At 42.0% G+C, this 144,179-nt stretch overlaps 6 protein-coding genes across 8 annotated transcripts; 3 read left to right on the forward strand and 3 right to left on the reverse strand.

Annotated features, from left to right (window-relative positions):
• The first annotated feature begins 5,128 nt into the window (after window positions 1–5,128).
• LOC140565557 (uncharacterized) lies at window positions 5,129–7,662 on the forward strand. Its single transcript, XM_072691523.1, has 3 exons — window positions 5,129–5,177; window positions 5,298–5,403; window positions 6,867–7,662. Exons 1-3 carry the CDS (start codon window positions 5,129–5,131, stop codon window positions 7,660–7,662), a joined length of 951 nt encoding a protein of 316 aa, XP_072547624.1.
• A 1,144-nt stretch (window positions 7,663–8,806) lies between these two features.
• Window positions 8,807–13,772, reverse strand: LOC140565586 (zona pellucida-like domain-containing protein 1). Its single transcript, XM_072691578.1, has 10 exons — window positions 13,679–13,772; window positions 13,368–13,594; window positions 12,420–12,610; window positions 11,474–11,546; window positions 11,294–11,391; window positions 11,117–11,200; window positions 10,851–11,022; window positions 10,675–10,759; window positions 9,533–9,556; window positions 8,807–8,967 (listed from the first exon to the last, which is right to left on the reverse strand). The coding sequence occupies exons 1-10, from the start codon at window positions 13,770–13,772 to the stop codon at window positions 8,807–8,809; spliced, it is 1,209 nt and encodes a 402-aa protein (XP_072547679.1).
• A 14,178-nt stretch (window positions 13,773–27,950) lies between these two features.
• laynb (layilin b) lies at window positions 27,951–42,407 on the forward strand. 2 transcript variants are annotated; one of them, XM_072692135.1, is made up of 7 exons: window positions 27,951–28,205; window positions 31,261–31,552; window positions 33,916–34,076; window positions 34,205–34,252; window positions 36,582–36,659; window positions 37,761–37,878; window positions 38,851–42,407. In XM_072692135.1, exons 1-7 carry the CDS (start codon window positions 28,130–28,132, stop codon window positions 39,155–39,157), a joined length of 1,080 nt encoding a protein of 359 aa, XP_072548236.1. In that variant the 5' UTR covers window positions 27,951–28,129; the 3' UTR covers window positions 39,158–42,407. The 2 variants fall into 2 exon arrangements, with proteins under 2 accessions (XP_072548236.1, XP_072548237.1); XM_072692136.1 differs by having other exon boundaries at window positions 37,773–37,878.
• A 2,455-nt stretch (window positions 42,408–44,862) lies between these two features.
• On the forward strand, window positions 44,863–95,626 carry sik2b (salt-inducible kinase 2b). The gene is made up of 15 exons (XM_072692138.1): window positions 44,863–45,484; window positions 50,070–50,186; window positions 56,138–56,201; window positions 66,811–66,972; window positions 76,705–76,829; window positions 77,218–77,341; window positions 81,987–82,213; window positions 82,756–82,908; window positions 83,196–83,354; window positions 88,805–89,033; window positions 90,044–90,322; window positions 91,745–91,905; window positions 92,581–92,688; window positions 92,779–92,867; window positions 93,198–95,626. The coding sequence occupies exons 1-15, from the start codon at window positions 45,347–45,349 to the stop codon at window positions 93,754–93,756; spliced, it is 2,694 nt and encodes an 897-aa protein (XP_072548239.1). The 5' UTR covers window positions 44,863–45,346; the 3' UTR covers window positions 93,757–95,626.
• A 7,824-nt stretch (window positions 95,627–103,450) lies between these two features.
• Window positions 103,451–117,241, reverse strand: ppp2r1bb (protein phosphatase 2, regulatory subunit A, beta b). Its single transcript, XM_072692139.1, has 15 exons — window positions 117,140–117,241; window positions 115,827–115,917; window positions 115,337–115,437; window positions 114,454–114,686; window positions 113,301–113,448; window positions 113,056–113,211; window positions 112,836–112,950; window positions 112,652–112,722; window positions 110,009–110,143; window positions 108,762–108,935; window positions 108,052–108,112; window positions 105,534–105,688; window positions 105,263–105,405; window positions 105,052–105,143; window positions 103,451–104,959 (listed from the first exon to the last, which is right to left on the reverse strand). The coding sequence occupies exons 1-15, from the start codon at window positions 117,215–117,217 to the stop codon at window positions 104,943–104,945; spliced, it is 1,770 nt and encodes a 589-aa protein (XP_072548240.1). The 5' UTR covers window positions 117,218–117,241; the 3' UTR covers window positions 103,451–104,942.
• A 17,024-nt stretch (window positions 117,242–134,265) lies between these two features.
• On the reverse strand, window positions 134,266–138,381 carry nkapd1 (NKAP domain containing 1). 2 transcript variants are annotated; one of them, XM_072691189.1, is made up of 6 exons: window positions 138,301–138,381; window positions 137,290–137,365; window positions 137,083–137,181; window positions 136,821–136,973; window positions 136,663–136,716; window positions 134,266–136,153 (listed from the first exon to the last, which is right to left on the reverse strand). In XM_072691189.1, exons 2-6 carry the CDS (start codon window positions 137,319–137,321, stop codon window positions 135,748–135,750), a joined length of 744 nt encoding a protein of 247 aa, XP_072547290.1. In that variant the 5' UTR covers window positions 137,322–137,365; window positions 138,301–138,381; the 3' UTR covers window positions 134,266–135,747. The 2 variants fall into 2 exon arrangements, with proteins under 2 accessions (XP_072547290.1, XP_072547289.1); XM_072691188.1 differs by having other exon boundaries at window positions 137,078–137,181.
• Window positions 138,382–144,179: the final 5,798 nt, after the last annotated feature.

Raw genomic sequence — 144,179 nt, forward strand, 5'->3', positions numbered from 1 at the left:
TGGTATACAATTCCATTAAAATGAGATTAATTTCATATGTCTTTGACTACTTCCCCAAAGATAATGGAGCTCTGACTGGGTAATGAGAAACAGACTACCCACTTCATACTTGTCTGTTCATCTTCTCTAAAGGCCCACATTAATATTAATTATGATACCCATTAGCTTTCATGACAGGCCAACATCAGTAAGAACAGTATAAATGGATGTACTTTTAAATTGGCAATGCTGTGTAAAAACACCCAACCTCAATTTGCATTTTAATCAGATTTCATGTGACCTGGTTTGTAATGTCAGTAGATACATATGTGTAAATGTCAGGGAGACCCATTCCTTTATTTAATTTGAAGGCAATTGCCCATTAAATACCAGTTATTATAGTTTTCAGTGTTGGGCTGAGTTCTGCACAGTACTGTCAATATTTACTCTGCACAAATAACACACAAAAACACAGTTTCCAGTCTATTGCATTTAAAAACCACTTCATCTGACCTCTCTCTCTATCTCTGTGTCTTAGTCATTTAAGGATACTAGACTTTAAATTAGTTAAGTACGCTCAAGTACTAATAGTCCCAGACCTCAGTACTAATAGTCCCAGAAATTCCAAGAGGGTAGAGGAAAGGCATTGTTTGCTGTGGATCTTTGATTAAATGGGTGTTTGATGACATATATTAGAGATATATTTGGCACTGGCCCTGATTTGGCTATGAGAGCATATATGGCCATAGAAATGGGTGATGTATGTCATTTACCAGTTATAAAAACCATTTTGGAGAATCTGAAGCACCGTGCTTAGAGACATTTACTGCCAATGCAAGTGATCTATCATGTGAGTGGGCAGAGAAACTTTGTTTAGCCTGGATTGCTCTCCGGAAAGCCTGGACGATACCCTAGAACAGAACTGACAGAGATTCAAATTAGGTCAGTAATGAGGCTCGGGTAGTGGCTCCATGCTAAATTATTTGAGTTGTGACTGGTGACAGTATAAATATTTCACAAGGGCTTACGTTTAATCCTCTCTTCAGCAGTACTTTGAAAATAAGGAGCGATCCTTAAATATATCTCGGTAGAGCCCTTAGCTCTGAATCCTCACGCTGGGACGGAGTTCTACGGGTGTTATCTATCCAAACTCCCCTTGACACACTTCTCTTGCAGGTTAATCGATCCCCCGTATCTTTACCTGCGGCTAATTTGCTTCATAGTAACCATTTACAGAGCAATGCACATGCCATTAGTGAGGCCCATGGGAAGTAGAGCTGGGAGAAACAGCAGCTATCAAAGCCCTGGGGGGAACAGGGGGAAGCAGTGACGGACGCTGGCAGGATATTTATTTGGAATAAGGCTAGAGGGACTCGTTGCAAAATGATGCAAAGGGCTCATAAAACACTTATCTGCGATGGAATGAACTCCTGGTTCCCTGCTTGGCGTAGTGGGAACAGCACATGCAGAGAGAAAATGTGTGTGTTGTGAGCCTGAGCATATGACAAGTAAACTTCGGTAGACTGAATCTATTGATGGGCGTTTGATACAACAGCTATCAGCCAGCTGATGCAGCAATAGCCAATTTAGGTTTAAAAATAACTTTTAGTGGCACGAAAAATCCATTTCTATTGGTTTAAAGATTTTCTGCTGTCCATGAGTCAATATATTTGTGAAGATTTTTAAAGTTCTACTGTTTAAGAGTCCATAAACAATGTTGAAAAGTAGAGAGGAAGCATTATTTGTATTTTTTTGCCCCATCTCCTGATTCCTTTATGCTGAAGTTGCCAAATATACTGGGACAGGCCAGGGGGGAAGGTGGGGGCATACCATGCCCACTCCTTTATTTTACACTTATACTAAAAAGGACAGCACTTTAAGTCACATGTGTCAAGTGGTTGCAAATGAATAAAATGCAACACCTCATCACAATTCTTGGCAAAAAAAAACACCACCTGGCATGTTAAAATTTTCCATTAGGTAATAAAACTGATTTTTTTATGCTGAATATGTTCAGCATATCAGAAATGCCTGATAATAGTTTTGCTTGCTTTGGTGTTTTTTCATTGACTTATAAAGCATTAGCTATCATAAGAGTATGGTGATTCTTGTTTAGCTACTTCTACATTCAACATACTAATGGAGGCTTATATGCACTATTTAGTAGAACAGTTTTGTGATATATAACAACAGAAGAACTCCATTTGGTCCCTTAACAGATGAATGAACCATGTGCGGTAGATCATATACCCTACAAAGAACAATTTGAACATTCAAAAGGTTTCTTTAATTGACATAATTGGCATTTAGCAGACGCACTTACAAATGTGCTTGAACATTCACCCTGAATATTCAAAGTTAGTGTCGATAGACCCCTAATTCAAGGGTTATTGATGACAGGGTTGTGGGTTTGAAACTTGGGATCAGCAGTTAGAGCACCGGGCTATTGAGGGTTCAAGACCTAGGCTCAGCGGTTAGGGCACCAGGCTATTGATATCAGGGTTGTGGGTTCGGTATTTGGACTCAGCAGTTAGAGCACCGGGCTATTGAGGGTTCAGGACCTAGGCTCAGCAATTATGAACTGGGCTATTGATGGCAGGGTTGTGGGTTTAAAACTTGGTCTCAGCAGTTAGAGCACCAGGCTATTATGGGTTCAATACCTAGGCTCATCCTGGAGCACCGGGCTAATTATATACATAAGGGTTGTGGGTTCGATACTTCTGCTCAGCAGTTGGTTGTGGGTTGAATACCTAGGCTCAGTGGTTAGAGCATTGGGTTATTGATGGCAGGTTTGTGGATTCGATACCCGGGCTTGGGTTAGTGGTTTGATACCTGGGCTCGGTAAGCTGTTGGGTACCCTCTCTGCTCACCCGGGTCCAATGCTTGTCCAAGGCATATGCTTGTCTTGTCTTGTCATTGAGGCATGATATTGCCAGAAATGAGCGCCCGATAACCCTAAAGTAACAAAGTGCTCTTGAAAGAAGTAGGTCTTCAAGGTAGCAAGTGAGTCTGCTGTTCAAGAACATTTAGGGGGAGTTAATTCCAGCACTTTGGTGCCCAGACAAAGAAAGAGCTGGATGCTTGATTCTTCATAGAAGAATTGCTTTTCCTAAGGAACTTTTGAAGAACTCTCTTTTTTAAGAGTGTAGGCTTTTTGGTCGTTCATATAAGGACTATGTGTTGTAGATGGTTCTGTAAACGCCTTTATGTCAGTCCAGAACTCCACAACATTCTGACTGTCTGACGTATAATTGGATGTTCAATTGATTAGAGATTACTTTTGTTGATCTGTTTACCTTCCTTTGAATGATTTTATTCAGAGGTCAATTTGATTTTCACTTTGACCTGATATATCAAGTATACATAATGTACACTACATTTAAATGGGGTTCTTCTGTGTTGTTTAGTCAACATAATGGATTGAAATAGGAATAAAATAAAATAAAATAAAAGTTTTGCAATAAAAATGTAAAAGCTTGACCCTTTAAAAAGCCTATGGCCCTCCAGCAGGCCACAATTGTTATTACAAACTTCTATTACCAGAGAAAAGCCCCACCAGTCTGTACAGAAGTCCCTGTATTACTGAATAATACACCTGTGTCATAAATATTGGAGTGTTAAGGGGTTAAATATCTCTTTGCCATTTCTAGAAGGTTCTTGTAAAACCTTTTTATTGAAAAGTTCTCTAAAAAAGGCAACCATGGCCTACAACACAATAATGGGGCTCATTCATTAGAAGACCACCCAATATGCAATTTGAGAAGGTGGGTTAACCATATCTCAGCATTATTTATGATATATGCTGTGATTATATGCAGATAGTCACCAGTGCTTGTTCCACCCCCCATCAAGGTCTGTTCTACATGTTCACTCTTTGAAGCTCTTGTTTGAGAGAGTGGGGGCTTCAAGGACAAACGGAGGCAGACCTAAAAAAACATTCAGCACGTTCAAATTGTTTGCACACAAGAAATAATCAATGGGCAAAGAAAGACAAATACCACAAGCAGTCCCTGGAATTCTCACCTTGGTTTTCCTCACTTTGCATGGCTGTTAGTAGATTAGGCCTGAAGAGCGAGAAAAACAAGCGTACGTTCAACATTCGCAGGTGGTTTAGCGCAGTCTGCTGGGGAAAGCAGCCACGAGAGCATTGAGGACGTCTTATGAATGGGAACCACACACAAATGAGCGAGTCTCTTGCTGCACATGACAGCAGCCGGCCAGGCCTTCAGAGGCCGTCACTGTTTGCTTGTTTATCACTACTTTGTCCCAGCAGACGCTGGAGAAAATCAAATAGCAGCCATTCAGTGGAGCACAAACAAACAGCACCTTTGTTCTCTGCACCGGAGATAGGGCAGCTAGCACTGGATCATGAAAAGAATTCTATGGGACGTTTTTTTGGGATTTTTTAATTTTTTTTTTGAAAGTCAGGGCAGCCAAGTTTAGAGTAACTGGGCCAACAACTTGTTTAAAGTACCTGGGCCAACTTTTTTTTCCCTCAAATGGGTGACCAAACGAGCTCTTTAGGCATAGCTTTGGAGCTTTCACACCCAAGCAGCTCTCAAAGCGGCCTATTCTGAAACACATGACATGACAGTCATTAACATTTAAGTCATTTCAGTCCAGCGCGAGGAGAAGCGAGGTTATCAGTCCTGATCAGTGCAAAAACACCCCCGGTAGTAAAACATCATAACCAGTTCTGACCTCACCTGACTTCCAGGTGCGTCAACAGCGGCCTTGATGTGACATCACAGGGATTACTTTGAAGAAGGGATGTGGAGAAGGCATCAGCATTGGAAGGGGCCAATTGGAGGGGGCGGCCGGCGGTTTCCTGCGACGCTCTGTTATCATAGTGACCCTCCACGTGTTACATGTTGACACGGGCGGAGTGCAAGAAGGTCTCTGATAAGGGACAGCTTTAAAAGAAGGGGGTTGAGAGGTGCACCCCGCAGACCCTGATCGAAAGGTAAGGTCCGCACACATCACATGATCATCAATAGGTTCTTGACTTAGCTTGCCAAACTGTGATCTTCACATGACACTGATCATTTGGGAGAGGAAATCCAGTTTCGACCCTTGTCTCATGTTGTTTTTTTACTTACAGAGAAGGAAAAATACTTTTCTACACAGAAAGAAAGAAAGAAAGAAAAACATGCTGCTGCAGTTTATGATCTTGGCCACGTCTCTGGCAGCTGCAATCGGTTTGTAGCCCTTATTTTTAATGAGGTTCTTTTGATGATGTTCTTTGAAACTTGTGTGTTCAAGTTTCAAAAAGGATTGTACCAAGATTACTGAATGTCACTGCATTGTCTGCCCTGTAGCATTTCCAGTTCAGCAGGGCACTGCCAGTGGAGAAGCCCTGTGGACCGTCCAGGAGGAAATTGAAAATCTGGCTACTAATAAAGCCGACATTTCCAAGGAATTCAAGTGAGTGTTGTTTATTAATTTTTTGTTTGTTTGTTGTTTTTTGTTTGGTTTTTATTTCACTGCACTGCAAAAAAAAGGATAACTTAACAATAGGAAGTGATAATAGCTTCAACTTAGTCAATATTTCTAAGATTTCACTGAATCGGTCACAAGTATTTGAACATACATTTTATTAGAAATAATAAATAATTTTTTTTTATTAATAATAAGAATCTGGAGTATTGCTATTCTAACACACATGCTAATATATATAATAATAAAATAGTCATTTTGATGAATATTATATTATATATATATACTATAATATATATATGAAGTTATCACAATAAACAATCATTCTAAGTAATGTAGTTTATTTAAAATATGCCAGTGTTGCCACTATATATATAGTGATTTATAAATATAATTTATAGATTGTGCTTGCCAGGATATCAATATCCAATGTATTTTGCAGTGTGGGACTACAAGGCTGATGTCATTTAAGTCTATGACATTTTTAGTCCTGTACCTTCAGCGCAAAGCAAACTTTGAATACCATACAAAGTGAAGGGGGTTCAACACTTTGATTCTTTACGCTCATAATGCCATAACCTAGTGCCATAACCAAAGTGGCTCTCAGCCTGCAGTGGTTCTACAGCTAGGTAAACTTTTAATAGGTAGATTTAATATATAATAGGTTAATAGGTCAACCATTAGACATGGTAATACTCCAAAGGACCCTTTAAGGCAATGTCATTTTTGAAGGAGACACTGAAAGTTTGGGGTTGTTTGCTCTGGAAAAGATGCCCATTACTGGTCAAATATGATGTATAAACCAAATGGAAATAATTTTATAATAGGTTATTTAAAAAAAAAAAGAATGGAATAGGAAAATCACTCAGTCACCAGTGTTTCACTGTGATGATGGTTTTAGTAGGGCTGAATGATATTGATATATTGCAATATTAAAAATGAATTCTAATCTAATAAATCGAATAAAATTAGATGCTCTAGATGTCAATTGATTTCAGTCAGTAAAATTGTTTGCTTAGCTAAATAATGCATTTGAGATAACTATATTCTCTCTCTCTCTTTCTCTCTCTCTCTCTCTCTCTCTCTCTATATATATATATATATATATATATATATATATATATGTTTAGATTTTCAGCTAGTTGTTCCTTACTCAGTGGACAAGAGAGAGAGAGAGAGAGAGAGAGAGAGAGAGAGAGCAACCATTTGATAACTCAACATGGCATTACAGCTATTTTTAATGTAATGATAATAAATAAAGTGTTTTCCTTCATGTATACAGCAGATTTAAATTATATTGGACATGTACCACATCGAGGGTTACATGTCTTAACAGTCAGGGTTCCCTTTAGGAGTGTAGTAGTTAGTTATCAAATAATTGATTGAAGTGGTCTGAAGTTTTTGCCGCCAGTTCGATCGGCAACCATCACATGTTGACTCGTATGTTGCAGTGGAATGTGGAAGAGCCACGTTGTGAGCACTGACCTGTACTCGCCGGATGCCCAGAACCCCATGGCGGCCGAGCTGAGACGCAAGCTGAGCCAGGAGTCTGAGCGCCTACGGGCTCGCCTCAGGCAAGAGCTGCTGGAGCTGAGGCAGAGGCTGTCTCCTTACCCCACTCACCCACAGCTTACCCCTGCCAACGTCCGTGAGCTCCTGGCCCCCTTCACCCAAAAGCTCCAGAGGGCCCTGGACTCCAACACCCAGGAGCTTTGCGGTCAGCTCAGCCTGAGCCTTCAGGGCCTCCAGGGCCTTCAGCCTGACGGACCTTCACCCTACCAAGAAGCAGTGGGGAAGATTGGTCAAGCTCTGGATGAGAGCCATCGTAGAAGGACCGTGGCTTTTGAGGACTTTAAAACAAAGGCGTTTGAAGCGGTTGAGGAGGACCGAGATGGCAGCAAAAAGGATCTGTGGGAGGAGGTAACGGCCAGGCTGGGCCAGGAGATCGTTTCGTTCAGCTTGGAGGTCCAGGGCAAGGTGGCGGCACTGAAAGTCTCACTAACAGGGCTCCTGACTTCAGCAGAGCCAGCGAAAGCTGAAGCAGATTCCAAGGTGCTTCAGTTCTGCCAGAGTTCCTCAGCTCAGAATCAGAAGTTTATTGCTGATTTAGAGCAGCAAATAGCCAGCCTGGAAGAAAAGCAGAGTCACGGGGATCCATCGAGTCATGTCAACATTGAGTCCATACAGGAGGATTTCTCCACCAGACTGAACGCGTTACTAGCGGACATTGTGCACACTCTGAACTAGAGAGACCCCTCTCTCGGCCTACGCCACAACAACCACTGTAATGTAAATAGGAATATCAGCACAGAATTGTCAAATTATTCATATTATCTTTTGTAGAACAGAGATTTATGTAAATTTGGCTTTTTAAACAGTGAAGAAACATCAACTGGTCTGTATATTGTTCAAGAAACAACAACGCACAGTTTTTGACATGCAGGTTTATTGAAGCTGTTTTGTTTGGATGTATAAATGTTCACATATAGATCTGTATAATCTGTATGTAAAATATGCTCTATTTTGAACATTACTGTGTATATACAATAGTTTCAATTGCTCACAAGTGTATATATTGTCCATTGATCACGGTTTTCTTAAATGAAATCAATAAAACGCTTAACATGCTCTTATTTTCAAGCACCTACATGTATTATTAAAGCAATGTACAAAGCAGACATAAGGTTATTGCGTGCTAAAGTGATCTACATTTTTATTGGAAAACCCAAAAATAAAAATGACAAAAATAATATAGTTTATCAAAATTATTGTGTATCTCAATTTGCTTTACAATCTAGAACTTCATACTTTAAGCTGGTGATCCTGCGACCTATTGGTCCTACATGCAACTGATCCTTCAATCTTCTTGGTATTACTATTCGCAGTATTTAAAAAAATGAATAGGATCCATTAATGTCACTACCGTTCAAAAGTTACTTGTCATATTTATTTTTAAAAATAAAAAATGGCCTTAAAAAATTCTAAAGGTCATTAATTGTTAGTTTATATACAAGAAATAACTTATACAACATGTATTTTTAATATTTTAATATAGACACCAAAAGTTCATTTTTAAAATGTATAAATGCTCAATATTTCAATACTATCAAGCATGTCAAGAACGACACAAAGTTCATTCATTTAAAGAACTTCACCTTTGTCCTTATTTAAATCCTGAAAAGCATTAAAGTAATTTTAAAAATTGATCTTGAACCAAATCAGTTTTATAGCATTTAAAACATTGATTCCAAACTTTTGAACGGTAGCGGAAGTGTTTCTAGAGGAACCTCTCTGGCACTTCATATAGGTGCTATGATACACTGAGCTGTCTTATCAGACAGATCAAATTAGGCTGCTTCAGCACAGAGCAGATGGCAAGCTGTTGGGTCCTTCATTTGAAGACATGAGGCATGCCACCAATCCAGTGCACCTTCTTCAGCACGAACCACCCAGCCACGACCAGTAGCACTGCCGCAGCGGTGGCAAATACAGCTCCTACAACTGCCCCGGTTACCTTGTCCTGGCTTTGAGCAGAATGTCCACTCCCACCTACTGCAATAAAGAGCACACAATACTCCATAAGGAACAGGATTGGTTAGTGTGGTCAGTCTGGGCAGTTGAATACTTTAAGGCAGGGGTGCTTATTGTCCTGGTCCTGGAGTGCTAATTCCTACCACCCTGGAGGGTTCAGATGCCCTTGAGGGTCTTCTTTTTACCAGGATCAGGTGTGTTAAGGGTATAAGGTTAGAACTAAACTCTGCAGGGGGGTAGATCTCCAGGACCAGGACTGAACATGTGTGTTTTAGGGGATTAAAATACAGGATATGTGCAAGGAATAAAGCAAGCCGTATAATTTAATTCTCATCTCAACTCAGCTCAGAGCCGGCCCAAGGCATACTCAAATTATGCAGCCGCTTAGGGCCCCAACACCACCAGGGGGCCCCCAAGAGCACCAAGATATGATAATGAAAAAAATATATTTTAAAAATAACATTGAATAATAAAACGAATGAAATGGTGGTATGGGGGCCCCAAATGAAAATCTGCTTAGGGGCCCAAAAAAGGCTTGGGCCGGCCCTGACTCATCAAGTAATTCAATAAATTAAAAGTTTCTCACCATAGGCAGACGCAGTCGGGACACCTGATAAATCAAAATGACAGATGTTACCAACAGGTAAAACCACTTAAAGTGCAATGGTCATGATGGCATGGTATATGATGCCATCTTATGTTTTACTGGCTTCGACACTTAGTTGTGCTCATGTTAACGGACTAGCTAATGTGAGATATCTCGTAATCTCATAATGTGCACATAATAGACTAAAGTATTGGGACACCTGCTAATGCATTGTTTCTTTTGAAATCAAAGGTATTAAAACGAGTTCAGCTTCTGTTGGAGTAACTGTCTCTATTGTCCAGGGAACTGTCCTTTCCACTAGATTTTGGAGCATTGCTGTAAGAACATGGTTGCGGTCACCACCCCAAATCCTCACAACTCCCCAACCCATCCAAAAATTATTGTATAGAGCACCATCATTCCAGAGAACACAGTTCCACTGCTCCACAATTCAATGCTGGTTGGCTTTACACTCCTCAGTAGGTTCATATTCATTAGCTTCAGAGAGTCCTATTCTATTGGGAACACTTCATTGTAGGGAGTAGACAAACTGTTTGCACATCAGTGTCAGCAATAAGTACAACCTTCTTTAGAATGGGTGTCCACAAACATTTGGACATAAAGTGTAGTCACATTCTATGCTAAGTTTTTGGTAGTTTTCTGTATTGTTTGTTGAAGTCATTATTGATATATGACTTCATATTCATGTAGCAATAAGTCTTACCACAGTTAATAGTGGTGCTTGTTTTCACAGAACTCCTAGCATAGGCAAACCTAAAACTCTGAAACTCTATGTTCTCAGAGCCCCAGGTTCCTCACTAAAAGTAGCTATTTGCCCCACAAACTGGACGCTGGAAAGTGTGGAGGGTGCATGTCATCATGTCCTTAGTTAAACTACACTCTATGTGTAACCTAACAATGCAGTTATACCCATATGGCCAAGCAGGGACACCGTATGGGAGAAGTTAGGACGATTCTAAGGGTCTGTGACAGGACAGGGGCCCAAAAAATGTATTATTGAGTATTTGGGCAGACTTAGAGTTGTGGGGCCCAGTGTAACATTGTTAATGGCCCAAAATCCCTGGCAGCGGCCCTGTGGCCAAGAAACAAGCAAGCAGCCAAGCTGTTGTTTTTCTACTCACTTTCAGCGGCGGTATATATCGGCCCCATCGACACGGTGGCCTCGGTTCCAGGCTCGACGGATCTCTTTCTTCTACCACTGCAACTCTGCACACAAACCCAGACAGAACTCATTTAACACATCAGTGTGTCATATAATGAAATCTGCCATATCTTGCTAGATAAACTCTTTGCTTACGTTCAGAAAGGTCTGGCACTTGTCAGGTTCGCAGAGCTTCAATATGCAGTGAATGTAGATGGAGGACCGGTCTTGGTCACGATGCTCCACAAAACGGAAAGCCTCAAAGGAGAACCTGGACTTCTTGGCGATCCCATTCCACAGTATTGTAGTGCGAGTGTCGACATTACATCTGTGGGGGAACAGATCGAATGGTTAACAAAAATATTATTTAGACAAAAAGTATTGTGATGTTTTTAATGAAACGTGAAAACTGAACTTCTTACACATTGAAAAAGTCATGTTTCTCACTGCCGGTTGAATTGTATGCCGTTGGAGTTGCAAAGCAATGATCCAAGAGGAGATTAAAGCTTCAGAGAGTGCAAACAGACAGTCAGTCAAGATTAAAAGTTCTAAATGCTCAGCAGTTCATTCAGCCTCAACTTCTTGGAAGATGCTCTTACTTTCCAGTCAGGTTGACCGCTTTGACCTCAACAAAGACCTTTGTGCGCAGCTGCAACCCAGTAGATGGAACCGCCAATGGATACAAAAAATTTGAATCCTGAGAACAGAATGCATCAAAGCTTTAACACTGGGACAACCATCTTTAAAGCAAGTAAAACGTAGCAAATGGACTGACTTACATTGTACACACTCATGCTGAGAGTGTCAATAAAGCTTCCATTTTTGTCTTTGGTGGCCACCGACACTGATGATCTGGGAAATAAAAACAAACACCAAAATCAGTCACTAATCACTAATAAATCAATGATATCACTTTTTTCATTTATCCGGGTACAAGGACTAAAGATAGCCCTTTCACAAGTAAGTTCTGGCTACCTGTGATGGTCCACCACAGTGAGTTTTCTGTAACCTCTGCACCATTTAAAGTGGAACAGAGTAATCCAGCATTTTTGGGATGCGCTATATGTTGTGGGAGGACTAATAATAAGATAGATTAGATGAATCAGTAGAATTAAACCTGAATGTTGCGTCAATTCTCAAAGCTGAACGTTTGGCTCTTACAGGTTGGACAGTTCCACACTTACATGTATAGGAATTTGGCCAACACTGTAATCCAGAGAAATTTATATTTGAAGTCATGCCCAGAGACACTTAATGATTTAGCAGGAAATCAAAACCTAGCCTGCCACAAGGAAGGTGAAGTTGTTACCCACCACGCTACACCAATTATAACTTTATATACTGTAAAGGTTCTCTTAATAGAACCCTCACATTATTATGTGATGGTACTTTTAAAGTGTTCTTCATAGTAATGTTGTGCTTTTTATTTAAATTGACTTCTTTTGAGGTTTTTGTAAACACTATATTAATACTTAATATGGCTTCTTACATTTATTCAGCAGCATTTACACAGTATAGCATTTTTCCCAGAATTAACTAATTTGTTAATTCTCTCCCACTAGCTAGTTCTCTACATTTTTAGGTAAGTTACAAGTGTCCAAATCTGAGTTTTATAGTCTGGAAGTACAAACAAACTGGAAATCCAATCTGACCCATAGCTAGTTGTCGTGACAGCAGTTAAAAAGAAAAGTAAAAACTTTGAAATGTTTGATCATTGAAACTTACGCCACTATCTGGGTGTTGTTGAGGAGGTATTCCAGCGGGTAGCGGCAGGAGAAGTGGTAGTAGAGGTCTGTGGAATAGCTGATGAGTCCTGATGAGGAGGTGGGCGTGTCTACATAGCCTGTGATGATGACTGACTGGATGGTAGAGAACTGACTGAAGGGTCCAGAGGAGCTGGGGACCTCGTTTACAATCTGATCCCCAAAAAACACAGTGACTGTTAAAACCTTTAAAGTTGTATTTCAGCTTAAAATCATAGTTATGCAATATTTTAGCCAGTCAGTGAATTCCAGTGAATACTTCTCTCTGTTTTTATAGACAATGAAGACATAACATAAGTAAGAGATTATCTAATGGGGAATTCCACATTTTCAGAAGAAATAATTGAAAAGGGCTGGTCTTCTGGACATGGATTAAGCCTATAGTCTTGGACAGAATTGCTGTGCTAATGCTGAGACTGGGTTTAGACTTAAGATATCAACACAGTAATTCAGAAAGTTAGGCTAAAATGGATTTCTAAAACTCATGCATGGCAGAGGGGTATATGTAGGGTGTTGTAAGGCAAAATAGTCCCAAAAACTCAGAATACATGTGTAGGTTTTGGATAGTCAATAAAGTACATATATTATATTTGCCATAGTCGTTGCATAGACTCACACCTCCTGGTTTCTACCACAAACTATGTAAAGACACTGATCCAGTAAGTGTCTCTACACTTAACCAGTTCACATTAAACTACTCTGGATGAGTTTGTTGAAAAATCAGTGACTGAATTCTGCAGTAATTTTGGTAAATTCTGGTGAAAATCCCTTTCTATAACTCTTGCATGGTTTGAGGCATGAATATGATTATTTAGACATGCAGTTGCATGATGCTAAGTGTATATGCTTATGCTGTATATGTGCCTGTGTGTGTGTATGTGAGCTCTCTGTAGAAATAGACTGCTCTCACCTGCAGGGACTGTCGGCATGGGTTGGCTTGGCTGTCATTGACGGGCAGTTGGAAACGGACGACCGGTGGGTCTACGCTGGTGTCGTTGATGCCTTTGCACATGCTGTTGTTGTGCTCCCCATTCAGAGCCAAGTTGTTGGGGTCGAAGCCGGCCCACTGCGCCGTGCAGAGGTTCACTTTCAGAGTGATCTCGCTGACTCCGCACTCCACTATCAGGTCATTGTTGTCTGAGATAAACAGGGAGCAGATTAGCAGGTGCTAACAGGAAAGACATGGTGGGTAAGATCAGTGCTCGGGGGTCTGGGACTCACTTGGAACCCTGTCGTACAGGGAGGAGCAGTTATAGAGGGAGAGAGCCGGCTGCAGGCCCACAGCCAGCACTGAGAGACACAGCCACAGCAGCATCCTCCAGAGAATACCTCCAAAGATGGTTTCTCCTTACAGAGAAAGACATATCATCTTAAAGCAGGGGATCTTCAATGTTTTTTAGGCAATAGAATATATAGGTTGTTTTGTTGATCTCAACCATATGAGCCATTATCACCAACATTTAAGTCATTAAACAATTAAGTCTGCTAATCAAGCAATTATCTATCCAGGCCTTTCACATCTCACAAGTCTGCTTAGCTGTTCAAATTAATCAATCAAGCCAGATCAGCAAATGTAGCTTACCTGTCAATCTCCAGATGGGATGCACACACAATATCAGAGACAGTGGGAGATGCCCCTTATATAGCAGTAGAAATGTGATGAGTGTGAATAGGTGTGTGTAAGTACGGGGGAGTCCCACACACCTCAGCCCTCCCACTGATGCATTGTCTGTTTAGAGACTTCTTTGAACATGAGCTCAAGCAAACTGCTGCAATACTGTGTTAGTAGGTTCTGGCACACTATGCTGTCTGTGTGTGTGTCACGGTTTCTTCAGCGTTCTGGGTCTGTACTCCTGCACAGTGCATTTGAAATGTCCTGTATGCAGAAGTGGATAGTCACACTGACTCAATTAAATTAAGATAGATTTCTGATGGACTGCTAAGAATATTTGTGAGGAAAGGAATGTACGATAAACTGCTGTTTTATGAGATCTCTGTTCTTAACCCCTTAATGCAGAAAAGGCTTATTACACACTAAGGTGTATTGTTCAATAACTACAGGGACTTCTGTACAAATTGATGAGGCTATTCTTTGGTAATAACACGTCCATAAATGTTTGATGTTTGTAATAACACGTCCATAAAGAACAATGTTTGTCAAAGGGATGTGTGTGTGTGTCTATGTGTGAATAGTAGCAGAGAGTGCCTTTACAAGTAAATGTTCTCTACACTTTTATTAAAATTCTTCATAATCACATATCTATGCCATTCTATGGCACTGCTTGAACAAGAACCCTTTGTAGCATATTTCTTGTTAAGAGTGTAATTCTAGATGTTAGTAGTTTTACTACAGTCAAACAGTCAGTACTACAACTTCAACAATACAAAGTAACAGTACTGAAATGTTGACTTGCAATACCCTACCTGTCTTTAGGTGCTGTTATAAGCATGCCTGTAAAATGTTGGAGTAATTGTACCTTGTTGTGGTAGCAAAGAATTATTATGACGATTATACTACTTACTAATAATACTTGATTCGAGTATAACTGAAATTAAGGATTGCCATAGAATGCATTAACTGAGTATTTGAAGTTGTTATTTGATGTTCTATGAAGCCCAATAAAAACCCAGGTATTTTGCCTCAGAATGGCGTAAAAGCTTATTATTTTGTTAGTATTCCGGAGTTTATTAATGAATAGTGTTGCTGTCCTCTGGTTGTGTCCTCCCTAAGTAAAAGTTTATTGCTCAAATGTTGATCTTTGATGTCTCAGGTGATCTTATATTTATGATTATTTTAGTATTCATGAGTATTTTTGATCTCACTTACTTTTCATGTAGTGATCAACTTTGTCACAGATGTTTTTCCTACACATGCTTAGGAGAAACAGCATTAGACAGATTAGTGTTTCTCTACAATTTTCTGCCCTCTATTTGTATCTTCAGGTTTGTTAATGATTAACTCGTTAATGATTCCTCTGTTTATACTCTTTCATCTTGTTGCTGGCCATCCTCTTTCTCTTTTACCTTCATCTATTCCAAGCAGAATTGTTTTTTTTTTTTCAGTAAACTGGTTCTTCTCATTATGTGTCCAAAATAATAGAGCTTTAGATTTGGTGATCTGGGCTTCCAGTGAAAGATGGTGATTTATTTGCAGGATCAGGAATTCTGCAAATTTACTGGTTTATTGAATCAATAATTAATGAATGCATTCAAATATTTGTTAGATGTTACAACAGTTACAATAAATAAAATATCCCAAATAAAAACAATGATTCACCGTCGGCAGGGTCTGCACAGGGTCTGTACAGACTGCAGAAGGAGTTGGAGGACAGCACAGCATATATCAAAGGGTATCCTACATATTCTACAAAAAATGAGCATTTTACAGACATTTTCATTAGAGAAACACCATTATTTTACAGATAATACGGATATTATTATAATCAAACAACTTTAATAAAGTGACAACACTACATGTTCTGCAGCAAAATAAGAAGCTGTCTAAAAAAAAAACATTTTCATTGGCTACTGACGGGACTCAATTAGGTTAAGTCGCTGACCAGTATACACCACTATATTATGCTTAGAGTCAGGTCAAAAACATCAGGCATGTTTGACAAGATCAGAAGGCCAAAAATCTGAGCCTGGTTCCCCCCCACACACTAATCAATTCTCTACGCCCTCCGACTTGTCTGACTGACAAAAAAATCTGCAGTCTACAGTCAACCAGAGACTCTGGAGTAGTGGTGCACTGTTCAACTGTGCAGCGACACCTGCACAAACATGACCTTCATGAAGGCGTGCAAGTGTTATACAGTTATGCAGTGGCTTTGAAGAACCTTTTTTTCAGTCTAAATGCTCTACAATACAATACAATCAGTTAATGAGCAGAATGTAGAAATGTTCAGTGTTCATGCACTTCACTCAGACACAGCTCAAACATCAATGATATTGTAATAACAATTCTTGTCTAGTAGACAAACCACAAGATATGCTGAGTGAGGTATCATCTCCTGGGAATGGAAAGGCATGAAAGTAGGAAACACAATAACATGCTACAATGTCCGAAACACACAGCACCAAAAATAACCAGTATTACACTGGGTTGCATGCAAGCCACCGCTATTGTGTTGCAAGGGGTAACTGAGTAACCGCTGCTATAGGCTAAAATGTCTCTTTGAGTGAAAGGTTATTGTCTGACACAAAATGGACAAAGAGGTAAGCAGACCTGATTCTGCCGAAAAGCCCCTTGGTCAGAGAGCACATTTCACATTGTGCATTTCAATGCGTCACACTTTTGACACTCTTCTGTTTTCCACTTCTCAGTGGAACTGCTCAATGGAGTCAGTTGGACATTAAACTACACCGCAATCAAATATTATTCTCCGATTGCATTATTCCACATGACTGTAGGGGGGCTCACTCACAATGAGACAGCTGTACATCACACAATTGACTGGGCCTATGTCAGCCTTCATATCAGTGACTATCAGCCTACTCGCGGAGGTCAGAAGTTGGAATTGGAGACACCGGATTTCCCATGATATGCACTAAAAACGTCCCGTTAGAAAAGGTTTATGATTAAAAACGCAGCCGTGATGTGGCAGAAATACTTTCTCCTATTGAAAACGCTTGCAAGGGCCTACACGCGCCATGGGGTTGGGATGCTCTCAGATGGCACATGGGCGTTGTTATTAATCACAGACTGTGCTTGTTTTTCTACACTCATATTGTGTCCTGATTTCCACAGGAGACTGGCTGGGAGAGGCCCTTTTGAAAGCCACTTTAGAAAAGAGCACAAAAGCTATGGCGATAAATGACAACTAATGACTCGGATGTAATAAACCCAGGCAATTTGTTATTTATGTCTTGAAATCAATCTGAACATAAAGAACTGCCTGTCCCTTTATTATGAGGTCCGGTGTTTTCAGAGACACCCAGGTCTCCAATAGCAACATGCGTCTGATCTGAAATCACAATTTAAAGATTTGAAATCACAGTTTATTTTCAAGGATTGCAGCACATTTAAAATGACTCTGTTTATGATGAGTTCAACTCATTTGTATGGCTGTATATACAGTGTCCAGAATGATGAACAAAGCTGTAGATAATTCAGCAGTGACTGAGAAAGCTGTGGAGCATCATGAGAGTTATCCAATACTGGTTCCCCATGTGAAATACACTTTTCTCCCTGGGTTTGGAGGTCACACAGACATAGATCAGGAAGATCTAGTCTAATACTGTTGCTCCATAAACTTCTAAACTGACCAAATAACATCAATAAGTCTCAGATTTGTATGATTAGCTGACTACTAGGCGCTGCGTTAGCTAAACCTTTCTCTCTGCTACTGAATGAGTGTACAGGTGGGATTCTGTGTAATATTTTAGTACTAATACTAACTTTATTTACAGGTCACACACCAGTCTATTCAGACTCCTAAACCCTTCTAAATTTTCTACTTTCTTTTCTCTCCCTAATGTGCTGAGCTGCCCCTCGCTGTCTGCTCGTCCATTTGTGGTTGGGTGCTGGTGTCTACACTTTGGATCCTGTGCCACTGTAAAACCCCCCAAAACTTTGTTGTGTTCCTCCTAACCCCTCCTCTCTGTCTAATTGACTTTAGCATTTCACTCACGTTTTTATTGTTTATGGCTTGACGACACATTTGCCATATTCTCTTATTTCAGTATTGTTTTATTCCTGTTTTGCTTTTAATTGTGCTATCCAGTGTCGACCAGAGGAGGCTGGGTTCCCCTCGGACCCGGCTCGGACCCGGATCTCTATAAAGCTGTTTTGTGACAACATTCGTTGTGAAAAGCTCCATATAAATAAATCTGAATTTAATTGAATATTTTGCTAGTGCGGACCACACCCTGAGGGGTGTAACCAGAGAGCGGGCTCAGAAGTGGTTTTGACCAGCAGTCTGGTTCAGATTTTCTGTGGCCTTGCGTGTGAAGCCTGGCAACCCGTTAAAGTAGTGATCTGAAGAGTTTGTTTGAACAAGGATAGACTGTGAGGTGTGGGTATATAAAGGAGTTGAAGACCTGGAGAAGAAGGGCTTAAGGATGTGTAAGAAAGGTCGTATAAGCTAAGTCGTCCCCACTGACATAAAGAAACCCTCTCAAATGCTCTCAAATGCTTTTAGTTTCTTACATAATCTTAAAAAATAAAGGCAGCTGCCTTTTATACTGCCCTGCTAGAACAACCAGCACATACCAGTGAACCAGACCAGCACCAGGCCAGCATAAACCAGTTTAGGCCACTTTAGTAGAACATGGAATTCATGCTGGTCTAAGCTGTTTATTTCAACCAGGTGTTTGAACGTTTCATGATGAATGGATCAGTATAAATCATCATCAATGTAGTAGACAGGGGATTTGCTTCATGAGGACACAAGATTGTTAATATGGAGATGAGATGGTTTAGTTTTTGGTGTAGACACACAGGACGGTTTCATGTGAACTCATATGTAAAGTCTGTGTTTTAATATGTGACTTTAAAAAGTAATCAAATTATGCTATTTTAATATACTAATCCTTTGTGTTACATTACAGTTACATCTTTGAACAGGCAATCAGTACTCTGTAGTGGAATGCATTTTTCAAGTTGCCCTGCCAACCCTGGTTATATGTTCAGTTTTATTTGATTAATTTGCCCAAAAACGGCTTTTTGATTTCAATATTTGTATTATTTGCATAGTGCACTTTAGCCCCCTATAGATTGTAAACACACTGTCTTGTGAAACAGACCTGGGGCTAAGGTTAAGATCAAGGTAAGGGTTAGACTTAGGTTTTGGTTTGAGGTCAAAGTTTAACTTAGGTTAGGGTGAGGTCTAGAGTTAAGGGGTAATTAAGGTGAGTTTAATAGTTGTGGAAGGGGTAGTAAAGCTGATCAAAACACCAGAGACTTTGTGTCACGTACCAAGTGCAATATACTGCACTAACAGCAGAAAAACCCAACAGCACACCATGTTCTCAATTCAATTAACTCAAATGGAAATAAATGGCTACCTGCCTACCTGAAAGCCAAATAATACCTAAACACATAAAGTGGCTTGCAAATGTTTGGGCACCCTGGTCAATTTCTGTTACCATGAGTAGCAGATGATCTGATTTTCAAAAAGCATAAAGCATAAAGCATAAAGTCTAATCGCTTGGAAACATATGGTATACACCACTGATCCACCGCAACATTAAAACCACCTGCAAAACCTGCCCCTTGTGCCACTGAAACAGCTCTGCCTTGTCAAGGTATGTACCCACAAGACTTCTGATGTTAGCTTAAGATCCTTTAAGTCCAATAAGCTGTGAGGTTGCTGCTTCACCGATTGTTCTTCTTGTTCCTTGGCCGCTTTTGGTAGGTACTGACCACTGCACACTAGGAACACCTCACAAGACCTGTCGTTTTGGAGATGCTCTGTCCTGGCTTTCTAGTTAAAGGTGTTTACACATTTCCTTATTATTTTAAGCAATATTACCTTAAGATCTATTTTTCACAGTTTAAAAAAAAGGAAAAGGGTCCAAGGCAAAAGTTTGGGCACCCTGCATGGTCAGTACTTACATTTACGGCATTTAGCTGACGCTCTTATCCAGAGCGACTTCCAAGGTTACCCATATTACAGAAGTGGGCCAATGCAGTGTTAGGAGTCTTGCCAAAGGACTCTTATTGGTGTAGCACACCCAGACTGGGAATCGAACCCTGGTCTTCAACATGGTGTAATAACTCACTTGATAAACCACTATATACTTGATAAAACACCCAGTTGTGAAGTCTCACAACTTGTAAACACTTTGTGTAGCCAGCTATGATTGTTCAGTGGTCTTGTTTTAAGGAAGTTTATGGTTATTTCCCCTTGCTAAAGGCTTCTAGTTCTAATGCTTTCTTGCTGCACTGCTCTTTACAGGTCTATACACAGATTTGTTACAATGTTTAGTCAGAAGGACTGTGAGGGCCATGGCAAAACCTTCAGCGTGCACCTCTTGAGGTAGTTCATTGTGTATTTGTACTGACAGTGTGATGTTCGCTTCCAGATTTGCTGGGTAATTTAATTGAATCCATTCTTTCAACTACCAGTGAAAGGTTCTCCATGCCACTGGCTGCAACACAAACCCAAAGCATGACTGATCCACCCTGAACAGTCAGATATTCTGCACACTTTTCTTTTTTTCTCCAAACACACCTTTGCTCATTGCGGCCAAAAAGTTGTTATTGAACCTCCTCCAGTCCACAGGAACTGTTTCCAAAATTCATCAGGTGTGTTTCACTGTTCCTTTGAAAACCTTTGACTCAGAATCTTGTGGTGAGGATGCAGGAAAGGTTTTCTTCTGATGACTGTTTCATGAAGGTCATATTATACAACAGTGCGCCACCGGTTTTTTGGGGTTTTTTTGCAGTCAAGCGGGGGTTTTGATTTGCCTTTCTCTCTGAAAGTTTTCCTCTCTTTTGGACCTCGGCATGACCTAAGTGGCATTTCTAAATAGCAGTAGAAACTGAGGAAACGGCTTCCTGAAAACGTGTTGTTATCTTCTTACGGAAATCTTCTTTGTGGGCATTAATTATTCACTTTTTTAGAATGCTTGACAGCTGAACCTTGTCTGGTGCATTATGTTTAAAAGACTTCTACTCACTTAACTAGTCACAGTAACAGATATTTTGACCAGGGGTGCTCAAACATTTCAGTTCCACTCTATATCGGCCTTTGATGATCTTCATTTTAATGTAGTCCACCCATTTACATTGAAATCATATGTGACAATACGGGAGAGGTTAATCACATTTACCCGCCTTAACTGTAAAAACCCATGAAAACATCCAACATTCAAAATGGGAGATATCGGATTGTTTGAGAATAAGCGTTCCAAATCCAAAATAATTACTCAGTTAGACACATGGTCCTAGGAAAAATCTGGTATAGAACCACTACATTATGTGAACAGTTCTTTAAAAACACTTCTAAAGGTTCGTTATGGAACCAATTCTTAAACAAAGTCCCTACATATACAGTAGAGGTTAAAGTGAACAGCAGGAATGTGTCGGATGCATCTATTCATAGAACACCAGCAGAGAACACACAGAAATATCTGCCTGTACTTTTCACTGTATCCTTTTTCATACGCCAAGAACAGACAATGAAACACAATCTCCTTTCTTGAAGGACCTGTGGCGGTCAGACTCATTTAAGATGCCATCTTAATTGTGTAAGGAGATACACTGGGAATTGTTCTTTCCAGAGGAAAGGGAGACAGCTTTCTGGACTCTGATGCTATGAAGTGAAAGGGATTCCTAACTCCATACCAGAGGCTCTGAAACGGCATCTGCTCAATCACACTCGACCTGCAAATGAATAACTTCCTACTAGGACTACTCTCATAGAAGCATTTTCCGAGGAAGCTCGAGCGTCCAACTGCACTGCGTTTTAGGTCCATTCAGAAGAAACAGAATATGGAACCCAGAATATGGAACCCAAATATGGAAGAGTTATTAAATGTAATAGCTTTGCTTCAGAGAGGCACGTTCTTTCCTTAATTGTATCATTAAATGAATAAAACCAGCAAACTCAGCTCTGGGTACACAGTCCAGCGCAACATAATTAGCAATTGGACATAACCTTTTAAACTGCAGCAATGCAAATCCTAACAATGACCAGAAATATTCATTTGTGGATCAGTCTTCATTTTGTGTCCAATAGTTTACCATTAGTCTGCTGTTTTGGGTCCCACTTCATCTGTCAGTGTCTGCTTAGATGTGTGGTTTTAGAACTTTCCAAAATGCCAGGTCATCCGTCTACTTCCAGGCAAACCCATCATAGTATATATACCTGTCAGCCATAACATTAACGCCACCTGCCTCATATTGTGCAGGACCCCCTTGTGCTGCCAAAACAGATCTGACCTGATGTGGCATGAACTTCACAAGACCTCTGAAGGTGTCCTGTGGTCTCTGCTACCAAGATATTAGCAGCAGATCCTGTAAGACAAGTCCTGTAAGTTGCGGGGAGGGGCCTCCATGAGCCGCATCAAGTTTGTCCTTTGTCAAAGTCTCTCTGATCCATTCACTTGACCATTTATTCTGTTTCCAGCACATGAACAGCGAGAACTGACTGTTTGCAGGCTGAATGATATGAGCATCCCACCTCTTGACAGGTGGCGCTGAAAATGAATGTTATATACTTCCCATGTCAGTGGTTTTAATGTTATGGCTGATTGCTGTATATTATTGCTGGTTATGGGAATGTATAGACACTTAAACATCTTCTTTCCTTCACTTGTCATCAGAATTGCTCAGGTTAGCCAGGCCAGTACAATATCGGTTAGCAGAGGTAATGTTAGGGACAGTTGTAATTGTGATCATACAACAAGTTAAATTATACTGAAATAATAATATAACATGATAAAATAATTATTATTTTATCATGAAAACAGAATTAAATTATACAACTTTATATTATTTTGGTGATACAACATACGCTATATGTACAAAAGTATGGGGACAGCTGCTCATTCATTGTGTATTTTGAAATCAAGGGTGTTAAAAAAGAGTTTCTCCTGCTTTTGTTGGAGTAACTGTTGTCCACCTCACCCCCAACTCCCCAACTTATCCCCAAAGTATTGGATGAAGCACCAACCATCATTCCAGAGAACCCATCTAGCCCACACCTGGCATTAGGCATGGTGCCAATAGGTTCATGTTTATCTGCTCCAGAGAGTCCTATTCTATTGGCAGTACTTCTCTACAGGGAACCAGACAAGCTGAGTGTAGCTGAATGCATTCATTAGAAGGGGTATCCACAAATATTTGGACATACAGTGTATTGTGCTCCAAACATCTGTTTATATGCTTGCTCTGTGACACTCTGCTTAGTTTTGTGGGTTGCTCGAACTTCCTGGAAGTGCAGGACGTCTCCACATTCCACAGATATCAGTGAACCAAAGGACATGTTTCTAAAGACAAATGCTGTCATCTGGTGGACAATGGTGAGATTATCGAAAAACATAAAGCACACAGTCTTTCAGGGATGCACATTGTATTAAAGGGCCAATGTCCTTATTTTTTACTTGTTTACTTTTTTATGTGTTTTATTTGTTCACTTATTTCGTAATTTTAAAACTCACTGATAATTACATGACTATGTTCTCTTGATTTAGCCCCTTTAGGCAAACCCAGAGAATGTTTTTTAATGAACAAATTACAAACCTTTAAACTAAAGATTATAGTTATTGTTCAGGTGTAGGGCCAAAGGTCATTTCTGAGGTGGTTTAAGTAGTGCTGACTTTATTACTCTGACTTCTTTGTCTTGACTCTGATGCTATGAAGTGAAAGGGATTCCTAACTCCATACCAGAGGCTCTGAAACGGCATCTGCTCAATCACAGACGACCTGCAAATGAACAACTTCCTACTAGGACTAGTAGAAGCATTTTCTGAGGAAGCTCGAGCGTCCAACTGCACTGCGTTAAGAGTTAATAAATGTTATAGCTTTGCTTCAGAGAGGCACGTTCTTTCCTTCATTGTATCATTAAATGAATAAAACCAGCAAACTCAGCCCTGGGTACACAGCCCAGCGCAACATAGTTAGCAATTGGACATAACCTTATAAACTGCAGCAATGCAAATCCTAACAATGACCAGAAATATTCATTTGTGGATCAGTCTTCATTTTGTGTTCAGTTATTGTTCAGGTGTAGGGCCAAAGGTCATTTCTGAGGTGGTTTAAGTGGCGCTGACTATATCACTCTGACTTCTTTGTCTGGGTGATGCACAGCCAATAAGCAACTGGGAGAGTATTTCATTTTTGAATGAGAGGACCAGTAATATTTTTCAGGGTGATAAAGATTTTAACCCCCATGAGAATGAAAACACAATTTCACTTTTCATTGATAGCAAGTTGGAAAGTTTCAGTTCAGGTTACAGGTTAGTTCACATTGCTCAAAAAGATCCTCATCAAATAAACACATTAATAAGTCCACTGGGCCAGTCCATTCATTAGTGTCCGCAGGGCCAGACACAATGTTACCCCGCAGGCACAAAGTCTATCACCTTTTCCCAATGTTATTATGTGTTTGCCCTAAATGTGCTGTGGCTTATTAAATGTGCGTAGCCTTATTAAATTAATATGTTTTAGTTTTATTATTGTTTTTGTAAATTAACATTTTACAGCATGTTATTTATAATTACAAACTACAACCATATATGCAAAACCTGGTAAGGACAGGCTCCCCCAACTAGATCTACCATATTCACCATTTGTGTTGGACACAAGTGGAATTTGGCCTCCGCCTTTAATTCACCCATGCAGCGAACACACACATACACACTAGTGATCAAAAAAATACATACCTGGGGAGCAGGGAGGGGGAAGGGCCTTGCTCAAGAGTCCAAAAGGGACAGCTTGCCAAGCCTGGGTATTGCACCCACAACCTGAGTGGGGCTAAACTGCTGTAGGCTGAATAGGGCGTTGATTTTTGTGACATCACTGCTTTTGCAGCTTCAAGGGTCTGCGGTTGTGGGTTTGAACCTCACTATATGTGTGGAGTGGTGTGCCCTAATGTGGGTTTCCTCCCACTTCCCAAAAACACACATGGTAGGTGAATTGGCTATGCTAAATTGCCCCTAGTTGTGAGTGTGTGAGTGAATGGGTGTGTGTAGTAGTACCCTGGAATGGACTGGTGCACTGTCCAGGGGTATTCCTGCCTTGCACCCATTAAATTCCACATAGGCTCTGGACTCCTGGACTGTGATCCTGACCAGGACGAAGCAGATAGGAAGATGGATAGATGAATGAATGTTAACTGTCCTGACTGTGAATGCATTTGAACACTTTAACAGTGTTTACTTATTACCTCAGAATGTGCTTTTCCATGACAGGAGCCCTTTAATGGTCTGTTTTTGAGAACGAAGTTCCTGGCAAAAGCTTCTCAGGGTTCTGCAAAGCATTACTGACTGTGCAGTTTCATTGACACAACCACCACATTGATTCATTACAACTATATTACATTACTTAGGTATCCAGGTTACCAAACACTGGCTTACCACTTGATGTTAGCTCACAACCTGAAAGTTACTTCACAGCCTAAAACACAGGCCCACTGGCACCACACGGCGCACAAGGTTTTCATTAGACAAGTTGAGCATGAGTTCACGGTTCAGGCACTTTTTAAAGACCTGCCTCGTGTTGCTCATAAAGGGACATGACCGGTCTTCTCAGGACCCTATCAACCACATTTTTGCCCTTCTTCGGGTCCCAGCACACCTGCAGCAGGTCATTAAGGCCTGTAGAATGTTAAGGGTCTGCTCTGGTTGTTTTGGGAGCTGGGACAACACAAATGTGAATTAATTAAGGGGCCCTGAGGGTAATGAGTGCTGGACCTGGAGCAAAAACCACTTGAAAATGAATGTATTGAAGTTTTAAGTTTAAGTAGACATTTGAACCCTATCACCTCAGCTCCAGGACTTCTACTGATACTACTTCAGAGAAACACACAAATCCGTGTAATGAAGATAGGCCCCCAGGACCATGGCCTCTTTTTTTTTCGCTATCTCATGCATTGCCAGAACTGAACATCTGCTTACACTGATTATAGCTTACAAAGAAGATCTGAGGAATAGGATGTGGAAAGCAGGAGCACTTGACCTTAACCTTGGTGTTAATGGTTGTGATTGTTTCTGGGGTTTAGAGGTTGAATGTGTTTTTCTTTCAGGCTGATCCTCATGAAAAGAACGGTAGTAGTACTATGCCACTTTCTAACAGAAGAAGTCAATCTTATAATATCCTAATTCAGAGAGTTACTACAATTTACTACATGGTGTTACACAAGTACTATAGATTACTAAAATGCAGGACTGCATGTGTATTACAGGAGGTGGACACAAACCTTATAGAAGTCTATCCATGCTGAACAAGTTGGTACAATGTTCAATAATCTTTCTTCCAGAACTTCGGTTCATGTTGGTCCAGACCTTGGTATAAAGCAAAGCCTTTTCGTGTGGGCACAGAGAAGCTACCAGCTGTAGTCAATCATGATCACTAACAGGATGTTAAGAGGCCTTGCAAGTAAAGAGACATTTTCTGACATTTTAGCACCACTGAATTAATAATTTAAATGGTTAAACACATGTTTACAGCCTTGTATGTATCATTTTCAGATTTAAAAAATAATAATAATAAAACTTGTGTCCCTGTCGTTTCTATTAAAGAGGTACAGTCATTACTCCCCAGAAACAAAACAGTTCCTAAAAAGTATTGAAAGCCCAATATTGCCATTACATTCATCCAATACTGTATTATAAGAGGTAACAAATTGTAGATTATTATGGTACAGCAATCCATACAGCACAGAAATCATAATCCTCCAGATTAGCAAATTATCCAGAGCGACTTACAAAAGTGCTTCACTTATACCTCTAAGCTTAGACACTACTATATACAAATGTCAGTATGAAGACCCCAATACTCTGCACCCTACACAACACTTCGCCCAAGTACTCTTGGAAGATGTGGGTTTTCAATTGGAAAAAATCTTAGATGCTTGTGTCTGTGGATCTTAAAGGATGGCGGGTCAAGCCGAGCCGTACTTGAAGCTCGAAGGGCTCTTGGTACTGATTGGCTTTTGACCACTGCCATCCAATATGGAGGGGCTGGTCCATTCTTGGCTTTGTAGGCCAGAGAACGCAGCAGAGGAGTGACATGGCTGAATCTAGAAATGTTAAAGACAACCCGTGCTGTGTTGTTGTTCAATTGATGGGCCCTGATGGTGCACATAGGTTGACCTGCCAGAACGGAGTTGCAGGGATTGAGTCTTGAAGTGACAAGAGACTGAACAAGCACCTGGGTGGCATTTCTAGAGAGGAAGGGTCGAATTATTGGGTACTACAGAAGAATTCCTTTGTACTATAGAAGCTTCTGTGATGATACTTAATGTCTTTGACAGGTCAACAGGGGAAATGGCTGAAAAAGCTGAAAAACTGAAAGAAGAGGGGAAAAAAGGAAATGTGCTGCTGACAAAAATGTGCTTTCCTTCCTTGCCAGCTTCCTATCCCAAACTGGACGTGCAGCACATTGGACTGTTTTGACTCTGTCCAGACTAGTTCCACCCAAATAAGACGGACTATTATGCCCTATAATGTCCACTGGCTCTCAGGGTGTGTTTAGTACCAAAAAGTAAGAAGCCACACACAGTTTTTAAGCTAAATAGGGCTATAAATACAGACTATAGTGAAAGTAAAATTGAAATTGGGTGAGTTTTTAATGTTAAAGTGACCAAATGAGAAGTTTGGACCGAAGCTATTCCTCAATACCGTCGAAATCATTAAAAAAGTATGAAAAACAACGTGCAGAAACAGTCTGGCTCGAAGTGGGTTAGGCTACTGCTGCTGCTGCGCTGTTCTGGCTAGCTAGCACGTCCTGGGTGTTTACTCGCCAGCTTCTCGGTCCTCCTTAAACTGTGCAGCAGCCCCAGTCTGGCGCCAGTGCACGCGTCCCAGTGTAAACGCAGCACCATTTAAGGTGGAACGGAAAACTCGGATAAGACGCCAACTTCAGCCTCCAGCCCGTCTCCCTCAGCCTGGACACAGTCACACTGGAAACTCTGAACGGCTTCGTCTGGAGGACGCTTCTCCGCGAACAAACTGGACAGAAACTGAGCGTCCCGCCTTTTTTAGGACGCAAAATATGTAGAAATGGATTTCATGAGACTGATTGGGGCCGTTTTGGCTGTTTGTTATCATCCAAGCTGCGCTTTAAAAGGATTCGCTAGTAAGTATGCGGATGTGTATCTATCTAATGTAGCTATAGGTTATAGAGAGGGGCTAACGGTCAGCAGGCCTATTCACTCAGAGCTGTCATGTGAGTTCGGGTGTTTTTGGGCTCGAAACCGAGCTGTGTAAGTCATTAAAAGACTGAAAAGTCTTTTGTAGTCGGTTATAGTCTCTCCCTGTAGGCGGTTTTCTACGGGACAGTTGTCTGGGCTTTTCCAGCTCAGCAGCGAAGTTAGTTGGGTGCAGTGTGTGGGAGTGAGGTCTGTTTGTGTTTGAAATCAGAACTGGGTCTAATGCCCTGACAGCTCCTCAGCACTCACAGGAACTTCTTCTGCTGTGTGTAAGACATGAGATCTGTCCGATATTTGGCTTTAAACGCTTATGGTTTTGTCAGGGACTCAATTTCTCCCCAATAAGGGGACTAATGTCCACTGGCTCTCAGACTGGTACCAAACAGCCTCAATCAGAACAGCAAAAAGGTCAGTAAGGATAAAAGTAAGGACTATTGTGGAAGTAAAGGATTGAAATTGTGTGATTTTTTGGGGGGGTCTTAGACCGAATAAGATTAATAAGATTATTAAGACTAGTTTCAGGTCTTTGGTGGTTGAAAATCTGGTCATCCAAATGACAACATAGCTACCCTATGCTGGTAAAGCAGCTGGTTAACCAGTCTAGCTTGATCTGGCCAGGCTGTTTTTGTTTTCAGCAGAAAACATATGATGCACTTCGTACAGTAGAAAATATACAGAATTGGTAAGAATTACTGATAGGACCTGTGAGTTTCACTGTAGGTTCATAGGTTCGTAACACTAGATCTGCCATTCTATGAGGATGTCAACATTGCGGTAGCCAAAAGTCCCATTTTCAATTCCAGTTGGAGCCCAAATGACAGTCCATTTTTTTTTAATACCAGTTCAGATTTGGTACCTGAAGGCTGTCTGTTCAGATTTGTGGTAGTGGAGGTACAATGGTAATGTAATAGTAGTAATGTACCCCAAAAATAATGGAAGTCAGAAGTCTTGCAGACTTTATTTTCTAGCTACGGTATCTTCATAACTTTAGAATAAGCCCATAAAATGAAGTAAACACACTCTCACAATCTGGTACACATACCCAGTAGGTGCACTTTGTAGTTTTACAGTTACACCCCTGGTCAAATTAGCACATTTCAATGATTTAACAAGTAAAAATAAGTGGACAGATCATTTATGGAAAGAAATTGCTGCGAAGTTTTTATTTATTTGCTAAATTTAACATATAGGGGGAACTATTCTGAGCAGTGATGCCAACATGGTATGATGCTGTAGGACTGTATAAACACTGTGCACACTTGCTGATCATTTAATTCAACTGTATTGATCTACATTGTCACAGACTGTACAGTCACAGACTGTAGCTCATCTGTTTCCTGTTTCCTGTTTGTTTTAACCATCCTCTAAACCTTCATTACTTCATCACACCACATGTGGTAGCACAACACCTAGTAACATGATAAAAATAGACATGAAATACTTACATACTTTATCCATCATGGAAAATGACCAACATAGGACCACTGCTTATTTTGATGGTAGACCACGGTCACCCCAGAGTGGTTTAAGAAGAGCACATTTACATTTACATTTACATTTACATTTACGGCATTTAGCAGACGCTCTTATCCAGAGCGACTTACAAAGTGCTTTGCTATTTACCCAAGAAAACCTCAGCTAGTTAGAATAGGCTAATGATTCAAAAGATACCTCTAAGCTTAGACATTACTAAACACAATACAATAAGGCGACCATAGAACTATTCGTCCAAGTATTCTCTGAAGAGGAGGGTCTTCAGTCTGAGTTTGAAGACAGCGAGCGACTCGGCCGTTCGGACACCCAGGGGCAGCTCGTTCCACCACTTTGGTGCAGGACAGAAAAAAGCCTGGACGCTTGTCTTCCGCGGATTTTGAGGGATGGTGGGTCGAGCCGAGCCGTACTTGAAGCTCGAAGGGCTCTTGGTGCGGATCAGCTTTTGACCATTGCCATCAGATTTGGAGGGTCTGGTCCATTCTTGGCTTTGTAGGCAAGGGTCAGGGTTTTGAATCTGATGTGGGCAGCAGCTACAGGAAGCCAGTGGAGAGAACGCAGCAGTGGAGTGACATGGCTAAATTTTGGGACATTGAAGACGACCCGTGCCGCTGCATTCTGGATGAGTTGCAGGGGCCTGATGGTGCGCAGAGGGAGACCAGCCAGAAGAGAGTTGCAGTAGTCAAGTCTGGAAGTGACGAGAGACTGAACAAGCACCTGGGTGGCCTCTCTAGAGAGGAAGGGTCGAATTCTCTGTATGTTGTACAGAAGAAATCTGCAGGACCGAGTTACGTTTGCAACATGACTTGAGAACGATAACTGATCATCCATCACTACACCAAGGCTTCGGGCTTCAGTAGAAGGAGTGACCAGTGAGTTCTCAAAGGTGAAAGCACAACAGCCAACAGTGGTCCTGATGAGGGGATGAAGTTCTATTGCTCCTTGGTTACTCCAGCTGGGCTAGTTGTTGGTGCTAAGTTATCATTCCTAAGTTTTGTTACAAACCTGCCTCAGTTCTTTTGTCATCTTAAGGCTTGAATACTGCAACTCTAATCAGGCCTTATAGCTGATGCAGCTCTCAAATTTAGCCATGTCGCTTCTTTACTGTGTTAACTTCTCTAGCTTTCTGTAGCTGCACACATCAGATTTAAGACCCTTACACTGGCCTGCAAAGGCCAAAATGGACCAACCTCTCTGTTTTCGATTGCAAGGGTCAAAACTTACCGAGAGCCCCCTGTGCTTTAAGTATCCTTCAGTGTTGTAAATGTAAATGGACCAGAGGATGACTAGCACAACTACGGCAAGAACTAGAAGAGCTACAGTCTCTAACTGTACACTTACAAAGTGGACCAACATGGGAAGTGTATCTAGGAATGTGCCCAATAAGTCAACGCAGCGCCTTTGTGTGTCCACCATAATGTTCCAGTACTGCCAACATATCACCCAGCACTACTAGCGTATCTGTGCGTTGTCTTCTTGAATCCATGGTAGGTCAGAGGATATGCCGACGGGGCACTGAGAGGCCTTGCTATAAGATTTCACACCACCACGACAGCCGGTTCAGGTTGGGCTTTGAGGAGGCCAGGCGGACGTGCAGGGATGACGACGGAGAGCTGCTCAGCATCGAGACGGAAAACGAGCAGAGGCTTATAGAGAAGTTTGTTCAGGACTTGATGGCCACAGATGGGGATTTCTGGATTGGGCTGCGAAGGAGTCGAGGGTCAGGCACTGGAGACTGCGCTTCACAGTATTACTGGCTAGATCGTAGCCAGACCACCTTCAGGTATGATTCAGACTGCTGGCTCTTTATTTTAAGCCATGGGACTCTGAACATAAATGACTGAAGAATGACTGTTTCATTCATGCATTTTTCCAATACAAGCAAGCTCTAGACATCTGCAGGGCATAACTAAATTAGCTGCTTGTTGATTATCTGCGTGAGGATTGGCATTTTCATTTTTCAGACGGCTTGTTATGGAGGAAAAGTTTTGTGGTGCCAGATTCATAAGGAATACTTGCTTTTGTTCAAGATGCATGATATGGACATCTGCAGTGATAGCTAAGACTTTGTTGTCTGCTATAACAATATTAATAACTAATAATTGTACCCTTTTTTTTAGCATTTAACAGCACATTGCCACTGTAATTCATATAATAAACAAAAACAGAGGCAAAAACCTGGATCACTAATCAAATGTAAAGAAATCACACATTTTGTTCATTAAACCTTTCTTTGAAGAACAGAAATGCCAACACAGTGGTAACTATACATATACATACCATTGATTACTGAGCTTTAATAAGGTAAAATTGCATTTCTACTCACTGTCCCTTTTAATTTGATCAGTATTCATTTTTACTTGAAAGTTAGAACTCCCCCTATCACATGATAGACCCAGACTGGGGGACTCTAAAAGTAAATTGTTTCACAGCTCTAGAGTGTCTAACTGCCCAGTCATACAATTGAATTGTGGTAACAAAGTGCCTCTCCCAGTATTGTTGATCTAACTAAACTGCAAAAAAGAAAACGTGATTAAGTTTAGTTAGTTTAAATTCCGGGCCATGCCGCTTTGCCATCAGTGGCCGGAGTCAGAGAGAGCACAACATCATCACAGACATCACGCTCTCCCCTCATCATTCTTAAGCGATGTTGGCCGGCACGATATTTGTTAGCTGTTGCAGTGGAGCTGGGGACCCAGCAATTTTTCTGAGCATATTGGCTGCATGAGTTTGCAGCATGGACAGCAGCTCAAAAAGAGCTTAATAACCGAGCTGAACCAAGATTACCGCCATTTCACTGTTGTAGCGTTAAAACAAGCAGTTGGTGTTTACTGTGTCCCAGGAAACTCTGCTTCATCCTGCTGTTTCCTAATTATTGATTATCTGATTGCTGAGCTAAAATCCAGCTCTGTTTATCAGAGTTCTTGAGATTATAAAAGTGCTTCAGTCCAGTCTTGCAGATCAGAGTATGCTGTCTACATGATCATTTGAATAATCAGACTACTGTAAACTACTGCAATCTGATAACAATCGTGATGCTGGAGTGCATGTGAACGCACTCAGTGTGGGTGAATAATACTGTATCTGGACCCCAAGATTGATCATGCACTTTGCAGCAGTCTGTTATTTATAGCCCACCATGATATATTTAATACTCAGTTTGGGTCAGTTGATTTGGGTCATCTTGATCCACCAGTTGAAATCTTCTGACATACAGTGTCTGACATACCACATACATCCCCATACAGAACTGCACTGTGTAGCTCAGGTTTGTGGTGTTCTACAGATATGTGAGTCAGATACGGTGAAAAATGCACATGGAGCCGATATCAACACTGGATTTAATGCAGTTCTGCATCCGTGAATGAGCTCTGTATTGCCATCTAACTGTTGAATGAGAATCTGTAAAGACCTGTGACCACAACAATTCTCAAAATATGGATCATATGATCTGACCAGCTCTCTGGATTGCTTAAATTATTGGGCTAAAAACGTCTGATATTGACACATAGCCATTATGTCCTTCGATCTGTTGTTATTAGAGTGTTTATTGGTATATTAAAACTGAGAATGTTTTTGGTGGTGTTACAGTGAAATGCACCGAATCATTTTAATTCACACAAATAGGCCTGGGTGCCCCTGGCACCTTCTACTAAAACTGTAGGGGGGATGCAAAGAGATGCCATTCTCCTGGACAAAAAAGACCAGTAATCACCCCCTTATGCAACATTTCTCCCACCTCCTAAAATGTCTAAAATGTTGAATTCCATTTTCAGCTATATATTCATAGTGAATAGGACCAATATGAGCTGTAATATTATTAATATTAAAATAAACGTTGCATTATTGCTGTCTAGGCAAACTAACAACAGCATAAGATGAGAAATATTTGAAAATGCTGTTCATAACCTGCTGTCCACCTTCAAATCTGAAGGGTCAACCACAGGCTGCAACTTAACTCATTTTAACCTGCCCACTGACTAAGCTCTGTGTTTCTTTATTGCATTAAACACATATTCAAGTTCTTCATGTTGAAACACCCCATATAACACCTCATTTTGTAGACATTCTCACTGATTAAAATCACCTGTGATAAATTCTCATTATAATAACAAAAGCTAGAGTTTGTCGCGTTGTCTGTTGCAGGAACTGGCTGTGGAACGAGCCCTCATGTGGGAATGAGCATTGTGTGGCTCTGAACCACAAGCCCACCACTCAAGCTGCATCAGCTCTGAAAAACCACTATATGTTCAAGTGGAGCGACACTCAGTGTAACACCAAGAACAACTTCATATGCAAGTACTCAGGTGTGCCAGGTTTTATGCTGAAAGCTGTCTGTTACAGTCGTTTAGTTTAAGACTAGTGAGAGATTATGTAAGAGACTCTGTCCTGAACTGAAGCTCTTCTGTCTCTGCCTGTCTCCTTATGTGTTTAGATAAGTCTCTGCTTCCTACTCCTGCAGGAAATTCCACTGGTCTCACAGGTACACACAGCACTGCATGGCATCTGCCTTTATTTTCATTCCCCACAGTCTGAAAGGAGACTAGTTATTCTCATCAGCAGTTTACCATGCCATCATTAGAAAAGGGTTAAAATACTGACTGCTGCCATGTATTCATATAAGTTTAATCCTGATGTTTGGAAATATAATTTTGCTGTGTTTCATTTATAATACTTGATATGATATAATGTAATGTAATATGTAATACATATAATAACAAGTGATATATATATACTGTGAAAATAACTTGTCAAAATAAAATTTTGAGGAATCCAAACTTCTAATAATAAGTTAACAGAATTTGAGGCATGGATTCTTGTTTTGTGCACTTACTATTAGTTCATTTTCCTAAAAATGCATTGCAGACCCATTTGTTACAGTGTACCGATGCGGCAACAAATAAACATATAAAAAAAGGCCGTACACACAATAAATCCTCATCAGTTTCAATTCATCATAAAGTATTGATCCTCTGTTTACACACACACACAAATGTAATGTCAATTGAAAGTCTGAAATCTGGCAACTTAAAAGCTATAGATGAAAACTAATAATTGAAAAATTATATTGACTACAATTATGCAACTCCTTATGTTTAATTACATTTTTAATTTCATTTTTCATCATTTCTGCATAAATCATTTGTAAATATTTGAACACCACACTAAAGGTAAAGTAGACAGCAGTGAGATAATAAAGTGTATTTCCACCACAAAGGTTTCAACATTTCTGCATAATTTATCATTTTGTCAGACAGCGACATGGACATGTACACTCACTGTATTTACATATATCCTGAGAGCTTGCTTAGCTGAGAAATAAATCCTGATTAGTTGACAAGATTAAATTGATAATTATTGAATAACCAGAACAAAGAAGTTTTAAATGTATTGTTGATGATAAATAGTGATTAGAGTGAAACAGAGTGATTAGAGTGAAACATTGGGTTTTTGTTGTACTACTTTTCCTTACAACACCTTGCATGGATCTTTCATGAGTGTATTTTTAAAGCGTGACCTAAACTTGTAGACCTGTATATCTTTATGTAATGCAGCTTTTAGAGCCTCAGTTGCTTTGGACTCCTGGTTCCTTTCACTACAACTGTGAACACTAGAACCATGTATTTCCCTCCAAACTACTCTGAATGACTTTGTTTACATCTAACCCACCGAATTTCACAATTGCACAATTGACTCCTTCTGCAATTACTCAACAGAAATGAAATGCACATGATCATTGCCCTAACTGCTGCACATAAATAGTAAATGTCAAGTGTATCCTCTATTCCGAAGAGAGCTTGAAAGTGAGTTAGTAAAAATGTCAGCTAACTTGATGCCAAAAAACTGGTTACAATCTTTAAAAAGGACAAAAGACTGAAACATGGGTTACAGTGTAATTACGTACAGCACACGCTCAGGCTGTTAATATCAGTACATGTGAGGACCTCTAGTGGTTCAGAAAGTGTCCAGTACATAAATGTTTCTTATATCTGCCATGAAGTGGAGGGGTATTCGAAACAGACTTTTCTGTCTCACAAGACCAGTAGAGTTAATTCCAGTGATTGGTCCAATCAAATCAATTGACTTTTATTGTCACGTCACATTACACAGGTGTAAAGGTGAGCGAAAAACTTGCATCGTCCCTCACAGTAGTACAAATAAGAACACATTTTTACAAAATAGAAATACTGAATATTTACACATGTGCACTGGTTCAAAGCATTTAAATGTACAGGTTTGATATACTTTGAATGTTTACATTACTTACAAAAAGGTTATGTAACAGCGGATGGCAGAAGTATTAAATGTAGATTCGGCTGTATGTACATGTGGATTTTGTTAAACTAGCTCAAGTACTGTAGGTACACACAGTGACAGACATGGTTGAGAAAGATTTTAGCAAGAGCTTTAACCCCTTAAAAAGCCTTTGGCCTGCCAAAGGGCCTAAAGTGTTAGGCCCTGAATAATAATAAATTAATAACTGTATTATCTGTCATAGCTTCTGCTGTTGGGTCAGTGTTCCTGCACAGCCTATGTAAAACATTAGCTTTGAAAATTAATACAATATTAACTCATATACACTGAGCACCTTGAACATTATAAAAAAAGTAAAATCAACTTGGTTTACATCAATCTTATACAAATATATCCAGTTCTATAAACAGGTATATTGCAACATTGTTCAGTAGCTGTATCAGCATAGAACACAAACCGTTTTTGTAATTCTATGGTAAAGATTGTTTTTCACTGCTCAGATTGAATGAGATGTATTACTGTACATGAATGCATTAACCCTGATGCTTACTTTTCAGACACACCCAAAATAAACCTGAAACAGCCGGTGACATTGGATTATGAAAAGATAAAAACAGGATTTTCTGAATCATCAGGTAATGCATAATACCAATGTGTATTCTATAACATGTCTCTACTGTTAAATAAGGCAATGTAACAAAAAAAACTCACAGTGGCATGGAAAAAAGACTAAAACAAACTACCAGTGAAAACTGCTCGTAGGATCACTAGAAAGACAAATCGAAACCCATATTTCACTGGAAAAGTGGACTTAGTGGACATTATTGGCAATAATGAGTAATCATAACAAGACCTTTCCTCTATCCTCACCACAAAAAGAACAAACATCCAAACAAGCCTGATATATTTTAGACATAAATTCTGTGGAGTGATGAAGCTACAATAAACAGCGTTTTTCATGAAAAGAACACCACTCCAACTGTTAAGCGTTAGTGTAGACTGATAATGCTTTTGCCTTGTGTTGCAGCCAGTGGTATAAGGAACATTTGATTGAAAAAGGGAAGAGTTTTAAAGTAATTTCATAAAAATATCAGCCAATTGGATGTCAAAAAACTGGGTGCCATTTTCAAAAGAAAAAAAAACAGGCTGAAAAAATGGCCTACAGTGTAATTACATACAACACATGCTCAGGCTGTTAACATCAGTAGTACATATGAGGACCTCTAGTGGTTCAGAAAGTGTCAAGTAGATAAATGATTCTTATGAAGTGGTGGGACTTTTCTGTCTCACAAGTTCAGAGTTTATTCCAGTGATTGATTATGTAACAGTGGATGAAAGAAGTATTAAATAGAGCAGAGAGCAAAGGTGTGTTTGGAAAAAGAAGGGTTCAGAATGTCATTAAAAGAACAGCTTCAACTGTTAAGCATAGGTGTAGACTGATAATGCTTTGGACTTGTGTTAAAGAACATTTGACCGGGAAAAGGGCGGCTTCAGCAGCAGGATAATGACCCTTAACACACCTCCGAATACACAGCTGACTACCTTAAAAGATAAAAGCTTGTGCTGATAACAGGTTAAAAGATAACAGGTTGTGCTGTTGTCTTTAAAAAAAGACCACAGGGACCCATAAGAAATGGCCTGTACAACATGCTATCCTGCTTAGTTTCACATGGAATATGAATGCTTGTTTAGATTACTCTTGTTATTATTACTTCTAATCTGTTCCTTGTTGTCAGTATCTCTTTCAGATGGTACCATCAATGTTTACTACATCCTCCTGGCTACGGTGCCAGTCCTGCTGCTGCTGATATTGGTGGTCTCAGGTGTCTTCTGCTATAGAGTCATGTCTAGAAAGTGAGTGTTACAGTTTAAAGGACTTCGATTTGGTAAAAAAATCAAATTTGTGCGATGTGTAGTCCAGCTGTAGTGGATCAGTTAAGACATGAAGTTTGCTGTTTTAGCAGGGACAGAGCTAAAGCTCAGTGCTAACTGGTGACATATAAGCTTCTTATAAGCATATAAGCTTGCTGGGTATTACCTTAGCCTTGCCTCTAGATCAGTTAGTGCTCATACGCAAATTATCATTCTGTTTCACATGATAGATGTTTTATTTGCTTTGGTTTTATTTATCCATTCCAGTTGGACAGTTGTGTTAATCTAGAGTTCATTTATTAATATTTGTATTATTTTACTATTCATATTCTTTTTTGAATGCGGTAAGGGCTCAGAGTGGCTCAGCAGACAAAGACGCTGACACTATGGCCAGAGGATCGCGAGTTTGTAATCTCAGGTCATGCTGCTTTGGCAATAGCTTGCTGCCTCGCCATCAGCAGCCAGAGCGTTAGAGAGTGTCTTCAGTAGAAAATCAAATGGGCAAGCTTATACAGAAGAAGGGCCAACGTGCCCATTTGGCAATAATCTGGTTTCCAACAAAATGCATGTAAGGTAGATGTTTACAAAATATAGGTATTAAAAAAAAATCCTACCATTAGTTAGTCCAGTTGGTAATTATTAATTAGTAATTATCACTACCAACAGGTAAAATACATGCTATAGAGTAGACAATGAATAATAAAGTTCACTCTGATAATTATGGATTTAAATGAATATACATATGGTGAGCAGCAGTCAAAAAAATCTGTATGAAAAATTTGTGGACAGAGGGGACTAAAATGACCAGAAAACTGCTGTACTATCGGCTAACTTTGGGGCACAGGTAAAACCTTGTACGCTTCACTCTTGACCAAACCTTTGCTTTAAAAGAGTCCAGTCCAGTCTTTTGCAGCTGTCTTCATGCAAGGTTGTCTGATAATTGTGTCCCTGCAGGAGAAAGGATCAAAACGACATCTACGCTGTGCCTGGGCAGTGGGTATCTGCTGGAGCCCTCAAAAACTGCAGCAGCAGTAGCCACACTCCTGCAGACAGAGCCAATCAGCCTGGGGCCCACCTGGAGTACATGAGCTCAGAAATCAGCAGAACATTTAGTGTCAGGGGGCCCAGCAGTCCCTCTGAGCACTATGAGAACGTGCCAGGCAGTGCCGCAGGATTCGTCACCAACGACATCTACGAGACCTGCCGCAGTCCAGCAGCCGTAGAGGCAGGATGGGTTGATAACGACATCTATGGATACTGAGGACACTGGCGCTGCCCGTTTGGTGGGGCCGAGACTGAGTGACCACCTTTCCACCAGGCTGTGCCTGGCTGGAACTCCACATCTGACCTTCTCCTGTCCCATCTCTGCTCTCGGACTCAAACATGCCCTGTAGTGACCTAACGAATGAAGGACGCGGCGGTCATGTGAAGGGGCGCCACTTTGGTCTGCGGTAGGTCCAGGTCTCCAAAACCCAGCGCAAAGATATATACCGAGATGTCATCGCCTCGTAGCGGCTTCCTCTGTGGACGCCGGTGTCCGGGAACAGGACAGTCCAGTCGGAAACTCTCACGATAGTGCCCTGACCCTTCTGCTCATATGAAACAATGTCCAGTCCCACCTCAGAAAGGGCCTTCTCCAGCGGATGCCCATTGAAGTCCCCTTTTGTTTTTCATAGTGTAATGTTTCTGGAATGGTCTCCTAGTTCAAAGGCAAAAAACAACAATGACAGTTTTGCTTAGCTTGGATATTCCGAACGGCTAAAGAAGTCCTGCTCACAACACCCTAACACCATCAATGTTTCATCTTTTTCCTTTGTGCCTTGAAATTACAGTGAGTGAAACATCGGCACAATTTCCTTTTGTTTGCTTAAACTAACATTCATAACAATTATGATCAGTTGCTTCACATTCAAGGTTCACAAGAACTGATTCCAGTGTACATATGTGTATAAATACAGGCTATTCATCGACCCTCAGAGGTTCTACAGTGGATGTGGGATAAACAATTGGTATTTTGCTTGCAAATTTGCTGACGGTTAAGCAGTGGAACTCGAGAGGGAGTTTGTTATCGAGGATAACATCACGGCTGGGATTTGGTCGCAGGCATGAGCCGAAGGTGACTGCTGATACTACACAGCTCACCTTTTTGTGGTACGGATAGAGCCATAGGGATGACGAACTACCACATATAAATGAGGAGACTGGCCACTGGTTGAAATATGAATGGGAGATATCATAACGCTCAACATAGCATCTGTTTCCGGATAAAGTCCCGCCTTTCAGCAAAAAGCTGCAAGCTGAGGAGGGTCGACTTTCTCTGCTGGGGATAAGTGATCCTTCGATGTGCAAGTATGCACAAGCGAAGCAGCTAGATTAAGCTAAAAATGTTTTTTTGTGCATTATTCTTGAGCCAAACTCTATAAACTGAAGGATGATTTGTCCAATTTTATCAGTGATTTTAAATCTGATTTTAAAACGATCATCCGACCTTCAGTTTCCAGTAGTTTGGTCTCTTCTCATTCATAGATATGGGATCCTGGTCTTGCGTGACTAGAAATAACTGCCCTCTTGGGGTTGTAAAGATGACCGGCAAGTGCACAGACTTACCTATAAGGACTTTAAGGTTAAGGCATCAGCAGAGTGATCGAGTTTTAGTGTGAAAAAGCTGTGCTGTTATCACAGATATCAGCACGGTTGTGAGATTGTGAGGTCTGATCTCACTGATATATACAATTATATACATTTTAGCATGTCAGAGACATCATTCTTATCTGGTCAGTGCATCCGTTAGAGTTGAGAGAGATTTTCAAACTGAAAGGAGCAGTTAAAAAGCCACTTTGCAAAGAGGACGGTTAGAAATGTTACGTTATACGAACCAGTAGCTGTTTCTATCGACTTTAGGCACAATCCCAAGCAAAAAAATTAAAATGCCTTCATCTATCTGAACTTAATCAATGCAAATGCATTACTTGATGACCTGAATACCAGCAAAAGACTTGCTGCATATGTTTTACTTTATTGTGTATGATGTATGACCTGTTTCCTGTATTATCCATGTGTTGCATCTATACAGAGGGGGAAAAAAGTAGTCAGTCACCAACTGTGCAAGTTTTCCCACTTAAAAAAATGAGAGAGTCCTGTAATTGACATCATAGGTAGACCTCAACTATGAGAGACAAAATGTGAAAAAGAAGTCTGAAAATCACATTGTCTGATTTTTAAAGAATTTATTTGCAAATAATGGTGGAAAATAAGTATTTGGTCACTTACAAACAAGCAAGATTTCTGGCTGTCACAGACCTGTAACAACTTCTTTAAGAAGCTCCTCTGTCCTCCACTCATTACCTGTATTAATGGCACCTGTTTGAACTCGTTAACAGTATAAAAGACACCTGCCCACAACCTCAAACAGTCACACTCCAAACTCCACTATGGTGAAGACCAAAGAGCTGTCGAAGGACACCAGAAACAAAATTGTAGACCTGCACCAGGCTGGGAAGACTGAATCTGCAATAGGCAAGCAGCTTGGTGTGAAGAAATCTACTGTGGGAGCAATAATCAGAAAATGGGAGACCTACAAGACCACTGCTAATCTCCCTCGATCAGGGGCTCCACGCAAGATCTCAGCCCGTGGGGTCAAAATGATCACAAGACCTAGTGAATGACCTGCAGAAAGCTGGGACCAACGTTACAAAGGCTACCGTCAGTAACACACTACGCCGCCAGGGACTCAGATCTTGCAGTGCCGGACGTGTTCCCCTGCTTAAGCCAGTACATATCCGGGCGCATCTGAAGTTTGCTAGAGAGCATTTGGATGTTCCGGAAGAGTATTGGGAGAATGTCTAATGGTCAGATGAAACCAAAGTAGAACTGTTTGGTACAAAAACAACTCGTTGTGTTTGGAGGAGAGTGAATGCTGAGTTGCATCCAAAGAACACCATACCAACTGTGAAGCATGGGGGTGGCAACAATGATCCCAAGCACACTGCCAGGGCAACAAAGGAGTGGTTTCGTAAGAAGCATTTCAAGGTCCTGCAGTGGCCTAGCCAGTTTCCAGATCACAACCCCATAGAAAACCTTTGAAGGGAGTTGAAAATCCGTGTTGCCCGCTGACAGCCCCAAAACATCACTACTCTAGAGGAGATCTGCATGGAGGAATGGGCCAACATACCAGCAACAGTGTGTGCCAACCTTGTGAAGACTTACAGAAAATGTTTGACCTCTGTCATTGCCAACAAAGGATATATAACAAAGTATTGAGATGAACTTTTGTTATTGACCAAATACTTATTTTCCACCATTATTTGCAAATAAATTATTTAAAAATCAGACAATGTGATTTTCTGAATTTTTTTTCTCATTTAAATACAGGTCTACCTATGATGTCAATTACAGGCCTCTCTCATCTTTTTAAAAGGGAGAACTTGCACAATTGGTGACTGACTAAATACCTTTTTCCCTACTGTATGTATATATATATATATATATATATATATATATATATATATATACAGTACATATATAATGTATATGTATATCAACTAATGTTACACTAATGAATGCATGACTACCTGCTGTTTAATGCAGGTAGCGATAAACGGTTGGAAGGTTGGATGGGACTGTCATCACAGGAAAAATGTTTGCTACCATAAACGTCACCAACAAACGTCTTACAGCGTAAACTAGCTAATATGCCATCTCATATATATGTATGATAACATGTGCAGCTGATTTATTTCAATATGCCATTGTCTTAATATAACTGTTGGTTTTGACAATTTTGACATGAGACTTACAACATTACAACTGTATTTATAACACCAGACATGCCTCAGACGTGTGTTAGAATGATAATACCATATTAAAGCATTTCATCTCATTGTACTAAATAAATAATAAACAGCTCTCAGTGTGTGATTGGTTCAGTCATGTCATGCTAGAGTTGGGCTTTCCCTTGTTGTCTAAAAATTAGTATTACTGTTAACTGCTAACCCCCTTTGAAATAGGGGTGTTTTTAAGTTTTAATTGAAAGAGCGAGTAAGAATTACCCAGTAACTACTATGAAACAAATGTGAAATTTTTGTGTTTTTTTTTTAAAGACAAAACAACCATATTCATCATTAGTGTTGGACACAGATGGAATTTGGTCAGTGAACACACACATGCTCTAACTGCTGAGCCACTGCTGCCACTGCTGTTCTTACAATAGTGAAGAGGGCATTAAGGTGAGCCACTGAAATGCTCTTCATTTAACAAAAGGCAGCAGTGATGTGTCCTACCAGCAGATGTCGCTGTTTAACAGCAGTTCCTCTTTATTAAAGAGTCATGTTTTTTTAGAAGCTTATAATTTTTTAGTTGTATATGAAGCATATTTCTGATATGCTATAATGTATTACATTTATTTTACCGATGTATTTAAACTGCACTGTAGTTTTTTTAATGGCGTTACATAAAATACTACATTAACTGACCTGCACACTCTTAAAACCAGTAGAAAACTCACCTGAGGTGAGTTAGATTAGTTACGACAGCCTTTATTCAGTCTCATGCTCTTAACTAAAATGTTACTGATCTCTGCATCTCTTAAATTATACTTCTATAGGATGTCGATTCCCAGACTGCTGGATGATGGAGGACACGGCTAACTTAAAGGGACTGAAGACCTGCTCCTCTCATACCGTCGTTCCTCCAAACGCTCACAACTAAAATACTCAACGCTTTCAGCTCGACACATAACAATACTCGGTAACAAACCAGTTCACAAAAACACGGGAACTGATTCCTCCCAAACTCGACCCTCAGGTCACTGGACACACTTTAGACATTACTTTAACCCAAGTCACCGCGGACAGGGCTTCTCCCCAGGAAAGGGAGAGAGAAAACATGGGGGAATGTCCGGCTTGTGAATGAATCGTTCGTCTCAACCGACTCTTTCCAATGAATCGGTCGAATCGATGTAGTCAAAGTCCAAAGGAATCGAGCTTCTTGGCGTATGGGCTTACATACAGGCCTTTGGGTCTGAACATGTTAAGGATCTATATAATATCCTAATAAATGGGTATTATGTTTCACAATGTAACTTAATGAAACAATAAAATGTCACACTGTGACAGATTAAGAATATGTAAACATTTACCTTTCCTATAGTTTATTAGGCTCATTAACCATTAGAGCAGGGCGGGATAATATGACAATATTTATAATCATTGTGATATAATACATAATGCTAATCTAGGTATATCTTATTAATCATTTTTTTCTGAAACAACTACATGTTTCATTGTGCATAATTGTGCAAAATTATGCAGTCGTTGCACAATTTTGTTTAAAAAAAAAAAGGATTTTAGTATTTTTAAATGTGTCACCACTGCTTTTGTCTATTCAAATATTTATTTCAGAAAATGAAAAAGTCTTATATATCATGTAATATCGTAATATTTTTTTATGGCATCATCATAATCATGGCCCATCCCTACATCAAAGTGTGACTGCTTGGCTGTGTCTCAAACCACAAAAGTAGGAACCTATACATACTAAAATAACAAGTCCACTTGTTATGGTGTTGCACTGTGTACGATAAGCTATTTAGTTTGAAGGTGTGTCGATTCGGCACGTTGAATCAACGAGTCGTTGAATCGGGACGTTCGATTCGCTGTAAGGAGCAGGACCGAGGAATCGGGAATCAGGAGTCGGTTCAGCACACCTGAATCGAACTTCCCATCACTACCGATCATTCTCAGCGACCTGTTCGCTTCTCCTCCTCCTCCTCCTCCTCCTCCTCTTCTTCTTCTTCTTCTTCAGGACAGTTAAAGCTGACCGCTGACGTAAGACGTGGCTCGGGTCGCCGTGGCAACGAATTGGCACCGGAGCGTGGAACGGCTTCAGAGCTCCGCCCCCTCTACAAATACCCCCATAGGCTCTGACGTCAATGGACGTCAACGGAGAGAACACGACGCCTCCTCCTCCTCGCGCGAGTCCAACTCGTGCACTCTGGCTAATGGAGCTGAAACATTAGAGCTCTATTGTATCTGAGCGGAGAGAGAGAGAGAGAGAGAGAGAGAGAGAGAGAGAGAGAGGGAGAGAGAGGGAGAGAGAGAGGGAGAGGGAGAGGGAGAAGGAGAAGGGGGCTGGCGTGACACTTTCTCAGTCCTCCAAAACGGCTCCTTTCTCCTCAGTCGAGTGGAGCAGCGGCTGTCTGGGAGTCTTATTTACTCTGTTTTTATGTTCATAGACGTGTTTTAGCAGGAGGAGCAGGAGGAGGAGGAGGAGGGGAGGGGTAGCGTGTTCTCGCCACCTCGTTATCTGTGACTTGGGGCTGTGTGTGTGTGTGTGTGTGTGAGAGAGAGAGAGAGAGAGAGAGAGTGTGTGTGTGTGTGTGTGTGTGTGTGTGTGTGTGTGTGGCAGGGCTTCTATCTCTCCCCTCTCCCCGAGTGTGTTGCTACCAAAAAGCATGGTCATGGCTGACTGTCACCAAAAAGCAGGGCTCCGGGCTCCGGTCCGTGTGGGCTTCTACGATATCGAGCGCACTCTGGGCAAGGGGAACTTCGCCGTCGTGAAGCTGGCGAGGCACCGGATTACCAAGACCGAGGTAAGTGAGTGAGTGGAGCCCCGGACAGAAAAACAACTTCTTCAGTAGTGTGGTGGTGTTGTTGTTTATGTCAGTGCTGCACATTTCCGTTGCGAGAACCTTTACTGAGCTCCTTACAGAACAGGACAGGCGACCGGCAGCAGGTTGTCTCAAAGCCACACGCGCGCGGAGAGGAGCTCCTCCCGGCTGGGCAGTTAGCTGCCTGTGCTCCCTGACCTTTGCCTAGGCTTAGGGCTTATACTAGTGGTGGTGGTGCATTTGCACTCTGCTGGACTTTCCATGCTTTCCATGCAGCAGGTCTTGCAGCTGCTGACTATCCAGAGCAAGTCCAGTCCAGGAGACCCACTGTCCAGCAGTATCAGCTATGCCCTGCCCTAACACGCAACTCCAGCAACATAATAAATATCACTGTGCTGAAGTATGGGACCGTATTTAGATAGCGTGGATACATGTGGAGATATCGTGGAAGTGTCTTGGCATATCATGGTGTAATATTTTTACCAGCCCTAATTGTGCTCTTTATGAGTGGATGAGGTGTATCGGGGTGGTGGAGTGCTGGGCAAGGCAGAGACTTCCCAGGACTGGACGTCCAGATGTTAGGACATTATACGAATGCAGCCCTTGCCTTCACTGACTGTCCACTCCCAGCAGGCCGATCTGGCAGGTGAACCGAGTGCTCAGGTCACAAAAGCGAGCTCTGGGCATACGACGTGTGCAAGTGGATATCTGGAGCATGCAGTTGAACTATGCCTGGGTTGCATAACCAGCAGTAGTGATTTTCAGATAATACGCCCTCCGTCACAAGCGTACCTGCTGCCCTGGTTGCTCCGCATGCCCTCGTTGAGCAGCTGAGGCCTCTTAGGTTATTTTTTGCAAAGTTAAAATGATGATGCCTGGAAATTGCGTTTTTTTTTTTAACCAGCCATTCGGATCCCTTCTGGGCTGCAGACGACCCTGCAGGAGCAGCATCTGCGGAGAAGATGGATGTTGAATTTCGCAGGGGTGCAATGTGTCAGGGAATTAACGGAGTTAAGAGGATTATGTTGTACGGGGCTGACGTCTCTTTCGCTGCTCATGACGTGCCTCGCGGTAATATGGGGCTGCTTGCTTTTTGTGGGAGAGGCGTCGTCCTTCACCCCCTTACGTCCTTCACCTGCCCGCAAGAACACCTGAACACTGCAGGGCTGAGAGCATGTGGTTTAGATCACAGGGCCGGCTGTGGCCATGACCTCAGAGGGCAATCAGTGGTCAGCTGGACAGCTGGACAAGTCACCCCCTCACTGCTAGCCCTGCCTTTCTGAGCGTACACTTCTTTAGTCAAAGCAATGGTTTTAGAACCATGGCAAGTCAGTGAGCCATTGTGTGAACCAGCTTGTATGGTTAAAAGGTTCCTGACATTGGTGGATAACCTTTTGCAGATAGTTCAACACCAGCACCAAATTATTAGTCAAAGAACACATTTTTCAATACTATATAAAACCCTTTTTGTGAGAATGTGAGAATTGGTACAATTTGAGTTAGGAAGTATGTGTGTTTCTCGTTATCTCACCTCACGTCCTTAAGATGTTGATCAAGGTCTGGGAAAAAATTAGTTCAGGTCAAAATCAAAGACAAATTTGGGACATTTACGGGTTACAGTCAGTTCAGCCTGAGTGTGTCAGGTGTGGGGGCATCAGGTGCATCATATTGCAGAAAGACTGGACAAGGGTGGGCCTATGCTTTGCATACACCTGCCCTCAAATGGCTTTGGCTTTTTATATATCAATGCTAAATTCTTGGGGTTGTGATTTTTGGGGGTTGTTTAGTTGTAGAGCCAGTCTGTGTGGTACGTAGTGTATACGTGGCCTGCAGAACCCTGTGGAATTCTTTACATTTGCAGTTTACAGTTTGCATTTTTATCTCAGAATTGAGATCATGCTGAACCTGAACACTGTGCTCATAGTGTGCATGCATGTAAACTGTACTCAAAGGGGCAGTGCAAACACCAATATGTGCCTATTTGGATGGGATTTGAATTCACACAGGGTCTTGGGTTAGTTCTCTCTTCAACAGTGGTTCCTCTGTGACTTTATTTCTGTACAGATCAGCCAGGTCCGTGTTTTCTATTTTATCTTCTGAGAGAATTACAGTCTGAATTACCCACTGTTTTTCACTGAACTCACTGATGCTCTGATCATTTTAGTACCATCCAGATACACATCAGTGTTTTTCCAGGTAGATGTTGCGTCGCGTTGTTTGTCTTTAGTCTCTGAGTGCACATAACCAAGCTTCTCCACGAGATATTGAACAATTTCTGAATATTCAGAGAACAAAATCTTTCAGACACATAAACCTTTCCGAAATACAAACTTTCTGAATCATGAAATTCAGAAAAAAATGAGCTTAACTTGATGTTGGGACTTTTTTTTCTCCCCAAACTGAGGTAAGAGACACCGTCTCTTTGCCCATTTGGATGAAACCGGCCATGAAAGTTGCAAACGTGCAGGTACTAAACTCACTCATTCTGTCGTCATTTTATTGTCATCCGGATGGGAGAGTTGTACCATTGAGGAGACGTGTACATTTTTATTACCGACATCCCTTGATAAAGCAAGTCCGAACAGGGCTATAGCTGGGGAGTTGTCTGTGCGTTGTATAGAGGTGGGCAATATGGTAAAGATATTATATCATGATGTTTAAAGACATTTTCACCATACACAGTATTTGTCTGGATATTTAGACACATCGGTAAAATGTAGCAGCAGTAGCAGATTCCTGAAAAACTGCTATTAATGACTTGTATTCAAAATGTGCGGCTCTTCTTCTAATTAAACAGCACTGATTACACCCGTTGTAATGAAATGGTTGTTGGTTGGTTAGTGTTCTTTAAGCATTCACAATATGCTCAGAAATAAGATATACTGAAGATATACTGGCTGCTGGCCAATGAAAAACGTATCTCCATTTTTGTATGTTTTTAGTTTTCTACGTGGTTTGAACCCGTTAGCTGCTTCTTTACTCTGTGTAAATAATTCTGGATGACTGGACCAATAGAAATGCTCTAAATTACCATGAATAAACTCACTTATTTTACATGGACGTCTTTTTTGCCTTCTCCTGTAAAGCCACTATTTTGGAGATCAGAATTTTTCATTGGGCAGCGATGATATTACATGATAACAAAACTGATCAAGATACAATAAAATATTGTCATTTTGCCCAGCTCTTCAAACCAAACACAGAAAAGTCAGACATGCAATGTTGTAAAAAAAAACAAAAAAAAAACAGCATAAAATGTGGTGAAAACGAAAGTTTATTCTTAACGTAAAACAAGACTGTACACACAACAGTAATAAATCAGCATGCTTTTTATCCTCTAATAATTACAAACACAATGTATAAATGCAACATTTAAATATTTCCTTTTGACATTTTGTATTATTAATATTAATATATTTTAAATGAGTATTGTAGTTATTTTGACAGCTATGAATAAGAAATGGGTAATATGAAAATATTTTATATACGGTAAAAATAAGGAAATACTATAAATACACTGTGAAAACAGCAAAAATAGAACGTATGCTGATCTCAGGGATGAAAAAATGCTATTAATTACAGTGTGACAGAATTATGTAAATATGTGGTTGTGCAATGTTCATTTATGGCACAGAATGAAGCTCTGGGTCACAGTAAGGTGGTTGTTATACAATATTTACTTTTATCAAATGTAGATGTTGGGAATACATCTAGCTAGATTAGCATTAGAGATTGACCTTTTGTTCCTGTAGTCTTACAAGTGCATTACCATGAAAATAACACTGGTATTTTAGCGCAGTAGTCCAGCGTCTCCTAAACATGCTGTTTTTCCAGAGTCCAATAACTCCTTCAACTCCAATCTGTTCAATGCCAGTATATTTGCTGATTCCTCTAGAGTTCCGGTATTACGGTTCGTCCCTAATATGTAGACCCACAATTGGGCCTTAGGACTTAAGGGATATGGCTGTTAGAGAAGGCATGCAATTGCATAATTATGCTGTCTGCAGATTGATGTTGGCATTGCCAGAGGACGTACTGAGAGACCTAAAAGTGGACTAGTGTCCAGAATTCGGGCTCCAGCACACAGCATGCACATCTCCTCTTCTTTGACAAAGTCGGTGTCCTACAGAGAGCCTGGGCTTCTTTATGCCAAGAGTGTGCTTTCGTTGCCCTGCGCTTCCTTCTCTGCTTCATCTGGAGTAGGTGAAGATTAACACTTCATCAGCCCTGGAACATCAAGGAGTGTTTATGGAGAAGGGGCCTAATGTAGTCTGCTGCTCCTCCACAGCCAATGATCTTTAGCCTGAGGAAACTATTTGAATTATTAAGCCAGTTAATCACTCGCAGGGTCTTTAGCTAGGTAGACAGGTGTGTGTGTGTGTGTGTGTGTGTGTGTCGGCACCTCTCACATGTGACCTGCCTTTAATCTACTACACGGGGGCCTGTGAGGAACGGATCCGCTCACATCACAGACAGCTCTGAGACTAATGAATACACACAGGCCGCAGCCTTAGGCGTTAGTCTGGGTGCTAACTATAGTGTGTTTGCTGTGCCCTTGATTCAACAGGTGGCCATAAAGATCATAGACAAGACCCAGCTGGACTCTGTAAACCTGGAGAAGATCTATCGTGAAGTGAAGATCATGAAAATGCTGGACCATCCTCATATCATTAAGCTGTATCAGGTAATTTTTAACCCAATTATTTTATGAAGAGGTGGAGTGGTATTGTTTTGTCATTATGGGCCATTCTGAATATGGAATATTTTTTCCAAATAATGTAATAATTGTAAAAATGTACCAATATTATACCCAATAATTTAATCAGGTATTACATATATTCATCCTAAAAAAGAAATGGATATATATGAAAATAAATTTCCCAATAATGTATAAGGTATTATTTTATTGAAACAAATGGCATTCACAGTAGTACCGGATCACAAGACCCTGAATTACACTATTGGCTAAGTTATTATATTATTGGGTTTTGAGTTAAATGCACAATTTCAGTGTTTCACATACATCCCTTGAGGCTGCTGCTTCTAAATTGTACGTAACTACAAAACTCTTCAGAGGGCCTTTAGTTTGAAATGACTGGTACAGCAAGTAAAGACGTGATGATGCCCAAACCAGTTGGCAGAGTTTTGGGTAACTAGTAAATTCAGCTTAACCAGATGGTTACCTAGTAAATAATAAATAAAACTTGGTCAGAAGATCTGCCCAATAAAGCACAGAGATCTGTAGAATGTCCTAAAACGATAACATTGAGTCACCCCCCAAACACTGCAAAATATCATACAAAATAAATGAATCGTTTATTAGTTATTTATTACAAATGATTAGTTATTGTGTTGGAGTGTAAAAAATAAATGTAAAAAACACATTTAAACTGAATTCAGAACAGTATGGATCAGGTGAACGTTCCTGGTATATGTCACATCTCGTAAACTCATGTATCATCTAGAAACCCGAGTTTCACATGTACAAAAACCACTTCACTGGCTGTTTCAATGCAGTTTACTATTGGTATAAATGTAATTTTCCCACTTTCCAACACTACGCATACACAGAGGGTAGCTATATGCACTCAACAACCGGGAGAGAGAAATAATAAAAGACAGGGAGAAGAGAGAAAGTTCGATCAGTTTTACAGTTGAGAAGAACATTCGCAATTCTCACCAGTCGTGCCATGGCTCAAGGCTCTCCTGAGTATTCATAATAATACATTCAGAATATTTGTCGATTTTTAAATATCTGTGAAATCTAAACCTCTGTCCAAATGATGATTCCAGTCACCACTATATCATATGGAGTCAAATGATGACTTTCATAAATCATCGTACTCGTAGTAATTTCATAATTACATGAATGAGTTACACAGTAATTACACTTAGATGTGATTTCCAGGCTGTGTCGACAGCTTTGAGGCCTGTTTCTGTTTTTATACTTTATAATGAGGCAACAATGTAGAATGAAACTGAGCCACAAGAATCCAATTGATAATGAAACTTTGCTTTCATTTTCAGACCCGAATGTGATATTGATTGAAAATGTTTTGCAAATTGACTGAATTTCAGAAGAGCTATGAGTGAGAAATGATGAATCTAATTCCCCTTGTGCTTTTGTTATCGCTGGCGACGTTGCAGCTGTGACGTCTAAACGTTAAGCTGCCCGTGCTGCTGCTTACTCATCCAACTGCTGATGTTTACTGTATCAGGCCAGTGCGGATGTCATCAGCTCTCAGGCCGTAGTTAATGACTAACTTCTCTCTTTCTCTCTCTGGAGACTTTTCATGAACACACGTTAAAAGTATCCCAGCCTGCACTACAGTCAAGTGTCGGTCCGGCTCCAACGGCAGACGAACTCTTTGGCCCAAAGGCCCATTTGAGGTAACTCCTCTGGCAGAGTTACGTCCCAGCCCGTTACGTAAGGGTCCTGTACACTTTGGTTGTTGGGAATGTGAACGGCGCTTCATTATTATACAACCGAGGAGCGTCAGGCCAAGTGTGGCTGTGTAATCGTGGTGTATCATTATTTCCAACAGCTCTTCCATTCAGGCCGCATGGGTCAATTAGTCATTTCCTCTCGGGCCACGCAAACAGAGGGCCGCTCGGCAGGCTCCCGCTGCCTCATCTCAAACCCCCAGCTTTCCTCAGCCCCCATCTGCCTGAAACCAGGGTCTACACACACACACACATATATATTCACACACTTTACACTACTACAGTTTGTCAATATTTGTCTGTGGCTCAGAGCCCACGTCATATATTTACAGCATTACCCAGTAATTAGCATTTTTGAGCTCTGTTTCATTGGACCATAAAACGTACAAAGGTTACACACAAAGGGGACAGGCAGCTTGGGATTGGTCACAAGGCATGTTAGCCTTTTTCTCTCCCCAGCTCTTTTTCTCTAGCTCTGTCTGTGTGTGTGTGTGTGTGTGTGTGTGTGTGCCACTGCATGTTTAATTGCTGTGTGATGACAGTTTCACAGCAGTGTGGCCCATCATTTAGAACCAAGCGACAGAACACCAGTGGTTTGTCACGTCGGCCTCTAGCAGGACAGTTGTACGGCGCGGGACGAACATTTGCATGAGATGATTCTAGTTATTTCCAGGCATTTGCATATTTGGCAGCTGATTTGGAGCAGAAGTACTTTGTGGTCAGCGTGTTATGAACATTTCCTGAGCTCATGGCTTCCATCTAGGCAAGTTTCTGGAAAGGAAAACACGGCTTAAGAACATGATTCACGTTTTGGACTAGCCGCTGACTTTATTAGTCAACAGCGTATTGTCTTTAAAAGGCAATGCGAAGAAATCCTGTAGAAAGCAGCCGCGCTCCAATAATGTTGATTTAAACAAGGCCCTCTCGGCCCAAACGAAGCAGACGCGTCCAGCAGATCCAGCCCAGTCGCCCGCGTGAATGGCCTACAGTAGTGTTTTCCGTGGGCCTGGCTGCGCGTATCAGATCTAGAATAGATCCTCACTCCTGCCTGCATTTAGCCCTATTCATCTCTTTGTTTCCTTTGGCTAATTTTGGAGTCCTCCCACACATCGCTGGCTCTGCCGTTGCTTTATGAATCGAGCTCACGATCCGGCCAAGCAGCAGCGAGCCAGCCTGATTCATGCCTGCACCATTGTGCCACTAACTAAATGAGACATACAAGTGCTGCTACAGGGACATCAGCAGGCCCTGGACTGTTTGTCCGTTTCAAACACGAACCCGTTGTTCTGTCCAGCGCGTGAGCCTGCTGTCCGCTCGCCATGTGGTTTGCTTGTCTTTGTCATACTACCGGATCGTATAGTTATTGCACAAGGCACCCTGGGCCTGGTGAACCAAGCCTTTCACATCGGTCTCCGATGCAAATCAGACGCATGCCCATGCCCGAAACAGACATATGAGCCTATATGCCGTGTGTAATCATGCAAAACTTTTTTTTTTTCCCCTCATGTGCCCAGACTAATATTTGAATCTGAATCATGAATTTTGCAGCTGCCACCAAAAACCTTGTATCTCTATATTTGTCTTTTTTTTACTATTTGCATTATCTGAATCTGGCAGTTCTTTACATTTTGTCTAAATTTCATGATAAGTGGACCAATAGAAATGCAAATCCAAAATGGCCTGGAATAAAATCTTTTCACTTTGACCTCAATTGAAAGCAGGTGTACCATTTTTTTTTTTTCCTCCATTGTTAAAACCAGGCCTAATTTGCACCCGTGTCTCTACGGCATGTCATTAAAAGACATATTATTAAGGGTACATATCCTGGAAAACTGAATTTTCTTTAGGTGTGTATAGTACACCTAGTGAAATGTACTGTTCACCAGCCCATAAAGTGTGTATATATATATATTGAAGAAATTTAAAAGAAACTTAAAAATTCTATGTTTTTGTGTTGTCATGAATACACATGTTAACATGGTGGACTAGTCAGAATATTGCAGGTTAACCTCGCCTGTTCGTGTTGGTGTTGTTAGTGTATTAGTGTTTTAGCCTGAACTGCTTTTTGAATGAGGCAAGATGCAGGGTGACAGGTGCCACATTCAAGTATCATTCTTTAGCTAGGCTATCGCTAAGATACTTCCTCAGCTGAGAAGAGCTGACACACCATTCGCCCATTGGCAGTAATATGTATTTATACTGTAGCGAGTATACCACAATTGTTTTTGCGGTAACTGTGTTAGCTAGCATGCTAGTCGCCAAGTTAGTTCCTCAACTAAGTAGAGCTGAGCACCTAAATTAACTTAAAAGAGCTGACTCCTGCCAAACACCCCTATCTGGACAAAAGTATCGGGACACACCTATTGATCATTGCATTCAGGTGTTTCATTTGGTCCCTGTGCCACAGGTTTATAAAATCCAGCAGCTAGCCATGCAGTCTGCCTTTCCACACATTAGTGAGAGAAAGGGTGGTTCTAAAGAGCTCACTGAACTCCAGCATTGTGCTCTAATAGGATACCACCACTGCAGCAAGATAGCTGGTGACATTTCATCAACTGTGAGTGGTATTATTGAAAAACGAAAATGTTTAAGAACCATGACAACTCAGCCATGAAGTGTCAGACCAAGTAAAGTCACAGAGCGGGGTCGCAGACTGCTGATGTGTCCAGTGCAAAAAAATGTCACCAATGCTCTGCTGACTCGATGACAAAGCAAAAGAGGGATAACTAGCTATGGGGTTGTTTTTCAGGGGTTGGCCTAGGCCCCTTAGTTCCGGGGAAGAGAAATCTTAATGCTTCATACCAAGACATTTTAGACAATTGTATGCTTTCACAACAATATGTGAAAACAGTTTGGGGAAGGCCCTTTTCTGTTTAAGTATGACTGTGGCCCAGTGCACAAGCAAGGCCCATAAAGGCATGGTTGGGTGAGTTTGGTGTAGAAGAACTTGAATGACCTACATAGAGCCGTCACCACAACCCCATCGAACACCTTTGGGATGAACTAGAACAGAGATTGTGAGCCAGGGCCTCTCATCCAACATCAGTGTCTGACCTCACAAATGCTCTTCTGGATAAATGGGTAAAACCTCCCACAGACACACCCTGAACACTTGTAGAAAGCCTTCCCAGAGGAGTAGAAGCCGTTATAGCTGCAAAGAGGGGACCAGCTCCTTATTAATGCCTATGGATTTAGAATGGGGTGTCCTAAAAGCTCCTGCAGGTTGTAATGTGTAGGTGTCCCAATGCTTTTGTCTGTATAGTGTAGTTTATTCACTTTTGTGTTTTACCGTTCATGGTAGTTGCACTGGCCAGCCTGCTAATCACTAAGCTAGCGCTTTGCTGTAATTTTTACAGTTTATGGTTTGCAAGTTAGCTTACATAAGCATGCTAACAGAATCAAATGAGGACATTTTTGGTGACCAGGCTTCCCTGTCCAACCCCGGTGACATCCATTTCTCAAGGCAATGAGAACTGCAAATGTCTCGCACTACTGTGACCGTTGCTTTAAAGGCACAGTAGCAAAAACAGCCTGTTTAGTTCTATGCGATAAATAAATAGCAATGTGGAAATGACTGTTTTTTAGTATCTAAAACCACACAAATGTCATAAGTTGACTTCAGGGAATAAAATAGAATCTAGTAATATGAAAGGGAAATGTAGAAAGTGGGCCATTAAACAATAATGTGCAGTAAACATAAGCTTGAACCGTGCTGTAAAAATGAAATACCAGCGTTTCAGCTCTCAGGATCAGATATATACATAGATGAAAATACACAGGCAGAAATGTTCCACGGTATGGTCTCAAAATGCGCCCACAATGAGTGTTTTTGTTTTCCAAATTCCATTTTTTTTAAAGATAGGCTAGAATTACACCCTTGCAGAATGTTTTGCTTATAATCAACACCGCTATCTCTTTATCACTGAAGTTTCGGTTTCTCTTTACTCCAGAGCTTGTTCACAACTGTTTCACTGCTCCTTTTTAACCCTTGGCCTCATGAGTGTGCAATTAGGACAAACTCCTGTGCGCAGGTTTCTACAAACTTAGTAAGTCAGGTTTTCTTTTTGGAATCACCGTAAGAGCCTGTTCCTATGCTTGCCTCATGTGTACAGTACATCTGGCCCTTCAGTGTGTATTAGCAGTGAGTATTCCCATAGTGATGTTAATTGCTTCTTCTCTGCCTCTGTACAGGTCATGGAGACCAAGAACATGCTCTACCTTGTGACGGAGTACGCCAAGAATGGAGAAATTTTTGGTAAGTGGATTTTACACAGATGCACGACTTGCTTGAGGATATTTTTTGAGAGGAAAGGGCAATGTTGTAAGAGCTTTGCTAATCTTGCAGCTGCAACGGTTTTCAAGTGTCACTGTTTTTAGTGTCACGTCAGAAAGTCCCTTTGAGTCCCTGTGACAAAGGGGAAAATGAAAGTACAGGAACAGAATGTTCAGGGAAGATTTTATGCTGAGTTCAGGTTTGGGCCAACATTTTTAGTAAGAAGGATGACTGTATTCGTACATTGAATGCAAAGCAGTTTTTGAGGGGGCTAAAAAAAAAAACAACATACTCAACAACATAACATCTGGTGATTCTAAATAAAGCCCAATAGATAGTTATTTGAGCTGGGTGAGTAGTCTATAGCTGGCTCCAGTGCAATATAAGCACTGGAGCCAGCTATAAAGAAATAGCTTGATCAAACACTTAAATGGCAAAGAATATACGTAGGTTGGTAGCCACCAGTTAGTTGTCCCATGATGCTCACTGATGGCTACTGAACATTTAATGAGCATTGTTTGACTGCAGTATTCCTTTAATATCGGACCAGTTCCTCATGTCCAGAAACCAAGACCCAAAACCAGATGATGAAAAAGCCACAGTGTGTTTATCTTGGTTGATAATGGTAGAGGTCAGAATAAAACAAGCCCAAAGACGAGACTAAACAAGGTGCATTTGAACAGGCCTCATGGCCACATCAGCAATCAGGAACTCTCTGACAGATATCATGACCTTTCATTCTGCTGTGAAGTACTGTGGAGAAGTCAGAGAGTGCCCTTTCATGTATTCAGTTCTCTGTCAGAACATAAAGTATGTTTTTCATTGACAGGGGGGAAATAGAAAATATATTTCACAGAAAAGTACAGATACCACAAAATAGAACAACCACCAGTCAGTATTTTATATTTCCACTCTTTATGTTTGTGCCCCCTTTAGCCAATTTAACTCTTCCGTCCTTCCAATCATAGATTGAATGAGTAACAGCTGTGCCCTCACCAAACGATTCTCCCAAAGGTGTCACTGACATTACATTTCCCTGCAAAGACACACAAATGTTCACACATGCAACTACCCAAACACTTTTTCGCTGCCTTACAAATTTCTTTCTCATATGCATATGTTGACATTTGTGGAAATTCAAAGGACAAGTAAGTTGTAAAACTAAAGTTTCCTGCACTAAAAAATACAGAGAAAATTTGACCCGCCGAAGATCTCCTCTAGTTCGAATCCCAGCAGCTGGAGCCTGAGAGAGCACAATTGGTCTTGGTCTTTTTGGGTGGGTAGCCTGGCTCTGTCTCTCCCCACATGACTAAAGTGTTATACCAGCCGACACAAATGTCTGCTAACCTATAGAGCTGGGTACTCAGCAGGTCCTTCCAAGAATATTGGACACCTACTGATGTTGCATTGGCATTCGAAAAGAGATGGTGAGTGGTTGTTCATGTGTCAAAGGAGACATGTGTCAGTCCTCACCCTCCCAGTGTCAGCAACATTACATGTATTAGGGGGAGAATACTAACGAGTATGTTGGGTTATTGATTATCTAAATTTGGAGGACAATTTGAGGGGGGGAGGCGGAGGGGGGACATCTAACAACAATGACCACCAAAACTGTCACCATCAAATAAGCAGTATTTAAACAATCCATCTTTGAGAAAGAAGAGAAAATTAAGCTCTGAAAATATCCTCAGGTGATTTTCCAATCTTTTCATAATAAGATGATGCCTTAACTCCGAGTCTGAAAGGATGTGGAGCTGACCAAGAAGCTCTTACTGAGAAAAGGAAACAGACAGCCGAGAAGAACATGTAATCAAATTTGAAGCTGAAGCTGCTGCTCTTCTTAGTCTAATGCTTTGCTCTATTTAGGTATGATTTTTATTACAAACTAAACTAACTACATTACCGGGCCCTCAGATTAGACCCCTAGCTTTCGGAACTCAGTAACGGGACGCCCAGCACTCAAGTTAGTGCTCGAGTTCGACTGGATAGCCTTTTCTAGAGAAAACTCTCATTATCGCCAGGCATCTCGCTTACATAATATTGTTTTCTGGTTCACAATGCGTGACCCATGGTGGCTCGTTACCAGGAAATCACTCATACATCAATCACACAAACAGTAATTCCTGCAGCGCCTGAACCCACCTCGTCCTTTGGCCTAGATTGTCAGCGCCTGGCCCTCGTTGGTGCTCTTTAGAATAACGGAGTTGTTTGTTGTGTTGTTGGCCTCATCTGATGGGGCTGTGTTCACAACAACCAGAGATTTCACTTGTTGACAGTTGAGCCAGGAAATCTAAGCTCAACTTTCACATTCATCTTGCAAGCTGAGACTGGAGCGCACGTATAGCTCACCAAACCTTCACTCTGAGGCAAGAGCCTTTACCTTTACATCACTGCCGAGGATGTGATTTTCAGGGCTTTGCTTGTCTTACAAAACTGTTTTTGTCTGTAATGAAAAACCAATGTTGCACGTGACGTTTCCTTTAAATGAATGGAGCGGCATGAGCGAATCACAGACAGCCTGACCCTCATGGTAGATGTGGCAACAGCCCTTGTTTTGAAAAAGAGAGATAAAGATGGGTCTCAAGGGTGGAACAGACTGGCTGGCCGGAGCCTTCTTGTTTTGGGGATTTAAGACGATGCACAAGCACCCAGTTGGAAGCTCAAGCTGATGAAGCTGCCTGCACATCTGATCCCCAAAAGCTGCAAGGGTACATCTTTTTTCTCACCAAGTTTTTCCTTGAATAACATGTAGTAAATTATTTGGAGATTTCCAGGTATTACAGACTGAAAAGCCATTTTGTCCTGGAAGATTGCTGGCTGCAAGAGATAATACTGTTATGCAACCTGCGTCATTGCTATCAAGATTCTGCTGTCCATCATAGGCAGATTATAGAAAGATAATTTTTTTCAAAATGAGAATGCTCTTGTGCTCTTTGCGCTACTCGTAAGCTTACATCACACAGCAAAGAGCAGATAAGTTACTGAATACGGTTTGAAAAGAAATTCAGGTTGGAGATTTAATCTTGGAATCTCTGAAATTAGTGGTAGCAAAAAAATGACATGTCCAGAATGAAAACCTTGAAATTAAAAATACCTTATGTAGGAGAATGGACACAGAAATTCAGACATATGTTGCATAGCCTAAACCAGGGGTTCCCAACCTTGGGGTTTGTGGTAGGCCGAAGGCCAAAAAGACAAAACTTTGGATTTCAGGGAGCAGTTTCCTCAGTTCTTAATGTAATTAGGAAATGGCTTTTGACAGAAACAGTTGTGGTCACGTTGCTATCTGGAAGAACAAGAACACTTTCAGAGAGAGCCTCTCGTAGGATTGCGAGAAAGGCAGATCAGGACGTTCGTTTAACCACAAAATACCTTTAGCAAACTCTGGAATGGTGGTGCGCTGTTCTACAACTGTTCAAATATGACCTTCGTGGAGTCGTCAGAAGAACGTTCCTGCACGCTCACCACAAAATTCAGCCTCAGAAGCTTCAGAAGAAACAAACCTGATGCTGTTGAGAACGTTTTGGCCACACTGAGCAGAGGTACGTTTGGAAACAAAAGTGTGCCATATTTCATGAAAAGATCACCTTTCCAACTGTTAAGCACTAGGGTGTGTCGCTCATGCTTTGAGTTGCAGCCAGTGGCATGGGCAACAGTTCGCTGGTGGAGGGAGGAGTGAATTCAATTGAATACAGCACATTCTGGAAGCAAATATCACACTGTCTGGGGGGAAACAAAAGCTGTAGATGAAAAGAGGATGGCTTGTACAACAAGGTAATGATCCCAAACACACCTCAGGAGGCACAAGCTGAAGGTTTTATCTCCCTACCGAAAATCTGTGGCTAGACCTCAAAAGAGAAGTGCATGTAAGACGGCCCTTGATTTTCTGGGCCTCTAAAAGAAAATATGGAATTAGGAAAATAGGAAAATAATAATAATAGTTGTTGTGTATAGCAGCAAAATGACAGAGTGACCAAGTGTCCTCAAGGGTCCACCTTGGCGTGCAGGCCACACTTTGGTCAGCCCTGGCCTGAAGAACATGCTAGCTTTATCTATGAACTGAACAAACAAAGGAAAAAGATTATTTGTACTAAAAGCCACTCAAACGTGATGTGCTCCAAGTGCAGTACCAAGTAAACAAGCACCAGTAGGATCATGCAGTAAAGTGTTGCCTCTACTGTAGCTCAGACTGATCCTCTAATGAATTTACCGTGGAAGAAAAGCAATAATAAGCAGATTAAGCAGAGTAGGCCAGGCTGTACCCCCTTGTTCTTCTGGCTACAATAGAAGTGACCAAGCTTAATTGGCAGCTCTGAACTCCCCACCTCTTAGGCAAACAAAGAGCAGTCAGTACTGCTCCATTAAGCACTCGCTGTAGTGTGGGGTGTGTTGAGGTGTGCAGGGGCAGACCTGGCTGTGGAGGAACCTGCCAAGGAAAGCCTGCGTGCCCCACAGCCGCAGAGCCGCCTGAGCTCTGCAGTGGAGCGAACTGGAAATTGGGTCAAGCTCGAATAATGAGGAGCTGCGCAAAAGCAGAGACACAGAGAGAGAGAGAGAGACAGTGAGGAAGAGAGAGGGAAAGAGACAGCAAAAGAAAGAGACAACAGTTTGAAGTTGGGATTGGAATGGGAATGTAGGCCATGCATATTTTAGAAATGCAGAGTACTGGAGAAAAGTGGGCATTTGGGAGAGGGAAGGGCATGTCATCTGAGTCAGATCAGGCCTGACACTCCTGTCAGCCCACGGCCAGTCTCCTCCTTCCTCTGTCCTCCAACGGCTCTCTCCGGTCTCGGAGGGAAACTGAGGTTCTTGCTGCTGCAGCTGGATCTCAGCGGTGGGATGGGGAACACTGATGCACTGCAGAGGTGGATGTTCGGCTCACGGGACCTCACTGCCATAATTGGAGTCATGGAGTGTTGCGATTATTTAAATAAATGCTGATGTTGTGCAAATGAGTGGTTTTGTATTGGAGGTCTGTCTTTAAGAATTTGAATGCTAGTTTGGTTGTTGAGAGTTGGGCAGCAAAGTGTAGATTTTTGTCCATTTCTGAATTAATTAATCAGTAAAGCGATATTCTGTAAGTTTGGGGGAGTTGAGGATTTAGAGACTGGTCAGGTCAGAATGCGTCTCTATTCAGACAAACGGACAAACCTGATGATAGCAAGTCAGTGAAGTAAAAGAGTATTCGGACAGAGCTCAGATGTAGTGCGATAATTGAAGTGCTTCAGTGTTGCGATATTTTAAATAAATGATGATGTTATGCAAATTATGCTTGCAAATGATTGTTGTTTTCGTTCTTTCACGTGCCATCTGAGGATTGACTCTCAGGTACAGAGTAAAATGAACGAACTGGATGTTAACGGAGTTCATGCTGTCTGTACAAAGCTAGCTCAGTTGGTCATTTTATCACCATTAGGTGATATCAGATCATTTTGCAGGTGAGACTCATTTGACAAAATTTGCATCCAAGCTAACAGTGTAGTTTGCCCTGGAGGTCTATTTAAAAAAAAAAACATTTACAGTGTGTCTTTAAGTCTTTGGTTTGGATACTAGTTTGGTTGTTGAAAGTTGGGGAGGAAAGTCTAGACTTTTTCAATTTCTAATTTATCATTTATCATTTAGAGACCTCTCTGGCAAGAATGCGTAATTTCACAGAGAATGCTGTGGTGTGGTCTCCTTTCAGAGCAGATAAATCTGATGATTGCAAGTGTACATTTATTTAGTCAGTGAAATAGTTCAGAGTGGAGTATTCAGAGAGATCTCAGACAAAAAACTGGTGGATTTTTTTGATGTTATATGAATTATTGTGAATTATATACTACATATAATTGCATTTTGGTTGCAAAAACAATTGAACTCAACATACATACCGTTACCGTCTACAGGAAAAAACATGTATATCCACAATAGTGACTTTTTAGTTGGAGGAAAAGGCGTTTTTAACTTTTAGTGCAGGTTTAGTGCAGAAAAAAATGCTGTTTAAAATTGTGTTTTGCGTTTTTGAGGATTATGTTTTGTTAATTTATGATGAAATACTGCAACAATGTAGAGAGTATGTGGTGTCTGTACGAGTCTTTGCTCTTTTTTTTTTTAGATGTATAGCGATGGAAATAAAAAGTCACATTCACTGGGCAATAGAAAAAACACTGGCTATAGGACTACAGCATTGTTAGCATGTGTCCAGTAGCTGAACAAAACATCCACTCAGTCAGGTGTCGGTTTAGGTGGTCGTATAAGTTGTGTTTACGACTTGAGATTGTCTGCGAATAGTGACATACTATTCGCAACAGAGGCAAGAAACAGCGTTAGTAAGCTAACCGGCTAATTTGCTGTATAGTTAATAAAGCTGTAGCTACTGCCCTACACTGTAACGTAGATGCATTAAATTACAAAAGTCACAGCAATGATAGCCTGGCTGCCTGCTTAAAAAAATATCTTACCTGCTCAACAACAAAAAAGCCAACTTGGCATCACTTTCACGAATGCTTTCAGGTCATGGAGCTGTCACCATCTTTCACAAACCAAGCCAGTGTTCATCCTGGTTATAGGGAGGACTCTTTCAGGCTCTCTTCAGTTCAAATTCATTGTTTCTTTCTATGTTTGCAGTAACTCACGAAAGCTCACCAGACACTGATACCGTTATATATTTCCAATATTCAGGTTGATGTGAAAAGCTTTGTTCTACAGAAGCTTGGTCACAGATGTAATGTTTTGTGGTTAAGACCTTGATTTATGATTTTGGTCCCTGATGGAAACTCAAATTTGCCACAATTGTACCAAAACTGACATTACATATAAAACTAAGACATGTGAGTAAAAATAAGACGTGTGGGTTTACTGGTGGTTTTGCTTAGTAATAATAATGGCTGTCATGACACAGTATTACTACTATAAGATAAACAGAAAATAAACAGCCTTTATAATACACCACTATATTAATATTAATATATTAATTATTTACATCTGTGTACTATATATAACACAAATTCTGTCAGTACCATATTTCTACACATTATTATTCCATTTTTAGCATTGTTCATCATATCATTTTAATACTTTTTGACATAATCTGAATTGGGCAGTTCTTCTTTACATTGTCAAACGTTCATATTTAACCGACCAATAGAAATGCTGCAAAAATGGCTTGCAATAAAACTTTTTACCTTCACTTCAAAGTCAAGAAGGTCTTTTCCTTCTCCTGTAAAATTGCTATTTTGAAGATGTTTTTTTGTGTGTGTGACAGCGATGATAAGAAATCTGATTTTTTAACTCTCTCTCTCTCTCTCTCTCTCTCTCTCTCTCTCTCTCTCTCTCTCTCTCTTTCTGATTCATCCCTACTCCCCTTGCCTGCTCTCTCTCCCTCTCGTGCCCCTTTGCCTCTTGGGACAGTGTGGCCGTGAGTCAGTCTTGTGTTCAGTGGTGTGACTGCTGCTCTTTTGTGTTTGGCTCAGTGAACATCAAGCCCAGTCTTACAGGTGCTAACTGTTTTTTTAGGTCAGCCGAAAAGAACGTCTCGGACACGCTGAACTTTGACAAGAGAGCACTTGTGTTTATCCTCGGAGCTCGCTTAATGCCCTGCGAGTAAACACACTTGAGATTAGAGCACCGCAGTGCAGCTCCACACAGCCCACAAGTCCCACACACTCATGCTAAACCGATATTTTGCACCACTGGCTAGTGATTACCACCAGCTGAGTCTGTACTGTTTGTCTGTGTGTGTGTGTATGTGTGTGTGTGTTTGGGAGTGTATAACCATGTGTTTAACCCTTTCTGGAGATCACATGTGCCCAGCTTGTTCGGAAAAAAACATGCATATTTTGCCATCGCTGAGACATTCGTCACAAAAATGCAGCCTTTTCCATTTGGAAAAGATGTATGCCTTACTGTGGTTAAAGATAGGGTTGGGTTGGGTTAGGTGTAGGCATAGCATTATTCACTATATCATTATCTAGCATAGTATTATCTCCATCAGTACAGAGGCTGGTGGAATTGTGCCACAAAGATAGGAGCACAAAGCCATGTGTGGAGCGTGGTACCTCGCTGCCTGCCCGCCAGTTCAGAGGAGTATGACACATTCCTGGGTCAGGTGTGCTTTTTGATTAGCAACATGATTCAAGGAACAGTTCGCTCGAACGGAGATGGTTGATGGAATGTCACATCTTTGCTCTAATCAGTATCACGCCAGCTTCAGTTCTTCTAAATTTCGCTCTTAATCCTTTGTGGCTCATATTTGTTGTTCCTGCTAAGTAGGCCTAATGTTTATTAGGACGTTGAATTCAGGGTGGCCAGAGTAAACAGTCTGAATCTGCAGTCAATATTAGTACAGGATCTTTTGTCGTTAATAATTCCACGTCATTCCATGTCTAGGCCTTAAGTAAACAGTGTGATTTTTGCGAGTTCATTCAAATAAACGAATAATAAATCTTTCATTTTACAAACGCAAACACTTCACATGAGCCTACTGTCCTGGAGGACCCCCTGTCCTGCCTATTTTAGTGGTTTCCTGCTCTATCACACCACCTTCAACTCAGGAAGGGTTTGGTTTTTAGCTGATTAGCTGAATCAGGTATGTTGGAAGCAGAGTAGACACTAACATCTGCAGGGCAGAAGGTCCTCCACAACCAGGGTTGGGAACCACTGGTCTCTGGAGCTGTCTGCTCCCTTTTTCTGCTTCGTCATGTTTGTCCTGTTGTCTCGTGCCGCGGAGGAGGCGCTGGCGTGGCTGCCGCGCTGTAAACACACTTTGCCCACATTTTTAAACACATTCAGACTGGCCCAGCGTGGCTTTCACACCCGCCCACAGCCCTGTCCGCTCGGATGTTGGCTAAAGCCGGATTTACGGCTTTCGGGGTAAATATTATGGCCGAGGGCCGCGGTGGGGGCCTTGAATCGTATTTATTGTGTCCATGGCGACTGTTGTTTGCGAAACAGTTCACGTGGAGAATGACGCCCCGTGCAAGTTTGCCCCCAATGCCAGCCCAGCGGGTCCAGCCAGAGCCCCTGGGCGGGTGCAGAGCGGGTCTGGAATGTGTGAGGGCTGCGGGCTTGGCCGTAGGCCGAGGGCCAGGGGCTGACCCAGCACTCCTGGGCGTGGTGACCGCATGATTGCACCATCCACAGGGATGTTTACCCTGCACCCACACCACAGGGCCTCCCTACTGTGGCTCATTGCTGTCCGCCACCACCAGCACCACCTCCACCTCCACGGCCAGCACTCATCCCCAGGGAACGGCCGGTGGCTGTGGTTTAGTGTTCCCTTTGTCTTCTTGTTATGGAGCGACACTGGGGTTTGGAGTCATGAATGGAAGCCTGTTCTTAAGAGAGAATGGTGATTCCATGCTTCATTCTCCAGATAGAGTGCACATGTGTCATGTGTAATGGAAAGTACATAATTGTATGACTTTTATAAGTCATGCATTTGGTCGAGACTCTTTCACTTTACTGAGAATTATTAAAAAATGGGTTATAATGCATGCGGACAATTCATAAATGACTCTACATTAGTAATTTGCGACTTTATTACATTTTATTATGTTAATAATAATAATTATTATTATTATTATTATTATTATTAAGAAGTTGTGTCCAGAATGATGAACAGAGCTGAAGATAATTCTTAAGAGACTGCATGATGTTAAACCAAATTCATGTCCACAGTTGTTGCCACAGTACTGGAAATATTATATAAAAGGTTTTAACAGGTACTGTTTACATATCAATGTAAATTTTGATGGTCGAGAGTCGAGACTGTTACATAACAGTTTAAGGCTTTTAGTATTTGCCCATTTTGCATCCCTGTTTTACTTAAGTGGGTTTTGCTTTTAAAAGAGGACACAATTTCAAGGTTCACAATTTGTCAATTCCATTTACTGAACTTTCCCTGTTGAGCTATGCCAAGGAAAATACAGTTTTTCATTCTAAGGCACCTTTAAAATGATCTGAATTCCCCAACACCGTCCCACAAGTTCTCTGTGGGGTTAAAATCTAGTAATTGTGTTGCCAAGACATCACCTAAACTTCCTCACTCCTCAGCCCACTCTGTCACTCAATGAGTAGTGAGCATCTTGCATTGTCTTGTGTGTGTATTTTTTTTTTCAACCTAAAAAGAGGCAAAAAGCCCAATCAAATACATCTAGAACAAAGAAAAGTAGGGTTTTTTTTTATTTTGTTTGTCAAATGTTTCCCCTTTTCCTCCCACTTTGGCACTGCCAATTAACCGACTCATTCGTGGCTTCCTCTAGCACTAGCAACGCTCACAATACTATAAGGGCAAGGACTTAACACGTGTCCTTACATGTGAAAAAGCCAGGTCCCCAGCTCTACCACACCAGCTAACAGACGCCTGTGCTGGCCTGCTTTAATGAGGGGATAAAGCACCATCTACACACCCGTAGAGAGTATGGCCAATTGTGCTCCTTCAGACTCTGGCGGCTAATGGGAAAGGGGCATGGATCTGGATTTGCGGTCCCCCGGCCATATTGGTATCTAATTAACTCTGAGCCACCAAGAGCCCAAAACGGTTGCTATTTTTGACTGCCAGTGTATAACTGTACAGAATATACATTAAACCTTGCTCTGCTTTGTGTTCCAGACTATCTGGCCAAACACGGCCGACTGAGTGAGCCCGAAGCCCGCCGCAAGTTCTGGCAGATTCTGTCAGCAGTAGAGTACTGCCATAACCGCAACGTTGTGCACAGGGACCTGAAGGCCGAGAACCTGCTGCTGGATGGACACATGAACATCAAAATCGCAGGTAAAAAAAAAGTGCTACAAGGTGTGCTTTATAGCCTGTTAACCACCACAGATGAGCAAAGGGTAGCCATAGACATGGACAGGAGTTTCCTGCATTACGCGTAGACATAATGGTTGGGTGTGGTCAGAACCTTTCAAAGCAGGTGGTGTGTTTGGTTAGTGCTGCTGAAGGGGATGTTATTGCACATGTGAGCTCATTCCTGGCATAGTTGGCCAAACACACAAAATATCATCATGAAAGTTTATAGCAAAAATCTGGAACTTGGCTCCTTTTTGTGTCAACCATCATCATAAAGGCTTTATTATGAAAACGATGATGTGTAAACCACAACGTGACTTTATGACCGAGTGGAAGAGTAATTCCCTGGTGTTAGTCCCACACCCTTGTGTACAGTATGGCTTGTACACAGTCCCATCACCCTCCCTTGCCTATGATGTTTGCGTGTGTGTTCTGAGCTAAAGCTCTTCTCTGATTATAAACCAGATCCCTGACTTCATCCTCGGCCATGTATCAAGTGACATCAGCAGGTCATGAATCCTTCCCCGGCCAGTCAGTTTGCTTCTCGTTGGCACAGGCGCCGAGGATCAGGGCTCCTCCAGGAATACGCATGCACAAGACATATGCTGGTGTTATTAATACGAGCGCTTGTTCGAAATGCAACACGTGGAGGGACATAATACCTCAAGCGCTGGTTCCGGGTAGCAGCTTTAGAAGGGTCCTGGCTCGGTTCAAGGGAAAAGGTCGCCTGTCTGATCTCCCTCCACTGCAAGATGAGTGAAGAGAGACCTAATTTAATCAACGCTACTGTCCGCAGACCTGATGAGTAGGTGTGCTTTGATTAGGAAGCGCAGCTCCAAGAAACAAGATTCGATATGCGAGAGGTAATGAAGTCAGCGGAGGGCACAGGCACATCCTGTGCTGGGGCCGGACGGACGGATGCCCTCCGCAAACAACATTTGCTCACAGTTGAGAGGTGTTTACGGCTGTCGGGCCAGCTCACCAGCTGTAAAGACAGCTCCGCGCTGATGACGGCTATATGAGCTTTCCTGCCAAGTGAGAGACACAGAGAGAGAGAGAGAAAGAGATAAAGTGTGAGAGAGAGAGAGAGACTCACACATAACACAAACACATTTCTGCGAACATTTGTTTTGAACATGTTGGACACACTGGATATTATTGTAATTCTACTTAATCAGAAATTGTTTGTTCTTCCCTAGTAGCTCTCCAGCACACATGCGCACACGCACACACACAGGCTGACAAGAATCCACAAGGCCTGTGGTGCTTACTTGATTAAACTCAATTACACAACCAAAAACAATCACATATCATATATATATGACCTGCTTTCCGTATTTTGTCATCCTCCATACTTATTTTTCATTTCTCCAAATTAAAGAAGAGCTACACTTTTAAGGGTTATAGTGGTCGGTCTATTTCTCTTTAAGTGTTTTTTTGCTACACATTATGCTATAATAACTGCAGTAATGCAGTCTGTTCCCACACTGCTTCTATACAGATAAAAGCTTTGTAAATTGCATCAATTTTCAAAGCTTAATTTACTTCAGACCAGACCAATGTCCATAATAAAAAAAATGGACGAAGTGGTAATAACCAGTAAAATAAAGGTGTATTGAAGTGCACCCAGTCAGGACCTGTACCTGAGTGGTTTCTTAGATTTGTACTTTAGCTGCTTTATTTATTTTTGAAGACATCTATGTCTGTGTTATTAGAGGGTGTACTTTCAACTTTCATTTTTTGACCTTATGGGTAGCTTTTAAGGCTAATCCTAGACAAACCAAATCCTGTGGTTCTTCACCATTGGCAGTGCAATTCACTCTAAGCTTAATCCATGTCTTTAAAAACTTGCCCTATATTTTCACAAAGGAGACGAATTCTGTGTCCTTCATATTTGTTCCTGCATAAGAACCGTGACGCTATATGACCAAAAGTTCATGGTCTTCAAGAGTATTTAAAAAATAGAGCTGTCTGTACTCTGTTGGGAATGCTTTCCGCTAGATTTTGGAGAAACTGTTATGAGGATTTAATTGCATTTAGCTGCGACAGCATTAGTAAGGTCAAGTTCTGATGTTGCACTCTACCAGTTCAGTGTATGGACCGTCTAGCTCATACTTGGCATTGGAAATGGTGACTTTAGGCTCAAGCCCAGCTCCCTCAGAGTGTCCCATTTTATTCGCCAATGCTTTCCTTGGTATCATTTGCCATATAATGTTTTTATATGTATTTTTTAATGAAGCCATCTTTTTATTTTGTTTAATAAAGTTCATTTGACCTTTTCCAAAAACAAATAATTAATATTGACACCCTTGAGTCCACACACTCTATCTCTGCTTGACACCTATCACCTCTCTATCTAGTGAGAGTGTGTGTGTGAGTATGTAGGTGTCCATGCCTCCACAGGCCTGATGTTTTATGCAGTTAAGGGTACAGTGGCTATTCACAGAGGGGGGGATTCTACCAGGGTCTCCCAAAGGTCCCCTCTCCTTTGGCCCTTTCTCTGATGCTAAGCCAGGGCCTCAGAAGCCAGCTAGAGTCGCTGACACTCAGAGAAAGGTCACACAAGTGGGGAATCCTTTTATCTTCAGTTTGAAAGTGTGACATGTCCGTGTGAGGGACTGACGGAGGAAGTTAAACTTAGCACTGGACCCTCTGGTAGTGTTCAACCAACCATGCACACACACTTTCACACCAACACACCTGTTTTGTGTTGCATAACGACTGACCGTGAACCAGCTATGTCCATCTATAAAAAAAAAAGTCATTTATTGAGGAAGAAAACCAAACTGAAATAAACATTATATAGGACACAAAATATTATTCTTAACCTAAATACACTTCTGTAATTCTGTAATATCTAGCTATAACTTCAGCTGGAGTGCTTAACATCTAGCTAGACTAACACCAGCTAGACTAGCCAACATCTAAATAACATCAGCTAGAGTGGTTCACATGTAGCTAACATCAGCTACATAGGCACATATGAGCAGAACTGTCTTGTTAAAACATAAAACCGCTGTTTGTCTATATATTCTTCTATAAATAACATGTACAGTATTCAAATACTGTCACTTTGAGCAGTTCACCAAGTACTCAAGTACCAGCACACATCCCTTCTTCAGGAAACAAGGGAACAAATTCAGTTCAAAGGTTTCAATTCGACAAAGATTATATTCTATATATTGTATATTATATATTCTATATATATCTATATATAGTATAATATACTGGCGTTTCATTTTCATAGGGATTACCCACAGAACAGGCACAACCTGTGCTTCTCAGTGACTCCCCTCAAAAGCATGAGGCAGATGTATCCATTTGCCTCGTCTCTTGTTCCCCTCAGATGGACGTTAGATTGGGTCATGCTCTTGTGCAAACGTGTAGGAGTGGGAGATGTATAATTGACATAGGACGGTTGAGAAAGAGCTCGGAAACATTTCGTGATTGGATCCCTTGAGGCTTACACAACCCAGCCGTGCTTACACTATGCAAAAAGTCATTGTGAGCCCAGCAGGCAGAAAGACGGCCATGCATATCCACTGAAGGGTTTCGTTATGAAAGCTCGCGCTGACCTCTGTACAGGCTTTTGTTCACCCAGAGACCAGCTTGGCTGTTGTGCTGTACCAGCCAGTGTTACATGGTGCCCCTTTATTAAGCACTGGAGTTCGAGGCGAGATTGAGTGATTCCGGTATATGGAGTGTTCAGGGACTCACCCCTGCAATGTCAGCCTCTGGGCAGGCTGCAGCATTGACGTCAATCGCTGCTGCTCAGCATTCAGCTTGTGAAGTGGGTCAACCCATCTGAGGAGCCCCACCATGCCTGCTACCACTCACATCTCAGATGTGTATGTTTTTTGTTTTTTTTTCTTTCAAGCTTTCTTTCAGGCCGCAATAACTCTCCCCTACCCTCCGTATTATCCCTTCATCATTCCATATCCCGGCCTCGGCCCCCTTTTCCATTACTCACTGGAAATGAGATGAAATCGGACTGCACTGACGTCTCATTCATCTTTTGACCTCCTTCGTCTGAAGCTCCCTTTATAAATCAAACGCGTCCTACACGGCTAAGAGGAGGGGCAGAATGTAGCCCCAGAGCTAGACATAGCACCGCTCAGATTTGTTGAGAGTAATGGATATCACAGAAGCTCGGTCTGCACGTCAGGAGAGTCGCCTCTGAAGATCTGAAAAGATAAATAAACAAGCTAGCCTCCCCTGTATGTTCAATGTAGGTCATTCCCCCAAATAAAACCTGCCCGCACTCAAATTTTCTCAATTCAACACTCCTGGTCCATTTTTGGTACGTCGATAGGGAAATACAGGGTGTGAGGTGGAATGGAAGGCCTCAAATTAAGTAGTCAACATTGCAAAGAACTAAATATCCCAGGGGTTTGGCGATTTTAATAGGGACACGTAATTAAACCTGTTCACCTGTTCTTGGCGACCCAATTAAAACAGTATTAGTGCCCCTAATAAGTCTGCAAGTGTTTTTTAGGATTATCCCTAGAAATGTAGGTGTTGTTTATTAGCTGGTCATGAGACATTTAGTTAAATGATCTGAAATAATCACCATGGTATAATCTCCAGTATGGTGGGGAGTACTGTTCTTCTTAGCACTGAAACCAGTCAGGATTGGCTGAAAAAATGGGGAATTACAGCAAAGCCTTCTATCTCCGATGCTAATTCGCTACAGATAAAACAATAAAACAATAAAAAAAAACTGGTTGATCTTGGCCAATCTCAATCTCCAGTTGCTTGGTAAAACCTGTGTTTTTTGGGGTTCCTTCACTGAAGCAGAATGACATATTAAAATATGCTCAAAATATGGCTAAATGGAACCACAGCAACTCTGATCTAGAGATAGGCTTCACACTCATCAAACATAGACCTTTGTAGTCGTGTTCTCATTGGATAGTCAGTGTCGTGGTTACATTAGGAACTCCGGATCTTGAATGAATTTAAACTTATGGGGATCACATGCATCATGTGATGTGCAGAAAATTGATGAAAATGGATGAAATGAGTGTGAAGCCCATCTCTAGACATTGAATTACTTAGATGAGCTGACAATTTCATATTTTTAGTGGCAGTAAGGAAATTTCACTTTGTGGTAGGAAAAAGTTTGATTACCCATTATTCTGGCAGGAACTGGGGGCTGCATGTAATCAATGAACACTTTGCCCAGCTTGGCTGACCATGTTAAACCCTGGTCTCTCGTCTGCACTACTCTTTCCAGTTTTGTGCTTTTAGAATGACTGCACTTCCTCTCTATACACACAGGGTACTGGAGGATTAGGCTTCTGGTGGCCTGGTGTGTAGTGTTTTCTACAGGGTAGCCTTTCCATACTCTTGTTGGTATCATGGTGTGATCTACTATATATGCCATCTGTGTAACATGGCATGTATGCACCATGGCCCATGCCAGGCGAGATAGCACAGCGTAAGGCATCCAGATAATGTGGTGTTATGTAATCAGGTCTACATTTTTTGTATATGGTCGTCTGTTTCTGTTTTAGGACTCAAATTCAAATTCTGGTTTGTGAAGAAAAAGTTGAGAAAACCCTTATAGGAATAGTGTTTTTCAACCTGCCATAGGTGTGATATGTGGTCCATTGTACCACAGTTCATTCTGACCATGCAGTATGATCAGCGAAGAAGCATTTAATGAGTTTCCTGATAAAGAATATCAGTGGCTGTGACTGAAATGGGCCTGTGTTTGCATTTTACAGCTCTATTAAGTATGTTGTGCTTACCGAACCAAACTGTGCTCTGATTGCGAACACACAATCACTCCGACAGAGTCCATGCTCAACCAACATTAGCAGAGTCGTCCTGCTGTGTTTGTTATGTAGTGCTGGAAAACACAGCACTGCTTAGAACGCCACAGAGATACATTGCTTTTCTTGGGCCCGGTACCAGCTTCATCTGGCCCGGAGGGTCAAAGTGAAATTCTAGAGGGATTTTGAATGCACTACAGTTTCAGTCTGTAGAGAACATTGCAGCTCTACCACAACGCTTTGCAAGTCTTTTGTTTCTATGCAGTGGACATTACATTAATGGTGGCTGCTGAGATGCTGAGAGACAAACTTTCTCGATTCTAGAAACTATGCTTGGTTAGTGCGCCCCCAAGAAGTTAAAGGTTTAGTTCTGCTGCACTTGTAACTCTGCCTGTAATTAATGTTAAAATGTAAAGATGCAAAGATTTCCCCACTATTGTGAAGAAGTATTGTCACTTCTATCAACGTATGAAGCAGAAATCTGTCTGACTGACTCCTTTCTAGCATGCAAACTCCTGCCTGTGCACAACCTCTGCATACTTGTTATCCACACCCCCCTAACAAGAGGTAATCACACAGCAAAAAACACTGACTGGTAACTGCAGGTTACTGTAATCCCATATACAATAAACCCCCAATTCACTAATTAATTATGTGATTGCTGATAACAAGAAACCTGTCCGGATTCATTTACTAATTCATGCTACTTAGTGCTACTTAGTAAAATGAAAAAATCACCCCTACATTAGCAGTACTAATGAGGGAGTAGGTATCTATTTCGGTCACAACCTGTACCTATCAGTCCACTTTATTCGCCTGTAGCCTAGCAACAACGATAAGCTGTAAAAAAAAAACAAAAAAAAACGCAGGAGTGAAGTAAAAAAATATCTAACCACAAGCGATGCAAGTGAATGGCATCAGATGACCTAAACAGAGCACTTCAGTCTTTCATTTTACTCATAACGGAAGGACCTGCCTTTTGTCTTTGATAAGTACATTTTGAGTCAGCTGTTTTCTGCTCCTTTCAAAGCAGGACTGCATATGGAAATGAATACATTTCAACATGTAGAAACTGGGACTAAATATAGTAATGTTACAAAGACGTCTAACAAAAACAAATGCCGAGATTTTAGAACCTCATAAATGGACAAGAACCATGAGAAAACCCAGTCTTCTATTCTTCACTCACTCATGTAGAATAACTACGTTTTATCTAGATTATGTTATTATGCTTTGCAATACTATATCGATTCTCAAAAACAGATTTTTGATTTTTAATAAATAGTTTACATGTAAGGGTGATGTTCTCATTCTTCTGAACTTTTTCTAATATATATATATTTTTTAATCCTTATTAAAAGGGTCGAGCCGAGCCGTACTTGAAGCTCGAAGGGCTCTTAGTGTGGATCGGCTTTTGACCATTGCCATCAAGTATGGAGGGGCTGGTCCGTTTTTGGCTTTGTAGGCCAGCGTCAGTTCACAGTCAACAACACATAAATTCAAGTCTGGTTCACAGAAGACACACTTATAAACGTTTAGACGAGAATGACTGACTCAAGTGACTGGTGACTATTAATCGAACAACTGCTGTCGCTAAGCTGGCATTTGCTTTACTAGCTCGGCAACAGCTGCTTTTGACTAACGGCTGAGCTACCGACACAAGCATTGATAAGAGAGAGCAAAGTGGAGTGACTAGAGTTGAGAGTAACAGAAAAGCAAATTGAGACTATGTGAAATCTGATGTGTTTTGACCCCTAGGCTTGGATTTGAACTTCTCCAAGCCAGCAGGCTAAACACCACAGCACTGACCATGGCCCAGCTAACTGAGCTGAGGCTCGTTTCACACATGTTGAGGATAAAGACAGATTCATCCTTGCTCATGATTTTTAGAGCGTGACATTGCCAATCAGTGAGCATCCACAGCACCCTCAGCCTGTGGCTCTCTTACATCTCGCACATGGGGGGGATAAGCTTATTTGGCCGTGTACTAGATAGACACAGAACTGACGTCTGACACATTACTTTTATCGTCCTCGTTTTGAGAGACTGCAGTACCATTTTTAAGACAGCGTTATGCAGTATTAGTTATACATACATATACAATATATTCCTACTGGGCTTTTTAGAAGTTAACACCGTTACCTGCTGATATTGGCATGATTCCTATATTCTTATGCATCCTTAATTAAAAGTAAAGGTACATTTCAACTAAGCAGACAATAATTTAGGTTAAAAATCTCTGTAGTATTCTTTCCATGCCCTCGATTCATGCTCTTGTCCTGTCATTATTAATTATCCTGTAATATAATCACACGTTTCAGTGACAGAAATGGGAACTTGCACTGCCGTAATCCGTACAGAAGTGTGTTCCAGCAGCTATGCCTTGCGTTTGTCACGTATGAGTGACTTCACAGTGAGCTCTTGTTTTGGAGAGAAGGGAGCTAATAGTACCTTATGTGCTGCACAGCTTTGAGTGAAAAACTGCGGAATGAACAGAACAGCACTTTCTGCTGAAGGTCAGATGTGAAGTGTTTGTGCTGTGCTTGCCGCTGAAAGCTGAAGAGGGGACATGGCGCTGAATGAGCAGAGTGTAATTGGTGTGACAGGATGATGGCACACAGGTGTAAATCTATTATCTCTCTCGCTTCCACATTACCTGAGGCCCACACTTATACCCACATAAACATACACACACAGAGGCTGCTGTGATGCAGGCTGCTGTCTGTCAGGGTGTGCTTCCTGTGAGTCAGGCGTCTAATCCCTCATCCCTATTTTCCCCAAACTCAGCACAGTGCAGCCGGTCATACTCTTCTTCCTCATTCATCACCACGGGTTAAATTGGTATAAAGAGGTGGGAAAGCCATATTTCTGTTATATGTTCTATAATATAATTTAATTATTTAAATGTAACTATTAATTTCATTCATTTAAAAGATACTACAGAGTATGAACAGTAAATATGCACTTGATTAGGATGAAAAATTTACAAATGTTGTTTAACTAGCCTTGAATGTTGTTCGAGGACTTTTTTGCGCGGGCCGCTGATTTTCCCGTACCAAAGTTAATCCCGTCATCAGCCTTGACTAGTAGGCTTGCATTAGCTTTTAGCCTTTTTAGCCACGCCTCCATATTCTCTTGAAGTAGCTGTTGCGTATAGCGTCTATAGGCTGGGTGTATATAACTTCTGATAAATGTAAATATAATTATTCATGGTTGAAATCCCGGGTCATGCTGCTTCCTGCCATCAGCAGCCGGAGCCAGAGAGGGCACAATTGGCCTTGCTTTCTCCGGGTGGGTAGATTGCTTCAGTGTGATGCTATACCTGGAGTTGGGTACCTGGATCACATAGATCAGAATCCATACACTGTTATTCATACACTGTATTGTCTCTCTTACTGCTATCCTTTGTAGTCTTCTATGTAGAACAATCTATATAGTGATTAGTGAATGAGTAAACAAGTAGACCATTTCAGACAAATGGTGTCATTTGTTTGAGAGCTCTCTGTGACTGTGGTTGGTCCTAATCACTGCCTTGTTTGTTCTGAGACCTGCCCTGACAGTGATTGGTTCTAATAAATGAGTCATTTGTGCTGAGCCATTAGTTTGATTTCCTAACTGTCAGCTTTGTTTCCGCCATGCTACAGTAGCAAAAGGGGCACAATGCAGCTAGCTAGCAAAAAGGTTTTTGTTTCAAGCTGGTTTCTGATTGAAATATGTCTTTTTAACCTTTTAATCAGACAGATGTTTATCTCTGAAATTATGCAACACAGAACGCTACGCCTGCCTTCACATAAGGCAAAATAGAAATAATTCGGAATTGTTGGTTGCACACTATTGCTATTTAGACTGAAAAAAATTAATGCAAGCATTTGTCAGTGGGCCATAGACAGATGGACGATGAACCAGCACTAAAATCATGTCTCTTCTTCTGCTGCAGATTTTGGCTTTGCAAACTTCTTCCGGACAGGAGAGCCCTTGGCAACATGGTGCGGCAGCCCACCTTACGCTGCCCCTGAAGTGTTTGAGGGACAGCAATACGAAGGCCCACAGCTTGACATCTGGGTAAGCCTCTCACCTTCTGAACAACTACCGTGTCATGGGATAGCTCGCCTGCGCTGCACAGTGTTTGTCTTGGTTTCGGTGGTGAATAGTTAGTTAGTCAGCTGACAGGCTGTTTGCGCGAGCTCCTCTCCAACCTTCTGACCTTGCCTGACGTCAGCGTGTAAACCAAACAGTCCCTGCTGTGCGTGAGAGAGATAGAGAGCAGGTCACGTGAGCGCCTTTGCTGCTTCTGTTTACTGGCATACAGTCATAGCACCTGTACCTTGACCCTCAGAGCTCATCACTCATTGTCTCTCTGTCCTTCTGCTGAATTAATGTAGTTCTAAGTGTTGATTATGATGTTCTTTTCTCACACTGCATGTATAAGTTTGTGTGTGTGTCCCTGCAGAGCATGGGGGTGGTCCTGTACGTGCTGGTGTGTGGCGCCCTGCCTTTCGATGGTCCCTCTCTACCTGTGCTGAGGCAGCGTGTGCTGGAGGGTCGCTTCCGTATCCCATACTTCATGACAGAAGGTGAGGCAGACCCTCTAAGTCAGAGGTTCTTCATGTTGAAGTTCCTTTTACTTGCATATTTTGTTCCCCTGCTCCAACATTTTGTCTGTCACAAACATTTCCCCCGAATTTTGTGCCCAGTTTCTTCCCAATAGCTGAGTCTCCCACTGTGACACACAAGCTGGGTAGGTAAATTCTAGCACATGCTTACTCTTGGTCATGTGAAGCATCACCACATCCTTTCCAGCAGCCTTATACTGGACACTTCAGCATACTCTAAGGAGAACCCCAACTGCCAGTTCTGTAACATCTGATAACAGAATGATGGAGGTCGAGGGAGGTACATTATCCATATAGAGTGAGGGAGGGCGATTACTCTTGAACCCCTGTCCACAGGTGGCAGTTGCATTACCGGGGATCAGACTTGAGATTCTTGATAGTAGGGCCAGTGTTCAGGCGGTCGTGTCCCTCTGGAGCTCATAAATGAACAATTTGTTCAAGCAAAATTATAAATAGAAATACTATGGTATTTTATACTGTCAGTCTGATGGAATTATCTGTTTGATGTGTACAAACAATCTCAGTGTGAATCCAACGACAAAGGCAGCATGGGCCTTGTTTTATAGTATTTATAGTAATAGAAATCACGGTAGAAAACCGAAAGATTCAATTCCACGTACTGATACATGCAAGCGTGTCCATGTGTGTGGCTCTCAGCAGCAGATATCAGTGTTAAAGAACAAAGTCAGAGTCCTCAGATACATTACAGATGACAGTTTAGGCTGTTTCTTACCTGAATTTGATTGTGTTAGAGCAGGAAATACACCAAAATGTGATTGGCAGGGTGCTCACTCTAATATTTCTCACAGCAAGGGGGCGTGTCACAAACAGGATTTCTCAATGTAGCCAGAAACCTTCAATGAAAAGAGCTGAGAGACATATTTTTCAAATTCAGACTAACTCAGAAATTCTGCTTCAGAAGAACCCCCAGGATCAGATAAGTAAATCCCAAGATTTAGTTCCCTAATTTGCTAATAAGCTTTGAGAAGCACCCTGCATAGATCAGCTCAAAGCTGAGTAGATGAGAACATTCTTGAACATTCTTCTAGCATGTGGCTCCTGGGTGTGCATCTCTGGCCTCTATTAAGGTAAATGGAACAGCACGGCTAGTCTGAGGTTTCTGTGTTACAGGCTGTTGCCCTATGGACTGAACCTCAACCCTCATTGAGTGAAAAACAGCGGTCAAGGCTTCCTTCAAATTCATACATGAGGTCTGATTACGCCAGGCATGAGCGGGCAGGTCGTGACAGACAGCGATAAGGAGAGGGAGCAAAGGACACAGGGAAAGGCAGTAATACGTGCTGACGACCTGCTGGGTCATTTCTGGCAAGCTCCTCTGAAAGAGAAAGAGAGTTCCTGACGCAAGAACGAAAATGTCAAGTTACAAAATCTCATTTACCAAATCCTTCCAGGACGCTTTCTGCTTACATTGGGGGGAGCTTTGTTGAGAACCTTGACAAAGCCTAAGCACTCCAGCCCCCACAAGCGCTACAACACCCCCTCCCCTAAACTCAGACTCTCGCAACGTGAGCCTTTCCCTGAATGAAAAGAACAGAGTGTGCTTTTCCTTTACATTTCCTCGCCGCATGTCCTCATCGCACAGGACTGCATCCCCATGGAGCAAGCACATTCCATTTCGCACACATACACACACATGCACACACTCCCAGTTTCTTCTCCTGAACAGCACACTACCCACACAGTCCTCATCATAAGCAGACAAGCAGCCGTCTTCGTTCTCCACATTTTCTCCTGTTTTATTTCCCCTGTTTGTGTCTGTTTACATGAGAAAGTTCTGCAGCACTCATAAGTTTAAGTCCTTAAGTTCCTAAAGGAGCCCTACCCAAGCTCTTACGTAAGCGCTATCCCAACTGCTCGCTTAAGATTCTAGGTAGAGAGGAGGGCGAGATGTTTTAAGCCTTGGGTCATTTCACATTAGTTTAGTACAAGGGGCTGAATTTAAGTAGCTCCCCCTTGCCTCCAGTTCCACCCTACCCTACATTTCTGCATTAAACACATTAGAGGCAGAGAAAGAATGCTCTCTTAGAAGACAGAGAAGAGCAGATGTTCAAGAAGAGACTTTACACAGTTGACGCAATTTTCCCTTTATCTCAGGTGTTGTGGATCTGCCAATGTGTGATCCGAAATTTGGTGTCCAATGTTTGGTCTTTCAGTTTTGCTCTGGGACTAATGAGGCTAAGTAATGGAAGCTTATGGCTCACCAATTAACATGGTGTTGCTGCATGGTCATGGTCATGTCAGTTTGTTACGTAACCTCAAACAGACTTGCTTTTTGATACTTATGACCATGAGCTTTTCACCAGACATCCAGCCCTCCCCAGGTTAAGATCAGGATTCCTCATTCTTTAGTTGATTTACTTGTGTGCTTAGGGTCATTGTGTTGTTGCATCACCCAACACCATGATAACAGCAACTAAGCTTTTTTAGCCTCCACCATGCTTTACAGTTGAGATTCCGTTTTTGCTGTTGGTGTGCAGTGTTCTTTGTCTCATCTGTCCACAAAGGCACTTCCCCAGAAGCATTGTGTAACATCCACGGCAAACTTGAGACAGCTTGAGATTAGTTTGATGAAGGCAATTTATGCTTGTGCATAAAGTCAACATAGAGTATATGATGTAGCCTGTGCTAGTGACCTGCGCCGCAGTGAGCGTTGTACTTTGTTGCGTCTGCTTCACTCTGCAGCCAAAACACCAGTCTGGTGAGGATGCGTTCTTAATGCCACTGTGTTGACTCTCTTGGCGTATTACAAACGATGGTTGGAGTTGGAGCAAAATTATAATAACTAAAATTTCCTCTGACGTCATAGAAGGTGGCCCGCACGGCCATTGAACTGACTGAGGCAGAATTGAGGATTCATTGAGGGTGAAATGTATGTGCTTCTCTGGCTACTGAGAGACACAAACCCAATCAACAGATCTATCTGCATTTCCTTGTCCATCATGTGCAGCCATTTATCTCACATCAGCGTACACACAATCCGTGATCCATGTTCACCCAAATAATTTTAAAAATAGCGGTGAAGGAGGAAGTACCGTGCTACCAAGCAGACCAATCACAATTGTTGCGGTCTGCATTGCCACAGCGCATAGTTACATTTCTGACATGCTGTACTTCAGGCTACTAACTGCAAAAAGTTGGCAAAAGTATTCTACATTGTTAAAAAATGTACTAGCTCTTTTTTAAATGTTATCCTCATAAATTTTCCATATGTTTATCCATCCAAATGTATCCTTTTATCTGTCTGTACCTTAGCTAGCTGCTAAGCCTTGTAGCTCCAGGTGCAAAATCAAAGAACTGTGGATACCAATCATGTCTGAGCGAATCAGCTACCCTTAGAAACCTTGGGTACAAACCACCACCACTGTAATCACCACCACTACAGCTTGTGACGTCCGATTCATTTGACCAGCCTGTGTCTGACATAGCCGTCCATCAATGGCACTGGTGTTAGACAGGCAAGATTCCTGGATGAGATAATGGGCTTGAGTTATCCGCGTCCAGCTAGCCTTGTCTTGTTCATCTATGGAGCCGTGTTTATCTGGATACTTCCAGCTGCACTTCGTGCAGCCTTAGGATGGTACACGCTGTTGCTGCTCCTGCATGGCTGTCAGCAAACACACACTGTGTCTCCTTCAGGCCAAGCAGACTGTTAACTGTGACCTTTTCATTGCTGTCACAGAGGGTGCTTCATGTTCCTCTCTTTTCTTGCTCTTATTTGCTGTGTATGTTCCTTTTTTGCATATTCTTTGTGTATTTCCCACTCTGAGCAAAGCAAGTCATTCAGCTTCCACTGGTCAGCAAAAAAAATAATAAAATAATAAAAAACAGCAGAAAACCAGGGCTGTCGCTGGTGCCTCTGTTCATTGCTGTAGTAAAGTCTGCAGTTTGGATGGATAGAAGCTTTTATAAGCCCCAGTGGTGGAACATAAAGGGGTTATTGGTACCAGGGCTGATAAAGAGCTTTCAGTGGAGTTTCTTTTGCTGTAGTGTTGTTTTCTGTAATATGTGGTTTTTGCAGTTTTCATTAAGTGGTCATGTTTTTTTTATCCTTCAAAAAACAAAGCTAACTTAATTTTTAAGCAAATTAAATTTTTTTGCAAAACTTCTGATCACAAAATATTTGAGTGTTTTTCTTTTGGATGGATTCTGGATAAATTGAGTGCTTTAACCAGCTACTATCCTGTTTTGCAACAATGGGTTTCTGGTGGTTAAGGCTTGAATATTACTACTGGTATTTCTTGTTGGATCCTTGTGTTAAGCACTTTTATTGTCATTGTACGTGTACAGCACAAGAAAATGTGTTTCTTTGCATATCCCAGATTGCCCACATTGCCCAATGGAGCAGAGAGGTTTAATGGCCTTGCTCAACAGTGGCAGCTTGGTGGATGCGGGCATAGAACCCACAACCTGTGTGATCAATAACCCATTGCTCCAACCACCAATCCACCGCTGCTATCATTTGTATCTTGTATTTTGCATTTTACCTGTTTAATTTGTGGCTGGTTAAAAATCTTGACCTTACACTGTACCTGTATGCTCAAAATAAACCAAACTGACATTAAACTTTTTCTCTGCTTCTCTACAGACTGTGAGCACCTGATCAGGCGGATGCTTGTCCTGGACCCATCTAAGCGTCTATCAGTGGCTCAGATAAAGGAGCACAAGTGGATGGTGCTGGACGTTCCTGTGCAGCGGCCATTGCTCTACCAGCAGACGGGGCAGGCTGAGGGTGAAGCCGGCCTAGGAGAATACAGCGAGCAGGTGCTGAGGCTTATGCACAGCCTGGGCATCGACCAGCACAAGACTATAGAGGTGAGGACAGATGGTAATTCAGTTGCATTCAGTAGTAATATGGAAAACTTACTGTGTTATTTTTAGGTTAGATTCAGTAGTAATATTGGTAAAACTGACTGCGTTATTCTTAGATTATAGGAGTGAGGAAGTACTGTATCATTTTAATAACTATAGGGACTTATGTGTTCTCTTAAGTTATAAGAGTGAGGACCGGTATTTAGGGTTTAGGTTAGATACTTAAGTTCAAGTTGATAATCTAATATCTTTGGTTATAAACATGTACAGTCTCTTTTATTGATGCTCATAATCGTCATTCGTTGATGCATTGGAAAGTTCATTATTTTCAAGTTTCATTTATTTTGTTAGAAAAACCGATGCAGTTCCACTTCCATCAGCCTTGTGCAGTTATTGCCATTGTTTTGGTTTCTTCAGTCATGTGTTTCCCAGCTGTCCTGGGAAGTAGCTATATAGTTAACCTTTATAGTTAAAGGTTTTTATAATTGAGGATGAATTAAGGGGTCTAAATACTTTTAATACTTAACTTCGCCTGTTTGTTACAGTCTCTTCAGAATAAGAGCTATAACCACTTCGCTGCTATCTACTACTTGCTGGTGGAGAGACTGAAGGCACACCGTTGCAGTTTCCCCGTGGAGCCACGTCTGGATGCCCGTCAGCGAAGACCCAGCACAATCGCTGAGCAGACCATGGTCAAGGTAATTCCAGACATCTGATCTGAAATCTGCTTTGAAATGAACTGCATACTCTCAATAATAAGCCAGAATTACTGCAAAACAATAATTAGTTGCTTGCATGATTTAATTCCTAATCTTTGATAATGTGCCGAATTGGCCATGCCAAATTGCCCCTAGGCGTGAGTGAATGGGTGTGTGTGTGTGCATGTGGTACCCTGTGATGAACTGGCGCCCGTTCCAGGAGTAGAAATTGCGGCTGTGTGGTAATTTACGCTGATTTTGTTCCACCTTTTTTGTCTGTGCTGTAGTCAAGCAGTGGAGCTCCTCAGGTGAGCCTCCTCTCTCAGAACGTGCGCCTGCTCCGTTCCCCGGCTGTACCCCAGGCCTCTGCAGACTCCTATGCCTTCCCACAGTCCCCCTGCGCTCCTGAACACAGCCTGATGGAGGAGGAGGTGGGAACTCCCAAAGTAAGTGAAGGACTACTTCATCTCTCTTTTCAAAACACCACAGTGTTGAGACACCTATCATCACCCACCCATCTAGACAGGGAGTTTTCCCTCAGGCCGTTTTTGTCATATGTCAGTGCTCATGGTTTGAATGCGCAATGGCAACTTCACTATAGGCAGGAAGCTCTCGCTGTCCCTTTCCCACACTTGTTTGTTCATTGGTAGCACCCAGACACGCTTTCCAGCAAAAAAAAAAAAAAAAAACTCCCACCAGGCCGTTACACAGGCCGTTACACACAGCTGCTCACTATGTGCTACTTCAGCTGTGGACTGCAGTGGCTAAAGGCTGGCGCAAATGCCTCTGTTACGGCTGAATGGAGTCCCTCTCTCTGCGGACGAGCGCTCATACACACCCTGTGAATCCCCAGGGCTGTTGAGTAACCCAAGTCCATCCGAGGTCAGGCAGAGCCGAGGCTGTTTACTTTAGCCCCCTCACCACACCCGATTAGTGGGAGGGCTTTTGTCCTGGGCTTTGCTGTCAAACACCCATCTTGGCACCCAGCGCTGGGATAACAGTGGAGAAGTGGTTCGCTATTGCATGTATGGAGGCATTTGGATAGCTATCTCTTGCTTGGTTGGTTGGTTAGTTAGTAAGAGTAGCCTTATTAGAAATATAGGATTACCAATCCTTGGGCCCTTGGGCCGTGTCCAGCACAGTTTAGTAATTTTCTTCTCATACACACATACAAATGCAGGTAATTAACAGATGAGTTGAACCAGGTGTGTCTGAGCAGGAAAATCAGTGGAATGTGCTGGACTACAGCCCAACAGCATCAGAAGTGAAGAACTACAGTGTTTGTCTGAAAGGGGGTGTGGCAGGTTATTTGAATATATATCTAAACTCATTATAGCTTTACATATTATAGTTAAATATTCATCTATTTAATAAAAAGCCATTTAATTAATTTGTTTTTTAGATCTGAATTTCTTGGGAGGAAAGGGCATTTACTATAAGGCAAAAAAATATATTTTTTTCTTTTATAACTGTAGTGTGAGAAGAAGGAATTGTGCATCATTCAAAAGTATAGACCCAAAGAGAACTTTTACCAATATCTCAGACTTTAAATAGGAGGGACAGGTGATATAAATATTAAACAAATACACTTCTTGAAACTTGCCCCAACAATCAGCAGCCATGGGCCCCCATCGAGCAGCTGCCTTGCTTTCTAAACTGATCATAGGATTACTAGAAAGAAATAAGAGAAACCTTGGTTTGACTGCAGATTTAGCCTTATACTCTGGAGTGGTGGTGCACTATTCTACCGGGTGACCAAACTACTATACCCAATTTGTTTTTTAAAAAGCTCTTTTCTTGCCAGACAAGGACAAGAGGGTGAGGTTGAGGGTGAAGGTGAGGACCCACAGAGTGCTCCTGAAAGGCACGGGGTTCTCACAAGGTTTTTCTTCTCTCTCTCTCTCATTCTTTATCTCTATCTCTTTCAGCAAGTTTCTAATTTTACAAGTTAGTACGAGTGGGAGGCTCTTTTGAAGGCTTTTGGACGCTTGATTTTGACCGCCTATCTCTCTGTTTTCCCGCTTTTTTTCTCGCTGTCTAGCCGAGGGGGAAATGCAGAGAGATAGATAAGGTTCATGCACAGCTGCCAGTCTTACATAAGTGATTCAGGCCACAGTCATCGCTGGCTGTGGCACACATCGGACGTGACAGCTGCCCATTCGTCCTGGCCCAGTCATCCACCCCTGTCCCCTCTCTCTCTCTCACTGTCTCAAACACACACACACACACACACACACACACACACACACACACACACACACACACACACACACACACACACACACACATACATACTCAGATCACCCATGTGACCCTGAACTAAGACAGAATGCCTGTCTGCCTCACTTAGCCCCTCTTGCTTAGCCCTCAATTCATACACTCACCCTCAGACACTCAAACACTCATCCACATCAGTACACAGTGTTGTCAGTGTCAGGTGTGGTTTATTCTAGTGTGTTGAAAAGCTTTTGAAAGCATTTGTGTCTTCAGTTCCCAGCACAAGCCCTCTCTGAAGTGTTACTTTAGTGCTTGTGAGCTCAAAGTACTGCTTCCTCTTAACGTGACTTGGATTCACATGGTTTATTAGCGTTCTTGTTGAAGAGCCAGCTGAGAGGAAGGCCGGTGAAGGAACAGTGAGCTGTACAATTGGTAAGATTAGGAAAAAATGATGAATAAATATAGAACCGTCGTGATTACTCAATTTAAAATCAAAGAAAAAGATTCAAAAACACCTTTTTCATAATAATACATATTTGAAATTCTAATAGGTTAACTAATAACCAGATTTTTGCCAGATGTTGTTTTTGTATTAATGTTTGATGGTTAACAAAGAGCACGCCCTCCAAACTCTGACCTTAGCATCTGATGTCAAATCAGCTTGGTTGTTCATGCTGTCAGCATTAGTAATGTACTACTTTTAAACCAGATTAGAGTAGTTTTAGAGATGTCTTTGTTGACAGTACGTGTACTACTTTTTTGTGGCTCAGCAAAGCAAACAGCAACAGCAGCTTTTAAGGCGGTAATGCCTTTCAAGGCATTGATTTTCTATTCTTGAATTTTTACCCATTTTCTCCCCAGTTTGGATCGCTAATTCCTCAACCAATACATATTCTCCCTCTGTCACATTCAATGCTCCCGACACTGGGAGGGTGAAGACTGACACACGCCTCATTGTCACTTTTTCCAAACTGCTGCTGATGCAACGTCACCGGGCAACCAGGCTCTGATGCGGGGAAAAGCTTCATCTACCCACCCTGGAGAGAGCTAGGTTAATTGTGCTCTGTCAGGACCAGAGCTGCCGATGGGTAACAGCATGACCAGGATTTAAACTACCGATCCTCTGGTCATAGTGGCAGGGTATAATTCCGCTGGACCACTTGGGGGGTGGTTTACTTAACAAACCATCGATATCACAGAGAACCTTGTATCCCCGTTTCTCCCATTTATTGGTAATTGGTTTGAAATCTGTCATTATTATATATTATAATATTACTCCAATGTCATTGTGTATCCCCAGTCAAAATAACTGGTAGCTAACACACTTGCTAATATAACCAATGGTGGTTAAAATGAATTAATGGTTTATTTACATGTGAGACTTGGAAATAACTAAATCAAACAAATGAGCTTATAACAGTGCCCCAAAGTGTAAATCTAAAAACGTAGCTTTTTCACAGATGATCTCACAGAGGACAGTGTGACTCCTTGAGCGGGGATTACATAATTTGTCCTATGATGGTGATAATCTTGAGGCCACATGATCTGTGTGTGTGCTTTTTGGTGTGGTTGGGTGGGCGTGTGTGTGGAAGGGACCAGGCCTCATGATGAGCTGGTGTCTGAAGTGAGAGCAGAAAGGAAGGGGGTCACTCTCCCCACACATTCACTCTCTCTTTCAGTCTCTCTCCCTCTCCCTCTCTCACTCAGTGTGTTGGGTAACAGCATTCCTGGCCCAGCACGCTGCAGGAAACTGTGATCAGGAGTCATACAAAAGCCGCTCTCTCTCTCTCTTTTTCTCTCTTAAGCAGCTCCGGGGCTCCGGTTTCCCCAGCAACTCATCCAGATGATCCATGTCAGTTAAGGATGTGCGTGTGAGCCCGAGCGCGTGCGCGCGCCCGGGTGTGTGCGTGCAAGATTGCGTGTCTCAGTAGACTTGGGTCGGCATGAGGCTCTGGCTGCCCTCTCAGCCAAAACACACTTCCTGTCCCCGCATTCCAGACATCCACCCACCCCCACCCCCCTCCCCTTTCCAGCGCACACACTCGTCTGAGTGAAGAGAGAGAGAGAGAGGAAGACCTAGAAAGGGAGAGAGAGAGGGGAAGGAGGGGCAGCAGACATTTGTTTTCTTACTCAGTTCTTCAGCCATGCGTTAGCTCTTGTTGTGTTCTCAGAGCGTGTGCTGTCAGTGTTCAGCTCAGCATCGTGGCCTCCTTAACGTATGACTGGGTGGTGGAGAACCAGCAGACTGCATGACTGAGGGGTCACCAGAGATGACCACGTCTTAAAAGAGACACTTTTCTGAGCCATGTGGGTGAAATAGCACAATACACTGGACACCATATTTCACTAGGTTCTTATAGAACCGTGAGTGGTGCAGCTTTTGAAGCAATGGTTTCAAAGGACAGCGTCGACAACCTTTTGACCTTCTCTGCACCCCTTTAGGGTTATGGGTGCCACTGGTTGGGTGTGGCTTGGTAGCCCTCTAGCTGATGCTTGGCATTGGGCATGGAGCCTGTTCCATTAGCTCCTGAAACATCTGCCTCAGGTAAGGGTGCACTATAAAGTGGTGGAATTATGAAGGCTGGACTTGCTCTATAGATCAGCTTGGTGTTGAACAGTTGTGTACTTTTATTCCGAAGCTGTTCAGTCTGGGTCACAACCCTTCCCTGGGCAGCGTGGATTCTGAGTATGACATAGGATCCATTAACAGCAATCTGAGCCTCCTGGAGGACACGTTTTCTCTCAACGAGACCGAGACGAGGCCAACACGCCCTTTGGGGTTACCCCCACCTTTCGCACGTCCTCCAAGCCCGGCCATGCAGGCACTGAGCTCACAGAAAACAGTCCAGAGGTCCACAACCGTTTGCCCGTCAGCTTGCGAGCACCCTAACCATAGTTCTGGGTGCACCGCCACTGGTTGGGTGGGGCTTGGTTCTCCCTTTAGCTGATGCTTGGCATTGGGCATGGAACATATTCTATTAGCAGTACTTTTATATGGAGATGAAACACCTGCCTCCGGAAAGGGTGCACCATAAAGTAGTGGAATTATGCAATTAGAAGAGGTGTCTGGAGATATTTGGAAACATTTGGACAGTCATTAGCTTGAAAAACTTCTGATCATTAGGTTGGCTGCATTACCCAATGAAAATATAAGCCCCTGGTTTTCAGAGATGAGCTGGTGAAAGGACCTTAGACTTGGAGGGAATATAGTAAGCTATCAGTAGGTAGGACTGAAAGTGAGTTTGTCCTCATAATCCTACAGTTACTGCCTCTACTCCCCTGGGAAGGCTTTCAATACTGCATTAGATACTGAAACACGAATGTGAGGATTTGCATTCAGCCACAAGAACATTAGTTAGGTCAGATACTGATATTGAATGATTAGTCCTGAATAGTAAACACTGTTCCAGTTCCTCAGTGAAGCGTCATCAGTTCTGAGAACACACTCCCATGGTCTATACTCATAAATAATAAACGGAAAAGGTGTCATCCATGGTTTCTTTCATTGAGCATAGCCCTACCAGCCATAGCCAAATACTTAGTACCTGTGTCTCAGTTGGTAACAGCGGTGTATGAAAGCATCCCTCTACATTCTATTCACTTATTGTCCATAAGCAGAGTCTGTTATCGAGTAAACAGTCATTGTCAGATTCAGCTCAAAGCCCATTATTTTTCACAGGTGGACGGCTGTATGCTGGATCCTCTGCCTCCAGTGGCCGTGCGCAAGTCCAGCACTTCGTCTCCGAGCAACATGATGGAGACGTCTATTGACGAGGGCATAGAGACAGAGGACCCTGATGCTGAGGAGGACCCTGCCCACGTCTTCAACGCTTATCAGACACGCTTCGGCCAGCGCCGACACACGCTCTCCGAGGTCACCAACCATCCAGGAATCCTAACCAGCGCAGGTCAGCTCAACCACAATGTCAACATCGTTTACACTAAAGCCAGGAGTAGAGCTGCAACCAGAGGACACGTATTTATAGTTAATTCAATTAAATGTGCACAACTTTAAAGATCCATCAGCCAAAACATGTTTTTTGACCAATCATCTGAAGTCAGCTGCTTGGGTTTTGCCATTAGACTATCAGTGTAGCTAGCAAGGTGTGGAACTGATTAACCACCAGTTCAGCATTATGCATGGCCACATCAACCACAGTTAGGTTGTTAAGTAATCTCAAATACATGTGTTTTTTGACACAGACTGAGATACTGATGCATTTGCAGAGCTATAAATGGAAGTAGCAGCTACCTTGAAGCTTTTGCCCATAGTTCATAAGGACATAAGGAAGTCTTTTTGAGATAACTCTGTGTAGCTTGCAGCAAATATTTTAGGTCTTTTAGGTATTCACTCACAAACCGGTGGGCATGAGCTTCTAGTAGATTTTCATTAATTTCCTAGCTCCAGTGCAAAACTAAAGAAACAAACTATTTCTGGCTGATTGACTATATTTGGGGCTAATGACAAAACTGTTTTGGCTGAACCACAGATGGTAGAAAGTAGATGCACAGCCATGCAAGAAGGAATCTAAAAATGGCTATAAGATAATGTGTGGAAGTCCAAAATGGTGTAATTCTGAGCTCCTGAATAATTAGGTAATGATTTGGACGAATGGAAATACTTAAAAATGACTTAATAATAAATAATATAATCCTTTAAAGTTTTTGAGATGTTTTGTTTTTGCTTGACAGCGACACAAGGTTTTTTTTAAAGGTTTAATGGCGAAACTGTAATTTGGATTTTGACTGAAGCATAGATGGCAGGAGGAAGTAGATGCACAGCTGTGCAAAAAAGAAGGCTAGAAGAAAATGTGTGAACTTGTTATTGTAAAGACAGTGTCCATTTGAAGGCTGCACTTGCTCTATAGCTCTGCTTGGTGTTGAACAGTTGTGTACTTTCATTCCGAACATGTTGTAGGGAAGCTGTTCAGTCTGGGTCACAACCCCTCCCTGGGCAGCGTGGATTCTGAGTATGACATGGGATCCATGCACAGCGATCTGAGCCTCCTGGAGGACACGTCTTCTCTCAACGAGGCCGTCCTGGCCAACACACCTATCGGCCGGGTGACCCCACCTTTCGCACGCCCACCAAACCCGGCCATGCAGGTACTGAGCTCACAGAGGAGAGAGGCCCACAACCGCTCACCCGTCAGCTTCCGAGAGGGCCGCCGAGCATCAGACACCTCCCTCACGCAAGGTAAACGCTTCATCTAATCTCTGTTCAGATGGGATTTACTCTGAGAGTAATGTTATTTTACCAAAGGATGTTTTTAATGATAATGGTTGATTTGCACCGGATAAGAAATATTGGTATAAAAAATAGAGCTTAAGAAAGGTTTGGTCAAAAAGACTACCATGCAAATGTTTGGGCACCCAAAGACATTGAAAATCTCAGCTAACTTTTACCAAGGTCTCAGACCTTAATTAGCTTGTTATGACTATAGCTTGTTCACAAGACCTTCAGGATGATTCGGCAGACTCTGGAATGGTGGTGCACTGTTCTACTGTGCGACTAAACCTGCACAAATATGACCTTAATGGAAGAGTCATCATCAGACAACCTTCCCTGCCTTTTGGTAACTTAAGACGATTTCAAAGAAACATCTAAGGAACCCTGATGCATTTTGGAAACCTGTGGACTGATCAAGCTAAAATAGAACTTATTGGCCTCAGTAAGCAACGGTATGTTTGGAGAACAAAGGGTGTAGAATTTGATGAAAAGAAAACCACTCCAACTGTTGGACATTAAAAAATGATTGTATAAAATATTAAACAGTTCACTAAAATTATTCATTAAAACTATTCACAGTAACATTTTTACCAGGGGTGCCCAAAGTGTTGTATACAACTGTATGGATCGCTTACAAAAAACAAACTGCGAGACCAGATCTGAGTAGAAAAAAAAAAAGATCTAAGCAATAATTTCCATAATGCGAATGTGGCCTTTCTCACTGTTTCCTGCTGGGAGCAGGCCTTAACCTGAGCAGGCAACTCAGTTTCGACGCAGTTTGATCTTCTACAAATCATTCAAATGAGTCACTCACCGAGACCCATACTGATGCGTATCTAAATAAAACCACATCGAGCTCGCTCTCTCTTATCTCTCATCTCACTGGTTTTCTCGTTTTGCTGTCCCGCTCAACCCAGCCTCGGTCTGGTGATTCATTGAGTGAATCAGTGGCTGCTTTGAAGCTCTGTCGTCCTGTCGTGTTTGCCTGTATAATTATCCCCAATCACTTCAGGGCCCGAAAATAACTGGAGAATATTTGATCAGCCCAGCTACCTCTTCAGTTCGGACAGAGGAGGAGTGAAGAGTCACTGGAAAGCTGAAGCACTCTCGAAGCGAGGATGAATCAGTCATACGGTGCGAGCACAGGCCGTGGGCGCTCCCAAAAATAGCCCGATTAACGGCGTGAGTCAGGTCACATGGGGCAGCAGCAAAGGAACAGTCAGAGGTGGTGTGGGCGAAATGGCATTGCTGCACCTGAAACGTTCTGGTGTGAAAAGCCATTATTGTAGAAACGCACATACGCCATGCAAATCAGAGAGTCTATCCTGGTCATTCATGTAAAAGCTAATGTCTAAAAATACTATAATTCATGCTCATTCTTTTCTCTAGGCCTGGTGGCTTTCCGGCAGCACTTGCAGAACCTGGCTCGGACCAAAGGCATCCTGGAGCTCAACAAGGTCTACGAACAGATGGGCTCTGGGGAGAACCCCTCTTTAGGACCACTAAGTCCCCAGACGCACCCACACGACTTGCTGGACCCTTTGCTTCAGGTCAGTCCACCTCTACTGGACACCTTCTTTTAGTTCAGTCCACCTCAGCAGGGCCACCAGGGTTTCCACAGCTGGTTTTTAGACCAGCTTCCATCAGCTGGCCTGAGGTCAGTGTTTAAAGAGATCGGGCACCTGGCTCTGCCCCAGCCAATCTCACCCCCATCCACCACCCCGCTGATACACAGACGCCGCGCCTTATGTAATACCCGAGGAAGAAGCAGCCAATTGTCAGTTGTTTACTGTCCGGCCCGGGAGCACCATGAATGCCACTATTGTTGGAGTAATAGGCCTCATACTGGTGACTGGTGCCCGCTGCTCCAACAGTTATGCGCTAAACACAGGGCTTCATAGCGAGAGAAAGACTAATTCTTTGATAATGAGAATAACTCTAAAGTTTGGTGCCCCTGTCCAAACATGTTTATTAATCCTCACATTAGCCCCACAACAAAGATGTTCCCACTGGAGCAGAAATAAAGTGGTGAAAATCTAAGCTACTTCTAGTAAGAGGATAATTTAATGGGGCAGACTGGCAGACATGTAGATCGGATGGTCCCCTCTGGCTGGTCACTTTAATGCATATTGCTCTTTTAATACATCCAGTAATTAATTTATTCATTTGACTACATAAATATTTCTCTCTGGTGAAACTAACATCCTCTGTGTGTTTGCATGCAGGGAGAGGGAGGCCACCAGCATGGATTAGCACTGTATTCAGGCGGACCTCAGCCTCTGCTTTCCAGGAGACAAAGTTTGGAGCCCCAGTACCCCTCACACAGAATTCCAGTAAGTCAATGTAACTTGCTGTCTATTCATGAGCTGACCATCCACTGTTCTGGTGATCAGATTTCTTATAGTGTTTTTACCACTTCACAGAAACCTAGTATGATGGCCAGCCCCAGCAGTTGCCAGATGTTCTGTAAAGAGACTCCACGCAGCCTAGAACAGCAACTGGCTGAACACAGGTAAACAAGTGGCACATTGCTGAAGCGTCCAAATGAGTACTCCCACATAAAAGGCTAAAAGATTTATTCCACAATCAGCAGGGTAAACTGAGCAGACTGCTAGCTCACATGGAAGAGACATTGCAGATTGGCCTTTGAGACAAGACTTCTTGTCCAGCCCCAGAAATTGCTATTTTTATACCTATGACTCATGGATAGCTACGTTAACTTAATAATATACTTAAACCTTTAGCCTACATTCAAGCACAAACCAAGTTGGAACAGGCTAATGGTGTTGCTTTCCTGTATGCTGTATGCCTTCTGTAATGTCTCCCTGTCATCAATCCTCAGGTTGCAGCAGAAGAGGCTGTATCTTCAGAAGCAATCCCAAATGCAGGCCTATTTTAACCAGCTGCACATAGTGGAAGGTCCATACACCCCTTGCGCTACAATGAGCAGCCAGGACTCTGCAGCCCCCCCTCAGGTCCAAGGCTCTATAGCCCCAGTGCACCAGCAGCAGAGCCCCCAAGCCTCATCCCCATACGCTTCACATCCCCAAACCTTCAGCCCTCTGATGGAGCCCTATCTGGGCCATTACCCACACCTGCAGCCTTCAGCCTTGCACCACAGCCTGCAGGGCCAACTCCAGGGCCAGCTCCAGGGCCAGCAGCCAGAAGCCCTCGGCTATGGCTACCCAGCCCACGAGCCTGGAGTACAGTGCTCTGCGGGGGACATCCTGTATCAGGAGCAATACAGTCACCCGCTGGACCCCGGGCAGCCCCCTCCACCAGGTGCGGTGGCTGGAGCCCCTGGATCCGGGTACGAAGGCCTGGCCATAGCCGACCCTTTCCTGGACAGCGAGATGATGGAGACGGTCGACTCCCAATCCGGCTTTGTGCTGGTGAATTAAGCGTAGGCAATCGGGGGCAAACAGTATTACCCTTGAGATCTGCTTTGCTGCTGGCGAATAGGAGAATGGAGGAGGAAGACACAGGTACGGGGATGGACCAATCATTTGCTTAAAGAAGAAACTTTCGGTTGCGGCCAACCGCAGACGTTATTTCTTTTTCATTTTTTCATCCCGACTCCTCCCTACCTCCCTTTTCGTTCTCCGGTGCCTGCATTTGCTGCTGGGTCTCCCAGGAGAAGTCTGGCGGAAGGCCACTTTGGAGCTTTGGAGTGAGTGGTTGCTCTTCTCCACTCGATCCCAGACGACTGAGGCTGAGCCTAGCACAGCCACGTCAGTTGGAGCTGGATGTTTCCTGTAGCAAACAGAGACGTGCCCAGTGGAGCCTGGCCAAGAGCACAAACATGACAGGTTTTGTATTAAAACAGGACAACTTGGCTCCTAGCGTTTCTTCGAACCTTTGAACACAACAGCACGACACACATTCAATTTGCACGGCTCGTGAAGTGCAGTGTTAGTGAAGAATTTCTATGGCAATACCGAAGCAATATAATCAAGCTGGGACTGAACAAAGCCATAAATGGGACTTGGTCCAGCTCGAGCATTGGCCTGGTGGGGATGATCTTCAGATGTCCCAGTCCCACAGTCCTTGAGAACACATTGTCTGGCCTTCAACTGTAGTATTGTTACTTGCTCACTGTGTCCATGGCATGAACTCACAACTGTTTCGTGCAGCAAAGTAATGTGGAATGAATCACAGCATTCTCACACTGATTAGCAGGGAGGAGCTGTGTTTCAGATGACATCATCAACCTCCAGGGGCTTGATTTGGAAGTAATACGGTGGAATTCTCCTCGACACTAAATAGGTCTCTGACAGAATCTGCAGATTTGTTTTTTCATTGTTTCAATAACCGAAAGCTTAGTCAGACAACACTGGATTATAGCCAACTAATCACGTTCCTCTCACAACAGGCAGATTAGAGACGGGGTTTTACTTCAGCACTTAGCAAATCTACTTGAATCGGGTATGTGGCGACAAAATTCTGGTTAATAGGAGATAGATAGAGGTAAACGTTGTGAAAGGCTGAAGCTTTGCAGCAGCAGTGACCAGGCTCTGGACTCCTGGCATACAAAATACTGGAGCACTTTTTTTTGTTTGTTTGTTTTTTTTTTTTTGAGGAAGCAAAAGGAGATGTAGCGAAAGTGGAAGTAGCAGTCAGGCCAGTCCAACCTGGTCTGCTAGTTTTTTCATCTAAAACCAAGAGACACAACAAATCCTACTCCCTAGTTGCGTACGCAAGCCATTCTCGTTCTCTCCAAGGACACGTGAGAGTCCCACTCCGTGGTCGTCGTATGTGCTATGTATAAATTAGGGGTTAGCCGTTTTTCGGAAAGTGCTTTCAAGATGCGAGGAATCATCGTTTTCAGCGTGATAGTGTTCAGTGTGCCTTTTCTTTCCTTCTCTTTAAATTAAGACCTGAGTAACTATTGTTTGGTTTGATTCTGTTTCCGGTTTGGTATACCTTACAGGATATAAGTAGACCCAGGTTTTACGAAAGGTACAAAACCAAAGTCCTCTCCGAAGTTTCCCTGCACAACCCCACCATGTGGAGTTTGGAGCTTCTTGGTTAGTTTCTAAATAGTGCTTTTTTTTTTTCTTCAATCAGTATATGACGTTGAAAAGTATTAATAGCAATATTTGTTATGGATAGTTCTAAAAGAATCATGATGAATGTGTTACAGTATCATAATCACACCTCCAGCTGCCAAACACCATTCTTTAGAAATCCAATTCTACATTTACCCTCATTGATGTGACCACACATAAGCTAACTTTGCTGTTGAGATTAAAAAAGGTTTATTGAACAAAACTCTGGTCGAGCCTTTTATTTGCATGTGCGTGTGCATGTGGGTTTCAGTACTGGACGTAACCTGACTCTGAAGCTGTCCTTGTTTGACTGCATACAGTGTTCAGTGGGAATTAGGGCCCAAGTAGAGTACATACACAGTTTCAAAAATGATGGGCACCTATAGAACCAGTCCTTTTGAGTGTTTTAACTGTTCCTCAACTTTGTCTTTGGACAGCCTGTTGTACATGGTTCTCTAAAGCAGTGGTCTTCAACTGTGGTCTTTAACTCAGTAAGGGTTTGTTAATTACATTGGGCAAGGATGCGGTCCGATGCTCTACAGAAAATGGCTTTGTGTGGCAGGGGGTTTCGCTGTTGTACCGAGCCAGTTCTTCTGACCCATGGAACTCATTTTGGTGCTTTAGCGAACATCACATTTAAGGCCTTACTAGCAGGTGAAGAACCATTTGCCCAGACATTCGAATGGATCTTAGAGTTGTCATGGTTCAATTAAGGGCTCTTGTGACAGTATGCGTAAGAGGAAGTGCTTAACGTGCCTCTCGGCCTCCTTTAAAACTCTAAACTCTCCCATTACAACATTTTAAATGACTTCCGTTGAGTCGAGGAGATCTGATGAGGTCATTCTGCGGGCTATGTTCCTCCTAGGCTCCGACGTGCTGAACTTCTCTGCTTGTGCTGAGAAATGAAACCAGTGGCCTCTGCTGTTTTAACTGCTCCCACAGAAGCCCTGACCGCTGAAGATAAATTAAGCGATGAGGCAAGAATCAGATCTCCTGGCTGTTTGCTGGACCAAAAAAAAAAGCTCAAAACAGACCTCACAAATTGAAGATGAGAAACAGTTGTGTTCCCATTATGCACTTAGCATCAAGATCTCCGGGGCCATTTCCTTTAAACAGTCCCAGACTTTCGGACGATTGGGTTGACACCAATTTTTTATTGCTCTTGCTCAGTGCAGGACAAAAGCCAGGAGCTCCAACAGCTCATGAACAGCGTGGCTGCTCGTGCTTCAGCGTTACTCAGTGGAGAAACGAGACACATCTGCAGTCATGCAGATCCAACTATTTGTCTGGCACTTTGTGTAGAGCTGGACAGAGAGGGAGCTAATGTCCTTGCCTTCTGAGTAGAACATCCAGGGCTTTACTCAAGGAAGGACACAGAGCCAGGGACAGTCAATGGCACAATTGGTGCTTGAAGGGCAATGCCTGTTGTCTGCAAACTCAAGATGTCAAGATGTGAAACAAGTCAAAGTGGACTGATGGGAAATGCTTTGTTTGTTGACTGCCATTCTGAGGATAGCATTTGGTTTAATCTGCACAAAACAGCCAGAAATCATACCCATAAATATTAGATATTTAAAATATTCAATATTGAGCAAAATATACTTAGTTATTTCTATTATAATTAGGAAGTTTGCATAGATGTGTATCTTTTTCTTTTTGTTTATTATATAACCAGAGTCCTTTTTAACTGTTAAATGTATTATCGCTTAACATGTAGCTGTAAAATTGTAAAAGTTAGGGTAAAAAAAACGCATTTAACAGGGTTGTGAGAATTTGGTTTAGAAAGTTTGACATTTAACTAGAATTTACCAACTAAATTTCATTTTCATTTTATTAAAATGTATCCACCGCAGTTAGGATGTCATGGCTGGGGGGAGTTTAAGAAGGCCTAAGTTGCATGGTAAACTGAAAGGTGATTATTTGGTCATTTAAGCTGTTAAAGCTATTGATTAGTCCTTGCTAAGTGAGTAAATGTGTATAAATGTGTTAATGTAGAAATACTGTTGCTGCATGGCTGCATGAGAGCTATTTCCACCCTCACCCATGCACAATGCCATGATCCTACAACTTTGGCCTACTAGACCTAACCCTCCAGCCCACAACATCCTAACTACAGTGGATTCCTGTGTGCCCCCAGCGTCCTCTTTTTAGAAAATGCTGTAAAAACATGGTCAGTCTAGCGTTTGGATCAGATGTTTTTAAGATGACTATCAGCACACGGTGTCCAAACTTTTGACTGGTACTGTCTCACACAAAAAAAAAGAGTTTCTGTTGGGCCGTTCTAATGAAAATCTGAGTCAGCGTGAGGAACAACTGCAAGATTCAGATTATGTAAAAAATGTGACCATGTTGATCTGGCCACAGAGGACACTGAATGACTCCAAATACGGTCACTAGAGCAACTGCAGTAGATGTAAACAGTACCATTAAATATAATGACTATTATACTGTAATATTAGGAATTACAGTAATTATTATTGTACTGATTTTACTAAATAAGCTGTCAGCTGTGAGAGGAGCAGCATCGCAGCCACGTCTATTCATTTACTAAACAACCACTGGCAAAACCGACCCATGACCCAACCACTAGCTAATAAAATCCCCTCGATCTGGTTACAGTTACTGGCACCTGAATCCGACCCACTTCTGGGCAGACAAATATTGCGGTGATGTTCACATCAACATCAGAATGAGGAAGAGACAACTGCTGATCTCAGCACAGCCGTCTCTCGAGCAGTATTTCTCAACCCTGTTTCTGGAGGCCAACTGCCCAGCATTTTTAACTGTTTTCCCTTCTCAAAACACACCTGATCCAACCAATCAGCTGATTAACCGCCTGTTATTCCGTTAAAGTGGGCGTGTTTAAGTAGGAAAAGCACTACCATGTGCAGAGCAGTGGGCCTCAAGAACCAGGGTTGAGGAACACTGCTCTAGAGTTTATTCAGAGTGGGGTGGCAGTTCTGGAGACGGACATCAACGCCTTGTTGATGAGAGAGGTCAACAGAGAGCTAAAAGAAGCTAAGGCTGGTGGATGTGGGTGGTGCAATGATGTGGGGTTGTCTTGTCACACTTTGGGCTTGTTATTGCCAGTTAATCACCACTTGAAAGCTGCAGCCTGGTTGACTAGAGCTGCTGGCCATGTGCATCCCTTCATGACCGTAATTTACCATCTTCTGATGGCCACTTCCAGCATGATGCTGCACCAGGTCACAAAGCAGAAGTCTCTTACACTGGTTCCCTGAACATGACGATACATTAAGTGTTCCACAGTGGTCTTCCCAGTACAGCTCATCAAGCGTAAATGTGTTTTCAACAAATCCTAAGATCTAAGGTGTGGCTCTTCAGGTAGTCCGTGGTGGATTTGGAGGCACGTTTGGGATCATTATCCTGTTGTTGAAACCATTCTCTTTTCTGCTTCAGCCTCTTTTAACAGATTTGCATCCAGGAGCTGATGGTATTTTGTGGAAGCAGTGCCCCTGGTGGCAACACAATCCCTAAACCTGATAGATCAAGCTTCACAGTTGTCAAGGTTTCCCCCACCTTTATTAAATACTTTTGCTGACTGTGGCCAAAGCTTCATTTTGACTTCATTAATCTGCAGCACTTGTTTCCAAAACTGATCTGGCTGGTCTAGATGTTCTATAGGATACCTCAGATATTGAGTTTTTGGAGGAGACAGCTCCCTCTTGCTTCAACTAAACATGCAGGTTCTTTGAAGGCAAATTTGGGCTTTTGCTTTACCTTTCTTACCAGCATACAAGACCCCATGGTTGAGGAGTGTTAATACAAGGCTTGAAGAGTCAGAGAATGAATAAAGCTTGGCTGAAAATTCCTAGTTACGACTGCTGACATGCCTCAGGCCTAAATTGCTCATCAAAATCTAAGGCTTTGCGACATTCAGGGTGTCCAAATGTTTCATTTTTGAAGTTCATTAAAGCAACAACATGAAAAATTGGCATTTCTTGTACCTGGGCTCCCCCTAAAGTCGGGAAGGGTCATTCACGTTGAGCCAGCACACGTTTTTCTGGACACGATGAGAGCTAAAGAACAGTCACTGGATGTGAAGGAGGCATGTGGACTGACACGGCACAGTAATATTACCAGATTTAACACAAATGGTTATGTAGCGTTACGCAGATCTCGCGAGAGTTATCCTGTCTGCTTCTCCAAAGTTACATACTGCAGAAAGCAGCATGCTGAGCCCAGAGTAGCAACGACAGCAATGCTATTCTCCCTGTTACAGGTCAAATGAGCGTCACTGTTATTTTGCAGCTGTTATTTTAAGCTAAAAATGTTACATACTGTTGCTTTAATGTTTACTAAAGCATTCATTTTTAGCCGTTTTACATTTTAACTAAGTTAGCTGCCAGTGTTCGTCATTTATGCAAGAATAACCCCATTCAGGAAGACCTTCTGATCTAACGAATCGAACAAATACTTTACTCTCAACCCAAACAACTGCATCGTCTTCAGATAAAGCCACAGGTAAACCAAATTAGCTTCCGCCCCCCGACCACAACGCTACAGCTCCATTCATTCTACATTAATACAACCCGCTGTGCTGCTACAGCATCCCGCTTCGTGGCTGCATTTTGCTAGTCTTGCTGTTCAAATCAGGCACAATTCACAGAGGTGGACTAAGTGTTCACGTTCCAGGAAGCCCGCTCTCGCTCTCGCTCTCTCTCTCATCTCATAGAGCTGGACCACAGCACTGCCTCCGGCCCCACCAGTAATTAATCTTACATCAACCGTCGCCATGGCAACACGCCACAGAGGAACACAGTACCACTGCCCTCCGACTGATTGGCATGCTTGCTGCCTCCAACCCCCAGAGAGGGTAGTAGTACCTGCCTGAGAGCGGCCTGTCAGGCGCGTCTTATGAAGTGTCATCACCACGGTACAGAACAGCAACTCGAGACCAGGCTAATTAATTTTCAGCCTCAATGTATATTATGGATGGAGGGGGCGGATGGGTAGTGTGTGGGGGTTGGGGGGGGGGGGGGGGTGCCACTGAAATGATTGCACTGGGCTTGAACTAAAGGTTCATCTGCTTGCAAACTCAATCCTTAAGTAAATCCACAACGTCTCCGAGACCTGCAGAACCAGAACGCAGATAAAGGGAGGTGGTCTGCACTGGAGTTTAAGGACAAGAAGAGGGAGGAGAGAGGAAGGGAAGGAATGGGTAGCTGTCCTTGTCACTTCAGATTAAAGACAAGAAGGAGGATGAAACTTTTAAACCATTGTCTAAAAGTTTGGCATTCATCATTCTGTGGGCAACAAAGCTCCAGGCAACTCCTCACAATCAGGGGCGACGTTTTGAGTCCTGTCACAGTGGATAAAAATCATAAAGGAGCTGCAGACTTATTTTGCTAGGATTTTTTTATATGCACACTCTTAAAAAATATAAGTTGCTTTAATGTACCTTTCTTTGCTGGGTTCTTAAAAATCCCACTATTTAGGAATGTGCTGTCACTCTCTATGGATAACGTGTCAAAACATGAACTTTTAATAGACAAATCTCCCCAATTTAGTCAGGGCCAGTGCCAACCACCAACTCAGCCCCACAAGCTGGGAATGTCAAACCCCACTCCCAGTTTATTATAGTAGCTCTTTGTCAGACAACAGCTGTAAAGGGTAGAAAACCAAACACCACTCGCTCAGTCCCTGTTGGTGTGGTTCAACAGCATGTGGGAGACCAGGGTTTGATTCCCAGTCTGGGTGACTGTGCTGTGCTACACCAATAAGAGTCCCTGGGCAAGACCCCTAACACTATGTTGGCCCACATCTGTAATAAGGGTAACCTTGGAAGCTGTGCTGGATAGGAGCAATAGCTAAATGCTGTGAACGTAATTTTCTCCTCTGTGTAAAAAACAGCTAGTTTTTGGGATGACTTTCGCTTTGTACGTTTTGTATGCTAACAAGCACTTCTCTCATTGGCTGTTTCAGTAGAAGGGGGTTGAATAGGGTGTGTGAAGAGCTTAACGATGGCCGTTACACAGCAATACTTAACACACAAAGCTTGCAGTTTCTGCTGACAGGTTGGCCCAGCTCACGCCTGCAATAAGGATTTACCTGTTACTTTAGCATCAAGCTATTGGTGGGGAATTCAGCCCTCCAGATTAATTGTAGATATTGAAAGCTTGCAACAAGACGTTTAAGAAATATTCCTTACTTTGGAGGTTGGAATTTGGATGTTGACCTACAATAAAGCCTTAAACCAGGGGGACAAAAAAGTCACTACTGTGAATGCGACTAAGCGGGTGGGTTTGGTTTGGAGTGGGGGGTGGGATGCTTGCTCAATGTGATGTAGAAATCAGGCAGAAAATCCAAACAGCCTGCAGAGACCTCACATTACGCAATTACTCAGATGGTTGACACAATGATGAGTAACGTATTTGAACAGGCTCTGAAAATGAATGGTGAAGCAGGATCAGATGTAAGCATGGCTGACCACCTGAGCATCAACCCATACAATGCTCACTCTATTCCCTCTACAAGCTACTAAGCTTTAAAATGAGCTGTTTCTAATTGAAGCATTTCGGATGACAATCTGAAAGTAGGCTCACTATTAAATAAGATTAAATAAATAAATAAAATAACTTTTCTTGACTAAATTCAATTAACAATTACTATGCCTTTATACCTTTTGTAGGCCAACAAGACAATATGCTCAGAAAAGCATCTTAATAAAACTGAGAACATCATACTGCCCTCTAGATTTGTTATAGGACTTGACTGAAATCATTTCCAATAATTTTTTTTATTTATATATAAAAAAAAAAGCATTAGTGACATCGATCACGTCTGGAGATTGCCCAAAATCAACTGTGTGGAATACCATGAAGACAGAATACACTAGTCAGCTCATTTATCGCAAAGGGACCAGTAGGCCAAGAAAGACCTCCACTGCTGATGAAGGTCTAGGAATCACAGACTTCAAGCAGTCATTGCCGGCCATAGATGAGCAACAAGGTACTAAAAATAACTGCTTAAAAATGTACCTATTGTTGCTTTGGCCCAAACATTACAGTGCCTTGAAACTGAGAGGCAGAGGGGCATAATCAAGGGAAAATGTGGATGTGTGTGTGTGTAATGAAATATATATAAATGGTGCATGTGTAGATCACACCTGTTCCAGCATTCTTTGCAGATTTCAGTCCCATAAAATCAAATCAATACCATCTGCATAAAACCGCTCACCACAACTCAGAGTGTGACTGCCCTGCAAGCACAAAGGTCACTCCTCACAATCACGACAATCACAGCAGCACAGAACATCTGCACAGTGTGAAGAGTCACGGGTGTCTCGCGCTCCCTGTTGGCACGAGAGAGTGCAGGTTATTTATATTTCATCCCCAGCACAGCTGTCATTGCGTAATGCTGAAACACGAGCAGAAACATCTGAAAACAATCGGCCCTGGTGGCCCACCCTGAGCAGACAGGAAGTGGAAGGCCTGATCACTGACGAGCGCAAGGCCTTCCCGTACCCTTACACTTTAAGCGCACACACAAACACACACACACCCCCGTCCGCCACCTCTGTGCACAACAGCACACATCTCAGAGAGCAACTTTCTTGCTTCATAAGTCCAGGAGCTGCATCTAGCTTGCATCTAGCTCTAGATCGCCAGTCCTGGTGGAACATATGGGGCCACTAACCATCGAGCCACAGCCGAATACAGATAAACCATATGGCGGGTAAACTGAAGAGCTTCCAACGATCAAAAGAGTGTAGCTGCTGAAGAAATCCGACTCTGTTAGACAAGCGCCAACGCTGCGCACGTCCTGCCAAATCCAGTGACGAAAAAGCGCAATCCAACACTGCAGATAAGATCATTAGCTGTAACGTTAGAAAGCTGCTCATCGCAACATCAAGGCCTTCAACATCAATTTTTAACATTTATATAGAATAACAAACATTGAGGAATTATCTAACCGGACAGTGACGCACAGAGCTCCCAGACTAATTATTCAAGGGGGTGCGTGTTTGTGTATGTGAGGAAGACGGCTGTGTAAGCTTCAAAAGATGCCAAAGAGCAGACTCGTGTTTCTTTTAAGACTTTATTGAAGTTCCAAAAGTACAGTACAGCCCCGTTAGTAGCGGTTTAAAAATGGGTCCTCAAGATACTGAACATGAAAAAAACGCTTTACTCTAGATCTGATGCTCTGGCTGCGTAGGCTGGTTGCGAGGTGCTGAGCGCTGGACGGGTAAATAGACCCCTTCTCGACAGCCTTCCAGAGGTTGTGTTTCTCAATGTATAGATTCGGTTAACTACCAAGGCTAAGAGTACGGATCTAGGAACAGTTTATGCCCTTCACATTCGAATGGGTATTGTTCGAGACCAGCCGGCACAAGCCGACTCTAGATCGGTACTCTTATTAGTCAGCATCAGTTAGTTTGACCCAGGACAGCCAAAGCATTCACAACGGCCTACAGTAGCTGCAGCCAAAGAGAAGCTGAGGCATGGTGTTCCTCGGTTCGGGATTTCAAGAAATGCAGGACATAAACATCCATGCATTTCTACTGTAAAACTAAGGATCAAAACTACAAAACTTACAAAAAGAAAAAAGGACATAAAACCTATACTCATTTCTAAACATCATTGGCACAAAATTGCTTAAGAGTGAGATGGCTGTAAAAAGGGGCACCAAAACTGGACTAGCAATAACATGTGAAAGTGAGGCCGAGAGAACATTTGTTGCTAAGAATGAGGCATGGTCCCATGTTGAGTTAGCAGTAGGAGTGCAGAGTGAGAAGAGCTTGAAGTTTGACCAAAACAAACAAAAACAAAAAAAATGGCATTTCACGCCATCAGCTGCAGAAGAACAAGCTCCAGTTTGCGAAAACAACATGTTCTGGGCTCTAGGAAAGATATTGCCAGAATGGCTTGAAAGAGAGTAGAGAGAAGAACGGAGACAAACTCAGGAGCTTGATTCACTAAAGCAGCAGCACTGGCAAAACTGGTCTGCTGGGAGTGTCCAATCTTACTGGTGAAGGTCCAGTGTGGCTGCAGGTTTTCAATTCAACAAAGCAGGAGTGCACACACACACACACACACGCACAACACTGAGAATAACTGAATTGAAGTGGAATCAGGTGTGCTTCTCTAGGCCTTCACAGCTATGACTGGACACCTCAGTGCTAAAGGTTTCAGTGAATCAGCTCCAGAGTACTGCATTTCCTCAGCCTTAGTCTTGGAGCATCCCAGCAATGCACATCTTAGCATTTCCCCAGCTCCCAATTAACTCCTTAGTGTGTTTAAAACAGGCAAGATGCAGGAACTCTCCAAGACCAGGACCAGGACCACACAGCCCTAGTGCACACTATGAAGCATGCATTTATTCCAGTGTCACTGTGTTCGAAGCAGAGATTTACAGCACAGGAACAGGGGCACCCTTTGATCATTCAATATCATTTGACAGTAAATAGGAGCTACACAGACGTTAATACATAACCATTCAAAACCAACAATAAATAGAATGCAACAAGTCTTGCTTTGTCATGGTTGTTCTCTGGAAACCCCCTCCACAGAAGATTCTCAGGCCAAGGCCAGAACTGAGGAGAGAAGCAGAGGGACATGAAGTGAATGAAAGAAGGCAGACAGACAGTCCAAGTGATAGCAAAGGCAGGACGAGTGGGTCACTTACCACTTATAGCTTCCTGAGCAAAGTACTTGACGTCCATATCTTGGTCAGTGGCAAGCTTCTCCAGAACTGGCTTCACCTCTGCCTGCAGGGCACTTAAAAAAAAAACACCACACACACACACACACACACACATTACACGACCATAATAATAACAGCTGGAAAACATCACAACTAGACATTCAGGAACCATCAGGAGTGGCTGCTGACTTACTTGCTCTCTATAACTGGTCCAATTTTCTGTAGACATTTGGCTACATTGAAGCGCACGTTGGCCACCTGGTCGTTGGACATTTTCAAGACTACAGGCAACATGTGCTTGGTGGTAATGTCCTGTCCACATGCCTCAGAAAGGGCCTGAAGCACACAAACAAGACAGCCGGTAAGAAGAAAAAGAAACATCACTGCAGAAAGCTGTTAAAATAACAGCGACAGAACCCCATAACCCTTTCACAAGCAGAAAAGTGCTCACGGCTATAACTCACATTGATGCAAAACAGAGTGGTCATCCTGTGCAGGTAGTTGGGGTCATTGGCCATGCCAAGCACTTTAGGCACAATGGTATTCTGGGCCCACTCTGCTCCAAACTTCTCCACAAGCTTCATCAGGTTACAGGTGGCAGCCTCACGGATGGCATAGACTGAGAATAAGGCACAGAGAGCACATTTAGAACCATCCGGAAATTCCCCTACACGGCAGGAACAAAGCTAAAACTGCAATAATAAAAGTTACTACTTAAGAGATTTCTGGGCCAATATGCTATTTCTAACATATCTGCCAAAGCCTAAAACACTACATAAACATTTATAAACTGAAGAGATTAAATACACCTGGATTAGCATAACAGAAATTACAACAAAGACAACACCACCCATACGACAAGCACCACAAGTCGGTAGAAGGGAGAACAGTATGTACATTCCAGTCATCCCGCACAAACAGTTCTCCTTCTACCATCTGGGAAACGGTACAGGACCATCAGCATTTGGAACGGAGAGCGTCTCTATTCCCATGCCATCAGATGGCTCACTATGCACCAACACCTCTTTACAATAGAAACAACTTCATCATCTCTGGCTTCACTCACTGCACGATCCTACACCTGGTATATCGTCACTGTCAGACAGAAATCATGTACCTCCATGCCTGCTGTTTTTCACTTTACCAGAATATGAACCTGGCACTTGTTCTTTACATCATGCCAAAATCTCACGATGAACAGACCAACAGAAATGCTCCAAAATAAATAAAAATCTTATTACACTGACTTTTCTTTTGTAACATTTCCATTTTGAAGCGACAATACACCATTTTAACCGCATTAGGCACCAATGCACACTTTCTACGGTCAGTGTGGCAGCAGACTTTACTGGTCTACCAAACATTGTGTAATATTGTGCATCCTGCTCCAGCCTTAACACACACAGTCACATTGACTGACCACTTTTACAATGAGTGCAATCTTGTTCAGTAGTAATGACATTGTACTTTTTCCACTGTTCAAGTCTGCAGGGAAGGATATGAAAGTACTTTGCACATATAAAAATGATCAATTCTGAGCTTGTCTTTTCTACTCATACCATTCCAATTAGGGCTGCACAATATAATGTTGCAGCATCGCCAAGTGCAAGAGTCAACTTTTTTGCTTTTTGATACAAATAAGAAAATCCACACTGGATATATATATATATATATATATATATTTTTTTTTTAATATATCTATTGTTAGTTTTACTCAATATTCTGAGGGCATTATTAATACCATGATACTTAGAGCATTGGCCTCGGGTGAAAAGTTCTTTTCAATAGGATGCAGCCCTAATTTCAATCCCAATATGAATGAACGTGAATCAAAACTAATATAAACCTCAAAGCTTGTGATTGCCATTACAGAAAGAGCAGAGAACCGTGACCCAGTCTATGCTCTCACACCAGTGGGCTTGCATAAGAGGCCCGACTTGGCACAAAAGGGGCGAACAGAAACCTTCCAGTGGCCTTTTGTCTCAGTGTGCGCGAGTGGAGCGTCCGTATGCTCGCGCTAAAAACTTCCACATAAACTATACACAAATAGTAGATTACAGATTTATGCAGCAATCAAAGTCTCCTGGATGATCAAAACGGCAGCGCAGCCACTTTCTCACATCTGAACGTTGAGTTTGCTACATAAAAGCAGAATGAAGATCAACATGACCTAAAATATGAGTCTAAAAATGCAGCATGAAGTTAAAGTATTAATCGCTCAGTATTTGGTGACTCATATGCAAATTAGGCCGCAATAATTCAAGCGGAAATAACCGGGAGCACCGTGAGGAACGAGGAGCATATCCAAAGTCAAATCCTATTTCCACATTCAGCCCAGGAGCATAAAAAGCAGAGGCGCACACCGAGGGCTCTGAGACGAAGTGTGTGAAATGGAAGTGATGGAGACACGGTGGATCATCAAAGCTGCCGAAGCAGAGAAGCCAGGCCAGGCCACTGCGCTGACCTACATTCTCAGCAGCAGCGATAGAGTGTGGCTTTTCCTGTGAGCAGACCACACAGCAGCAAGGAAAGCAATTAAGAGAGAGGGAGAATAAATTAAAAAAAAGGAACTGATAAAACCAAGTTGAAGCAAAAAGAAAGAAAGAAAGGAAACTGTGCGGGGGTATGAGAAAAGGTGAGAGACCCTCCCCCCACTAAAAAAATAAATAAATAAATAAATAAATAAAAAAAAATGAGGGAAGGGGCAGAACATTGAGGTATTTCCTGGGTGCTGCTGGATTCTTATCAGAGCCTCGTCATTAGCAGACAGGAGAGCGGGAGCTGCCGTGAAGCACGTCGCCCTCTCTCTCCCCCCCTCTTTGGCAGAGCATTGGAAAAGGGAGGGGCAAGGCAGGCAGAAGAAACAGCAGCTCCCTTTGGTAACCCTAGCAGCTGCAATGCGCTAAGTATGCTAGTGTGTGTGCAATAGGTCTGCTGACTTTGGATCATCCAGTACTCAGTTTGAGAGATGGGTACACTTACCGTGGTCTACCAGCCATGCCATGCACAAGGAGTTCAACTTCTCATCAAAGAACTCCACTCCCTACATTGGAGAAATTGGACATTGGAGAAAGAAAAAAAAAAAAAGTTATTCCTTACACTAATCTACTCATGTTTAACCCAATCATGACATGATCTTCTTTTACTTGTATTAAAAAGCTGGAAAATTAACAGGATATCTTGCCTGGCCATGTTTGGGCTTTGCGTCATTAAAAGTGTTTTTGCTAGGATGCGTGCATTCACATTTCTTTCTTCAACATAAGAAAATGTAAAAACACGTCTTGCTCAGGTTTTGGTAACGTTTCCCTGTTTTGATTGGTCAATAAAAATACTATGTCTAAGGGTTGAGCTAAAAGTAAATGAGCTGCAGCAGTGGGTGGGGAGGTTGTCCCCCCCAGAATCACCTTCCACCCCTTGCTAAAATCAAGTAATCAAATCTACGACTCACACAAATCTCATCTCTTAAATAGGTCATTTGACTCAATCATTGTGCTGCGTTTGCCTTTGTACAGACACCCACATTCCCAGTCATTTCCCTCCATTTGCACTGGGTTTTGGGCAGGTAATCTGCCCAGACAACTGTAGTATGCAAGCTAAAGGCTGACCAGTATGGCAACAGCCTGAAACACGGCTACCGCGTCTTTGTTTTTGTATGTGTGCAGTGGACTAAAAAAGTATAGAGCTAAACTCACCAGCTGGCCTGCCAGCAGCGGCATGTACTCGATTATGGCCAGACGCACCCTCCATTTGGCATCCTCTGCCAGCTCCACTATGGCAGGCAGCAGGGACTGCGAGAGTTGACGGATGCCGATCACCTCATTCACACAGTCCAGGTTGGAGATAATGTTCAGGCGCACCTCAGGACACTTCAGGGAGGGGGAAAAAAAACAAAAAAAAAAACAAACAAACAAAAAAAAGTGTTTCATTCATTTTCTAAAGATCCTGTAAACAAGAGACATTCTAGGAAAGGACACCACAACCAACAAAAGCTCAGGACATTTCTGTCTTTCTGCACTTGCACTTAACCCAGCTGGCATTCTAAACAGCAGTGGACACAAGGAGTAAAGCCCCATTATTTGGTTAATCTGACATCTAGAACCTTTAAGACATCCTACTTTTTTGGCAAGTATGACAGAATTTATGTGCAGTCCTTTAAACAAATACAGAGAGGCCTTAAGATGTCCTTATAAGGCTGTTTGAAGACTAACTCCAGATATTGTTACGGCTCGAACATGTATGTTGCCAGACATTTGATGACTTGCTACCAAACGTGCTATTGTGATGAGTGACTTGAACCCAAACATCACGCTCCTTAGCCAAACACAGGATCGTCCGAAAGGGCCAATGAAAACACTGCGGGACAGAATTTGCCAGATTCCAGGTCTAAACATTTTCAAAGTGCATGTTTGACATTCAAAAGGACACCAATAAAACAGAGGAAAACACAAACACAGGAGGCAGGCTTTTGGAAATGGCCTCATCTGAATGCTGCGATCTTGGCAGGCGATGAGCTCAAGGCAGGGCCGAAGGTCAACACAGTTGCAAAACATAACGGCGGAGGGGGAAAGGGTTCAAAATCTGTTTGAGCTCCATCCATGTCTACTTTGTACACCAATATGTAAAATGTACAAAATTACCCCCCCTCCTCCTCCACCCAACAGTCTCTTAATGGACCGGGAGGTAATTAAAGGGACAGTCAATCAAGAGCTCTAGGAAGGATAATGATCAGACCCTCCCACAGGCTTGAGCACAAGGTGACTCCAAACCATGAATGTTCAGCTCCTCCAAAGGAAAACACGAGTATGACCACACAGAGAGAGCAAAAGCAAGAAAGAAGAGAGAAAGCAGAGAGAAAGAAATACAAGACCAGGAGAGAGCTGAAGAGAAAGAGTGCGAGAGACACAGAAAGAGAGAGCGGGCAAAGGGCCAGGCGTTTTACCTCGTCCTTCAGCTGGGCCAGGAAGAGGGGGAGCAGATGCTCCACAGTGTTGTCCTTGCCCAGGATGGTGGAGAGGCCCATGATGACAGAGGCCAGGGCAGACTTCACATGCTGATTCGTGTCCGACACCAACTCCTGTTGAAGAAAGGGGGGGAGAAATCAGCCAATTCGTCTTCGAGTGTTTCTAATCAAAAAGAGAGTACCATCATTTTCGAGCTAAAAACAGAACAGCCTGAGAGCCCTCCACAGTATTTCACTAGAAGTAAAAATTTGAGGGCCAGGCTGGCCACAAGGAAAATGAAAAACAGGGACTATTATTAAACCCACACCAACATACACGCTCCCATTAACACTACGCTTGGAGGACGAGCGCAGTCGCCTGCTCATGTTTCACGAAACAGCTTAGAGGCTATATTCGATTGCTGATCAGGTTTGTTGACAAGGTAAGCTTAGAACCGCTTAGAGCAGGAATGAATCACTCTTACATAAGCAAGCTAATGGATATCAAACATCAGGCATCAGTGCCCTTAGGCTAGCTGTGACCCAGAACGCATTCCGTAGCTCCAGAAAAATACAGTGTCTGCGTGGCTAAATCTGTATTCAGGCATAAAGCTATTAGTAAGTAATTAATGGATTATTTTTCGAGCTATAGCATTCTGCAGTACAGCAGTGAATCCAGCCAGCTTTACCAGTTTATGCCAACTACTGATCTATGGGCTAATCGATTTATCCTATTTAGTTATTGACCTCATTTAACTACCAAGCTACAGGGTGAGAGCTGCCCAGGAATGGGAACTTCATTTATTAATGCAATAAGATTAATGAGAATGGGAATCAACTTATGGCATTCCAGTGGGACACGGTAGAATCAAGGTGGGAATCAAGGTTTTTCATGTTTGCTAAACTTACCAATGCCTAGAGGAAAGTGCGAAAGGAATTCAGGATGTCACTCAGTTTTTCAACCATTACCATCAAGTGACCTTAACTTTTAGATGAAGCTGAATCTTACACATAAGAAAAATGTCCCCACTTCATCGGTCAAGTCATTTCAGTTGCTCGAGTAATCCATGCTATCCATGGTTTGTAAACATAGTGGTATAGGGCAATGCAGTGGTTAGAGCAGTCATGGCCTGATGCTCAGATTACTGGGGTATTGATCACAGTGTAGTGGGTTCAACACCCAGGCCAGCCTAGCTATTCTTGAGCAGCTCCAAGGGCTTAATAGATGGATGTAGCAACACAATTTCTGCTCCAGGGGTGGCACAGAATGGGTGAAATTTTTCATTGCACTGTACAAGTTGTTTGAACAGGTCACCAAGTCTCAATAACAAACGTGACTCACCAAAGAATCACTGAAATAAAACCAAAAACCTCCTCCAGCCACAGTATTTAGAGTTTGCTCAGATTTGACAGGTTTGGTTTGATTAAAATGAACCCTGATACTCTGCTAGTGCGGTTTGTCTCCATGCGAAATCCGACATGTACAAAACAACCAATTGAGGGACCCTCTGGGTAGGTCGGTCTACATCACATTCCAAATGAACTCCGAGGACGATCAACTGAAATAAGAAGAAAATATAGACCAAAAGACACCTGAATGGCCTGAACGCTGTCTGCTCTCTACAGAACATCTCCAGCACAGAACACATTTCCGCACTTCAGCTTTTCAAGAGATCAAAATTGGTATTTTTAGTACAGACAGCTTCAGTTAAGGCAAGAGAACTTGATAAAGCTGTCAGAGCGAGGAATGTGAGGCACTATATTATATATTCAGTTACGTTTCCCTAAAAGCACTTAATTCTCTGTGCTACAGAGCAGCAGCCACAGTGCACAGTCCCAGCAGACCAACTGATATCTGCCTTTGTGAGATCAATTGAGACTGTTTGAGAATGCATGGCTTATTGAAGACAGCAACCTTTAGGCATTCTCAAATATTGGTTTTACTTCATGACATAACCTGAAAGACTGAAAGGAGAACCTTCACTCTGCATGCACAGAAACTGCACTCCTGAGAACACCTTAGCAGTTTACCGTAATGTCTTGTCTACCATAATGTTTTGATGCTGCCTTAATTTTCAACTGTTTGACAGACAAGGTGATCTACTAATGTAGTGCAAAAGCTGATACCAGTCTGAGGACATTTGCCCTGGTGGTGTGAACTTGGGGAAGGAGCAAACCATTCAACGTAATTACAACAGTGACCCCTACTGCTCATGAGCTCCAGGGAGCCTAGACAATTCTCTGACCGAACTTTCAAGGGTGACCGACCTCAAACCACTAGTGCCGTTGACCTCCATGCTACCAGATGTGGAAGGAACGCAGGGGGAAGGAACACAGTAAATATAGAATAACTTCTAGTAGCCACTGACAGAAATGGAAAATGATAATTGAACATAACTAAAATGCAGTCTGAGAGTCAAAACAGACAAACAAGAATGATGGGCACTATTTCCAGATATAGTCAATGTGATGCAGTATGTTAACGCAACCTAGGCTTGCTCACAACGAGATTCACAAATACTCTTTTGCCAACTGCGGTTGTTCTGTGATCAGCAGAGTTATTGCATTAACTGTAAACATCTTTCATGCAGTCCCAACTCACACTAAAGCATTTAAATAACGCAAGGCCTCAAAGCACATTACCTTGACACAAGGCAGCACATGGGTCATGATGATGTTCTCCCTGTTGTCTTCTGGCAAATTTTCACAGAACTCTGAGAGGGGGAGGAAGCCCATAAAAGATGAATATGTATGCCAAACTGTCTCCCTAATGTCTTTACTCAGATTCAAGCACTTTAACAAAGTACAAACAGACTCCCTCACTTACCTTTGACCTTATTTGCTGCTGCAGCCCGCACCTCTGCCTCGCAATCTTTCAGCAAATTCTGAAACGCTGGGACCAGATCGTTCTTGGTGATCTCTGGGCCAACTGCCTTTTGCAACTTTGGGAAGCAAACAACGGATCATAAGCTTCAACCAATGCTGAACATGAATTGAGACATTATATGCAAGTTATTTCGGTTAATAATAGGTTTCTGAAAATGTACCTCTGAGAACTTGTCTGCCACCATGTAGCGGACCCTCCAGGACTTGTCCTCGGCTGCCTGGCGCAGGGTGGGCATCACTAGAGTCTCCAGGTCCTCTTGAGGCAGCAGAGTGGCGATGCTGACACAAGCCTCCACCGCCAGAAGTCGCACAGAGTCCTAAAGGATGGTAGAGAGCGCTGTAAAAACAAAACTTGACCTACAGGTGTAACTTATGGAAGTGCCTAGAAGTGCCCGAGCGTGTGTACCTGCTCATCAGAGGCCAGCGCTGTAAAAAGTGGGATGATGTCACTTTTAACGTAATCCAGCTCCAGCACTTTGGCAAACTCGCCCAGTTTAGAGGCAGCAGCACGGCGCACCATTGGGGTATCATCAGAGCAAAGGGTGCGGAAATGCCTGCAAACATTATGCATCAGACAGGAAACATATTACAAACAAGAAGTCTATATACAGAGCATACAGCTGCGTTGAACAGCACCTTTTCACCTCTTTATTTGAATGCAGCTCTTACTGTCTTTACATTTATCTGGGTTCAAACATAAAGCTGTACTGAACTGACTGTGACTGCACTGATGTGCAGACATTTCAGTGACTACATCTACTACAATTAGAACCTAACTATTATAATTACACCCACATATTGGGTTTGTTGCCATGTTTTTACTGACATCACTTTGTTCAGAGTTACTCATAAACAGCAGGTACTGGAAACAAGGTGTACAATTATTTTGCAGTACAGATGTTGAGGCTGTTTGGGTTTGGCTGCATGGCAAAATCCTGCACATTAGGTTGACCATGCCTTCATCTTCTCATATGCAAGATATTCTATAACCACTATGGGTGCAAGAACACACACATTCAGGTTAGATACAACCTTCCAGACACAAAGGTCAGGATCCTCTGTCCAATACTCATAATATCACATGACACAATAGAGCTCCTGTTTTTATACCATGCAGACTAGTTTGAGAGTCAACCAGACAACAGTTGTCCTGTGGCATGACAGAAATACCACAGGCCCCTCATTAGAGGTTGCATGATGTCACTTTCTACTTTCTGTTTTCTACAATCATTATGAACACCAAAATACTGCATACTTGCCAACACCTGATGCTTATGAAATCTTTTTTTTCTTAACTACCAGCTTTTAAACTGAGCAGTGTGCTTTTCTGTTACAGAATTTGATCAGATTCCTTTTCTCCCTCCCATATCCAACCCAGCATTTTACTGCTGTTATCAGCCAAATACTGATGCTGATCACCAATTTAGGATTTTTTTTAATACTATACTTTGTCTTTCTTCCAGCATCCCATATCGTAGTGACAGGTTCTTGCCAATACAAACCCCTACTATCCAAACTGTTACACCCTCAGTAACCCAAGGTGTGTCAGTAGTACGTACTGGCGGATCTCAGCCTTGACGGTGCTGGACACGCGTGGATAGCACACGCTGAACAAGCCACAGGCAGAAGTACGGGAGGTAAACCAGTCACCACTGGCCAAACGCTTCACCAGAGGCTCGAAGTGGACCTCCAGGTCCACAGGAGAATGCTCCTGCGAGATTTTCCGCAGAGACTCCACAGCCTTGTCACGCACTACTGTCTCCTCCACGGTGGCCAGGCTCTCCAGTGGTGGCTGCAGGCGCAAGGGGAGAACATCTGAATGCATGTACAGTATAAGACAAACTGAAAGCGAGATACAGCATAGTTGCTACAATCACTGACTCATGTTTAAGGACCATGTAGCTAAAGAAAATAAAACCACACAGCTTTGATTTCTAAGATGTAGAGACAACGAACAGAATTGCAAATAACATTGTAGTCATAAACACTGAAATTGGAAGGTGTGATAGAGATTATCACAAAACAGCTGAAAATCCTGAACATTGAGCAATCCAGCTGAAATCCAGCTGTGTTACAGCTCTTTTACTTTATATACTTGACCACCCCCAAACAAAAACACCTGAAATTACATGAGCTCTAGCTGGTGAGGATCTACAGAACTGATCCACAAAATCCAAATGCTTATAGCAAGCCCATGTGGAGAAACTTTTGCCTACTGAGGAAGTGAGCATATATGCACAAGTTACTTAACTTTTCTTGTTGTTTCTGAATGTTTTTAAGTAACAATCAGTAGACTCCAGTAGGTACAACAGAACATAGTATTTAAAATACACTTTCACTAGAAACACGTCTAGACGTGTGTGTGATGGTTTCCTACTAAAAAAAAAAAGAAAAGAAAAAAAAAAGAACAAGAACACTGAAACTGGCGACTTCACAACTTACCAAGAGGCAGTGCACATATTCTGGACCTCCAACCAGCATGGTAAAGTTACCCAGCTGCTCAGCCAGGGCAAGGAGCACCTCGTCCTCATCATAAATAGTGTCTGCATGGCAAGAGAAAGGACAGCAGTGAGGGAGATAACATCATTTCAAGTTACAGGCTTGTGAGCTGAGAATGAGAAGAATTTTAAGCACTGGTCATTTCAGAAACAGCAGAAAGTAATACACTGCGAGTAATACAATGGGCCAAAAATGTACTAAATATACATATTTTTAAAACTGAGCTTTATTTCCCCCAACTAAGTTACAACAGTCTACACTGTTTGCCTCAGTCCATGCACTGCAGATTCATCTACTCATCTTAAAAATAACAACCCTGAGTTTACAACGAATGCCTCCGAGAGGTAAAACACTGAAGCGTGTAGTGCAGAACGACTCTCAGGACACATTTAAGACACCGCTTCACATTACGCAGGGATAAAACCTAACTTACCAGTGAGGAATGGTAGAAGCTCTGTGCGGGTCCTCTCCACACCCAGGGCCAAAGCAATAGTTGACAGCTTTTTGATGCTGTTCAGTCGTAACTGCAAACAGAAAAAATGAGAAATATTAAAACAAAATATATTTTCAAAAACTTAACAAATAACCTGCCCTAATATTGAGGTCCAGATTTAACACGGACCTCCATTTAGGATAGACTTCATAATGTTTATAATATACAAGCATATCATAGAAGTCATTTTAATGCCACAGAGTGAAATCGTCAGGATCATTTAGCTTTCTAAATTATTACTCACATATTCTTCAGAAAACACACACAAAACACCTTTAGGCTGGATTCATCTGAAGTTACCCTTCACTGTTGATCAGTATATTAATGCCAGTTAAAGCCACCATCCAGGGGTTCACTGGGCCTGATCTGCACTACAGCTGTTGTAGCTATAGTTATTTAATTATACAAAAAACAACATTTTAACAATTATATAAAAAGATATGTCCTAAAGCATCCCTGAGTGTGTAAGTCTGCTCCCTCAGTTTATTAAATCGACCGCTTAACTTAGCTTAAGCTTAGGTAACGATCTCTAAATAAATAAATCTCTAATAAATTAGAGGTTCTCTAGAAATCTGTGGTTTTTATGTGATCAACAACTGAACACATGTTCACATCGCAGTCAAGCACATGTGCACAGCAGCAGAAATAAATACACCATGAAGGGATACACCCCGCTGCCAAACGGAGGGAGGCTCTTTTTGTAAACGGAGTGGTCAGGCCCAAACAGAGCCCAGCTCTGATACTGTAGTTTAGCTAGAGAGTTTCCTGTTTCTGCGTTTCCCATTTGCAGGACAGTAGCTAGATAATATAACGCAGCCCATCATCATCATCATCATCATCATCGCCGCCGCCTCCTCCTCCTCCTCCCCTCGCCTCTGACTGGTCTACCCCCAGCCGTTAGCGTTAGCATAGCAGGATGCGCAGTCCGTAACCGAATAAACTCAATAAACCACCAACATGGAAAACACGAACAAATAAGAGAGCGCAGGAGTTATAAACGCAGTAAAGTTAATAGGCTAATAACGGAAATGTACACCCAGTTGAATTGATCAGTCTGACCGATTCGTCTTTCGAGGCCAGGCGAAGCTCAGGCCGCCGCCCGATGCGCTAACACTGCTAGCGAGCTAACTAGCTTTAGCCTTTCACAGCTTTTACAGATTCGACGGGTTTTCTTCTTCATAACTCACCGCTTTAAACGGAGACCGCCTGCCTAAAGGTAAACAGAAGGGATTATACACGACTTTACAATTTACCTGAACATCTTCATTCCTCAGTTCGTCGATTAAAACCGCAATAGGGTACAGAGAATCCTCTCCCTCCGCTCCGGCCATTTCGGCAACCAGACTGTTTCCGCCTCCACTGCGCAGCTTCTAAACGGCTCTGCAGAGAAACACCCGCCAAAATAAGAGCACACTAAAACAGCTCACTCTGACCAGAACAAATACTGTCTTAATTAAAAATACAGCATTTTTTATTGTCATACCTTTTTCTAAGCTTTAATGTCTGTACTTCAACAACTATTAATTTACCATAGAATTTAAAACTACAATTTAAAACATATTTAAATAATAAGCAAGTGTATTACTTACAAAATGCTACACAACATTATAATAAATACAAATAAGCACAGATAGTCATGTTAATGTATGTATTTTTAAATGTATTTAATAGTAAGCACAGTAAGATGATATTACAGTTACTGATATGCAGGTTAGAAGAACACTGGCTTTGTGCTGTTCTCCAGCAACTGTATGGATTAGTTAATTTTTTTTACCAGCAGCTTAACTGCACAAGTGCGTCTCTGCAGAAGACTTTTACACATATTTTCACTTAGAAAATCAATCTGATTGGTGTTGTCCGAACATTTGACTCAAGTCCACAAATCCAAAATATTTCTTAGTCTCTCCAGTAGATTGATGATAAAAACACAGTGTCTAAAAACATGATGGAGAGTTTCTAATTCTCCATATATAAAAGTCCATCTACAATAAGAGCATCCAGCATGAGCGACTCCCACAGTCACTGATCTGACAACTGAGCTGTCCTTGTTCACAAAGCGTGTCATTGGACTGATATCTAGACATAAGCAGGGTTGGAAATATTTAAGTAAATGTACTTCCTTAATGTTACTCCACTCTTCGGATATTATTTCTAAATGACATTTTCAAGAGAAAAATATACTTTTATATGGTTTAAATATAAATATAAACTATACCTTTTCTCTCCAATTTAGTCATTTACAATTCACACCCACTATTTAGGACTCCCCATCGCATGGTGCTACCAGGATAGCACATGGTTCCTCCGAGTTACAAAAAGCCAGCTCTGTCCAAACTCTCATTGGACAGCTAAACACACTTAGAGGAGAATGGCAACTACCAATTCTGTCATGTCAGCTAACAGATACCCACACTAATCACACTGAGTGACGGGGGGATAGAGAGGCTGCGGCCTCACCAGGAATCAACCCTGCAATCTCCCAGCGACGGATCCAACGCCTACACGGCCTCTAGGGGCCCAGTTTTTATTTCCTTTATTTTTTGCTGGATTCTACTTGTATCCAGTGGTACACCAACACTTACAATAAGAATCTAGAGTTTTTACGCTTTCACAATTTTCACAACATACAGACACATTCAGTCATCCAGAACGAGCTAGCAGATCTTCCCTATCAAGTAAGGACATTTTTATGATAATGTAAAACTGTCATGGATTCTGTGAAAATCAAGATATCGACCATAAAAGAGCACCCTGCCTTCCTGTGCCTTCGTCTGGCAAGCTCACACACCTAACACCAACTCACACACACACATACACATACTTTATACACACTCACATACACCTACATCTCTACTGATGCTTCTATCATGTACCTACTTGCACATCTATCAGGTTGCTGCTGCTAAATACTGTATTACAGAACAACTGCTGTATTTATGCACTGTATGATCTGCCTGTGTATAACTACATGTCATAGCACATATATACGTACCTGTGCATCTTATCCCCAACACACACATTTAGTACTGAGTGCTGTGTCGGCGTTGCACTGTATCTGTAATATCTGTTGAATGTGTCATATTTATGGCACTGATCTCTTCGAGTCCATGATTGCATCTTTACGTATCTGTACTGTAGTGTGTCTGTTCCCTGTTGCACCAGGATGGACCTGGAGGATCGTAATCTCGCTCCACTGTCTACTTGTGCTTAGATGAATGACAGTAATAAGCCTCTGGACCTGACTTGACTGGACACCTGCAGCGTGTGGAGGGAGTGCACGATGGATTCAATCAAGTATCAGTAACTCCTAGAAGAAAACATCATGCCCTCTGTGTGGAAGCTGAAGCTTGGGCATCACTGAACCTTCCAACAGGACGATGATCCCAAGCATACCTCAGGATCGGCTTCTTAAGAAGTCCTGGGGGGTTCAGGAGTGGCCATAACAGGAGGTTGAAGACTGCTGTCGGTTGCAAACCCAATAATATAAGTGAACTGGAGGCCCTTGCCCATAAGAAATGGGAATGCTGGCAGAAGCTGGTGCAGTAGGGGAGGTGCAGTAATCAAGTTGGGAAGTGACAAGAGACTGAACGAGCACCTGGGGGGTCTCTCTAGAGAGGAAGGGTCAAATTCTCCAGATTTTGTTAAGGAGAAATCTGCATGTCCAAGTTGGATTTGCAACAATATCTGGTCATCCATGACAACACCAAGGCTTCGTGCTTCTGTGGATATGGTGACCATTGAAAACAGCTAGCTAGAAAAACATGCAGGTAGCAGTGAGGTCTGTTAATAGCTCATTCAATTACGATTGAATATCATTGATACCATTTGATTACATTATAGATTATTGCTGAAAGTTGGGTGTGCAACATAATCTTAACATGTTTATTACACATAATTCATTCTGTATATTAAATTATATTAATGTAATTATTACTGCACTACAATCACTTTTTACGCTTTTATGCCTCTATCATGCTGCTCTCTTGTTTGATTTTGCTGCTGTAAAAACTGACTTTCCCTGTGGGATAAATAAAGTGATCGATCGATCGATTATAATCATGACCATTGCATTACCATAGCAGTGATGGTGTACTGAGCGTAAAGATGGTTAATGGTGGTAATATTAGTAGCGGCAGATAGTTAAGAGTCCATGTAGAGTTTAACATGGTCATTAGACAGGCAGCAGTGGCAGGAGGGTGTGCAGCTTGTCTTGCGCGGGTGGTGGGGGAGCCTGGTGGTCGGACTGGTGGGTGGCAGCTGGTCTGTCACTCAGCTTAAATTTTACATTAAATAATGATTTAGTTTTTGTGCTTATTCGATTAACAGTTATAGCCAATTGCACAGCATGTCTATTTACTGTAGAATATGTCATTTCAGTCTCTGTTTCTGATTTAAAACTGCATCCAATCTGCAAACAGGTCTAATAAAAAGCATGTGACCTCCACTCAGCAATGTCACTTCCTCAGGGGGGAAACATGTGCAAGGCAGTGAGATACTGTATGTCGAATTACTTCTTTTATTATTTTGTATCAAATGTTGAGGATGAATCCACAGTATATTAATGTCAGATTTCTTATTGTGATATTGAGTGAATGCCTCCTTCAATTGTTCATAGAATGGTGGGAAATGTAAATTATAGGATCCGGTAACATGGCTTTGGAACATTTTTGTGGATGAGAGTGTGAGTGTCATCATCATCGTCATCATTGTCATCATCATCATCACAAACCAACACTAGTTTTGAAGATAACTCATTGAAGAGGCTCCTAGATTCGATATTGTTTTGTACCGACACGCTTGTAGTTTTACGACCGTATCCGGAGCTCAGTTGATGACCACATACAATCCAATGTGTTGCATTTTCTGAAATCTAATTTGAATCAGATTTGAAACCACATACAAATGTGGCTTTAATGTGGATTTCATCTGGAAAAGTCATACTAAATGTGGCCTTTTGTCTGACAGCAACCCACTGTTAGTCATCCAATTGGCTCTGATGATGATTTGTGCTGCCTGTCTGAACAAAGCCCATGTACTGCTCATAATCCCACTGGAACCTCCATTAAAACCCCAGTCAGCATCATCTAAAAAGCAGCCTAACGACTCTGATTCTACTGGTTTATCAGGACTTTTCCTGAAGCACAGACTGTGTGTGCTTCACTGAGTGCGGGCTTGTAAGGAGACTAGAAGGGCACATGCTGAGCAGAGAAGGAGGGGGTTGTCAGCTGTTAATAATCAAGGAGCTGGAGGCCACTGCCGATGACGTCAAGCATTCCTCTCTCCCAACATGCTCCCTCTGATCTGGCCCTGCCACCAGTGAACTGTACACTTCTCTTTAGATGCCTCCCTCATACTTTCCGCCCCGGAGCTTATTAATCTTTGCACACAAGTCCTCTGCTCTCGCCCTCGCCGAGGCCCAGGTGTGTCGAGGCCGCCGCCGCCGCACCCTGGTGTTTACATAACATCCAGCTAAGCTCTTTCATCTGCTGATCGGAAAGAAGCTGCTCTCAGAGGAGCCGCTCCTGTTGAATGGTCTTACGGTCTGCAGTCTATTTCCCATCCCGTACCGTTAAACATGACCATGAAAGACAGGAAAGACTCTGGATTTGCATGCACTGATGACTAATCAGCTGTGCCACTGATTCTGCCCAAGAGAATACAGAATACATCCTAAGCTGCAAAAGGTCAGAGATGGAGGAAAGGCTGCACATGCAGACAATGGTATTAACAACCGCCGTCTTCTGGCTGTGTCTCTTAAAGGGCCCATATTGTTGGAAAGCAAATTGTCATAGCTTCTATTTTTAAATGTCAAGCACATACACATCATCATGCTGTTTAATCTCCATAGTAAAGCACTGGCTAATAGACTGGGGAACTGTAGCGTAGGAGTCTAAGGTCACCGTGTCCAGTGCCAAACATCAGCTAGAGGGGCGTAAAGCCTTCCCAGCAGTGGGCAGTGAGTTTTCTTTGAAGTGATGAAGCTCCATTCAATACCTTTAGGATGAGCTGGAGTAGCGACTGACTAATCATCCAACATCAGTACCTGACCTCACTCATGCTCTTGTGGCTAAATGCAATCAAAGCCTCATAACAATGTTCTAAAAAGCACCCTATTATGTTTTCATAAAGGCTTATTACTAATTAGGCAAGAACTGAATTTCCTGCTACTGAGCTCCCCCTACAGTTGTGGAGTAAATTGTCTTTACACCAAATAGTGTGATCCCTGAGCTCCCCCTCATGGACAGCTGCACACATGCATTTGTTGACAAGCTTAAGGAGACAGAACCGTAAAAGAAGAATTTTGACTGCTAGCTTCACATTACTCCACCCCATCTCCACAACACCCAATTACTCCACCCCATCTTCTGAAATGTTCATTACTCCACCCCATCTACTGAACACCCCATTACTCCACCACTTCTCCTTATTGGCACATTACTCCACCCTCTCTCCTCTTCACCCCATTATTCCATCCCATCTCCTTAATGCCACATTACTCCATTCCAATTTTCATCAGTACTCCACCCCATCTCCACAATACCCAATTACCTTACCCTCTCTCCTCAACACCCCATTACTCTACTTTACCTCAACACCCCATTACTCCACCCCATCTCCTCAATGAACCATTATGCCAACCCATCTCCTCAATGCCCCATTACTCCACCCTCATTTTTGTCTATTTGGCGTTAAAACATGGCTGAATCGGCTTATTCCTCTTGGACGGGCCTGTAAATGTTATCTGCAAACTGTATTGTACTTCACAAAATACCATATTAAGGTAGTATTTCTCAATCCTTTAAAAAGCTTTTCGAGAGCCCCGTACATCCAAGCCACAACCCGTTTGGGAATCTTTAGTCTTAAGAGTGTACCATTAACCCTGTTGTTGCAGTCTTATGTTACAGTTGTTCAGATGTTCCTCAGTGTTCCAGCCATGAAGAGGTACACAAATTACTTCAGAATGTCTAACTGGATGAGGCATGCTACTGCTTCTGAGTATGCCTTATTACCCCGAGGAGAACATTTGTTGTCCAAATAAGTCTCCTTGTTCTTTTTTTAATACACTGACACTAAAAATATATGAGAGAACCCTGAGCAGCAATTTTCTCCCATTTTACAATGTAGTTTTCTCAGCACGGTCGCGCATTAGTAATGGTCAAGAGAGTTTTAGCTCTGTCTTTATTTAACGGATCAGCAGCTGAATGGAAACCTCTTGCCAATGCTTTTAAAAGGACGGTGTAGTAGGCAGAGTAGGGCTGTTTTTCAACCAGCAAAGCTTTGACTAAAAGCAGCCATGCTCTCCTGCCTGCTGCGTGGCAGGGCTCCTGGTTCAGTATGTTGTCAACGCTTGCAATAGCATAGTACATCAACAGCCATGGGTGACTTATAGGTAGTCATTTTCAAAGGATAAGCCTAAGACTCAGACTAATCACTAGTTTTCATGACTCAAAGGCAGAGGGCCGTCTTCAGACACAACATGCAGGACCACAGTGTATTAGAGCGAGGAGAAAGGTGATTTTCTGTATTAAAAAATGTTCAAATATGCCTGACTGTTAGATTGGGATGCCTTATGGTCACAGGGTGGTCATACAGAAGCAAAGTGTTAATGCTGACATGTTGCTTCATCATGAAGGGGGGGTTAAATTAGACTGCTTGTGTATGGCTAGTAGATTCGGGGACGATTGAACATTAGCAGCAAGCAAATAGATTCCAAAGAGATTCAGAGGCCTGCTGTAAGTGCCAAATGTGGGAAGTGTCCTCCCTACAACACTCACTGTGATTAGAAGCCAAAATGCAGAGGTCATGTGGAAATGACCTGCTCATAAACAGCCTTGACACATCCTTCCTGTTTCAGGTGCCACAGAGAATATGCTAGTTATCATCCAGAGCTGTAGCCTTGTGCACAATCATCTGTCAAATGGGCATCCCTGGTCAAAACTGCATGTTTGGATGGAAAAGAAAGCAACTTCAGAAGCAAATGGGACATCACCACTCCTATATGGGGGTTTGCTTTACTTACCTGGCTAGCAATTCAAGCAGTTCTGAGAGTTTTCTTGGCTTTTCCAGCTTGACTTCCACAGTTTCCCTTAACTGCCATTTCTTTTCAGACAGTAGGCCTTGTGAACTTGATATGCTTTGAAAAGATGATGCCATTAAGGCACCTTTTCAATGCCTTTCCCTGCTTTTTTCAGATTCTGCTGAGTGTTAGCAAGGTGCCGTATGGGAGGGACAAACGTTAGGATGATTGTAAGGGCCTGTGACTGAAGGGACCCCTAATAAATGTATTAATTAAGCTATTTGACAGAGTCAGAAGTGTGGGGTCCAGTGTGATGAGTAATGTGCAACATTTCTTGGGGCAAAAGTGTCACTGGTGTGACCACATACAGAACAGTCGATAAACAAGCTCATACTTCCAGTCTATGTTTGGTCTCGCAAGTGTGGGGAAAATACCCGTAACCCAGATCACAGATGCATGAAGAGGAGTGCTTAAGGGCCTTCTCAGTCAGCGGTCTGATGATGCATTGGCCTTTCTTGTGTTTATACAGCTTCTGAAAACGGGCCACTCTGTTTGCTTGTGACGTGAGCTGGTGTGAGGAGAGGCCTGTAACTGAGCAGCTGTTGCAGTGGCCCAATTAGCCTCAAGCATTGCCACTGTCTCCCAAATCAATGGCTGTGTCTCAAATCGACCCCGAGTTCCAAATGTAGTGAATTACTATCCGTGGAACAAAAGAGAGCTACCTTAGTAGGTCATAAAGCAGACTAGGACTGTTTTTCAATGCCATGAAGACAAAAAACAACAACCTGGAGTCCTGGAAAGAAAAAAGTTCGTTGTGGGTCTGCTCTGACTGTGAGACTGAGCACTGTGAGTGTTGTGGGACAGGGCTCACGGCAGCACCCGCTGCTGAGGACAGTAACAGAAGAACATGTGTGTTCACCTCAGAGTCTTCAAAAGTCTCCAATAACACCAGAAAAAGTCACTAGATTTGTCGCTAGTCACTAAAAACTCTCACTAGAGATAGATAGATAGCTAGATAGCTAGATAGCTAGATAGATAGATAGATAGAAAGATATTGGCAACACTGTCCAGAAGGTCCTGGGTATGATGTCAAAAAAAGGGGGTCAAATGTTTCCAAAAATCAGAATTCCTAACCAAAAAACAAACACTGTCTTTCATACTGAGAGTTTCATTATACATAATAATACATAGTTACATATACATAAATAATTCATTTTCACACTTTGTCAACTCTCTCTCAGTTATCTGTCTCTCACGGTCTCAGTCTTATTCTCAGGCTACTGACCAAGTGATAGATGCTCCAAAATAAAACATCCCACTCACTGACTGAAATCTCCACGGCCCACAATGTCTGCACCAACCCAAGCACTTTTTCCTTTCACTGATAAGCAAACAAGCAGCAAGTGAAGGTCATCTGAGTTTGTCATATACAACTAGTATTAATAAATATGATGTACTGAAGTAATCCGCAATGTGCCACGGAGTGCTAGTGCAGAACTGCTAACTGTAACAGTAAAGCTAGCAGGGGTAGCCCAAGCCTTTATGGGGCCCTAAGCAGATTTTCATTTGGGGTCCCTCATATGACCACCTCAGCACCAGATGCTTCATTGTTTAATAGGGAGAAAGATATGAAAGATATGCTGAAGCGCCCGGGCCTTTATCATGTACTCCAGCGGCGCACATCTGCATTTACGCAACAGCAGGAATTGAAAACCTAGTATTGATGTGCCAACTATGACAATAAATTAATATAAAAATTGCTTTTACCTGTGCAATAATATTTGGTTCTATTATCCAATGTTATTTTTAAAATATGAAATTTTATTATTCTATATTGGTGCTCTTGGGGGCCCCATGGCGGCATTGGGGCCCTAAACGGCCGCCTAATTCAAGTATGCCTTGAGTCGGCTCTGAACACTAGGTAGGCTGTGATGTCTTGGTGGAGTTAGCTGGGTAGGAAACGATATCTAGCCCTTAGCTACCAAAAATAAAAAACGGCTTAGGGCTTCAGTGCAGCTCCTGAAGACCTAACCAATGGGAGAGTTTGCTTGATCGAATCATACCTGACAAGTTTAAAACAACAAGCATAATGATTCTATTAAATATTAAAAGACTATTAATGATTTCAGCTATCATAACTCTTCTCTAAAGGCCCAGAAGGCCCTGAGAGTTTTCCTTTGGAAAAAAAAAAATCAAATGTACTGGAACCCTGTTACAAGTCTTCCAGGAAACTTGCGACATTATCCATAAATGAACTAGCTTCTCGACTTTCATAGCCCAGCAGTAAGTTATCTGCTAATTTACAGGCAAATGTTTGCAAAAGGACTTAACGGCATTAGAAACCATCAACCTTTAAATTAGAGGTATGTTTTTGTGCAAGCCAGTATAGACTAGAAAGCACAAGGGGACATCTGCAAGTTAGCACCCTAGAAAATAGCTGCATCTACAGCTAGTTCATACATAAGAAACAAGGCCTTCATTGGAGACACACCTAAGTTATTGCTGGTGCCATTAAGCAGCAGCAGCAGCAGCAGCAGCAGTAGCAGCAGTAGGGGCCGGGCTGGCACTCATTGACGTCAAAACGGCGTCCCATAAGGCCGGGCAGACGGAGGTGTCTGAGAAAAAAAAAGCAAAAAGAGGGAGAGGGCGGGGGGTGACGACTCAAATCCTCTTGAAAGCACTGAAAGCTCTTTTTTTTTCCCCTCCTGGATCGCATACCTTTTTTCGTATTGTCGTCACACTGTGCCGTCTCTGAGAGTTTAATGGAGATGACAGAAGTGCAGGGTGCTGATGGCTGTTTTCCCCTTTTTTTCATTGAGACTATGCCCTGGATAACTTTGATTAGAACACAAGGAGTGTATTTTCTTATGCAACTCACCCCACATACCCCCCCCTCCCTCCAAACCATAAGCCGTTATGAAACAGCCTACCAGTGTCATGTCTGAGGCAAAGGTCAGTGTCGTTCAGTTACAAAAGCCAGAACGCAACGACTGCAAATTATGAAACTGAAGCGACTCATTTTTTGGAAGCAATGCCAAAACACAGTTGTTGCCAGGCTATTAGAATTTGTCCTTTTGTGTCATTTCTTCATCCTAAGTGGGTGGTGATTCAGAGCCCTACCGTTCAGTCAATTCACTGACCTACATTTAAAGCTTCCCCCCCAAACATGGTTTAGAGTGTCAAATCGCAGGCCGTGAAGTGTCACAACACGCTGATCACTGACGTCAGGCTAGCACAGTAACGTCAAGTCAACAGTACCTGGACATGACTGGTGGTTAACTGAGAAACCAGCAAATGAAGGCAGGAAATTGTTTATTTAAGGTACTTTGAGGACTGGACTGTCCATTAACCTGAGAGGCCCTTTATATTCCAACCTAACCATAATGGAGCTTATGCCAATGTTTTTGTGAAAAGCATCTCAAATGAAAAAAAGGCAACAAATAGTTAGTCTGAACAACAATGAGGTCATTGTGTTTAGGAGTCATTTTCTCAGTTTTTTTCATCATCATTTCATCATTTCTCAGAAATCATTCTATTTACCTGTCATAAGAATGGCCTACTTATCTACCATCTACAAAAGTCTCCTTAATACACACAGTTGATCAACTTACAATTACTAAGGTACCTGATTTCAGTTTAATTTAAAGTTAAATTAAAGATAAAAAATAATAATAAAGAAAATAAGTTTACCAGTATGACCAGCATCACCAAGCTAGACGAACAGGGAGCCCAAACCTTGGTCAAAATCAATTAATACGTTTAATACGTTTTAAACTCACTGCTTGTACACATACATTTGGGTATCTGGAACAAAACAATTATAATTATGATTATACATTTATGCATTTAACCAGGGTAATTTCTGTTGTGTACTCCCGACCCCTTTAATTCCATTTAACAGAATAATTTTGCTTTTCCAAGTGGATGATATACATGTTGGTAAACAATTGCTTTGGTAGGTGTGGCGCAACAGATAACACCACTACCTGTCAGTAGGCTACCACACCATGTGGGAGACTGGGGTTCGATTCCCGGTCTGGGTGACTATGCTGCGCTACACCAATAAGAGTCCTTGGGCAAGACTCCTAACACTACACTGACCCACCTCTGTAATAAGAGCATCTGCTCTGGATAAGAGCATCTGCTAAATGCCATAAATGTAAATGGTATTCCAGGTGCGTGCTATGGTATTCCAGGTGCATGCTATGATATTGCTAGGTATTTGCTATGATGTCCCAGTAAGTTGCAAATATGTTGCAAGGTGCGTAAATTAACATGTATGTATAAAAGGTGCTCTTCTAGAGCAGACTGACCATTCCAGAGTTTGACCATTTGATTTGATAATTGCTAATGTAGATTAGAAATAAAGAAATAAATAAAAAAAAATTCTACCTAAATTCACCATTCCCACCAGTTCTATTAGCTATACCTCATAATGTGCTACACAATGCTCCCCACACTGGGAGGGCAGCTCAACTCTAACTGCCAGTTCTGTTTTGTCAGCTAACAGACACCACATCTCCCAATGAACAGGCCGGCACGTACGGTACATGGATTTTTTAGCCATTATTTAATTAATCATGTAATTGGTAAATTACTCAGTTATTAATATAATCAATAGTGACAACTTCAAATGAAACAAAGGATGATTGAGTCAGGCATGATGAAGAAAACTTCTTGTAAGTGTCAAATGTTGTGACCTGCTGCTGGGATGATTAAGGCTTCCTGTAGTTGGCCAACCATCTTATTACTTAACACAGGATGTCCAGCCGACTGACCGATCTCCAAGCTCCGCATCAGACCAAACTCAATCAGACACTGGAACATCGAGGAGGAGAGAAATCTGAACACCCTGCTGCTCAGCCTCGTTCCTCATCATGCATAATTCAGTTACATCATCTCAGCTGTAATTAATAGTCTCTAAGATGCTCTGGGTGCAATTAGGCTGGTTACAGTTCATTTCTAATCCATGTACTTCACAGCACAGTGCACAGGCCTATATGTGGGTCTAGAATATGAGTATCAAAAGGGTTCATTCAGTGGATGGGGGTTTTAAAAAACACGTGTGTGTGTGTGTGTGTGCTGTTTAAATCTGAAAGAACACAGTGTACACTTTTTTTAATACAAAGAAATAGATTTCTAGTAATAAAGTTCCTAAATAGTGCTTGGTGTGGACATATGGTTCTAAGAACAAGGACACAGTATAGTAGGATTTCCATTCCTAAAATTCCTGGAAATTCCTTAAACTTTTTTGTAGCTTTTAGAAGTGCAGTTTTACCAGCCAACTGTCAGCTTTAGTATTATGCTCATGGCTGTAGCTCTAACAGTTCCCAGAGGCCAGGGGTTGTAGCCACTGTCCCACTTTGCTACTGCTCACCAAACCCTTGCAAATGCCTCCTCAGGAAACAGTTTTCCTAGGAAGCAGTGCCAAACAATTGTGTGGCTTTAATTGATAGAACTCACAAAGATCTAAAAATGTTGGAAGATGGATGAAAGATCCACCACACTTCTGACCTCTGCTAGCACTCCCCTAATGTACAACCTTAAGCCTGCTAAACATGAGAGAGTGAGTGGGTGAGCTACAAGCCATGTCCATGAGGTGCTTCACATCTAAAAAAATGTGAAATATACAAACCGGATTCCAGAAAAGTTGGGACACTAAACAAATTGTGAATAAAAACTAAATGCAATGATGTGGAGATGGCAAATGTAAAAAAAAAAGTTTAATCTGAGTAAATGTAACATTTTAAAGGAGAAATATGTTGATTCAAAATTTTATGGCGTCAACAAATCCCAAAAAAGTTGGGACAAGGCCATTTTTACCACTGTGTGGCATCCACCCTTCTTCTTACAACACTCAACAGACGTCTGGGTACAGAGGAGACCAGTTTCTCAAGTTTAGAAATAGGAATGCTCTCCCATTCATGTCTGATACAGGCCTCTAACTGTTCAATCGTCTTGGGCCTTCTTTGTCGCACCTTCCTCTTTATGATGCGCCAAATGTTCTCTATAGGTGAAAGATCTGGACTGCAGGCTGGCCATTTCAGTACCCGGATCTTTCTCCTACGTAGCCATGATGTTGTGATTGCTGCAGAATGTGGTCTGGCATTATCTTGTTGAAAAATGCAGGGTCTTCCCTGAAAGAGATGACGTCTAGATGGGAGCATATGTTGTTCTAGAACCTGAACATAGTTCTCTGCATTAATGGTGCCTTTCCAGACATGCAAGCTGCCCATGCCACAAGCACTCATGCAACCCCATACCATCAGTGATGCAGGCTTCTGAACGGAGCGTTGATAACAACTTGGGTTATCCTTGTCCTCTCTGGTCCGGATGACATGGCATCCCAGTGTTCCATAAAGAACTTCAAATCGCGACTCATCTGACCACAGAACAGTCTTCCATTTTGCCACATTCCATTTTAAAAGACCCCTGGCCCAGTGCAAACGTCTGAGCTTGTGGAGCTTGCTTAGAAATGGCTTCCTCTTTGCACTGTAGAGTTTCAGCTGGCAACGGCGGATGGCACGGTGGATTGTGTTCACTGACAATGATTTCTGGAAGTATTCCTGAGCCCATTCTGTTATTTCCTTGACAGTGGCATTCCTGTTTGAGGTGCAGTGACGTTTAAGGGCCCGGAGATCACGAGCATCCAGTAGAGTTTTACGGCCTTGACCCTTACGCACAGCGATTGTTTCAGATTCTCGGAATCTTTTGATGATGTTAAGCACGGTTGATGATGATAACTTAAAGGCTTTGCTATTTTACGCTGGGTAACACCATTCTGGTATTGCTGCACTATCTTTCTGCGCAACAGTGGTGGAATTGGTGATCCTCTTACCATCTTGGCTTCAGAGAGACACTGACACTCTGAGAAGCTCTTTTTATACCCAATCATGTTGTCAATTGAACTAATTAGTGTTAATTGGTCTTCCAGCTGTTCGTTATATGCTCAATTTCCTTTTTCCAGCCACTTATTGCTACTTGTCCCATTGGGATTTGTTGACGCCATGAAATTTTAAATCAACATATTTCATTTTAAAATGTTACATTTACTCAGATTAAACTTTTGATCTGTCATCTATGTTCTATTATGAATAAAATATTGACATTTTCCATCTCCACATCATTGCATTCAGTTTTTATTCACAATTTGTTTAGTGTCCCAACTTTTTTGGAATCCGGTTTGTACAACATCTAAAACATAAACCGATTACCTCATGTGGTGATCGAGGAAAGATCCTCCATCCTTGCACATCCAAACCAAGCCTCTATGTCCGTGGTTTTCAAAGCAAGTGGGAAAGGAAATATGTTTTGACGCACTGAACAGATTAGCCCCCCCATAAATCGAATCAGGTCTGTCAGGAGAAGGTGAAGTCTAAACTGATTAGTGCAGCTGTGGCCCTGTACGGGGACTGGGAATCGCAGGCCAGATTGACTTTGGTTTCAGTTAGTTTACACCTGCAGTAGTAACGAGACGCACGCTCTTTGGATTTGACGGGCGGGATGGTGGATAGGAACCGAAAAGCTTATTTTTACTCAAACACGCAGTTAGCTAATTCACTGGATCAGGTGTGCTGGAGCATGTAAAACAAGAACATCTGGGGACAATCTTGGGAAGCATTGCATTAAAAGGAGACTCAAAATAACGTCTCCACTGTGACGTCTGTTGGAAACATGCCTGCTCGCCTCCTCCATTGGTCCTGCAGAATTCTCTATAAAGAGATTTTCCAGATTATTCACATGGTTTTTCTGTAAGGCTGTAGTTGGAAAACCAAATATGTGATCAAGAAGATCATCAAGTCAAGAAGCCTTCGGTAAAGTCAGTGTCTCGTCCAGAGTCCTCTGGTTTGAAGTGCTTCACATTCCCAAATATACATTAACTACATCATTTGTATGTTGTCTTTTTTTAACAGTCAATACTCACTTGCATTATTCCAGGAAATCATCATATTGTATTCAGAGAGATAAAAAAAAAAAAACGGTAGTCATCTTATCTTCATCAGGAATTAAACCCCAGTCTCCCACGTGCCTAGCAAGAATACGCTAGCAAGTACCAGACAATCACCAGACAATTCTTCTTCACATATTCCACATCTACTGGATTCTGTCGCCATTCTTTGGTAGAATTGTATCTGTGAAGAAAAAGATCCCATCCCGTTTGACAAGTCAGATAAAAGTTACAGCAATGCTAATGCTTGGCTGTGTTTGTTAGCCTACAGATCAGTGGCTCGAGGCTAGCAATCAGGGCATAGGGCTAGCTGTGTCTAAAAGTATTTCGAGGCAGGGAGTGCTCCTGCAAGTCATGTCGGAAAGGACGTGCAGTGTCCTAACGTCCTAAACAACATGTTATGGGGTGAAAAATGGTAACGGCTGCCATTAACAGAGCTAAACACTGCCAGCTAGCAGTGAGCTAGCCATCAATACTTTGGCACCTTCTAAGGGACTGCCTTTTCGAGGGAAGGTTTCCAAGCTAGCTTTAGTTTCAGACACAGACAGTGGACAACAGGGATTCTTAATGGTTGCGAAAACACTGACAAACACGAGAATATAAATAGGACATAAATTGTGAATTGTGTCAAACTGGCCTGGCTGAGGGATACCCTGCTGTGCAGCAGAAAACAACATAGCATCACATAGCAACTAACAAAATATGGACTTGCATTAGGTCAGAATGTCCATGTTAAGAAGGTTCCTTCCATCCGTGCTCATTACATCCTTATTTTTGTTGGATTCATGCAGCGTGCACTGGGCCGCTCTTACAGGCCCAAAATCACATGCGGCCTTTAACGGAGGAGGCTAGATCTCGCCCTATCAAAACAAAGCCCATCTGCTCGTACAGCATGTTCCGTGGAGCGGCGTGCTAATGATTGTGTGTTTAAACGAAAAGACAGAACAAGACAATCAGCACCAATGAAAGCTGGACACATTTAATTTGATTTGATTATGGGGCTTGACAGCTCGAAGTGTGTGATAATCCAACGGGTTGTTTTGAGCCGCCGTGCCAGACAGTTAAGAGAGGCCTGTGTTCATTACCATAGAGACACAATGTTCTCTACCGTGGGTACCCCATGTGTACAAGTGAAGGTGGCAGCCAGTGATCCACATAATGAGTTATCACTACACAAAGCTACAGTACATACAGTACACTCTACATGCACTGCAGACACACAGACGAGAAGATCCGATCCACAGAATGGCCTTTTCTTTTCTAACCCACAGCGTGACAACCTGAGAAATGAATGAATAATGTGTTTTCTTCAGAAAGAACTCAGAAAAGTTCTGAAGAACCTGCAAGAATCTGCAGTGTTTACTGCATTACCTGCTTTAGGTATAAGAGTTTGACTTGCAAAAAGATGAAATAGTGAGCTTTAACACATCATTATGAGCGTTGTGAGCGTTTAAGCATCATTATGCAGTTTTGTTACCTCAAAATAATAGCATCAAAATCATGTTGATGCTCCACTGACCTGTAATAGAGAAAACAGTGCCTCGGTTGTTGCTACTCCAGGCTCGACCTGCTGCTAACTGCATTACGTAACTTTGGAGAAGCAGGCATGGCCAAGGCTGCAAAACGTGGGTCATATTTGTGTAAAATATTGTAATGTTACTCTACTAGCTCAGTCCACATGATTCTTTCCCTTTTTAGTGCCTCTTCTGCAGCTCTCAGCTTGTCCAAAAATGCATGTGTACAGCTGGTGGTAGAGGTGGCTCAATTCTTGCCTAATGCTGCTTTAAAGACAGGCGAACATTCACAGTGCTTTGCTGAAGTATTCATGCTCTATGAACATTTAGCATTTCTTTAAAAGGACACGGATCTTAATTTTATCCAGTATTATATTTTAGTTTCTGTTAATGTCCTTTAAGACTGATATATGTAATACGATCTGACTCTTCTAATTGGATGAACAGTATTCAAAAAGCACTCTGGGGTGAACGACTCCTGAGGACTTCAGTGTAAATAGGTGGATATGGATGTGAGCAACCACACGTCACTTCCCTGTTTTCTGACCGAATATGCCTCACATGGGGGGGAAAGTAAACCCAATCATACTGCTGCTGACAAATTGGAAATAATAGTGTCAGCATGCCTAAAAGCTGCTACGTGAGATTCTGCTCATCCAAACCCTAGTTTACAATTTTATTTTCTTCCCCAAAGAGCGAAAGGCAGCAAAGGGAGTGATCTGTGGCTTCAGGCCGTTCGTCCACTTTGACGGCGGCATATCGAAAAGACACTCATCTGCACCTTTATCTTTCTTTTTTTTTTTTTTTGCATAAGGACACTGATCACTGACCTGATCAGATATGTTTTTTTTCGTTTGGCTGGCCAAATTTTGTACTCCTAATAGGTATTAATCACCAAGAAAAGCTTAAAGAAAATTGTATTTACCACCAGTCAAATTAGAGCGACTGTTTTCACCCAAAAAACAGTAATTTGCGTAAATCCAGGTACATCCAGGCATTGCCCTCATCCATACACAACTAAGGGTCACCAACTCTTTGGACAAAAGGCCAGTGTGGCTGCAGGTTTTCACTCCAATGAAGCAGATGCACATCTGATTCCATTAACCAGTTGGTCTCGGTCTTCAAAATGCTAAGTTAGAAGCCACACCAACCCTTTGCAGATGGGGGTTTTCCAAGATATGGGACCTCAAACATCTGCAGACGATTAACTTACTTTGAATAAGGAAGGTGCTGAGCCCTTCGGCTCAATCCTGGTCCCTGACTAGAACTATAGTACATTTTAGTGAGCTCCCAACACACCTGATCCAACCATGGAACTAACTCACAAGCCCTTCCTGAGGTGAACTGGGGGAGTTGAATCAGGGAAAAGGCAACATGTAGGGCAGGTACTCTGCAGGACCAGGACTGAGAACCAACTGCGCAAGAGCAGACGGCTTCACAGTATAAACAGTGTTTAAAAACAGAAGTAGTGAATAATGATTGGACAGATGTGTGGAGTCATTTGTAATCCAGCAAACACTGACCACTTTTATAGTAAAGAAATGGCTGCACCTATTATTATTATAAAGAGAAAAGCACATCTCTCTGGTGCTCTCTGTTGTTAAACACAGAACAGGCAGCTTGACTCAAAAGGCTCCCTGCCTGATATTGTGCACAAGGCAAGTCATGAAAGTGACTCCACACCTAAATAATGCATTACATGCTAAATATAATAATAATAAGTCATCAGTGGCTTTATATTAAACATGTATGCACTACTTGTAGAAGCTGCTACTTCATGACCTACACAGTGCACTACAAAAGGGAAAATGATCTGTTAAAGGATTCAGGCAGGGACTGGAACCACACTAAGCGTGTGCATGAATTAACAGTGCAACAGTGCCACCTGCTGGCTATTTCCTTACCACATCAAAGGCCAGTTTTTTAAGCCTAGTCCTAGAATACTTAGCATCTTGAAAAGAACTGTTCATAAGTCCATGACTAGGCTTAACCCCTGTCCAGGTAACCAGCCTGAAGAGCTTTTCTAGCCCTTTGTTTAACCTAAAAGAACATAGCTCAGTTCACATTTCATCCATATAAGAGAAAATACCTGAGTCTCGGTTATAAAACTTAAGAATTTTTCATTCGAATGTACACAAAGACTAGAAATGATCCATAACCATGTGGCAAGATTTTTAAAATGCTATAAAAAATGTAACATCATAAAAAATTTCTGTGTCCTCTTAGTAGAAAATAACCTATCAAGTTTCCATTGAATGAGGTATTGCGAGCAGGGCAATGGTTTGCCAAATCTAAGCACATCAAGGATGTGAACTGGGCTTTACGATAAATAGTCTGATCCACCAGTCTGAGGAACTCAGCAGATTGTGTAGGAAAATACATTCAGCCCTCAGAGCTCTCCTCTGACTTCTCTTCATTTGCTTTCCAATTTTTCCTCTTTTTCCTTTCAGGCTCTGTCTGAGAGTTTCCTGCAGTTCTGTGTCTCTTCCTGCGAGTAATTTCTCCACCTCTCCCTGGCTCACTATCTTCTGTGCTGCTGTCTTCCTCTTTCGATTTCCTTTTGCGCTCCTTCTTTTTACTGTGTTTACTTTTGCCACTTTTCCTCCTTTGCTTCCTCTTCACACTGTCTGTTTCGCTGCTGTCGGACTCAGAGTCTGACCCTGCTGTCCTCTGCCTCTTTTTCTTTTTCTTCTTCTTCCGTTTAGAGGATTTCTTGGAAGTCTTCCGTTTGTCAGCAGATGTCTTCTCCTTGCCGTTTGTTCTGTGTCGTTTAGTGCAGCCAGTCTCTCTGCATGAAAACAAGAGCAGTTTAAGAAACTGAAGTCTGAAATACTTGCATTTCGCAATAAGCTATAAAGATTTTTTTGCTGACCGTTGGGTATTAGGCTACAAATACAAATTGCTTTTAAGAAAGCAATTTTTTAGGACTTATTCACTTTATGCACTTTACGCACAAAATACCCATAAAGACGCTTTATTATTGTTGTGATGTCATATACTTTTTTTTTGTATACAGTATCAGAGTTCTCTCGATTTGTGGCACCTTGTCAACTTGTCCTACCTAATCTTATCTGATGCCAGGTTCACACCACACAATTTTAGTCACTGATTGTTTTTTAAGAGCACCAACAAAAGCCAGAGGTCAGAGGCAATTCTGCGTTTGATTGGCACTGCCTCGCTTGCTATGCAAACTGCTGAAAGATGCAATCCAAGAGCTTGCAGAGTGATTGCAAGTGCCTCTGACCACGATTTTAGGACACATGGAAAAAATAAGACTGATGGACAAGTGGACCTTACCCATCAGACTGAAACTCCTCTGGATAAAGCTCCTTAAATCCACTATGCCCCCATCTGATTAGAGAAACAAAAGAGACAGTAAATTACATGGCTATACTCTCCAAATCAATCATGTTATAACTGAAAACCCTAGTGCCTGAGCACGAACACCTGCTCACCTGTCGGGATCATTTTCTTCAAATTCATACAGCTTTCGTGTCCAGTATCGAGCCTCTCGCTCATCTCTTTCAGACAGACAACTCCTCTCACCAAGCCTGTCTCGTGCAGATCCTTCTGAATCATCCAAGTCTCTGTCACAGTGCATGCTGCTCCTGTGAAAGCATAGCATGTGGTCATCAGCAGAAATGGACATCGCACTCATCAGCAGACACTGACAGCAATAAGTGCTGTGGTGAGAGACAGGGCAGACTTAAACCTTGCCAATTGGCTGCTGGACATCCATCTGGGCTTGGAGGCAGGAGCAGATGAGGATTGTCGCTCAATGTCCCGAAGCTTCCACATCTCAGACTCCTCCTGAATCTGCAGAGGATTCATTAAAGCAATACTTTAAATAAATATATTAATAATATCAATAAAATATCATACAAAAGTGTAACAGAAATATGTATATAAGAAACGCAGACTAACCTTGTTGTGGGCACCTGTGTGCCTGATAACATTTCGGAGCAATACTTTACCCACAGGAACTCGAGACATGATCAGCCTAAAAGTACAGCACAGATTTAGCACATATTACAGTTTATAGCAAAGAACAGCATCTTTAGAAACAAATGTGGGACAACAGACATCTCTAGGATTAGCTTTCACCTTACAACACAGTCTGGAAGTCTGCTGTTCTGCACAGGTAGCTGAAGATGGAGATGGTGGAGTTAGCTAGTTAGTTAACTGAAGCACACTGAAGGCCAGGCTTTATTTGGGCAGGGATTAAGCAGAGTTTCAGACAACACTGCATTATGAAAGAGATTCTTCCATTAAAAACAAAACAGAATTAAGGACTAGGCTTAATCCCAGTCCAGGAAACCATCCTCAAAAGTACTCTCAGCTCTAAACTCAACATAAAAGACAAGATGTCTTCATTTTCAGGTTTTCATTTCGTCCATATGAGAGAAAATACTTTAGTTAAACAGTCACTTTAGTAAAAGATACACTTATTAAACTTAATTAAGTTTGATTATTAGAAAACTAGGCCTATAATTGTTTTACTGGCATCATATCAGCTGTGTTTACAGTAAAACTGCTTTTGCTAGCTAACGCTAACGACTTCCAGGTTAGGACAAAAACTCATTTGGAGGACTGTAGCTCTCTAAAAACATATATGGCAAGATACTAATGGATGAAAAAGCTTATAACTTACAAATATTAGAAGCTTAAACTGTTCTCAACAACATTACAGTGCTGCCAGTATGGGCAGTTCTGACAGTGCTAGCACTAGTTAGCAAGCTAGCTAGCAAGCTAGCACTGTCTATCCACTCTGGCCTATCTTGCTTGCTAGCTACCTCCTATGCTAACCAGCGGGTTGTTCGAGTTAACTAGATAACTAACTCAGACCGACAAGCCACTAATAACATGTAGTTACACACATAATGTCACATATATGAAAACATGCTCATTAAAAGGGGACGAAAATGACCTCTTTACCTTTAAAACTTCAGTATCAGTCAGTCTGGTGAACGTGGCGCCCCCTTCTCACAACAACCTCAGGGCTCTTCTTCTGCTGCTCTTCTCTACAGAGAGGCTGTTCACCACCACCTACTGGACATGAGGCAGGGACCGGTTCTAACAGAGAACTACAGAAATACAGGCTTTCTCAGCCTCAGATAAAGTCAGAGTTTATGATTTTTTAAAAACCATAAGGAAGAGTCTAATAAAAAACAGTATTTTAGGGAGAGTAGGGTAGCAATGTGAAAAAAAAAACGCTGCCAGGAGGAACACGAGGGGTCGTCTCCAACTTCCTAAAAACACCTTGATGACTCCTCAAGCCTTCTGAAATAATGTTCTGGACTGATTAATTGAAAGTGGGTTTTGTTTGGATGACAGAGAGAGTACAGCTATCACAGCAGTCCACAGTTAAGAGGGTCATGTCACCGGTCTAACGCGGCCGTGGTAGTGTGATGGTGTGGGGATGCGTTGCTGCTTCAGGCCTTACGTTACTTTGTAGTACAAGAGGCCTGACCACGCAGTCGAAAACATTAGCTGGAAAGCTGTGCCGAATCCACTTGTTCAACATGTGCTCAGCCATGGCGGAGTGCTTATGCGACCCCACTGCTCACAGTATTACCCGCTATGGCTGAACACACGTGGATTTGGCATATCTAGCTTTCTAGCTAATGTTCGAGCCACATCACGTAACTCGCGACCTCAGTCTTATGCTGCGTTTTAGCTCGTGCTCATGGGAAGGTTGACTAGTAAATGCAACTTAGTGGGCACTGCCCAAAGAAGTGCCCACTAAGCATGGAGATCCGTAAGATCTCAGAAAACAACGCTATTGAGTCATCCACAAACACTGTGATATCAAACCAAATGATTTAATATTAGTCAGCTGAGCATTGAAGTGTAAAAAAAAACTAATATATATTCAAAAATGAAGTGAAATACATACAGAAAGCAGCTTTATAGAATCAAGACAAGAAATCAACAGCATAAAGGGCCCTATCTTTGCGCATTGCAATGCTCATCTTTTAACCCTGCCAGCAGTATATGTTCACGACGTCCACCTGCATCCTTTAAATGGCAACGGTGCTTGCGAGACGCATGGTCTCAAGATGAGGTGTGTTCAGGTCAATTTCTGGCGTGTTGCTATCTTGGCCATGGAAAACACAGAACTGCATGTGGACTTCAAGTTAAGAAGTGCTTAGTGAGTTACGAAGGGGCCAGAATAGTCCTAAATTCATGAACACGTTTAGGTACTACGTCAGTTATTAAACATTTTATGTATGCTCTTAAGTACGAGGTTACGAAGTATTTAACGTTACGAATGTTTTGGGAAACCCACCCCTGTTAAATTCAGTAAAGCTCGTCAGTGTATCTGATAGAGCAGCCTCAACTACACTCCACTAATACACACCTCTGACACTTCGCTAATTTGGTTAACATCACGATTCAGAGGAAACCGGTTACAGAACTCAGGGCTCCAGATTAAACTCCAGATTACACACAGATTACATTCCCATCAGGTTTAAAGAAGCCATCCTCAGCTCTGTTTGAGTTTCACACGAATTGAAGCTTTCACAGATTCAGATTCACTAACAGCAATGTGCGCTATTGGCTGCAATTAAATCAACAGTTAATTAAATTAGTTACAATTGAAAGTAATTATCCTGTTTTATAAATGTAAGAATAAAAAGTACAGATTTAAATGTCATTTGAAATGTAGTGAGTAAAAGTTCAAGTGGCAGAAATACTCTAGTACAGATACTTTACTAGTATCGTGTATCTGTTTTACTTTAGTACAGTAAAAAAAAGTACTTATACTTCGTTATTTGCCACCTCTGGTGTTATTAACTGGATGCTAACGCCATGTTTCTAGATGCAAATTTATCAACTGCAAATAGTAACGGTCCTAGGACAGAACCTTGTGGGAGGCCTTTTTCACTTTCATATGTACAGACGCTTCGCTGATGTGTCTAAATGCAAATTTATCAACTGCAAATAGTAACGGTCCTAGGACAGAACCTTGTGGGAGGCACTCTCATATTTCACTTTCATATTTCACTCTCATATGTACAGACGCTTTGCTGTTTATATTTTAAAGATCGGTCCAGTAGGACCTGAGCCAGGACAGGGCTAATCTTGTGGTTGGTTCCGACCAGATTTTACAGTCTGTCTAGACTGATGTCTAGCATGGTCTATGGTGTCAAATGAAGCAGGAGTAACAGCAGGAGAAATGTCCCTGGTGCCATAATAAAAACTAACCTATAAAGTTAACATTTTAAATACTATGCGCTAATAAGTTGTTATTCACTAACTAACTATATATGTAAGCCATTGATATATACAGAGCCTTAAAATTGAGGTACATCTACAGTACACTGTTATATTGTTATATCAGGTATAGTGAGTGTACAAGCTTACTGTAACATGCAGTTACAGTCCTGTACAGTCCATCTCTTCAGTTTTATTGGTTTAGCTATATCATGTCCATCTCTTAATGTTGTTCAAATGAAGACCAAATGTCCATTTGTTAAATATGTAAAAAAAGACAAAGTTTTCTATGGGGTGTCCCAACTTTTTAAGTTCAAGTACAAGGCAAACTATTTTTTATGCCAGCTGCATAAAAGCTGCTTGCTCCCCTTGCATATTCACTTGTATTACCACAGCACTGATATAATTAGGTAATTAGTTAATTAGTTAACTTGATGTTTTAGGATTCATATTGAATAAAAGAGGGAAATGTTATTATTGGATTAGAAATTCTATTTTGGGTTAGCTTGGGTTTCACTTCTGTTTCTGGTGTCCAGATGACATACTTATGGAGAAATGTTTAGTTTTTCAGTTTCGGTTTCAGTCTTCTTTCTTGTGATTTGGAAACCAAACCAAGCTCCACCTCCTCTGTTCTGTGATTTGTGCTTTTGACTTTAGTGGTGTATCATGGGTATAGCAGTTTTTGGGACACCAATGTAGAGCCAATAGCATTGAAATATCCCACTTTTAAAGATACAACAATCAGTCAAACTCTAAAAAATAGTACAGATCTAACCGAAACCTATAGGCCTACACATGTATACTTTATATTAAATAACCTAATCCAACTGGTATTGTATTTAAACACTGAAAAACACTCTTCTGGTACTGCGCAGTAGTAGTGTTGCTCTAAACTCTGACTGACTCTCAGATTCTGGTGGGTTTCTTTGTTTATTATTTGTTGGAAAAAGGGATTCTCACCATTCATTAATTTACTTCTGTCACACTCTAAAAACCCACACACATCTCTGCCAGCTGGAAAATACAAGAGAAAGCCCCTTAATGTATTGCAACAAAATCATAATAATAAAATAATGAATGAATGGAAAGCTTTCAGAGCTGAACTTGAAGGAAAATAGAGTTGTGGTTTTCTCTTTTTCAGCACAGGGGGATTTTTAGCCCTGAGTTTCAGTGCTAATACAGATTTAGCGTGGCCTGTGTACTTGTGTGAATCTATGTACTTTCCAGCTAGGGCACCATTAGACGTGCCCCAGAAAGATTTTACCGTGCCTCACTAAAATCACTGCTGTAAAAAGTCAGAATTATCCTGAATTAGATGGCACTACATTTCCCATAATGCCTTGGAGTGATGGACATTCCTAAATATTTTTAAATAGTAAGTAAGCTAAAGCAACGGACAAGGCAATAATATCTCATAGCTATTATTATTGTTGTTGTTATTGTTATTGTTGTTGTTTACTTTATTGCATTATTAGGCAAGCAGGGGGTGCAGCAGTGCCCCTATAAATTGTGTAGAGTAGAAATCAATCTAGAAATGCCTGTTTTTTTTTAAGCAAGTGTCTTTCCCACTACTTTTTCCAATGTAACAGCACCTTCTGAGGCTGTGTTATTAAGCTGGATGAGAGCAGAACACATTTAAGATTGATCATAAGTTTATTATGACTATTCCTTCATCATAAAGATCAAATATAGACTCTTCAGCAAGCCCTGCCAGTTTGAATGGTATTTAGGACAGGAGAATAGCCACCGTAGAAGCTAGATTTTGTGGTCAATTTACCAGTAATTTAATATTTCTCCACAATAGGGAAAGTTTGAGGCACATTTTTATTTCTTATGCAAAGAAATCCTGAACCGCCTACAGAAAAGAAAAAAATGCCTCCATTAATCAGCCTTGGGAAATACCATAAATAAACAGTCAAGGACATGTAAATTGTGAGGGCAGCTAAATACAGTGGTTAGCTATAGAGATTAGATTTTGTGTTTTGTTAAATTGTACGAATGCATGAATATCTATCAATCTCAAATTATTACTTTTTGACATAGAATACATTATAAGTGATAGAAAATAGATAGATGAGCGTAGAAGACATAGAATAGGATATCAGAATCAGACTAAAATCCTGTCTTGCTGACGATGCTGTTCACTGCTGGTGAGTCAGAGTATGGTGACTTTTCCATCGGGTTTCACTTCCACCTACTTCACTGTTTAGGTCACTGCTCACTGTTTTCCTTCCTGTGGAAGTTACTGTGTATGTACTGGAAATCTATTTGCAGTCATGGTCAGAGGTTTAAGCAGCATTACACCTATATTTATCATGGACATGGAAATGGAAACACTATTAAAGAAGAATTGGGTTTACAAGCTTTAATTTTAGGATAATAAATAAACACACACTTATGTATTCATTTTTAACTTGTCAAGCTCAAGGCCTCCTAACTTCCTGGTAGTGCTCATGATTGGCTACAGCTAGTAGCTTCTCTGTACCCACGTAAAAAGGTTTTTTTGACAGCATTCAATAACAGATATCAATACACTATAAAAAATAACCTCAGGCCAGTGTGATGAAGTAGCTGATTATAGTTACACAACTCAGTGTAGTCAAAAGTTCTCCTAACTCACATTTATAAGTTCAGAATCTCAGTTTGGTCAACAATACAAAGCCGACTTTAGTAAATGGGCTGCAGCTAAAATTGGTTAAATATTTTATAAGCATTTTAGTGTCTGAACAGAGAAGGGGAAAGTGAAGAGGCTGACAGCAGAATTAATTAAACCCATTATATTCACAGTCATTGAGACAAAATTAAGGCACTACATGCACCACCAGCTTGCATTTTCTTTGCATTGCACTTCATCTGCTGAAAAGATAATTGACCACCTTCTACACTAACAGTGACCGGCCCAAAAGGCAAAAGGCCCAGCTTTTGCTTTCTCTCAAGAGAGGCACAAAAACAGTGCTGTCCCATGGTCAGTTTTCTTTAGTTCTGCAGAGAATCATGTGACACTGCAGACCACTGGCTTACCACTGCATAGATTTTTCTTCTCTCCCAGGATGAGGTCAGTGAAGCATGTTTTTCAATCAGCTGATTTGAGGGATTTATTGTGGAAGCATAGGTGTTATTCTGCTCAGTGGAGGAGACGCTCCTGCACATCACATTTAAAAAAAACCTCCAGCTTCCTCTGGAAAGTACACTCTCACAAGATCACAAGCCTTATAGTTTGGTCACTGATGTTAGTAGCCAACCTTGTTTTGTATTATAATTGACTGCTCATCATTTCAACACTCTCAGTAGCTCTGAAACGTAGACATTAAGTCTCATAACCTTTAGTCTCTTCTCACAGACGTTGCAGAAAGGTATGGCTGTTCACCTGCAACTAAGAAATGGACAAATCTACAGAAGGCCTGCAAGAATTACTTCCAGGCTTTTTAAGAATTACGTGTTGTTGTCTGCAGTGGGTTTCTGCTGGTAGAGGCACTTCAGGGTGGTGGTGGTAAAAGTCATTTTAGTCTCAGTTAGTGGTCACCATCTTACCTACAGGACAAAATGTACCAATTGATCCAACAATCACAGTCTCTTCAGAAGAACCAACTGCATCA

The sequence above is a fragment of the Salminus brasiliensis genome, chromosome 11 (assembly GCF_030463535.1).
Source record: "Salminus brasiliensis chromosome 11, fSalBra1.hap2, whole genome shotgun sequence".
Classification (NCBI taxonomy): Eukaryota; Metazoa; Chordata; class Actinopteri; order Characiformes; family Bryconidae; genus Salminus; species Salminus brasiliensis.

Excerpts from the sequence above, each read along its gene's own strand:
- LOC140565586 (XM_072691578.1), bottom strand. The coding sequence starts at position 13,772 with ATGCTGCTGTGGCTGTGTCTCTCAGTGCTGGCTGTGGGCCTGCAGCCG. Across the intron at positions 11,201-11,293 it reads GCGGTCAACCTGACTGGAAA|CTTTAATCTCCTCTTGGATC; the intron begins GTAAGAGCATCT and ends CACTCTCTGAAG. Across the intron at positions 8,968-9,532 it reads CCCGACTGCGTCTGCCTATG|TAGGTGGGAGTGGACATTCT; the intron begins GTGAGAAACTTT and ends TCTTTATTGCAG.
- sik2b (XM_072692138.1), top strand. The coding sequence starts at position 45,347 with ATGGTCATGGCTGACTGTCACCAAAAAGCAGGGCTCCGGGCTCCGGTC. Across the intron at positions 89,034-90,043 it reads AGGAATCCTAACCAGCGCAG|GGAAGCTGTTCAGTCTGGGT; the intron begins GTCAGCTCAACC and ends AACATGTTGTAG. Across the intron at positions 92,868-93,197 it reads CAGCAACTGGCTGAACACAG|GTTGCAGCAGAAGAGGCTGT; the intron begins GTAAACAAGTGG and ends ATCAATCCTCAG.
- laynb (XM_072692135.1), top strand. The coding sequence starts at position 28,130 with ATGGATTTCATGAGACTGATTGGGGCCGTTTTGGCTGTTTGTTATCAT. Across the intron at positions 34,253-36,581 it reads AAATTCCACTGGTCTCACAG|ACACACCCAAAATAAACCTG; the intron begins GTACACACAGCA and ends CTTACTTTTCAG. Across the intron at positions 37,879-38,850 it reads TATAGAGTCATGTCTAGAAA|GAGAAAGGATCAAAACGACA; the intron begins GTGAGTGTTACA and ends GTGTCCCTGCAG.
- nkapd1 (XM_072691188.1), bottom strand. The coding sequence starts at position 137,358 with ATGTCTCGAGTTCCTGTGGGTAAAGTATTGCTCCGAAATGTTATCAGG. Across the intron at positions 137,182-137,289 it reads ACACAGGTGCCCACAACAAG|ATTCAGGAGGAGTCTGAGAT; the intron begins GTTAGTCTGCGT and ends AATCCTCTGCAG. Across the intron at positions 136,717-136,820 it reads GAAGAAAATGATCCCGACAG|ATGGGGGCATAGTGGATTTA; the intron begins GTGAGCAGGTGT and ends TTCTCTAATCAG.
- LOC140565557 (XM_072691523.1), top strand. The coding sequence starts at position 5,129 with ATGCTGCTGCAGTTTATGATCTTGGCCACGTCTCTGGCAGCTGCAATC. Across the intron at positions 5,178-5,297 it reads GTCTCTGGCAGCTGCAATCG|CATTTCCAGTTCAGCAGGGC; the intron begins GTTTGTAGCCCT and ends TCTGCCCTGTAG. Across the intron at positions 5,404-6,866 it reads GACATTTCCAAGGAATTCAA|TGGAATGTGGAAGAGCCACG; the intron begins GTGAGTGTTGTT and ends CGTATGTTGCAG.
- ppp2r1bb (XM_072692139.1), bottom strand. The coding sequence starts at position 117,217 with ATGGCCGGAGCGGAGGGAGAGGATTCTCTGTACCCTATTGCGGTTTTA. Across the intron at positions 115,918-117,139 it reads TGAGGAATGAAGATGTTCAG|TTACGACTGAACAGCATCAA; the intron begins GTAAATTGTAAA and ends TTCTGTTTGCAG. Across the intron at positions 108,113-108,761 it reads CGCTGCTGGCAGGCCAGCTG|GGAGTGGAGTTCTTTGATGA; the intron begins GTGAGTTTAGCT and ends TCTCCAATGTAG.